The 144,179-nt window shown below is 43.1% G+C and overlaps 3 protein-coding genes and 1 pseudogene across 5 annotated transcripts; 2 read left to right on the forward strand and 2 right to left on the reverse strand.

Moving 5' to 3' along the window:
- Positions 1-47,407: 47,407 nt before the first annotated feature.
- CXCR3 (C-X-C motif chemokine receptor 3) lies at positions 47,408-49,068 on the forward strand. The gene is made up of 2 exons (XM_060086493.1): positions 47,408-47,624; positions 47,927-49,068. Exons 1-2 carry the CDS (start codon positions 47,408-47,410, stop codon positions 49,066-49,068), a joined length of 1,359 nt encoding a protein of 452 aa, XP_059942476.1.
- Positions 49,069-52,403: 3,335 nt separating this feature from the next.
- On the reverse strand, positions 52,404-74,073 carry GCNA (germ cell nuclear acidic peptidase). Its single transcript, XM_060086495.1, has 10 exons — positions 73,866-74,073; positions 72,898-72,952; positions 68,929-68,975; positions 65,062-65,157; positions 61,145-61,513; positions 59,919-59,994; positions 55,549-55,693; positions 54,213-54,351; positions 53,007-53,211; positions 52,404-52,698 (listed from the first exon to the last, which is right to left on the reverse strand). Exons 1-10 carry the CDS (start codon positions 74,071-74,073, stop codon positions 52,449-52,451), a joined length of 1,590 nt encoding a protein of 529 aa, XP_059942478.1. The 3' UTR covers positions 52,404-52,448.
- Positions 74,074-76,791: 2,718 nt separating this feature from the next.
- Positions 76,792-114,045, reverse strand: OGT (O-linked N-acetylglucosamine (GlcNAc) transferase). Of its 3 annotated transcripts, none has more exons than XM_060088025.1 (22): positions 113,800-114,045; positions 110,819-110,969; positions 109,704-109,947; positions 103,606-103,674; positions 100,205-100,321; positions 97,873-97,952; positions 97,123-97,318; positions 96,725-96,865; positions 96,033-96,133; positions 95,718-95,871; positions 95,514-95,615; positions 95,138-95,317; positions 94,310-94,468; positions 94,072-94,161; positions 89,068-89,193; positions 88,480-88,650; positions 88,250-88,366; positions 87,989-88,159; positions 86,195-86,347; positions 84,068-84,320; positions 83,721-83,844; positions 76,792-79,056 (listed from the first exon to the last, which is right to left on the reverse strand). In XM_060088025.1, exons 1-22 carry the CDS (start codon positions 113,834-113,836, stop codon positions 78,882-78,884), a joined length of 3,111 nt encoding a protein of 1,036 aa, XP_059944008.1. In that variant the 5' UTR covers positions 113,837-114,045; the 3' UTR covers positions 76,792-78,881. The 3 variants fall into 3 exon arrangements, with proteins under 3 accessions (XP_059944008.1, XP_059944007.1, XP_059944009.1); XM_060088024.1 differs by having other exon boundaries at positions 76,793-79,056; positions 110,819-110,999; XM_060088026.1 differs by lacking the exons at positions 76,792-79,056; positions 83,721-83,844; positions 84,068-84,320 and adding an exon at positions 84,910-85,015 and having other exon boundaries at positions 110,819-110,999.
- Positions 114,032-118,488, forward strand: LOC132481657 (suppressor of cytokine signaling 6-like; annotated as a pseudogene).
- Positions 118,489-144,179: the final 25,691 nt, after the last annotated feature.

Raw genomic sequence — 144,179 nt, forward strand, 5'->3', positions numbered from 1 at the left:
AAAACTCATGTGGTACATGTATACAATGGAATATTACTCAAGCATAAAAAAGAATGAAATAATGCCATTTGCAGCAACATGGACGGACCTAGAGATTATCATACTAAGTGAAGTAAGTCAGACAGAGAAAGACAAATATCATATGATATCACATGTTTGTGGAATCTAAAAAAATGATACAAATGAACTTATTTACAAAACAGAAACAGACTCACAGACTTCAAAAACCTACTTATGAAAAAAAAAACCTACTTATGATTACCAAATGGAAAGGTTGTGGTGGGGGGGATAAATTAGTAGTTTGAGGTTAACAGATACATGCTACTATATGTAAAATAGATACATATAGTAACAAGGACCTACTGTACAGCAGAGTGAACTCTACTCAGTATTCTGTAATAACCTATATGGAAAAAGAATCTGAAAAAGAATGGATATATGTATATGTATAACTGAACCACTGTCCTGTACACCTGAAACTAACACAACATTGTAAATTAACTATACTCCAATATAAAATAAAAATTAAATTACAAAATAATTTTTTTATTTTTTTAAAACATCTTTATTGGAGTACAATTGTTTTACAGTGGTGTGTTACTTTCTGCTTTATAACAAAGTGAATCAGTTATACATATACATATGTTCCCATATCTCTTCCCTCTTGCATCTCCCTCCCTCCCACCCTCCCTATCCCACCCCTCTAGGTGGTCACAAGGAACCGAGCTGATCTCCCTGTGCTATGCGGCTCCTTCCCACTAGCTATCTATTTTACATCTGGTAGTGTATATATGTCCATGCCACTCTCTCACTTTGTCCCATCTTACCCTTCCCCCTCCCCATATCCTCAAGTCCATTCTCTAGTAGGTCTGTGTCTTTATTCCCGTCTTGCCCCTAGGTTCTTCATGACCAGTTTTTCATTTTGTTTTTTTAGATTCCATATATATGTTAGGATACAGTATTTGTTTTTCTTTCTCACTTACTTCACTCTCTATGACAGACTCTATGTCCATACACCTCACTACAAATAACTCAATTTCGTTTCTTTTTATGGCTGAGTAATATTCCACTGTATATATGTGCCACATCTTCTTTATCCATTCATCTGTTGATGGACACTTAGGTTGCTTCCATGTCCTGGCTATTGTAAATAGAGCTGCAATGAACATTTTGGTACACGACTCTTTTTGAATTATGGTTTTCTCAGGGTATATGCCCAGCAGTGGGATTGCTGGGTCGTATGGTAGTTCTATTTGTAGTTTTTTCAGGAACCTCCATACTGTTCTCCATAGTGGCTGTATCAATTTACATTCCCACCAAGAGTGCAGGAGGGTTCCCTTTTCTCCACATCCTCTCCAGCATTTATTGTTTCTAGATTTTTTTGGTGATGGCCATTCTGACCGGTGTGGGATGATATCTCATTGTAGTTTTGATTTGTATTTCTCTAATGATTAATGATGTTGAGCATTCTTTCATGTGTTTGTTGGCAATCTGTATATCTTCTTCGGAGAAATGTCTATTTAGGTCTTCTGCTCATTTTTGGATTGGGTTGTTTGTTTTTTTGATATTGAGCTGCATGAGCTGCTTGTAAATCTTGCAGATTAATCATTTGTCTGTTGCTTCATTTGCAAATATTTTCGCCCATTCTGAGGTTGTCTTTCCATCTTGTTTATGATTTCCTTTGCTGCGCAAAACCTTTTAAGTTTCATTAGGTCCCATTTGTTTATTTTTGTTTTTATTCCCATTAGTTTATTTTTGTTTTTATTTCCATTTCTCTAGGAGGTGGGTCAAAAAGGATCTTGCTGTGATTTATGTCATAGAGTGTTCTGCCTATCTTTTCATCTAAGAGTTTTATAGTGTCTGTCCTTACATTTAGGTCTTTAATCCATTTTTAGTTTATTTTTGTGTATGGTGTTAGGGAGTGTTCTAATTTCATTCTTTTACACGTAGCTGTACAGTTTTCCTAGCACCACTTATTGAAGAGGCTGTCTTTTCTCCACTGTATATTCTTGCCTCCTTTATCAAAGATAAGGTGACCATATGTGCGTGGGTTTATCTCTGGGCTTTCTATCCTGATCCATTCATCTATATTTCTGTTACTGTGCCAGTACCATACTGTCTTGATTACTGTAGCTTTGTAGTATATTCTGAAGTCGGGGAACCTGATTCCTCCAGGTCCATTTTTCTTTCTCAAGATTGCTTTGACTATTCAGAGTCTTTTGTGTTTCCATACAAATTGTGAATTTTTTTGTTCTAGTTCTGTGAAAAATGCCAGTGGTAGTTTGATAGGGATTGCATTGAATCTGTAGATTGCTTTGGGTAGTAGAGTCATTTTCACAATGTTGATTCTTCCAATCTAAGAACATGGTATATCTCTCCATCTGTTTGTATCATCTTTTATTTCTTTCATCAGTGTCGTAGAGTTTTCTGCATATGGGTCTTTTGTCTCCTTAGGTAGGTTTATTCCTAGATATTTTATTCTTTTTGTTGCAATGGTAAATGGGAGTGTTTTCTTAATTCCACTTTCAGATTTTTCACCATTAGTGTATAGGAATGCAAGAGATTTCTGCACATTAACTTTGTATCCTGCTATTTTACCAAATTCATTGATTAGCTCTAGTAGTTTTCTGGTAGCATCTTTAGGATTCTCTATGTATAGTATTGTGTCATCTGCAAACAGTGACAGCTTTACTTCTTTTCTGATTTCGATTCCTTTTATTTCTTTTTCTTCTCTGATTGCTGTGGCTAAAACTTCCAAAACTATGTTGAATAACAGTGGTAAGAGTGGGCAACCTTGTCTTGTTTCTGATCTTAGTGGAAATGGCCTCAGTTCTTCACCATTGAGGATGATGTTCGCTGTGGGTTTTTCATATATGGCCTTTATTATGATCAGGAAAGTTCCCTCTATGCCTACTTTCTGGAGGGTTTTTTTCATAAATGGGTGTTGAATTTTGTCAAAAGCTTTCTCTACATCTATTGAGATGATCATATGGTTTTTCTCCTTCAATTTGTTAATATGGTGTATCACATTGATTGATTTGCGTATATTGAAGAATCTTTGCATTCCTGGAATAAACCCCACTTGATCATGGTGTTTGATCTTTTTAATGTGCTGTTGGAGTCTGTTTGCTAGTATTTTGTTGAGGATTTTTCATCTATGTTCATCAGTGATATTGGCCTCTAGTTTTCTTTCTTTGTGATATCTTTGTTTGGTTTTGGTATCAGGGTGATGGTGGCCTCGTAGAAGGAGTTTGGGAGTGTTCCTCCCTCTGCTATATTTGGGAAATTTGAGAAGGATAGGTGTTAGCTCTTCTCTTAATGTTTGATAGGATTCGCCTGTGAAGTCATCTGGTCCTGGGTTTTTGTTTGTTGGGAGATTTTTTTTTTTTTTTGCGGTACGCGGGCCTCTCACTGTTGTGGCCTCTCCCGCTGCGGAGAACAGGCTCCGGACGCGCAGGCTCAGCAGCCATGGCTCACCCGCCTAACCGCTCCGCGGCATGTGGGATCCTCCCAGACCGGGGCACGAACCCATGTCCCCTGCATCGGCAGGCGGACTCTCAACCACTGCGCCACCAGGGAAGCCCTGTTGGGAGATTTTTAATCACAGTTTCAATTTCAGTGCTTGTGATTGGTCTGTTCATATTTTCTATTTCTTCCTGGTTCAGTCTCAGAAGGTTGTGAATTTCTAAGAATTTGTCCATTTCTTCCAGGTTGTCCATTTTATTGGCATAGAGTTGCATGTAGTAATCTTTCATGATCCTTTGTATTTCTGCAGTGTCAGTGTTACTTCTCCTTTTTCATTTCTAATTCTATTGATATGAGTCTTATCCCTTTTATTCTTGATGAGTCTGGCTAATGGTTTATTAATTTTGTTTATCTTCTCAAAGTACCAGTTTTTAGTTTTATTGATCTTTGCTATCGTTTCCTTCATTTCTTTGTCATTTATTTCTGATCTGATATTTATGATTTCTTTCCTTCTGCTAACTTTGGGGTATTTTTGTTCTTCTTTCTCTAATTGCTTTAGGTGTAAGTTTAGGTTGTTTACTTGAGATGTTTCTTGTTTCTTAAGGTAGGATTTTATTGCTATAAACTTCCCTCTTAGAACTGCTTTTGCTGCATCCTGTAGGTTTTGGGTTGTCGTGTTTTCATTGTCATTTGTTTCTAAGTATTTTTTGATTCCCTCTTTGATTTCTTCAGTGATCTCTTGGTTATTAAGTAGTGTATTGTTTAGCCTCCATATGTTTGTATATTTTTACAGGTTTTTTCCTGTAATTGATATCTAGTTTCATAGCATTGTGGTTGGAAAAGATACTTTACACAATTTCAATTTTCTTAAATTTACCAATGCTTGATTTGTGACCCAAGATATGATCTATCCTGGAGAATGTTTCATGAGCACTTGAGAAAAATGTGTATTCTGTTGTTTTTGGATGGAATGTCCTATAAATATCAATTAAGTCCATCTTGTTTTATGTATCATTTAAAGCTTGTGTTTCCTTATTTATTTTCATCTTCAGTGATCTGTCCATTGGTGAAAGTGAGGTGTTAAAGTCCCCTACTCTGATTCTGTTACTGTTGATTTCCCCTTTTATGGCTGTTAGTATTTGCCTTATGTATTGAGGTGCTCCTATGTTGGGTGCATAAATATTTACAATTGTTATATTTTCTTCTTGGATCAATCCCTCGATCATTATGTAGGACATTATGTATGTCCTTCTTTGTCTCTTATAATAGTCTTGTTTTAAAGTCTATTTTGTCTGATATGAGAATTGTTACTCCAGCTTTCTTCTGATTTCCATTTGTATGGAATATCCTTTTCCATCCCCTCACTTTCACTCTGTATGTGTCCCTAGGTCTGAGATGTGTCTCTTGTAGACAGCATACATACGGGTCTTGTTTTTGTATCCATTCAGCCAGTCTGTGTCTTTTGGTTGGAGCATTTAATCCATTTACATTTAAGGTAATTATCGATATGTATGTTCCTATTACCATATTCTTAATTGTTTTGGGTTTGTTATTGTAGGTCTTTTCCTTCTCTTGTGTTTCCTGCCTAGAGAAGTTCCTTTAGCATTTGTTGTAGAGCTGCTTTGGTCGTGCTGAATTCTCTTAGCTTTGGCTTGTCTGTAAAGGTTTTAATTTCTCCGTCAAATCTGAATGAGATCCTTGTTGGGTAGAGTAATCTTGGTTGCAGGTTTTTCCCTTTCATCACTTTAAATATGACCTGCCAGTCCCTTCTGAATCCCCTCTCCTCGTGCACCCCGAAACAGTGGTCTCTTGCCTCTTATGCAGTTCCAGACATTTTCCCAGACTCCCTCCCGGCTAGCCGTGGTGCACTAAACCCTTCAGGCTGTGTTCACGCCGCCAACCCAGTCCTCTCCCTGCGATCCGACTGAAGCCCGAGCCTCAGCTCCCAGCCCCGTCCACCCCAGCGGCCGAGCAGACAAGCCTCTCAGGCTGGTGAGTGCTGGTCGGCACCGATCCTCTGTGCGGGAATCTCTCTGCTTTGCCCTCTGCACCCCTGTTGCTGCGCTCTCCTCCATGGTTCCGAAGCTTCCCCTCTCTGACACCCGCAGTCTCCACCCATGAAGGAGCTTCCTAATGTGTGGTAACCTTTCCTCCTTCACGGCTCCCTCCCACTGGTGCAGGTCCCATCCCTATTCTTTTGTCTCTGTTTTTTCTTTTTTTCTTTTGCCCTACCCAGGTACGTGGCGAGTTTCTTGCCTCTTGGGAGGTCTGAGGTCTTCTGCCAGCGTTCTGTAGGTGTTCTGTAGGAGTTGTTCCACATGTAGATGTATTTCTGATGTATTTGTGGGGAGGAAGGTGATCTCTGTGTCTTACTCTTCCGCCATCTTGAAGCTCCACCCCAATAAATTTTTTAGAACTACATTATGAACAGATATTGACATTTAATATTTATTTTTTCTGAACATGGTTTTATCCCGTAATCTGATAACGTGGAAAGTTATACTACCTTCTTTTCTGAAATTAAATCAAGTTTGTATTCCTGGGATGAATCCGGTCATGGCATATTATGTATTTTCCTTTTTTATATCCTGTAGGATTCAGTTTGCTAATATTCTGTTTCTGATTCTTGCTTCTATGCCATGAGTGTGTGATTGACCCATGATTTTCCTTTCTCAAGCTGAATATCAAGGTTATTCCATCCTCAGGAAATGAGTTGGGAAGTATCCCACCTTTTCTATTTTTTCTAAGGTTTTGTGTCAAGTTGAAAATATTTATGCCTAGGATGTTTATCAGAATTCAGTGGGGAAACCTGGAGGGGTTTTTTGTGAAAGGTGTTTTGACTACTGGTATAATTTCTTTATGGTTACCTGGAACAATTCAGGTTGGCTATTCTTTCTTGAGTCAGTTTTGGCAAGTTATTTTTTTCTAAAAAGTGGTCACCTTTTCCTAAGTTTTCAAATTGATTGGAATAAAATGGCCCACAATATCCTCTTTTTCCCGCCAAATTTTATTTTTGAAAATATCTCTCCTACAGATAGTAGTTGCAAGAAAATTGCACAGAACACCCAAACATCCTTCACCTGGACTCACCCGTTATTAATATTTTGTCACATTTGTCATATTCTCTGTTTCTCTCTCTGCCTCTCTGTCTGTCTGTCTCTCTCTCTATGTTTTGTTGAATCATTGGAGTTACTTTAAGATATTGTAGTATATCTTCTCTAAATATTTCAGCATGTATCTCTTAAGAAAAAGATTAGTCTGCTACAAAATCTTAATGAAATTATCATACTCAGAAAATTTAACTTTGAGACAATACAATCACCTACTATATGATCCTCACTCAAAATGTCCGATTGTCCCAATATTGTTTTTGTACCTGATTTCTTAAATAAATCTTGTTTCCAAATAAAGTTCATGCAGTGCATTTTGTTGTCAAGTGTCCGTAGTGTCCTTTAAAGTACAACAATTTCCTAGACTTTTTTTGGTCTTGCATGACATTGACATTTTTAAAGATCCAATCCAGGTGTTTTTCAGAAAGCTTCTCGAGTTGGGTTCGTCTGATTTCTGCTTCCTGATTCCATCAGGTTAAACATTTTGCCAGGAATATTACATAGGTGATGTCTTCTTTTTCTCAGTGTATGGCATCAGGATATTCTTTTTTTTCTTCCAGTTTTATTCAGATATATTTGACATACAGCACTGTATAAGTTTAAGGTGTACAGCATAATGACTTGGGTTACATACATCATGAAATTATTATCACAATAAGTTTAGTGAACATCCATCATCTCATATAGATACAAAATTAAAGAAAAATTTTTTCTATGATGAGAACTCTTAGGATTTACTCTCTTAACCAGTTTCATATATAACATATGGCACTATTAATTATATTTATCATGTTGTCCATTACATTCGTAGTGCTTATTTATCTTATAACTGGAAGTTTGTCCCTTTTGCCCACCTTCATCCAATTCCCCTCTGCCACCTCTAGCCTTTGGGAAGCGCAAATCTGATCTCTTTTACTCCGAGTTTGTTTGTTTGTTTGTTTTTGAAGTATAGTTGACCTACAACACTATGTTAGGTCCTGTTACACAGCATAGTGATTTAGTATTTCTATACATTTCAAAATGGTCAGCATGATAATTGTAGTTACAATAAGTCACCATACAAAGATAGTACATAGTTATTGACTACATTCTCTACACTGTGCATACCTCTTTGTATCTATCTGATTATTTTAAGTTGCTGACCTCTTAAGTTCACATGCATTTTAATGACCCTGCATTTTTACTCCCCTCCTCATGTTTACTGTTTTTGACATCATATTTTCCATCTTTTTGTTCAGTGTATCCCTTAACTACTTATTGCAGATATAGATGATTTTACTACTTTTGTCTTTTAACCTTCTGCTTTGTAAGTGATTAATGTACTACCTTTACTGTATATCTGCCTTTATCAGTGAGATTTTTCCTTTCATCATTTTCATGTTTCTAGTTGTGTCTTTTCTGTTTTGCTTAAAGAAGTCAGATTTGGTGGTAATGAACTCTTTTAGCTTCTGCTTGTCTGTAAAGCTTTTGATCTCTCCTTCAAATCTGAGGGAAAGCCTTGCCAGTAGAGTATTCTTGGTTGCAGGTTTTCCCCTTTCACCACTTTTATTTTTAAGATTTAATTTTTTTAATTTTTGGCCACGTTGGGTCTCGTTGCTGTGCGTGGGCTTTCTCTAGTTGTGGCGAGCAGGGCTACTCTTCATTGCAGTGCATGGGCTTCTCATTGTGGCGGCTTCTCTTGTTGCAGAGCACGGGCTCTAGGGGCATGGGCTTCAGTAGTTGTGGCACATGGGCTTAGTTGCTCTGCAGCATGTGGGATCTTCCCAGACCAGGGCTCGAACCCATGTCCCCTGCATTGGCAGGCGGATTCTTAACCACTGCACCACCAGGGAAGTCCGTCCTTTCAGCACTTTAAATGTATTGTGCCACTCCCTTCGGGCCTGCAGAGTTTCTGTTGAGAAGTCCCTTGTTTGTAACTTGTTGCTTTTCCCTTGCTGCTTTTAGTACTCTCTCTTTTCTTTAATTTTTGCCATTTTATTTACAATGTGTCTTGGTGTGGTCCTCTTTTTGTTTGGGACTCTCTGTGTTCCTGTACCTGGATGTCCATTTCCTTTCCCAGGTTAGGGGAGTGTTCAGCTATTATGTCTTCAAATATGTCTGCCCCTTTCTCTCTTTCTTCTCCTGCTGGGACCCCCTAGAATCCCAATGTTTCTATGCTTGATGTTGTCCCAAAGGTCTCTTAAACTGTCCTCATTTCTTTTTATTCTTTTTTCTTTTTTCTGTTCAGCTTCAGTGATTTCCGCTACTGTCTTCCAGCTTGTTGATCCACTCCTCTGTATCATCCAACCTACCATTGAAGTGTATTTTTCATTTCACTTATTGTACTCTTCATCTCTGTTTGGTTGTTCTTTATATGTTCTACGTTTCTCTTAAAAACTTCTAACATCTCAATTTGTTCACCCAGTCTTCTCCTGAGTTCTTTGATCATCTTTATGATCATTACCTTGAGTTCTCTGTTGGGTAGATTGCCTATCTCCTCTTCACTTAGTTCTTCTGGGGTTTTATCTTGTTCCTTCATTTGGAACATGCTCCTCTGTCACCTCATTCTGACTAATTTGCTTTTTTATTCCTATGCATTTGGTAGGTTGACTATGTTTCCCCACCTTGGAGAAGTGCCTTTTTTGTAGGAGACATCCTATGTGTCTCAGCAGCATGCTACCCTCTGGTCACCAGAGCTATGTGCTTTAGGGGTTCCCCCTATGTGGGACACATGGGTGCTTCTGTTGTGACAGGCTAACTGCCAAAAGTAGTCTGGTAGTGGTGGCTGACCCCCAGTCTCACTGGTTGCCAGGCTCTGCCTTGGGCAGAGGCTGCCACCCACTGGTGGGCAAGGTTGGGTCACATGGGGCTCTGAGGCTATTGCTGGCCCACTGGTGTGTGGAGCCATGTTCTGGAGTGAGTGAGTGCCAGGTCCAGGGTGTCTCAAAGCTGGTGTTTTCCTGCTGGTGAGTGGGGCTGGATCTTGGGACAGCTGGCTGAGGCATCCAAGTTTCTTGGAGCTGGTCTGGGCCTGCTGGTGCACAAACCCTGGTCACAGGGTCTCTGACTGCAGTGCCCTGGTCGTCCCAGGGCTGAAACCAAGCAGGACCCTTTGGAGCTCCTGGGCATGGAAACTTTTCCATGTCTGCCGTTCCTTGTTTGTAGGGAACAGACTCCAGCCTCCATGACCTTCCCTGAGTCCCAAAGGACAGATTCAAACAGTTGCTAATCAGGGAAGGGAGGGGATACAGAGACAAGGGAGGAGCAGCCAAGAGACAATAGTGCAGCCTTGGGGCAGGGTCCTAGCTCTGCCTCAGGGATACACATAATATCTTTTGAGCTCTTTATAGAACTAAAACCCCCAACAAATGGAAGATGTCAGCATTCTTCATACCAGAGAAAACCACCTGAGGCCAGACTAAAGGAACCAGAGAAGCCCATCAAGATATTACCTGAGACCAGATTAAAGGAGTGCAGGCGAGGCACACACCCTAATCTTGTCAGCAACCCCACCCTTGAACTATTACTATAAAACTCCTCACCAAATCCTCCTGGGTTGAGACACACAATTTTGAGAGACATGAGCTCACTGTGTAACCCTTTGCCTGGCAAAGCAATAAAACTATTCTTTTCTACCTCACCCAAAACTCTATCTCTGAGATTTGATTCAGCACTGGTGCACAGAGGCCAAGTTTTCAGCATCAGGGCTAGGGTTGGCACACTGTAATTGGGGGCCAGATCCTGGGCCCTCTACTGGACAGGGCTGAGTCCTGGGGACCTATGGGCTCAGGAAGTCTTTAGTCACCTGGCCTGCTGGTGGATGGAGCTATGTTCCCGCCCAGCTAGCTGCTTGGCCTGAGGCATCCCAGTAGTTGTGCCTAAAGGTTGATGGGCAGGTCTCTGGCACTGGTGCTAATAAACTAGAGGGAGGATTCCAAAGTGGTGCTTGCCAGCACCCAGTGTCCACGTGGCAGAATTAGCTCCCCAAAATGGCTGCCTCCAGTGTCTATGTCCCAGGGTGAGCTACAGTTGTTCCCTGCCTCTCTGGGAGTCTCTCCAAGATCATCAGGTGGGTCTGACCCAGGCTCCTTTCAAATAACTGCTTCAGCCCTGGCTCCTGGAGTGTGTGAGATTTTGTGTGCATCCTTTAAGAGTGGAATCTCTATTTCCCACAGCCCTCTGGCTCTCCCATAAGTAATCCATGCTGGCCTTCAAAGTCAAATGTTCTGGGGGATCATCTTCCCTGTGCAGGACCCCTGGGCTAGGGAGCCTGATGTGGGGCTCAGACCCCTCACTCCTTGGGAAGAACCTCTGCAAGTGTAATTATCCTCCCATTTGTGTGTTGCCTACCTGGGGGGTATGAGTCTTGACTATACTACATCTCTGCTCCTCCTACCCATCTCGTTGTGGTTCCTTCTTTATATTTTGATTGTGTAAGATATTTTCTCCTAGTCTTCCAGTCTTTCTCATCAATAGTTGCTCTGTAAATAGTGTAATTTTCGTGTGCCCATGGGAAGAGGCGAGCTCAGGGTCTTCCTACTCTGCCATCTTGGCCACTCCTCCCTGACATCAGGATATTCTTTTATATATATATATATAATTTTTAAAATTTATTTATTTTTTATTTTTGGCTGCACTGGTCTTTGTTGCTGCGTGTGGGCTTTCTCTAGTTGAGGCAAGCAGGGGCTACTCTTTGTTGCAGTGCGCGGGCTTCTCATTGCCATGGCTTCTCTTGTTGTGGAGCACAGGCTCTAGGGGAGCGGGCTTCAGTAGTTGTGGCAAGTGGGCTCAGTAGTTGTGGCTCGTGGGCTCTAGAGCACAGGCTCAGTAGTTGTGGCTCACGGGCTTAGTTGCTCCACAGCATGTGGGATCTTCCCAGACCAGGGCTCGAACCCATGTCCCCTGCATTGGCAGGCAGATTCTTAACCACTGCACCACCAGGGAAGTCCCCATCAGGATATTCTTGATGTCAGTTTGTCCCACAACTGGTGATGTTCACTTTGACTGTTCAGGGCTCTGCTCCAAATGACTCCATGGTTATATTAACATGTCCCTTTTTTGTAGTAAACAATTTACTTCTGTGTCATTACTTTGATACTATGAATATTCAGTTGCCTCATAATATCCTCTTACTATATTTTAAATTTACTTCAATGCATTTTTTGGATGTACAAAAAAGTGTATATTATATATGCAAGTTGTTGAGTCTTAAGATAAGTATACATCTGTGAAAACATCACCACAGTCTATGCCATTAACCTATACATCACCTCCAAAATTTTCCTCCTTCCATGTTATTACTGCATTTTTTTGTGGTAAGAACCCTTAACCTAAGATCTACCATTTTACCAAATATGGAAACAACACAAATTTCCACTTTCATGCACTGGATCAATAAATTGTGGCATATTCATATGAAGAAATATTATTTTATCAGCAAAAATGTATAAATTTCCACTACACGGAATAGGCATGAATCTTACAAATTTAACACTGAGTCAAAGAAGCAAGAAACAACACAGATATATTTAATACTTCCGTTCATATAACTGTAAATAACTGGCAACACTTACTCATACCATTTAAAGACACATATATAGGATATAAAACCTTGAGGAAAAGGGAAGAAAGGGTGGTCACAAAAGTAGGAGTGTGGATATTTTCTTTGGAGAAGGAATGGGACTAAGATAAGACAGGGAAACTTCAGGAGCCTTGGGGGAAGCTGACAGTATCCTCTTCTGTGACTTGGGGGTGTACACTCAATAACCATTTATTAAACTATACATATATATTATGATCTTTTCTCGATCTATTTTACCTTTCACTACAAATGGAGAAAAAATAATGCTAAGGGAAATAACATCCCAGTATAAGCATATTGTAATTACGTTCTAACCAGAAGTAGAACCAAAATTATTTCCTTTATTTATAACATATCTCATTGAGATTAGTAACCTTATTTCATTTATATTAATAGTCTTATTTTCAAGAACTCACAGATTTTACTAAAAACAATAAGAATGATGCTTACATACTTATAATATCAATCTCAATTTGTGTGTGTGTGTGTGTGGTATGCGGGCCTCTCACTGTTGTGGCCTCTCCTGTTGTGGAGCACGGGCTCCAGACGCGCAGGCTCAGCGGCCATGGCTCACGGGCCCAGCCACTCCGCGGCATGTGGGATCTTCCCGGACTGGGGCATGAACCCGTGTCCTCTGCATTGGCAGGCGGACTCTCAACCACTGCGCCACCAGGGAAGCCCCCAATCTCAATTTTTAATAAATATTCCATATTTGGGTAGTACATTTTCATTCAGAATTTAATTGTGAATTTGTACTGAAACCCACAGAAGTGTTGCACTTTGGTTACAATTTCTCAGAGATTTCTCCCCTCCCCATCCACTTCCTCTCATAGGTGGAGCACTAAGAGCCTGAGAAAAAGAAACGAAGGCAAAAAAACCAGGGCAATGTGTCTGCGTTGTAATACCCCTATTTGACCAGCAGAGGACAGTAGTGTTTAAGGCTGTTTGTAGGGAAGGGCCAGATGCCATGACTTTGGAGTTCTCATGTTCTTCGTGATTAGCCAATTAACCCCTGGGACTGAGGTAGTTATTTGTACCAATAAAGGTGGTGGTAATGGTGGTGGTGGTTTGGATGGGCTGCATCTCCTTTGCCTGTTTGACGCCTCTATCTTAACACCAACTTTCACCCCTGCTCCCCCAGCAGCAACTCTTTTCTTCCTCTTTCTCCTCAGACAAAAAATGAGACCATTGATGTGCTAGACTAGGCGTGCTACACACACACACACACACACACACACACACACACAGAGGCAGAGAAGCAGCAGGCGGTTGTGCGCAGCCCTTCAAGCCCTTCTCCTGTTCTTTGTGGGAAGCAAAGCTAAAAGAATTTTCCTGAAATGTTAGCTTCCACCCCACAGTGAGTGCCCCTGCTTTTGTATCTAGTCTTGTATTCCCCCAAGGGAAGGCTCCACACTGGTTTGTGGTATTGATAGGGTCAATAGGAAGAATGTCATTTTTTTTTAATCTCACTGATTGATGAAATGAAACAAAAATGATTCTCTGGGACCAGCCCTCTGCCTAAAGATAAATAGCATTTCCATTACAAATACTGCCCATCCTCTAACCTCATTGTTTAGAATTCCAGCTATCATAATTCACCTCCCTTACTTAAAGATGGGCCTGCAGCGGAAATTAAGGAAGCATTTATGTTGAAACTTTAAATATTTAAAGGATCTTCTCAGATTTTTTTTTTTTGGCCCGGCCGTGCAGCATGCAGGATCCTAGTTCCCCGACCAGGGTTTGAACCCGCACCCCCTGCAGTGGAAGTGCAGGGTCTTAACCACTAGACCACCAGAGAAGTCCCCTTCTCAGATTCTTGTTGGGGATTTTTCATCTCTTTAAGCTACATTTGCTTTATTGCTAATTCTATTATACCATTAGAAGACATTTTGAAAAAAAAATTATTTTGACCATAATTCTAGAACCCAAATGCCTCAACTGATCTTTCCCCCCATGGTTCCTGCCCCAGAATCATAGAAATACAGAATGGTAGAGTTAGAAGATCTCATGGAGAAATCTAATAGGTCTACTCTTGAGCAGTGTACAAATGAGGAATCTGAGAGTAGAGGGACAATGCCATGTGAAGGCCACCAGACAGTTCAACTGTACCTCTTCAGTCCCCACTTTTTCCTTTATCAGAACAGAAGCACTTCCATCTCCTCACACTCAAACCTCTTGTGGACGTATGTCGAAGTTGGTGCAGTTTCTTCCCAACCTCCCGACTAGTTCGAAGCACTGAAATCTGTCCCATTTGCTGTCAGTTACAGCTAGAGGTTTGTTAACTCACGTGAGCATTCCAGGTGAAGAAGTGACTATCCCCTTCACTGTGTCCACAGGATCTGTGGTGTGCTGGGGTCACCACGGATTGTTGACCTAACAGGCTTAACAGAAGTCAGAGTAATAAGGTAAGGCAAGCACTAGATGAGGAATCAGGAGACCTGGTTCCCTCCTAACCTGCTGAAAAGCACTTCCGCTTTCTGAACCCTGTTCCTCCATCTGTGAAAAGAGGAAGGTGGCCTAGAACAGTGGTTCTCAACCTGGGATCCAAGAACTTCCTGAACTTGTGTACAGAATTATGGGAGACAATGTATACAGTCTTCTTGGGAGGGTGTACAGAGCTTTCATCAGATTCTCAAGTCGTGCTATGGACTGAATTGTGTTGCCCCAAAATTCCTATCTTGAAGCCCTAACCCTCAGTGTGACTGAATTTGGAGATGGAGCCTTGAGGGGGGTAATTAAGGTTAAATGATGTTATAAGATTGGGGCCCTAATCCCACAGGACTGATATCCTTATAAGAGGAAGAGATACCAGAGATCTCTCTCTCTCTTTCTCCCTACACACACAAAGGAAATGTCATGTGAGGAAACAGTGAGAAGGTGGCCACCTGCAATATAAGAAAAGAGCTCTCACCAGGAATTGAATTTGCTGGCACCTTGATCTTGGACTTCTAGTATCCAGAACCATGAGAAACTAAATGTCTGTTGTTTAGGCCACCCAGCCTGTGGTACTTTGATTTGGCGACTCGAACAGACTAACACAGGTCTCATAACCCAAAAAAGATTCAGAGCCACTGGACCCACTGGTCCCCAGAAACCCATCCTGGACATTCATGTTTTAATACAACATGTTTTTAGATATTTTGCAGACTTCTTGAGTTTCTGCTCAGAACTGTGCATCTTTTTTATTGCAACATACTTCATTTTCTAATAGTTGCACAACACAGGTTTAGATCTGTATAAACCCAGAGACCAGAGTTTAAATCCTGATTCCACCACCTACTAGCTGTCTGACCTCAGACAAGTTATCACATGTTTGTGCCTCATATATAAAATAGGGATAAAGTTAGTATCTACCTCACATGGCTGTTGTGAGAATCAAATGAGATAAAGTATATAGAGGGCCTGGCACATAGTAAAGTTTCAACAGATATTAGTACCTCTTGTGGTTGTCATTGTTGAACATTTAAGTTGCTATCGGGGTTTTTTGCCCTTATAAATAGCACTGTTGTGAACAAACTTCCTTATACATAGAGAATTTTTTTCTTTAAATGATTTCCTCAGGCTAAATTCCTGAGAGTGTTGTAACAGGGTCAATAGTTAGGGGTTTTTTTCCTTATCATTTAGATTTTTTTATCTTGTTCTTATTGAAAGATCTCATTTACATTTATTTAGGTGTAAATCTCTTGAAAATACACAGAAAAGCAAAATAAATCAGTTATTTACTTGTAACATTTCTAGAAGTTCTTTATATTTACTATAGAACTTTTATGAGTCCTTTTTCAACTCAGAGTACTCTGTGTTGCTGGTTTTGCACGCCTATGCAATTCTTTGGTGGGACAGCATTTATAAAGAGCTACTGAGATCCCATCTACACCCTTTCAATGGAGACACTTTCCAAGGGGGTTTCATGTAGGTACAAGCAATGACAACTACATCATAAAACTGCCAGATGGCCAAAAGACATCACTATCAAAAGTATGCTTATTTCAGAAACATGAAAATGTAAAAAAAAAAAAATGCTTGTGTTAGAATCAATGAAATATGCTTACTCACCATTACTGTGAATCCCATCTTCTTCAGATAATTTTCTTAAACTACACTTCCCAACATCCCTTGCAAGCCTGTGATCTGGTTCTCACCAATAAGGTACATCCATGCAAGGCTTTGATTTGGAAGTGGCATGAGAAAACAGCTGGGCAGAGGTCATCGGTTTCCCTGGCATGGATGGCAACAGAGGCAGTGTTTCTGAGGTTAATCAGACAAATTAAGCAGCAATGTTTCTGAGAGCTTTGCCTAGAGCTTCTTCTACAGCCATTCTAACAATTCTGCAGGGGATAAATTCCTTTCTGCCCCAACTAGTTAGAGTTGCCCACGAGATCTTCTTTCTTTCCTTCTTCCTCGTTAACAAACCCTGATTTTGTTGGGGGCAGCAGTATGTTCCAGCTAAAAAGCTTCATTTCCCAGGCTTCCTCAAAGAGGGATAAGCACATGACTAAATTCTGGCCAATGAGACATAAGTGGAAGTTGGTACATAGAGGTTTTGGGAAAATTCCTCAGGAAGCAGGGTGATCTCAGTATGTCCCACAAGGTAATGTCCCGCAGGTGAGGTGGTGTGTGTCAACTCCTCAAAACTAGAGGGTTTTCTTTTTTTTTTGGCTGCGTTGGGTCTTCATTGCTGCGTGCGGGCTTTCCCTAGTTGCAGCAAGAGGAGGCTACTCTTCATTGCGGTGGCTTCTCCTGTTGTGGAGCATAGGCTCTAGGTTTGCAGGCTTCAGTAGTTGTGTCACGCGGGCTCAGTACTTGCGGCTCACAGGCTCCAGAGTGCAGGCTCAGTAGTTGTGGCACACGGGCCTAGCTGCTCTGCAGCATGTGGGATCTCCCCGGACCAGGGCTCGAACCCGTGTCCCCTGCATTGTCAGGTGGATTCCCAACCACTGTACCACCAGTAAAGTCCCCAAAGCTAGAGTTTTATTTTATCATTGTTGTTAAGTGTAAGCCTAGGGCACATATTCATTTTGCAAAATAAAAATAACGCCCAGAAATGCATTTGGATTATGATAAAGAAACAAGGATATGAAACCTAGGCCTCCATTGTATACTGATAACACCCACAGGATGGAGAATGCTCTTTCAGCTCTGTACACAGCATGTACATAGGGTCATTTTACCTGAACCCCATTCAACATGCATAAGCAGTCACTAGGTACAAATTGGCCAGATGCTTCTGTAGATAATGTTAGTGCAGGAAATATTTGACAAGCCAGAACCAGAATCTATCACTTTGCCTTCACTTCAGGTAAAATTTTTATTACATGACCAAAGATTTGGATTTTATTTTGTATTTGCAAGGTTTGCCACTGAATAATAATTAATGTCCACCTTATGATAAGCTCATACTTATAACTCAACAGATGTTAATTTTCTTCTTGTTTGCCCTACATTCCTTTTCTTACCCTCAGAAGTTGATTTTGTTTTTCATCATGGTCTCATTTCTTAGTGTTTTAAATTGGAATGGTCTTAGTTCATGAAGCTTTAAATTATTATTATAAATTCCTTTGCAGATTGAGTGCTCTTTGTTTAACATTTGTTTCGATGTACCACTGCCTATTCCACACTGAATATATCATTCTTTGACATTATACTCTGCTGAACCTAGCAGTGAAATCTGAGTATCATCTTTCCTACCTAAAAGTACCTAAAAGATTATACAAATATATTTTATGGCAAAGAAACATGGGTGGGGGAGCTAAATCAATTGACCAATCTCCTTTTGCCCTTACCTTCTCTTCCTCTTCATCTGCCTTGAAGACAGATGTGAAAGCTGAAGCTCAGGCAGCCATCTCGTGAAGGCTAAATGACCATTCTAACTTTGAGCAGAAATACAAAAGGAGTCTGAATTTCTGAAAACATCATGAAGTACCATTTCAGCACTTGATTGCCCATCTTCAGACTTTAGCTTAAATGGAAAAAAAATTTTTTTAACTTAATTTGCTTAAGCCACTGTTTTTGGAGTCCCAGTTACTGGAGCTAAATTCAGATTCTAATTGATTTACAATTTGGTACCTCAAAGTGCAAGCTGCAAGTTACAGAATCTAAAGTTTTAGAATTGGCTGACTAGAAAGGGTTGGGCTTGGAGCCATAATGGTAAAGCTATGGCAGGCTGAAAAGTTGTCACTCTTAGGTATGTGGTGGTGAAACATTTGGTCAAATTATTGTCTATGGTACTTTAGAAAGTGGGTTCTGTGCCAACCAAAACTGTAGGTTAGGGCAGTTAGGTTATTTTTAAACTTGTATGTGCTTTTTAATCTTTCTTCATAGAAAGGTTTATCATCCAAGAGGATACAAGGAAGAGAGGCAGAGACAGAGACAGAGATGAAGGGAAGATACCCTCACCCACACAGCTACCCACTATTGCCCTTGCACAGCCATCTCAGGTACTGGGCCCCACTTCAACAAGACTGGAAGACTTTCCCAGATAAGCAAAAGCTGAGGGAGTTCTTTACTGCTAGACCTGCTCCATGAGATGGGCTAAAGGAAGTCCTTCAAATTGAAACAAAGGGATGGTCAACAGCAATATGAAGCCATGTCAAAATATGATTCTCTGGGGTTTCCCTGGTGGCGCAGTGGTTGAGAGTCTGCCTGCCGATGCAGGGGACACTGGCTCGTGCCCCGGTGTGGGAAGATCCCACATGCCGCGGAGCGGCTGGGCCCGTGAGCCATGGCCACTGAGCCTGTGCATCCGGAGCCTGTGCTCCACAACAGGAGAGGCCACAACAGTGAGAGGCCTGCGTACAGAAAATATATATATATATATTATTCTCTGGTAAAGGCAGATACATGCACCAAACACTATGGTAATTTGGGTGCATAGAATTAAATGACAAAAACATAAAAATAATTATAAACCTATGTTAATGGGTATACAATATATAAAGATGTATGTTATCAATAACATAAAGAGGGGGTGGAGCTGTGAAGGAGTACAGTTTTTGTATATAATTGAAGTTGTTTTTATCCATTTAAAATAGAATGTTATAACTTTAAGATGTTTTATGTAATTGCGATGGTAACCACAAGGAAAATATCTATAGAATATACACACGAGGAAATGAGAAAGGGATTAAAACATATCACTACAAAAAATAAAACCAACAAAACAGGAGGGAAAGCAATAAGAGAGGAAAGGAGAGACAAAAAAAAAAAAAAGCTACAAGACATATGGAAAACAATCGACAAAATGGCAATAGTAAGTCCTTCCTATAAATAATTACTTTAAATGTAAAATTGATTAAACTTCCCAAGATACATAAATTTGCTGAATGGATTAGAAAAAAAACAGGATCCATATACACTGTCTACAAGAAATTCACGTTAGATCTAAGAACACACATAGGCTGAAAATGAAAGAATGGAAACAGATTCTCCATGCAAAAAGAGAACAGGAATGGCTATACTAATATCAGATAAAATGGGCTTGAAATCAAAAACAGTAACGAGAGACCAAGGACATTATATAATGTTAAAAGGGTAAATTCATCAACAAGATCTAACAACTATACAAACTTATGCACCAAACCTTGGAACTCCCAAATATAGGAAGGAAATTTTGACATAACTGAAGGGAGAAATAAATTGCAGCACAATATTAGTAGGAGACTGCAATATCCCACTTTCAGTAATGGATAAAATAACCAGACAGAAGATCAACAAGGAAATAGAGGACCCAACAATGCTATAGACCAGTTGGACTTAACATATGCAGAACACTCCACCCAACAACAGTGGAATATATTCCCATGTGTAAATGGAACATTCTCCAGGATAGACTGCATTTTAACCCACAAAACAAGTCTTAAGAAATCCAAGAAAAGTGAAATCACACAAAGTATCTTTTCTGATCATAGTGGAATGAAACCAGAAAGCAATAGCACAAGGAAGACTGGAAAATCCACAAATATGTGGAAATTTAACAACACACTCTTAAACAACCAATGGGTCAAAAAAGAAGTCACAAGGGAAATTAGAAAATACCCTGAGACAGAAGAAAATGGAAACAAAACATACCAAAAGTTATGGGGTACAATGAAAGCAATGATGGGAGTTATAACTGTAAATGCATACATTAAAAAGGAAGAAAGAAAGATCTTAAATCAACTACATAATTTTACACCTCAAAGAGCTAGAAAAAAGAAGAACAAACTAAACCCAAATCTAGCAGAGGAAGGAAATAATAAAGATTAAAGCAGAGATAAAAGAAATATAGAATAGAAAAGACAACAGAAAAAATCAACAAAACTAAGATTTGTTTTTTTAAAGATCAACAAAACTGACAAATACTTAGCTAGATTAACTAATAAAAAAAGAGAAGAAGACTAAAATAACTAAAATCAGAAATAAAAGAGGGGGTATTACAACCAATGCCACAGAAAACAAACAGGATTTATAAGAGAATATTATGAATAATTGTGTGGCAAGAAATTGGACAACCTAGGAGAAATGAATAAATTCCTAGAAACACACAATCTACCAAACTGAATCAAGAAGAAATAGAAAGCCTGACAGACCAATAAAAAATAATGAGATTGAATCAGTAATCACAGACCTCCCTGCAAAAAGACCAGGAACAGATAGCTTCACTAGAGAATTCTACCAAACATTTAAAGAATTAATACCAATCTTTCTCAAATGCTTCCAAAAAACTGAAGAGGAGGGGGAACACTTCCAAACTCATTTTATGAGGCCAGCATTACCCTGATATCAAAGGCACCAAAAGAAAAGAAAACTACAGACCAGTTTCCCAGATGAATACAGATGCAAAAATCCTCAACAAAATACTAGCAAAATTAATTCAACAGCACATTAAAAGGACTATGTGTCATGGCCAAATGGGATTTATCCCTCGGATGCAAGGAGAGTTTAACATACAAAAGTCAATCAATGTAATAAAACACATTAACAGAATTAAGGATAAAAATCACATGATCATCTCAATAAATGCATAAAAAGCACTTGAAAAATTCAACACTCTTTCATGATAAAAACACTCAACAAACTAGGAGTAGAAGGAAATTACCTCAACATAATAAAGGCCATATATGAAAAGTCCACAGCTAACATCATACTCAATGGTGAAAAACTGAAAGCCCTTCTTCTAAGATAAGGAACAAGGTGAGGATGCCCACTCTCGCCACTTATATTCAACATACTAGAAGTCATAGCCAGAGCAGTTAGGCAAGAAAAAGAAATAAAAGGCATCCAAGTCAGAAAGAAGTAAAATTATCTCTGTTTCCAGATAGCATGATTTTGTACATGGAAAACCCAAAAGATTACACACACACGCACACACACACACACACACACACACACACACAAAACTGTTAGAACTAATAAATTCAACAAAGTTATAGGGCACAAAATCAACAAACAAAAATCAGTTATATTTCTATACACTAACAATGAACAATCTGCAAATGAAATTAAGAAAACAATTCCATTGACAATAGCATCAAAAAGAATAAAATACTGAGTAATAAACTTAAGCAAGGAGTTGAAAGACTTGTACACTGGGACTTCCCTCGTGGTGCAGTGGTTAAGAATCCGCCTGCCAATGCAGGGGACATGGGTTGGAGCTCTGGTCCTGGAAGATCCCGCATGCCACAGAGCAACTAAGCCCGTGCGCCACAACTACTGAGCCTGTGCTCTAGAGCCTGCGAGCCACAGCTACTGAGCCTGCACACCACAACTACTGAAACCCGTCTCCCTAGAGCCCGTGCTCCACAACAAGAGAAGCCACTGCAATGAGAAGCCTGTGCACTACAACAAAGAGTAACCCCCACTTGACGCAACTAGAGAAAGCCCGTGCACAGCAACAAAGACCCAATGCAGCCAAAAATAAATAAATAAATGGATAAAGATGTACACTGAAAACTACAAAACATTGCCAAAAGAAACTAAAGAAGACACAAATAAATGGAAAGGCATCTGTGTACACAGATTGGAAGACTTCATATTGTTGAGAGGTCCATACTACCTGTAATGGTTAATTTTATGTGTCAACTTGACTGGTCCACGGGGTGCCTATATATTTAGTCAAACATTATTCTGGGTGTTTCTGTAGGGTGCTTTTTGATGAGATTAACATTTATTTTTTAAATTTTATTTATTTGTTTATTTTTGGCTGTGTTCGGTCTTCGTTGCTGCACGTGGGCTCTCTCTAGTTGCGGTGAGTGGGGACTACTCTTCATTGAGGTGCATGGGCTTCTCGTGGTGGTGGCTTCTCTTGTTGTGGAGCATGGAGTCTAGGCACACGGGTTACAGTAGTTGTGGCTCACAGGCTCTAGAGCACAGGCTCAGTAGTTGTGACACATGGGCTTAGTTGCTCATGGCATATGGGATCTTCCTGGACCAGGGCTTGAACCTGTGTCCCCTGCATTGGCAGGCAGATTCCTAACCACTGCACCACCAGGGAAGCCCGAGATTAACATTTAAATCAGTCAACTGAGTAAAGCATGTTGCCCTCCCTAATGTGGGTAGGCTTCACCTAGTCAGTTGAAGGCCTGAATAAAACAAAAAGGCTGAACTTTCCTTGTGTAAGAGAGAGTTCCTCCTGTGTGAAAGCCTTTGGACTGGGATATCAGCTTCTTTTCCTGCCTTTGGACTCAAACTGAAACATTGGCTCTCCTGGTTTGGTTTTTAGGCCTTCTCACTTGGGCTAGAACTAAACCACTGGCTCTCCTGGGTCTCCAGCTTGCCAACTCACCCTCCAGATCTTGGGACTTACCAGCCTCCATGACTGCATGAGTCAATTCCTTAACACACACACACACACACACACACACACACACACACACGCATTCCATCGGTTCTGTTCCTCTGATTAACACACTACCCAAAGTGATCTACAGATTTAATGCAATCCCTGTCAAAATTCCAATGGCATTTTTTACAGAAATAGAAAAATTCATACTACAATTCAGATAGAATCCCAAAAGACCCTGAATAGCCAAAACAATTTGGAAAAAGAACATAGTTAGAGGACTCACACTTCCTGATTTCAAAACATATTATGAAGCTGCAGTAATCAAAACTGTGTGGCACTGCCATATTGACCAATAGACCAATAGAATAGAATAGAGAGCTCAGAAATAAACCCTCACCTATCGTCAAATGACCTTTGAAGATTACTCAATGAGGAATGGACAGTATCTTCAGCAAACAATGCTGGGTAAATTGGATATCCACATGCAAAAAATGAAGTTGGACTCTTACCTTATACCATATACAAAAATTAACTAAAAATAAATCAAAGACCTAAATGTAAGACCTAAAAATATAAAACTCCTAGAATAAAACATAGGGGGAAAGCTTCATGACATTGGACTTGGCAACAATTTCTTGGCTATGACACCAAAAGCACAGGCAACAAAACTAAACATAGACAAATGGGAGTACACTCAAGTTAGAGAGCTTTGTGCATCAAAGGATGCAATCAAAAGTGAAAAGGCAGGAATTCCCTGGCAGTCCAGTGGTTAGGACTCAGTGCTCTCACTGCCAGGGCCTTGGGTTCAATCCCTGGTTGAAGAACTAAGATCTCACAAGCTGCGTGGCACAGCGCCAAAAAAAGTGAAAAGTCGACCTCCTGAGTGGGAGAAAATGTTTACAAATCATACATCTGAAAAGTAATAAATATCCAGAATATATTAAAAACTCCTACAATTCAACAACAAAAAAATGAAATAACCCAATTTTTAAATGGGCAAAGAATTTGAATCGATGTTTCTCCAAAGATGATATACAAATGACCATCAAGCATATGAAAAGATGCTCAGTGTCACTAACCATTAGGGAAATGCAAATCAAAACCACAATGAGATATCACCTCATTAGTATGGCTACCATTAAAAAAAAAAGAATATAACAAGTGTTGGAGGATGTGAAGAGATTGGAACCCTTGTGCACTGTTGTCAGGATTGCAAAATGGTGAAACCACTATGAAAAGCAGTATGGGGTTTCCTCAAAAAATTAAAAATAGAACTACCATATGATCCAGCAATCCCACTTCTGGGTATATGTCTAAAAGATTTGAAAGCAGAGTCTCAAAAAGATATTTGCACACCAATGTTCATGGCTGCACTATTCACAATAACCATGAGTTGGAAGCAACCCAAGTGTCCATTGATGAATGAAAGAATTAAAAAACTGTGGTAAATACATACAGTGGAACATTATTCAGCTTTTAAAAAGAAGAAAATCTTGTTATATGCTACAACGTGGATGAACTTTGGGGACATTGTGCTAAGTGAAATAAGCCAGTAACAAAAAGACAAATACTGCATGATTCCACTTATATGAGGTATCTAAAGTAGTCAAATTCATAGAAACAGAAAGTAGAATGGTGGCTACCAGAGGCTGTGGAAAAGGGGGAAAGGGGGGCTTCTGTTTAAAGGGTATAGTGTTTCAGATTTGCAAGGTGAAAATTTCTGGAGATGTTTCACAACACTGTGAATATATTTAATACTACTGAACTGTACACTTAAGAACTGATGGTAAATCTTACATTTTATGTTACGTGGTTTTTTTACCATAATACAAAAATGACCTAAAAAAGAAAATCCCAGACTGCATTATGAAGCCTGGCTTGGATGGACACAGAGACTGGAGACAGGGATTCCAGTGAGGGGGCTGTGACAATTGTCCACAGAAAAGATGTTAAGGGTTTGGACCAGGACAAATGAAATGGAATGGAGAAGAGATGAGGTTTTCAAGAGGTGGTTAGGAAGTAACACTGCCAGTAGTTGAGCAAGGGAGGAAAAAGTCAGAGGTGGCTGAGATTTTGAACTGGGTGACTGAGAGAATCATGACACCATTAACAAAAATAAGGGATTCAGGAAAAAGGAAGTGATTTGAGGGAGATGAATTTTGTTTCGAACACATTGAATTTGAGGTGTGTGTGACATAGCAAAGTATAGGTGTTCGGTAGGCAATTGGAAGCACAGGTCTGGAACTCTGGAGAGTTCCCTCCAGAGAGGTGGGAGCTGGAGGTATTGATTGGAGAGTTTTCTGCTCAGAGATGGTGACTGAAGCCAAGGGTCAGCTATAGCCCACAGACCAAATCAAACCCACAACCTGTTTTTGTACAGCTTGTGAACTAAAAACAATTTTTACATTTTAAATGTTTATGTAAGTACCCACATAATCGCTTTGATTTTTTCCTTTGGCCCACTAAGCTGAAAATATTTACTCTCTGACCTTTAAGAAAAAGTTTGCCAGGTCTTCCCTGGTGGCGCAGTGGTTAAGAATCCACCTGCCAATGCAGGGGACACGGGTTCGAGCCCTGGTCCGGGAAGATCCTACATGCCACGGAGCAACTAAGCCCGTGCGCCACAACTACTGAGCCTGCATGCCACAACTACTGAAGCCCACGTGCCTAGACCCCGTGCTCCGCAACAAGAGAAGCCACCGCAATGGGAAGCCCGCGCACTACAACGAAGAGTAGCCCCCGCTCGCTGCAACTAGAGAGAGCCCGCGCACAGCAACAAAGACTCAACACAGCCAAAAATAAATAAATAAATTTTAAAAAAAGAAAAGAAAAAGTTTGCCAATGGCCAGTTGAAACCATAAGAGTTCAGGTGCTCACCAAACGAGTGGTGTCAAGGGAAGAGCATCATGGGTAAGGAAGAGAATAGGCAGAGGGAAAACCATAATAAAACGGCAATGAAGATCAGTGAAGGGGAGCGCTTCAGAAAAAGACAGCTAGGCCAGAGTGTCAAGTGCCGTACGGAGAGTGACAACTGCCCTCTGAGTTTGGCAGCTAGGAGACTATTAGTGGTCATTAGGTTGGCGACCAAATAGAGCGGTGGAAACAGAAGTCCGATTGTAAGGGGTTAACAAGTGAGTAGGTGATGAGCAGGTAGGGAGCTCGCATAGACTATTCTTTGAAGACGTTTAATGTTGGGAGGGACTGGTGTAGGGTGGTATCTGGCATGGAGGGCGAGAAGATGGTTTTAGAATGGAGGAGATCCAAGTGTATTATATGCTGAAGGGGAGATGTAGACATGCAGAGGTACATGAATGATACAGGGGATCATTATTGGAGCAAGGTCTGGAGAAGACGATATGGGGTAGGAGCCAGGGTACCCGTCAGAGGAGACTGTTGGCAAGGAAGGAGACGATTCTTCCCCAGCCATGGCAAGAGGAGATCAGGGAGAAGCAGACAGACTTTCCGGTGATGAGTCTTCTACTCCCATAGCATAGGCGTAGAAGACTATTTCTCCTGCAAATTTGGACATTTGTAAACGCTACAGCATTAAGCAGACAGTCATCCAGGGCCCGGAAGTCAACCAGAGAAAGGAGTGTGGAAATGCAAGGTGGAGGTGAAAGCATGGTGATATGGCTAGCCATGGGGGTCTGGCTTGGCAGAGAGGTGACTGAGACCGGACCAAGGTGGCCTGGGAGAATTAGGCTGGCTTGAGGGATTAGAAACCAAAATGAAGACAGACTGACTCTGGTACAAGAAAGAGAACTGAAAGAAACAGAGGTTATACTCAGAAAAGTGGATTTTCAAGTTTAAAATCTTGAAAATGAAACTCGGGTAGAAGGCATCCTAGGTGTGATTAAATGTGTGGGAGGCTGAATAAGAGTAGAGATGGAGATTACTGAAAACGAAAGGAACAGTTACATAGTCTTATTTACTCCTCATCACATACTTAGCAAATAGAAGATGAAGAAACTGAGGCACTGAGAGGTTAAGTAGCCAGCCCCCAAGGCATGCAACTAGGAAATGGCAGAGTTGAGATTTGAATCCAGATCTGTGACTCTAATATCCAGTTGACCATGTCATGGGAGAGACATGATGCTTTTCTGTCACTGGGGATAGAGTAAAAAAGATGGCATGGAGAGAGGAGGACAATGCCCTACGGGTGAAGGCAGAATTAAGCACATACTTAGTTTGAACCGTGGAAATGGAATAACGAGGGTTTCATATGTATGAACCAGGTTCCTAAATTAGGGACGTAATTTTTTTATATCTCTTTTTTTCTGTGCCACTTTGAACTAAAGTGGTCCTTTGGAAGTTATTAGCACATGACTTCATCCCTCAGTACCTTCATGACAGTCTCTGAGGGTAGCTATTATTATTATGTCCATTTTACTGAGAAGAAACAGGCTGGAAAGCTACGATTTGCCCACGATCACATAGAAAGTGACAGATACAGGCATGCCGTCCAGATATTGGGTTCTTTTGTTGAGCCATCAAGGTGAAAGTAGGATTTACTGCCCTCCACCATCTCACTGGTATTGAGGAAATCTCTACCTTCAGCACCTCCAGCCTGAGGTGGCCTTGGAGAATGAGGAGCCCCACGTGCCTGAAACCATATCCTCAGAGAGAACTACCAAGAATCTTACTAAATGTCAGAAATATCGAGATAACAGGCATCTGTGGAGGGGAAAGAATTGTTTCTAAAATAACAATCCAATATACTAATTTATGTTCCATCCTGATGCACACTGTACCGTGGGAGCCCAAGGGAGAAGCAACTACTATTGCATAGGGCATTCAAGGCCAGCTTCTGAAAGGAAGAGCTTCCTGATGGGTAAGGAGGCAACTGAGTTAGGGCAGAGCAGATAGGAACAGCATGCACAGAGACACAGAGAAGGGCCCGTTGACCCATTTGGTGAATGAACTTTGCAGCATGCTTGGAAAGTGTGGTCGCTGTTAAGGAGCCAGATCATGGGGCCTTGTGTGGCAAGCTCGGAGCATCGGCCTGTATACAGAGGGCAGTGGAGAAGACCATCGTGCAGTTTTCAACAGAGAAGTAATATGATTAGGTTTGACTTCTGAGCAGTCTTTCCATAGAGAGGCAGGACTGGGCACAGGAAAATCAGATAGGAGGCTGTCACAGTGGGCCAGATGAGAGATGCCAGCTTGAGCCCTGGGAGGAAGGCTAGAGAAGAGGAAACCTATTTGAGAACACCTTCGTGCATAGATTTTTGAGCACTTGTGCTGCTGGGGTTGCTGATTCATAGAAGATGCACCTGTTTTCTGGATACTGCCCAATTGCTCTCCAAAAGGACTAGAAATTTTTATGTAGGCAATGTTCATTAGAGTACCCCAAACATTTTCCATTTTCTCAGTCTTCCTATAATGCTATTTCATATAAAATGCTCCATACAGGAGATTGTATTCTCTGATTGTGGATAAAACGCTCATTTTAAGCAAAACCTTCATTTTAAGCATGTGATTTCCCAAGCAATCGTGTGGCTCCCTTCTGCCTTCACTCCCACCACGCCCAAGCTCCTCGGCAGACTGAAAGCTGTGTTTCTTTCTTGTTATCAGTCCCAAACCATAATTGTAGGTATGCAAGAAATAGTGCCTCTCTTTAGTGTTTTTCTAAATCAACTTAATTTCGATTCTTCACCCCATCTCAGCAGAGGGTTGGGAAATTCTACCTGAGTCATTCTTGCAGTTCCTGCCTCCCTGAGATCAAAACGAGATCTTGGAACTTTCCACAGTGTGAGACGTCTGACAGAGCCCCATCTGGTCATCGATTATCTGTAGTATGTAAGCTGTCAACAAGCCACCCATTGTCCCCTGTCCATTGCTGCTTCTGTAGGAAACTGAGGAAATCTGCCAGACGGCTGGGAGCCCTGGTGTTTCTGGATGAACCAGGATTGGTGGGGGCACTCCACTTAGGGGAATTACCAGCTCCTCAGAGCACTACTAAGAAGCAGGGTCTAGCGACCCACAGTCCTCTCTCTCCTCCCTCTACCAGGCTATTACCTCCCCCGAGACAATAAAGTGAAGAGCTGGCTTCGTCTGGGTCAGATGTGGGGAGAAAGGGGAAAATACAAGAAGGAAAAATACAGCCTTCGGCCTATAGCACCTAAAGGGATGAGCTAATGAGCTGCTGAGTAGGTTTATTAAAACTGATATAATATCAGAGTAAAGCAATCTTAGAGCTTATGGTTAAAAAATAATTTGGAAATGGCAACATCCAATCTAACTTTAAAACACTTAAATGGGGCCACAGCCCTACATCGTGTATTCACGGGGCATCTCCCAGGTGATGTTAACACTTTTGTTCCTAGGATGGAGACTCTTTTCCTCCTAGGCCTGTGTGGTGGGCAGAATGATTCTCCTACCACCAAAGATGTCCACATCCTAATCCCGGAAATTGTGAATATGTTATATTATATGTCAAAGGGTAATTAAGGTTTGCAGATGGAATTACAGTTGCTATTCAGCTGGCTTTGAGATAGGGAGATTCTCTTGGACTACCTGGGTGGGCGAGTATAATCACAAGGGTCTTTGTAAGTGGAAGAGGGAGCCAGAGTGAAAGAACCAGAGAGATGGCAACCTGAGAAGGACTCAGCCTGACATTGCCAGCTTTGAAGATGGAAGAAGGGATCATTAGCCAAGGAACGCAGGCAGTGTCTAGAAGGTGGAAAAGTCAAGGAAACTGATTCTTCCCTAGAGCTTCCAGAAGGAGTGCAATCCTGCCAATACTTTGATTTTATTTATTTTATTTTATTTTATTTTATTTTATTTATTTATTTATTTATTTTTGTGGTATGCGGGCCTCTCACTGTTGTGGCCTCTCCCGTTGCGGAGCACAGGCTCCGGACGCGCAGGCTCAGGGGCCATGGCTCACGGGCCCAGCCGTTCCGCGGCATGTGGGATCTTCCCGGACCGGGGCACGAACCCGTGTCCCCTGCATCGGCAGGTGGACTCTCAACCACTGCACCACCAGGGAAGCCCAATACCTTGATTTTAGTCCAGTGAGACCCATTTCAGACTTCGGACCTCCAGAAATGTAAGTTAAGCCACTAAGTTTGTAATAATTTGTTACAGCAGAAATAGGGAATGAATACAGCCAGACAGAGGAAAACAATGCTTTTTAATGTCCTGACATCGTTTCCAGTGTAACTGTTTCCATCCCAGGGCTCGAAGGTAGCACTGGGTAAGACTGGAATCATATTTGCTCCTATACTTGGATGGTAAGAGGGTGAGTAGAACAGATGACCCACCTCTGGCCCTGGCCATGTGGGTCCTGAGAAATCAATATCTTCCCCTTGCCCTCCAACCCATCTAAAAGCCAAGTCTTGACTAGAGATGAGTGCTGAAAGCTGCTGGGTCTACAAATGGGTCCTCCTTCAGTCACATGGCCAAACTGCACTTCTCATCCCCATTGAAGTTATACGTGGCCATGTGGCTTGCCTTGGTCAGTGAAGCTTTAGGACACAGTGTGCAATTCATCTTGTTCTCATCGCACGGCTGTGGTGACCATGAGAGCGTGTGCTGAGATGGGGCCACCATCAGTCTTGGTCCTCGAGTGACCCATGTTGCATGTCTAACGTGAGTGGGAAATAAAGTTCTGTTTGGTTAACCTTCTGAAGTTTGGACATTTTTGCTGTTACCAACGCATAGCTTAGTCTAGCCTGCTCTGTCAAACCTGGGTCGTGTCCGTAGCTCTCTCTCCTAGTCAATCTCTTACTCAAGTGGCCACAAGAGAGGTGGAGCCTTAGCCTTCTTCACTTCAGGCATGAACTTGTGCAACATGGACTCTGGCCCCAGCCTCATGCCCTTTGTCTCACTTGACACTAACTGACCTCTGCTTTCCCATGGTCTACTCTGGGATACCGCATCACTGAGGAAGCTTTTGGCTGCAAGTAAAACAAGATAGGGATTTTTTTCATCTCACTTCATAAATGCAGAGCGGTCCCGGGGATTATTCAGGAGCACAAAGACTTCATCAAGGACCCCAGACATTTTCTATCCTTCCGGTTTGCTAAGCGTGTTGACATTTGTCCTCAGGTTTGTCACATCATAACTGTAAGGTGGCTGCTTCACACAGCCATGTCCAAAGACAAGAAGCTACAGGAGGAACACTCCTCACCAATTTCTCTTTTTATGACAGGGAACCCTTTCCCTGAAGCCTTCTAGCTGATTTCCCCTTACGTATCATTGTTCAGAACTCAGTCATCATACACGACTACGCCTACTTGTAAGGGAGGCTGAGAAACTGAGTCCCTGGCATTTCCAACCTCTTTTGTGGGAGAAAGGCTCTTCCCGTGGGAAAGAAGGGTAGGGGCATGGCTGTCAGGCAGACAACCAACAGAGTCTGCCAGAACAACTGTCTGCCCAAGCTTCAGCCTGCTTCTCTCCCGCACCAGCTGTGACACTTGGATTCACTGGGTTGTGGGTTTGCCCCTTCCGCTCCTTGCCACACTCCTGGTGAGATGACTGCCTGGGTTATGGCACAGCTGGAACACAAAATGGAGTGTGACTTGTGGCTGAAAGACCACTTGAAGGTTTAATACCCGTCCTTAGGGAATTTTGATTCTTCTAACTTTCGTGCTTATTGGAGGGGCTGGCTTTCCTTAGAAGCAGACAAGAAAGATAGGGTTACCTTCAGGGGTTTTCCCACATGCTTAGATGCAAAGGAGCTTTCAAAAGTGTCATGCAAAGCTTTGATGAGGTATTTGCTTTCTAAATGTCTGATAGCAGCTGGGGGGATGAAAGAAGTGAAGGCCATACAGCTTGTAAGAAACTTGCTTCTCAGACCTAGCCTGGACAGAAAGTTGCAGGCAGGAACTTGCCTGTCTCTTTCTCTCTCCAGCTCCTCCTGGGGGCTTAGTGGTGATGCTTATTCAAGAATAAACGTGCCCTGTTGGAGGCCAGGGTGTCAGGAAGCCCTAGGAGGCAGGACACAGACTAGGAGAGGAGAGAGCCCAACATCTTCCTTTTTGTAAGAAACAGGCACAAATGTCACCCAAGCAGAGGAATCTAGCCATCTGGCCCCTGGGGCTTGTGCAAGGTAAAGAAAGGGCCTTTTCCGTGAGAGTCTTTACTACGGGGGCCCGTTCCAAGCTCCCAGGGAGTGTGAATGGCCAGCACGCAGGGTAGCAAGGGCTCTTGGAAGGGTGGAGAGCAGGGCAACAGTCTCTTTGGAGCCCGCCTAGCCCAGCCAATGAATAGGGTTTGGGCCAAGCCAGCATTTGAATCCTGGCCCTGCCACTTAGTTGCTGAATGATCCTTTCTGAACCTCACTTTCCTCTCCTGCAAAATAATAATCCCTGTTCATAGCGGCATTATTCACAATAGCCAAATGGTGGCAACAACACAAGTATCCACTGATGGATGAATGGATAAATAAAACATGGTATATCTGTGCAACGGAATAGCATTCAGCCTTAAAAAGGAAGGAAGTCCTACCACATTTATAACATGAATGAACCTTGAAGACGTTATGCCAAGTGAAACAAACCAGTCAAGAAAGGACAATACTGTATAACTCCATTTACATGAGGTACCTAGAGTAGTCAAACGCATAGAAACAGAAAGTAGAGTGGTAGTTGCCAGGAGCTAGGGGGAAAGGGAATGGGAGTTAGTGTTTAATGGGTACAGTTTCAGTTGAGAAGGGTGAAAAGAGTTGTAGAGATGGATGGTGGAGATGGTTGCACAAAACTTCAAATATACTTAATGCCACTGAACTGTAGACAAAAATAATGAAGAGGGTAAACCTTAAGTTATGTGTATTTTGCCACAGTTTTTAAAAACTGCATGCCAGCTGCCAAACTAAAAGCACTTATATTAAAATAATGTGTCTAAATTAAATGAGTCAAAACAAAGTGTCTGAGTCCACACTGACATACCATTCTTACTCCATCCCATTACTGTGGGGGGAGAAGGTTGAGAGTCAGACATAAAATGCAGTAAACAGTGTATTCTTCCTGATATTTATAATTATTCAGAATAAATTAGAACTTTTAAGTTTACAAAAGGCAGCTTCAAAGCCACCATCTCATTTTATCCTTTCAGTAGACTGAAACGATTTGGAATTTTTTTTTTTTTTTTTTTGCCGTACGCGGGCCTCTCACTGTTGTGGCCTCTCCCGTTGCAGAGCACGGGCTCCAGACGCGCAGGCTCAGCGGCCATGGCTCACGGGCCCAGCCGCTCCGCGGCATGTGGGATCTTCCCGGACCAGGGCACGAACCCGCGTCCCCTGCATCGGCAGGAGGACTCTCAACCACTGCGCCACCAGGGAAGCCCTCGATTTGGAATTTTGAGGCTAAATATGATATTCTATCTGTGAAGAATCTATCGCCTATCATAAAAATGTATCTGTGGGGCTTCCCTGGTGGCGCAGTGGTTGAGAGTCCGCCTGCCGATGCAGGGGACACGAGTTCGTGCCCCGGTCCGGGAAGATCCCACAGGCCGCAGAGCAGCTGGGCCCATGAGCCATGGCCGCTGAGCCTGCACATCCGGAGCCTGTGATCCGCAACGGGAGAGGCCACAACAGTGAGAGGCCCGCGTACCGCAAAAAAAAAAAAAAAATGTATCTGTGATTCCTTGTCCCCAACAATGGTTAAAATGGTAAGCTTTATGTGATGTATATTTTAGCACAATTTCTAAAATGAGAAAAAATTAACAGTAATGCCTGCCTGGCTCACCTCCCTAGAGAGCTAGCGGGGGTTAAGGAGATAGTGGACAGAAAAGCTCTGGATAAGACCCCATGGAGTGCTAATCAACTATACTCCAATATAAAATTAAAAAAAAAATTTTTAAGAAAAGACCCCATGGAGAAAGGACATATTCCTTTTTGGAAGCCGCAACCTCAGAAAGGTTTAGTCCATCATCGTGAGTCCTCATACCAGGTAGCTTGAACCTCAAGAGCCAGCAGGGCTGCTGAAAGACCGCCCCCCGCCCACCTTGGCCTCCGCAGTCATGGCAAGATTGCCCCCTCCATCTGGGCCAGAAGAGAGTAGAGGCTGGGTCCAGACCAAGGGCTTTCCTTTTTTTTTTTATTAAATAAACACCACCTGGGCTTCCCTGGTGGCGCAGTGGCTGAGAGTCCGCCTGCTGACGCAGGGGACACGGGTTCGTGCCCCGGTCCAGGAAGATCCCACAGGCTGCGGAGCGGCTGGGCCCGTGAGCCATGGCCCCTGAGCCTGCGTGTCCGGAGCCTGTGCTCCGCAACGGGAGAGGTCACAACAGTGAGAGGCCCGCGTATGGCAAAAAAATAAATAAATAAACACCACCTTCTCTTTCTTCCCGGCAACTCTTGGCAGCTCTCTCCTGGGTCCCTATGTCCGGCACTGTAGACTCTGGCTAGGGGCTGAGGCTCTCGAACATCGGTGGCTCCAGCGACGATTTCTGCTTTCTATCTGCACCTCACACTTGCTGAGCATCTCCCCATCCTCCCCGCACAGAGGCAGCCAGTGTTTCCAGCACTTTCACATTCGTTATTATCTCCCTGAAAAGGTCAAGAGGATTAATTATGGATGTAAACATTATGAAGCTTGTAACTACTCTTAAAGATAATGTTCACCAACAGCTGTATTTTGACATTCTCACCGCCTCGACACTATTGTCCAAGTGGTTTTCCACTCTTGCTATGCATTACAGTTACCTGGAGAGCTCTTGAAAACCACCCATATCCAGACACCCTCCCCAGCCTAATTAAATGAGAAGTACAGCGGCGCTCATTACTCTCCATCAGGCATAATTACCTCTCCATGTCTTTGTACGCAGTGGGTCCTAGTCCTTGACACACAAAAAGAATCAGCAGGAGAGCTTGGTCAATATCCAGCCCCATTCCTCCCACCCTGAAGAGGGCCTGACAATTATAGTATCCTTTCACGTTTTCAAGAAGTTGTTTCTTCCTGTACTCTATTCCCATCTCCATCCCCATCCTTCCTAAAAACCCATTTTTCTCAAGTCACCGTTTCTCAAAATAGTAGGGGAGTTGTAGGAAATAGGAGAGATCGTGACTGTGGTTAGCTGATAATGGCCCCCAAAGATCTGTGCAGTCCTAGACCCCAGAACCTGTAAATGTTATCTTGTTTGGAAACAAGTCTTTACATATATAATTAGGTTAAAGATCTTGAGATGAGGAGACAATCCTGGATTATCTGGGTGGACCCTAAATGCCATCGCAATTGCCCTTATAAGAGAGAGATAGAGGTAGATTAGACACACAGAAGAGGGGGAGGCCAACATAAAGACGGAGGCACAGATTGGGCTGATGGTCACAAGCCAAGGCATGCGAGCCAGCAGCAAAACGATGCAAAGAATAAATTCTCCCCTGGAGCCTCTGGAGGGAGTGTGGCCCTGCCAACAGCTTGAGTTTGGACTGCTGGCCTTCAGAACTATGAGAGAATAAATTTCTGGTGTTTTAAGCCACCCAGTTTGTGGTAATTTGTTATGGCAGCCTTAGGAACGGAATATGGTAACCAAATGAGTTTGGCTACTCTTGTCTTTACAGCAGGACTTCCCCAAAGCTTTATGCTAATAGGCATTGTTTCCCAAACACAGGCCCTAGAAAAGTGCTCCCCAGAACACACCTTGTGCTAGGTCACATGCTTGACAGCAGCAATACCCCAAACTTACAGCGTTATAGGTCGTATGCATGAGAGAGAGTTACAGCCATACGTATGTATCCGTTGTGTATCTACCCTTTCAGAACCCGCTAGCCATTCATTTATAACTCAGTAAGTATTTACGAGCACCTACTATGAGTCAGAAACTATTCAAGGCACTCAGGATATAGTAATTCAGAAAAGAAAATTATATCTCTAGTGAAAAGTATATTCTAATGGAGTGATCAGTCAGTAAACAAATAAGCAAGTAAATAGCAGGTGGTGATGAATATAAAATGAGCTAAAGGGATAGAGAGGGATGGGGGGGTGGCTACTTTAGAGTGGGTGTCAAAGAAGGTCAGGTATTTCACCAGGTGATTTTCCTAAATTGGTTTCATGTAATCCTTTCAACAAGCATTTCATCCTTGTCATATGAGGTAGGTATTATCTCCACTTTGCAGATGAGGAAACTAAGGCTCAGGGGAGTGAAGTGATTTGCCCAAATCATACAGCTGTTGAGTGGCCAATACGAGATTGAAACCCAGGCCTGTCGGACACCAAACAAAGCCCATTTACTACCACCATGCTGCACGGTTCCTGTCTTCAGTAGGACTCCCGTTGAGGTCCTCCAGAGCCTGTCTTGGTCTGTCTATACTTGTTCAATGATTCCCAGTGGAGTGAGTGCTTCTAAGGGGAAGAAGGCTGGAGGCGAGAGATCAGATGGCAAAGGATACTTCTAGTCAGAGACTTGCCCCGCAGAATAACTTCAACCCATTTCTATCTTTGGAAGGTAGGCAGAGGGTACTGAAACTTCCTGCTTCCTCCCCTGGGTCTTCTCACCTCTCCTTTCTGTCTGCCTCATTGGCTAGGGCCCTCAGGGCAGAACCATGGGGTCCAGATAAAGGGACTTTGTAATGCCTTCATGGCTCTGAGCTGTACCTCTGAGTCCTAGACGGTGGGCAGGACTCAGGTAGAGACCAGCCAAGCAGTGAAAACTTGGGGTATGCTTGCAACAGTGTGAGGCTCAGTTTGGCTACCATACAGGATGCACAAAGCAGAGAGGAGAATCAGGCTGGGCAGGAGGCTGGGGCCAGATCACGGAAGGCCTTGAAGGCCAGGCCAGGAGAATAGCCTCCATCTCTGGGCTGGTGTTTGCCAAGGTGTGCCCTGCAGACAACTCACGTTTGGGGATAACAATAGTGGGCACAAGAAGGGGTGTTATGTGAGAATGCGAAGTTTCCTTGTCACTAATTTGGAGTTCAGAGGCTAGACAGACCCCTTTTATGCCAAACTTCCCAGACCTGACATGAGGGCAGAGGACAAACTGAGGGCCGCAGTGGATGCCATCCTCATGGCAAAGATGGATGGAAACCCACGAGAGGCAGACTGGGCTGGGGGTGGCCAATCAGTGTTGTGGATTCCAGCTCTGAATCACCTTCTCTCTCCCCTCCCTGCCGCCCCTGCTACCCACACTTCAGTGAACACTCTCCCTCCCTTTTAACTTGTCTCCTTACGCCTATACCTGCCCCAAACTCTCTCCCCCTTCCAACTCTTTCCCCCACCGCACCACCCCCTTCCTCCTCAGCCATCCTATGCCTCTTCACACGCAAGCACTTCTCTAGCTGTACTGTACACTACAGTAATTTATAAATCCTCTGGGTAGTTATGTGAAAGACTGCTACCCACTAGCAAATAGGCTAAAAATTCATCTGAGTTCCACAGAGGGTTTGTCCTAAACGATTCTCGAAAAAATATAGAATTAAAAAAAATATCATTTGCTTTTTTTTTTTTTAAGACCCAGACAGGCTTGGCTTGGAGCTTTACCACACTGTTGGTTCCCATGGTAACCACCGCGCGTTCCTGACTCCCATCCTTCACTTCCGTCCTGACACCACCGGCTGTGAAATATGCCTGAGGAGCACCGTTGCCGCAGGGGCGGCCTTGCTTTGGTTTCCACCGCAGCCCCCGCACTGGCCCAGCCGCTCTGGAATCTCCGTTGGGGTTGGGGATTTGCATAATGAGCAGCGCATCCATCCCCGGCCCAGCGGCGGCTCACCTTCAGGCGCCTCTGCTTCTCTTAAAGTCACATAATGGCCTTTTCAGACTCAAGACAGTAGAGCAGGGTGGTTAAGAGTGTGGATTTCGAAGCCAGACTGCTTGGTTTGAAAGCCAGGCTCCATCACTTATCATCAGCTGTTTCACTGGGCGAGTCACTTGACCTGAGTCTGTTCCCTCATCTTCAAAACAGGAATAAAATTAGAACCTCTCAAAGACTTGTTAGGAGGATATGTGTGTGTAAAAGTGCTTCAAATGGCATGGTAAGTGCTACGTAAGCATTACTGACTAGTGTTATTGTTGTTGTTGTTTTCTGTCAGTCCCATCATCGACAGACATTTTGACTGAGTCAGCAATTAAAGTGGTATTCTGTGAGTGAGGAACTTGTGGATATCACAGGGGAAAGCATGTTTTCAATTTGGTGTGCCCTCAAGCTCCTTTTAAGTCTTGAGCCCCAGAAGCAAGGCTCAGCTTCTAGACCCAGTCCCCTCTGTAGCCGCAGAACAGAGCAGACAGCCCACCCAGCCGGGCTCTGCGTCTGGAAGGGACCTCTCACCCCATCACCCATGAAGACCTGGGCACAGGGATAAAACTGTCGTTCAGGCCCCACAGCCAAAGGCATCAGCGCTTTGACCAATTCGGCAATTCAGGGCCAAGGCTTAGGCTTTCCAGTTTGGGGTGTGCAGTACCTCAATGCAAATGAAGCTGCCCCTGGACAGAGAAAACAAACTTATGGTTACCAAAGGGGAAAATGGGGTGGGGCGGGGTGGAGGGAGTTTGGTGTTAGCAGATACAAACTACTATATATAAAATAAACAACAAGGTCCTACTGTATAGCGCAGGGAAATACATTCAACACCTTGTAATAAACCATAATGGAAAAGAATAAGAATAGATATATATGTATAACTGAATCACATTGCTGTACGCTAGAAACTAACAACACTGTAAATCAACTATACTTTTATTTATTTATAAAAAAGAAAACAAATAAAAACTTTCCAAAATGAAGCTACCCCCGGGGGTGTGCCCAGTCCTGGGAGGATCTCGGCAGCCACAGGGAGGAGGGTAGCTAACGATTCAGATATAGCACTGACCACGTGCCATGCCTTGTCCGGAGCATCTCGACATATACAGCATACTGACTCTGTTCATCCGGAGAGGGAAACCAAAGCACAGAGAGGTGAAGTAACTAGTGCAAGGTCACACAGCTAGTAAATGGCAGAGCCAGGAATCCAGTTCAGACAGCCTGAACAGCAGGCTGCTCCAGAGTCAGCGGGCTGACCTGCTCTGCTGGACTGCCTGGCATGGGGCCAGTTCGGCTCTGGCCAGACGAGCCCCAATGCCTGTGCCCGTGCAGATGACTTAGCGCCCAGTTGGAGAAATATGGGCCCAACAATAATGGAAGGCAAGACCAGGGCTATGGCAGCACAGGACATGTAGACAAAGCCCCCGCAGGCCACCACCATACCCTGCTGGGATTTGGGGAAATTCGTTTAGCTGGCTGAGGAATTTTCCAGAAGGCCAGAGAGTCCAGGCAGGAAGAGTTCAGACCAGAGTCAGACCCATCAGCAAGGGGCCTTGTGCAGGGTCCTGGGAGGCCAGTGTAACGCACAACTGGGTTCCCTTCGAGGTAAGCACACGGGGAGGGACACCATCACTCAGCTGCTCCTGCTCAGTGGAGCACCTTAGCGGCAGGCAACGTGGTTTCCAGCGTGTGCCTTTTCCTCTTCGTGGGAGCCCAGAAGCAGCCAAGAACCCCTGCCCAGACTGCTGGCTCTTAGGGGAGAGCGGCCTCTCAGACGGGGACCTCACCCAACTTGGCAGGTCCACTTCCATTTGGAAACAAGAACTCCAGGCCCTCAGCTGGTGACACCCTCTGAAGGACGCAAGCCCCAATCCCTTCTCTTCAGCCAGTCTGAGGCAAGAATGGGGTCACCCTGAGAGCCTCAGGCACGGCTTGTATTCTTTGAGGGGCCCTGAGGGCTTGGAGAAGGAGTGCTTGGGCTGCCAGTGCCTTCCACCTGGAAAGCAGACAGCGCTTCCCTTCCTGGTTCAAAAGGCAGAAGGGAAAGTTGGGAGGAACTCCAGGCCAAGAGGCTGGAGGTAGCCAGACTGTGGGAAAAGGGAAGAAGCCTGGAGTCCAGAAGTAAAGTGAGGCTGGAGGGGAGAAGGGGAGGGGACTGAGTCATGGGAGGGAGCTTCCTGGGGACGAGGCCAGAGGACACAGCCAGTGAGCATTTGTTTCCAGACCACCTCGGTCCCATCTTCTTCTCACAAGACCTCTAAGCTGGTCCTGGGAATAGCGTCTGACACCAAACCCATCCTGCATGAGAGAGATCCTTTCAGTAACTTTTATTTTGATATAGTTTCAAACTGACAGAAAAGTTGCAAGAATAGTACAAAGACCTCCTTTATACCTTTCCCAGTATCACCAGTTAGCAGCACGCTGCCCCATTGCCTTTATCCTCTGTGCATCCTCTCTCACTCTGCGTATCTCTTTTCCAACTCATATGAAAGAAAGCCACAGATGTGATAGGCTTTTACCCATAAATTCCTCAATCATAATTTCTACAAACAAAGACATTCATTAGAAAAATAGCATGGATATAAGGTTTTTATCTCATCTCCAGGCCATGTTCAAATTTCACCAATTGTCCCGGGTGTTTAGCTTAATTTTATTTTCCTTCTGGATGGTTATTTTTAATCACATAGCTAATACGTGAATCCAATCTCCTTGTAAAACATTACAAAGAAGGCCAAAGCCAGCCCCTTTGAACACCACCCTCCGTCCCAGTCCCTCTCATCTTAAAAGGCATGACAGCATAATAGGTGAGAGCAGGAGGTCTCTGCCACTTGCTGGCTGCGTGGCTTTGAGCAAGTTCCTTAAACTTTCTGTGTTTCTGCCATCTGATAACAGTAACGATGTCATAGTTACTACATAGTTGTGAGTATTAAATGAGTTCATCCCAGCAAAGCTCTTAGAATAGTGCCTGGCGCATAGTTAAGCAATCAATAGATGTCAGCCGTTCTTATTGTCCCATTTGACCTCACTCTGTGGGGATGACCCAAAGAAGTGCAAGAAGCAAATGCTGGGCCTGCCAATGACTTCCACGGGGCAGCCCAGCCGAGCAGTGCAGGGGGACATCCTCCCCCTGTTAACTGAGGGAGTGATGGGGACTCAAGAATCCATCAAGGTTACATGCACCCCAATGTTCATAGCAGCACTGCTTCCAAGAGCCAAGACATGGAAGCAGCCATCAACAGATGAATGCATAAAGAAGATGTGGTGCATTTATACAAGGGAATATTACTCAGCCATAAAAAGGAATGAAATAATGTCATTTGCAGCAACATGGATGGACCTAGAGATGGTCATACTAAGTGAAGTAAGTCAGACAAAGACAAATACCATATAATATCACTTATATATGGAATCTAATATATGATACAAATGAACTTATTTATGAAACAGAAACAGACTCACAGACATAGAAAACAAACTTAGGTTGCCAAAGGGGAAAGGGGTGGGGGAGGGATAAATTTAGGAGTTTGGGATTAGCAGATACACACTGCTATATATAAAATAGATAACAAGGTCCTACTGGTATAGCACAAGGAACTATACTCAATATCTTGTAATAAGCCATAATGGAAAAGAATATTTTAAAAAGAATATATATATATATATATATATATATATATATATATATATATATATATATATATATATATGAATCACTTTGCTGTGCACCAGAAACTAACACAACATTATAAATCAACTATACTTCAATTAAAAAAAAAAAAGAGGGCCTCCCTGGTGGCGCAGTGGTTGAGAGTCCGCCTGCCGATGCAGGGGATATGGGTTCGTGCCGCGGTCCGGGAGGATCCCACATGCCGCGGAGCGGCTGGGCCCGTGAGCCATGGCCGCTGAGCTTGCGCGTCCGGAGCCTGTGCTCCGCCACGGGAGAGGCCACAACAGTGAGAGGCCCGCGTACCGCAAAAAAAATAATAAATTAAAAAATTTTAAAAAAACAATTCATCAAGGTCAGGCGTCCATGATAGAATTTTTGTGCGTTGCCAGTGTTGCTACCTGCACCTCTGGAGAGTCCGGACAGGCCCGAGAGCAGAGGTGGTGTCCCAGGGACCGGGGGGGGGGGGGGGGGGGATGGGAACAGATGCACACCAACCACAGAGGTGGGGAATTTTCCAAGCCAGGTCTTCAGGAGCCTGTGGTGGCCGGGAGACTTCTGGAAGCACCACAGATCCTCCTGGAGGCATCGCAAAAGGGGTCTGGCCCTCGGCGGAATTTTGCTTGGTCCTCCAGGCTCCTTGTCCTGGAGATTCTGACATTTCTTCTCCTAGTAAGTGGGCAGAAGAATGGGGATGTGGTGAGGTCTACCAAAGCTCCCTCTAGGGCACAATCCCCGCCAGGTGAGCAGCTGCCCTCACACAAGATGCCTGCTTGGGGCGGCATGGTGAGTAAGGTGTGGCTCCTGAAAGATCCAGTCCTCGGGCGGCAGCATGATTGTGGGGGTTGGGAGAGCACATTAGAAAGCAGCCCGGGTAGGAATGTTGTCACAGACCCTGCTGGCTGACTAGCCTACGACAGGTCACTTCACCTCTCTGAACCTCCGCTCCATTCTACAAAATGCGTACAGCAACCTCTGGCTCCCCGGGAGGCTTAAAGGTTTAAAGAAGATTGTGTGTACGAAAGCAAGGGCTTGCCAAGTGGAAGCTGTTATTATTTACTGGTTCCCAGGCACTGCTGCGGACAGGATGACAGGAAGGTCATTGTGTTTGGTGGCAGGCCTTGGGTCCTGAACTACTCTCCAGCCCACTCCATCCCCCTGCTTTCATACATACGCTCTTTTCCAACCAGACTGCCTGCTCCTGGGCTGACAAGCTCTTCCTCGCTGCCTGACCTTGGCACCTGCTGGCCCCATGGCCTGACTTGCCTTGTCTCCCTTTGCCACCTGACAGATGGCAGCAACATCCTCCTTCCCTGGTCCCCAAAAGAATGAGCACCCCCATAGCTTGGGGGCTCAGTCCCACGGGCCTGGACTGCTGAGGTCCCAGCCCATGGCCCCAGCACTTGGAAAGGACTTGCCTCGCTGTAGGGCTCAGAGCTGCAGGGAAAAGGACAGAGGAGGGGGCACTTCCCAGTCCCTGGGCATCCCCGTGACTTAAGCTCTCCTTCTCTTGTGAAATCCACAGCCGGCAGAAGGAAGCGCAGAGTCCCAGCAGTGTCTGGGGCAGACGCACACCCCCTTCGTGGGGTTAGGACTCCTCATTTTGTGTAAGAAAGGCTCTGTCCCAGTCTGGGCCACCACCTGAGACCCAAAGAAAGCTTGGGCCTCGCTGAGCCTGCCCCCCTGACAGCTGGGGGCTAGCAGCCCAGTCCAAGGGGCTTTGGGAGCAGGGCTCCCAGAGGCATTCGGAGAAGCTGCGAGAGAGGCTGTGAAACACTGAGAGGATGGAGGAAGAGGAAGTGGCCCCCTTCCCTGACTGGCCTGACAGACACCTGTGGAGGCCCTCCTTCCTGTGAGGGACCGGGCCCAGGGCTCAGACCTTCAAGCCTCCCATCTCCCCAGACCACAGCCCAGAGGTGTGAAAGACAGAAAAAAAAAACAGGGGGAGGGGTGGCAGAGAAGAGACAGGTGCACATTTCACACCTTGACCACAGGTGGGGCTCGGAGCAGCTTCGCTCTGACTAACTTCCTTCTGAAGCTTCCCCACTGGTGTCTCGGGAGGCCAGAAGCAGAAGGGTGCAGCTACCAACACTTAGGGTGCAGGCTCCTGGCTAGGTGGGTCTTCCCCAGGGCTGGGCCTGCTTGGGAGCTGGTCTGGGGACTGCTTGGGATAGGAGAGGGCCGAGTTAGTGGGCCAGACAAGGTTCTTAGCTCGGCACCTTCTGAGGCATGTGAGCTGTGAAAGACAGCAGTGGCCGACTGCAGACCTGACCTTCTGTGGCCTTGGGAGGGGCTGGTCTGGAAAGTTACTAGAAGGGGAGGAAACTGCTGCTCGCTGGGTTCTTTACCCTGTGCCATATGTATTGTTTACAGTTCACAGAGCAGCCCTGACACAGGTGGACTAGCTTTATCCCTACTTTTCAAAGGAGGGAACCAAGGCAGAGAGGTAAAATGATTCACCTAAGGTGACACAGTGGGGGAGCCAGAGGATTCGGCCAGGACTGGCCAAACCCTCCCAGCTAAGGCATGGGGCAGCCTTCCCGAAGGATCCGTCCTCCAGCCACGTCCACAGGGCAGCACACTCTGTCCCAGGGCTCCCCTGACATGGAAGGGCTCCCAGGGACTCTGGGTTTGTGGCCAGTATCCCTCACACTCAGCATTCTCAGATATGCTTCTACTAAGGGCTGAGCCCTTTGTGGAGACCTCACAGCCTTGTTCACCTCAGATGATCTTTTTTTTTTTTTTTTTTACAAATTTATTTATTTTTGGCTGCGTTGGGTCTTTGTTGCTGCACGCGGGCTTCCTCTAGTTGCGGCAAGCGGGGTCTACTTTTCGTTGCGGTGCGCAGGCTTCTCATTGCAGTGGCTTCTCTTGTTGCGAAGCACGGACTCTAGGCGCACGGGCTTCAGTAGTTGCGGTGTGTGGGCTCAGTAGTCGTGGCGCACGGGCTTAGCTGCTCCGCGGCTTGTGGGATCTTCCCGGACCAGGGCTCTAACCACTGGTGGTGCAGTGGTTGAGAATCTGCCTGCCAATGCAGGGGATTCTCAACTACTGTGCCACCAGGGAAGCCCTCAGATCATCTTATAACACTCCTGCTGAGACCAGCTCAAAAACGGTTATGTCATAGGTCCAAGGTCACACACCTCGAACGGGGTGGAGTCAGGGCTGGAGCCAGACAAATTCAGCATTTTTCCCATTCTTCCCACTGCATCATGGCCACACCAGGAGCAGCGGGAACAGTCTGCCCCACAGCCCAGGCTGGCCTCTCAGGATATGGCCCAAATGCAGAAAGGAAAGCTCTCTGCACCTTTCCAACACTCTTAGCTGACCTCCTCTCACTTCTCCTTTCCAGCAACTCAGGAAGGTGGGGATCTTGCTCCCCATGTGACTTGGACACAGGAAGGAGACCGTAGGTCCCTAAACTTAGAAATTTCACATGTATCTGGAGGACCCACACTGGGTTGTCAACTCCTGCTAACACAAGATGCTATTGTCACCAACATTTCATAAACAGAAGATCCTTTTAATACCAAAAAGGGGATGAAGGCCATAACTGCAGAATACAAGAACCTCCTTTAAGTTGAACAAATAGAGCTTTTTGTTTTCTTCCTTTCTCTCACCTGTAGCAGCCCAGTGAATGGAAACTCCTCATGGACCAGCATCGGAAGCTGTGCTCCTGGCTCCCACCTGTCTTCCTCCACCTGCAGGCAAGTCACCTGCCAAGTCCTACCTATCCTAACTGCTGTGGCTTCTGGAATCCTCCCAGGCCCCTCCACTTGTGCTGCTCCTGACCTCCTCCAAGCCCTTAGTTCCCTCTGGCCTGGATTCTGCAGGTGACAATCTGCTTAGAGCAAGGACAGTCACATCTTCTGGCCACAGGAGGCGGGGAAGGACCTCGCTGCCTCACAAGTGTGTGTTTTGTCCATTAAGTTTGAGCTGAATTCCAGACCCAAGCCTGGAGGCTCAGGTGACGCATTCTGGCTGAAAGCTGGACCCCGTTGCCATAGCCTCTGTCTCAGTCTCCCTCTCTCTCTCTCTCTCTCTCTCTCTCTCTCTCTCTGCTTTTCACCTATGAGGAGAGAGGGAAACTGCTTGGGAGAGGCAAGGGGCTGCCTTTTCCCTCTGATAATGAGAGCAGGGCAATAGGGACATCCCCATGTAGTCTTCCCCAACCCTATTCCCCTTCTCCTCACTCCAGAAGCAACTGCTCTCATGGATGTGTGGTGTGTCCAGTCCCTACTTTAAACTTCTAGGACAAATAGCTGTATCCAAAACAACACGGTATTGTTTTGTGTGTGTGGTTTTTCTAATTTACCTAAGTGGTGTCAAACTATACACAGTATTCCCTAACTTGCCTCTTCCACCATTGGTCATTGGTTTTTCTAGATGTGTCCATGTTAAAATATATAGCTTTTAGTTCATTTGTTTTTTTTTTTTTTTTTTTTCTTTTTGCGGTACGCGGGCCTCTCACTGTTGTGGCCTCCCCCGTTGCGGAGCACAGGCTCCGGATGCGCAGGCCCAGCGGCCATGGCTCACGGGCCCAGCCGCTCCGCGGCATGTGGGATCCTCCCAGACCAGGGCACGAACCCGTATCCCCTGCATCGGCAGGCGGACTCTTAACCACTGCGCCACCAGGGAGGCCCAGTTCATTTGTTTTTAACTGTGTGAATATATCATTGTTTATCCATTAGAAAGCAACTGAAGGCAGTGTGAGGAGTGGTAAAAGGAGAGTCAGACAGCTGTGGGTTCAGTCGTATCGTAGTACCTACCCTTGCTTGTTATGTCTGGCGAAGGCCTTTCCCCTTTCTGGATTAGCCATGAGGATGCCGCCCACCCCTCCCCCCCGCCCCTACATTTCCCCCCCCCCCCGCCCCTACAAGGGATTTGTGTGGTTGGAATGAGGCAGTGTCAGAGAAAATGCCTAAAGCAACACCCAGCACACAGCAAGTTCATTACTAGCAGTTCCCTTTCCTTGCCCCTGTTGCTTAGCAGGGAGGGGCAATAGTAAAGGACTAGAATTAGTGTGATGGATTACTTTCAAATATTTTCATTTTTTAAGAAGGTTCATCTCCTTTATAGAATTAACACGTTTAGCTATCCAGTCCACAATCGTGCAAGAGCAGCTCCAGCCCAGGACGGATGAGCAGCAGTTCTTACCCCTGCCCTTGCCAGCTGCGCTGCTTCTCCTTCAGACCTCTCCCCTCAAAAGCACCTGCCCCTGCCGTTCCCTCGGCCCCAGGCTTTCTGGTCCCAGGCTTTCTGGTCCCAGGCTTGTGTTCAACTCCCAGAGCAGCTTCCCCGGGCCAGCGGGACGTTGGGGTAGGAACCCTGTGGGCTTGGCTCTAGGGAGTTCTGGTATAGATAACCCCTTGGAAGAGGCTGCTGCCGAGAACCGCGTGAAACCCTGACTTCCTCTGTGTAGCGCAAGTTCCCGACCACAAGCACCAAAGCAGAGGGGCAGGCAGCACACGGCAAGGCAGCCAGAGTACCAGCCCAGCCATGGTCCCCGAGGTAAGTGCCGCTGTCCAGCCAGGCCAGACCACAGCTCCAAGTGGAGAGCCTAGGACACTAGGGGAACATCAGGGCTGGCCCACAAGCCAGGGCCACCAGAGGGTGGGGTGAATAGGTGGAGAATGCAGGGGTTGTGTAGAAGGAGCACTCTGGACCTGGAATTGGGAAACCACCTTGGCCACTGACTTGCGAATGACCACAGGCGAGACCCCTCCCCTTTCTGGCTTTGGCGCCTCATCTGCGAAACCCATGAGGTTGAGGCTCACCCCTCACGGTCCCCAAGGCTCCCTTCAGCTCTGACTTGGAACTTTGATCTTCCATGCCGGACTGAATTGGCCCCTGGGAGGCCCTCAGCTATGGGGTGGTTTGCAGGGGAAGGGGGTAAGGAATGTTTCTAATAGAGCTTGCTGGGCAAGTCCCCGGCGGGTGGCAGGCCTCAGTGTAGGGGAGGGGAAGGACAGTGGCAGAAAGCCTGTGGGGGGCTGCAGTGATTTGTAGAGGGGCCCCATAGGGTGGGGGGCAGGAAGTTGGAGTCCCCAGACAAGGGCTGAGGAGGGAAGAGGAGGGCCAGTGACTGGGAGAGGGGACTGTGGATAGGCGCCAGGGGACGAAGGTGGTGGAACTAGGCGTGGCCAGGACACTGAGGACCGTAAGCCATGGAGGAAGGGCAAGGAGAGAGGAGAGGGGGCCGGGAGGGCTCTGGGCACAAGATGGAAGCTCTTCCTCCAGTCCACAGTCCCTGGGCCGATGGGATGACCCAGAAGGGAGAGAGAGAAGCAGCCTTCGAGAAGGGAAGTTACCAGCCCAGCACCCAGGCCAGGCACCTGGAGCTCAGAGGGCATGGTTTCAGAAGAAAGGCAGGACAGTTCCAGGGTACAGCCCAGGCCTCCGGGCCTGCCTTACAGAGGAGTGGCTTCGAGAAAGGCTCCTCAGACTGAATCTTGAAGGAGTGATGTTTTTTAATTGAAGTATAGTTGATTTACAATGTTTCAGGTGTACAGCAAAGTGATTCAGTTATGCTGACATATATATCTATTCTTTATCAGATTCTTTTCCATTATAAATAACCTACAAGATATTGAATATAGTTCCCTGTGCCCTACAGTAGGCCCTTGCTGTTTATCTATTTTACATGTCGTAGTGTGTATCTGTTAATCTCAAATTCCTAATCGAAGGAGTGACTTTTAAGGCCTTCACAGGCTCTGTGCCCTCCCTCCCTCCACAGATGAGTGAACGCCAAGAGTTCCAAGCCTCAGAGCTTGCCTTCCTCCTGGAAAACTCCTCCTATGACTACGGAGAAAACGAGAGTGACTCCTCCTGCTGCGCCTCCCCACCCTGCCCGCAGGACTTCAGCCTCAACTTCGACCGGGCCTTCCTGCCTGTCCTCTACAGCCTCCTCTTCATGCTGGGGCTGCTGGGCAATGGCGCTGTGGCGGCCGTGCTGCTGAGCCAGCGGGCGGTCCTGAGCAGCACCGACACCTTCCTGCTGCACTTGGCCATGGCTGACGCACTGCTGGTGCTGACGCTCCCGCTCTGGGCGGTGGACGCGGCCGTCGAGTGGGTCTTCGGCTCCAGCCTCTGCAAAGTGGCAGGTGCCCTCTTCAACATCAACTTCTACGCGGGGGCCCTCCTGCTGGCCTGCATCAGCTTCGATCGGTACCTGAGCATTGTGCACGCCACCCAGCTCTACCGCCGGGGGCCCCCGACCCGCGTGGCCCTCACCTGTGTGGCGGTCTGGGGGCTCTGTCTGCTCTTTGCGCTCCCGGACTTCATCTTTCTGTCCGCCCACCACGACAAGCGCCTCAACGCCACCCACTGCCAGTACAGCTTCCCGCAGGTGGGCCACACAGCCCTGCGCGTCCTGCAGCTGGTCGCCGGTTTCCTGCTGCCTCTGCTGGTCATGGCCTATTGCTACGCCCGCATCCTGGCCGTGCTGCTGGTCTCCAGGGGCCAGCGGCGGCTCAGAGCCATGAGGCTGGTGGTGGTGGTGGTGGTGGCCTTTGCCCTCTGCTGGACCCCCTACCACCTGGTGGTGCTGGTGGACACCCTCATGGACCTGGGGGCCGTGGCCCGCAACTGTGGCCGAGAAGGCAGCGTGGACGTGGCCAAGTCGGTCACGTCAGGCATGGGCTACATGCACTGCTGCCTCAACCCTCTGCTCTATGCCTTTGTGGGTGTCAAGTTCCGAGAGCGGATGTGGATGCTACTCATGCGCCTGGGCTGCCCCGACCAGAGGGGCCACCGGCGGCAGCTTCCGGCTTCCCGCCGGGATTCATCCTGGTCTGAGACCACAGAGGCCTCCTACTCAGGCTTGTGAGGCTTGGGATGGGGGATGCCCCTTTCCCACGCAGCCCGACTCCCCCCCACATTCCAGGCTCCTCCATCACTCGCTCCCCAGACACACACTCCTTGGAGTCCCCGATGGCCCCGGTACTGCCGGGTCTTCCAGGGAGCCTCCCTCCTGGCTCTGGGGGCTGCGCCATCACTGCTCCTTAGCTGCGCAGCCCCCATCCCGCCGCTTCAGAGGCGGCTGCCTTCAGGCCCTTCTTACCTTGGCCGCTGGGAACCCCACCACCCTCCTAATTCAGTAACTAGCCTTCCCCGTATGCAGGGAGCATGAGGCAAACAGCATAATGGCAGCTGCCTTGGCCAGGCCTCCTGTTCCGCAGTGACTATGGCTGTGGTTCCTGAGACCTCTGTGTTTGCTCACTTTGATTTTTATGTCTAACACTCTGCTTCAAACTTTTCAATAAACAAGCTAATCAGGACCAGGGTGTGTTAGTGCATCACTGCAGCCAGCCCTGCCCAGGCTCTGGGGATTCACTTCCTGCTTCTCTCTGTCTGGCCCCGGGTCTGTGCCAAACAATGCTGCCTCTGTCTCTGTCTCCCCTCCTCTCTGCCCTCCTGGGCACACCTGTCACAGGGAAGCACCCAGGGACGTGGGTGCAGGGTAAGCAGTTAGCCAACCTGCTGGCTAGACACTGTCTAGGCATAATTTGGGGAAGGGGCCTTCAGACATAAATAAGACATAGTCCCTGCACTCCAGAAGCTTAGGCCAGCAAGGAAAATGTATAGGTGACAATACCAAGCAGTCTATGCCATGAGGCAAATGTGCAGCACATGTTCAGAGCACTGTGGCTGGAGCCATTTGGGAAGCCTTCCTGAAGACAGAGAAATGAGTAAGAACTTAAGGGGCAAGTAGTATTTCCAAGGGCAAAGAGAAGGAAAGATGGTGTTTCCAGGCAGATAGGAGGGCAGCAGCAAAAGCAGGAAGGCTGGAAACAGCAATGCTTATTGGAGGAATGGTAAGTGGTCCCAACTGGCTAGAATTAAGGGTTCAGGTAGAGAAAGGGTGGAAAAGACTGAAAGTTAGTTTGGGATCAGGTGAGGGTATCACAGGTTACAAGGCTGTAGTGGTTATTCATGTTAGAGGTGACGCAGGCTCTTACTAAGGAGATAGAAGTGGGACTGGAAAAAAAAAGGAGATCGGACGACTTGGCAGTCATTAGCACATAGGCCAGCTGGAGGTATGTGTGGGCTGCAGGGAGCACTTTCCCATGGCTATAGCTTGGGTGGAAGTGAGTGGGGGAAGTGACCAGGGCTACTGAGGTAAGGCAGAGGGCTGGACCCTCCCTTTGCAGGGTCGGAACCACTGTCAGTTCTCCCGAATGAAGTCACCAGTGGGCCATGATCCAGTTGCACAGGCCAGCTGGGCTTTGCTAAGATTGCAGATGTGGCTGGAGGTGGGACTGGAGAAGAGGGACCCAAGGATTTAGCTGGGGGAGCGCATACCACCCTGTACACATACCCGATCCCATCTAGACTTGTGCTTAGGCTTCAGTCTGTGGCCACTGAAAGAACACTCTCAGAATCTGCAAAATGAAGGATGGAAGGCAGATGACAGAATAACACATCCTGCCTATAAAAAGGTATCAGTGGGGCTTCCCTGGTGGCGCAGTGGTTGAGAATCTGCCGGCCAATGCAGGGGACACGGGTTCAAGCCCTGGGCTGGGAAGATCCCACATGCCATGGAGCAACTAAGCCCGTGAGCCACAACTACTGAGCCTGCGCGTCTGGAGCCTGTGCTCCGCAACGAGAGGCCCGCGCACCGCGATGAAGAGTGGCCCCCGCTTGCCACAACTAGAGAAAGCCCTCGCACAGAAACGAAGACCCAACACAGCCAAAAATAAATAAATAAATAAATAAATAAAAATTTAAAAATAAATAAATAAATAAATAAGTATCAGTGATGCTAGACTAGTAAAGATGTTTGTGGCAGGCTGAATAAGTCGCCAAATGTCCACACTCTAATCCCTAGAACTTGTGAATATGTTAATATGTTACCTCACATGGCAAAAGGGAATTGAGGCTGCTAATCAGCTGACTTTAAAATAAGATTTTCCAGGGCTTCCCTGGTGGCGCAGTGGTTGGGAGTCCGCCTGCCGATGCAGGGGACACGGGTTCGTGACCCGGTCTGGGAGGATCCCACATGCCGCAGAGCGGCTGGGCCCGTGAGCCATGGCCGCCGGGCCTGCGCGTCTGGAGCCTGTGCTCCACGACGGGAGGGGCCACGGCGGTGAGAGGCCCGCGTACCGCAAAAAAAATAAATAAATAAAAAAATAAGATTTTCCTGGATTATCTGGGTGAGCCCAGTGTTATCACAAGGGTCCTTAAAAGTGAAAGAGGGAGGCAGAAGGGGACAGAGTCACAGAAAGAGATGTCACTGGCTTTGAAGATGGAGGAAGGAGGCCACAAACCAAGGAATGCAAGCAGCCCCTAGAAGGTGGAAAGAGAAGGAAATTGATTCCCCCGCCCAGGGCCTCCAGAGAGGCATGCAGCCCTGCCCACTCCTTGATTTTAGACTTATGAGGTCTGCGCCAGACTTCTGACCTCCCGAGCTGTAAGATAATACATTTGTGTTGTTTTAAGTCACTAAACTCGTGGTAATCGGCTTTGGCAGACTGTTTTGGCAGAAACAGAAAACAAATACAACGTTGATTCCAGTCTACATCCCAGACAGCTCCCAAAAGCGGGGAGGTTGTTGAAGTGCTTATGAGCAGTCACAAAAATCCAAGAGAAACCCTAAACGGAGGCTGTTCTCTCAGACACATCCTGGAGAGCTTGAGAGGTCTGGGGTCTTAGACAAAGACCCAAGGGTTTGTTCTGCTCTGGACATGGGTTGTCAATGAACAGACTTTGCTAACAAGTGAACTGCAGAAAACATTTGTTTATTTTTATTTTTCATAGTTACATTGTTCAGGTGGCTTCATACAATGTCAAGAGCAACTAACTTCATGAAACATGTCTGTATTTCACTTCCAGGTAGGTGTAACAGGTTACATCTGACAGAAGCTCTGGTTTTGAAGTACTGTCTTTAAAACTTGTTCTCTTCTCAGCATGCCTCTCATTCTCTCAACGTGCCACTCTCCAGAAATCATTTCTCTTTTGCATTTTGTTCTACATGTTAAAACTACAGCATCTAAGTAAGACTCAAGGTAGATCCTAAGTGCTTTTGGGTATCAACACAAAATGATTAGCAACAGAACCCTTAGTGAAGAACAAACATCATTAACAACAGGAAGCTTTTAAAGAAGGATTTAAATTCTAATATGCATAACTTCACAGCATCAAAGATATCTTTCTAAAACTCCTTACCAATAGGTGACTCACCTCACACAAATACATTCTCAGATAACCTCAACGAACCTGGCTTTGTTTTTTGGCATTAAAATCCTTGCTGAGCTTTCTCATCACATCCCCATGACCTATCCCTGCCATCTCCTTCCTGACTATCCTGTAATTCTCCTGCACATACTTGGCAAATGGTCTCACGTGGGGCTTAATGGGGGTTCCATCTTTACGAGTTAATGGCAGAATGACCAGAGAGCCCTTGCACCTAGCACAGATGAAGCGCTTGGTGTCCAATGATTTGGAGTAGCGGCCGACCCTAAGGAGGAAAAGAGACACAACACAGCAAACAAATCAGTCACTGTACCTCCACATCTTCTCGGGGCTGCTGCCCCTGAGCCCACAGCCAGACTTCTTCTGTGGGATCTCAGCAAGTGGGGCACCAGGCACTGGCCGTGGTCAGGCTGGCCCAAAGCAGAAGAGATGGAGAAAGAAGACATGGAAAGGAGTAGAGAAGTTTTACTCCTCAACTCAGATAGCCATGTACTTCCTGATAAAATCACTGAAGACCACGTGGAGGCCACAGTAAAAACGTAATTGGAAAAAGTCCGAGGAGAAGGGTCTTACCTGAATTTGCAATTAGTACACTCATAATAAATCTTGTAGTTAATCTTGTAGTCATGGCAACGGGTGACCTTGGGCAGCTCCGGGTGCACCATATTCAATTTTCGGGCATAATTCTTCCATGTATCACCATGAAAATCACGTTTGCCATCGAGCAGCCAGGAGGCTACGTGGCATATCTCATGGATCAAAGTATCCCGGAGTCGGTCTTAGAAGAGGAATGAAAAGAAATCATGCGGCTTAAACCGATTCCCTTCTGGTCTGTTACCCAACCACCCCTAGACTCTCCACCCCACCAGACACATAAGCATATGTGGGCAGGCAGGAGTGTTATCGCCCCAGGATTCTGAAGGTGAAATTTCTACCAAATTCAACCCGATTTTATTAATGGCAGAGAGCCTCGGCGGGGCAAGTGGTTTTGGAAAAGCTCCAATGTGCTCTTTTTGTGGGACACTGCTAGAAATACATCCAGCCGAGACCTGGTCGCCGCCCTCCAGGAGCAGAAAGCGGGGTTTGGTCAGGAGAAGCTCCGTGGAGAAGCTGGGATCTGAGCTGGGCCCTTAACAATGGACTAGATTGGCAAAATTATCAAGGTCTTTCTAGGTGTGGTAGAGAAGGTGAGCCAAGGTTGGGGTCAGGAAAGCGTGTGGTCCATTTTGAAACACAGCGTGAAGAAAGCCTGGTTGGAGCACAGGTGGAGTAGTGAGAGACAAGACTGGCCACATGGAGGGGGGCAAAGTACAATGGCCTCGAAAGCCACACTCGAGGCATTGGCAAGCCCAAGGTTTCCTAGCAAGAAACTGCATGGAGCAGAGAGAAAAGTGAGGTGATGAGGGTCCATAGCTGGGCAGAGGCAAAGACAGAGAAGGAATGATAATAGGAGAATCATTATGAACATCTGGTGATTGGCTAGATACAGGGGACCTTGAACCTCAGTTACTGGGAGGATGGAGATGCTGCCGCTGGCAGTGGGGAGCTGCAGAGAGAAAGTTAGGCCCGGTAGAAATATGGACGAACTGGATTCTTGGTGGTGGTGAGACATCCAATAATAATGTCCTCTAAGCAACACACAGTAGGCCTGTCCACCCAGAAGTGACAGGGAAAGCTGTGACACAGGCGGCCAGAGAACACCAGCACCCAAGAGTAACCTCCCAGGCGCCGTATCGGATGTTAAGTGCGGCAGGGGAGCTGCCCAGCTCTTGCCATCACCTGCAGAATCACAGACTTTCTGAGAAAGCTGAATCTTAGCAAAACGCTCCCCCTTCAGGTGCTGAATCTCGCCAGCGGCACATAAACCAGCAGTTCTCAGCATCTTTTTATTCCAGGTGATGTCAATTTTCTCTGGCAGCTGAGAACAAAAAGCAAACAAGAGTGAATCAGAAAGTGGTTCTAAGCAGAGCAGAAAATATCAACTCAAGAGTTTTGCAAATCTAACATTCTGGGGAGAATAAAACCTAAGCTGAAGCCCACGTAAAGACGAGACTGTTGCAAGCACGTGAATGCAGGATCTGTGCTCCCCTATATGGAGACAAAAGTCAGGGGCAGCCAAGGAGAGAAGGACACTTCTGCTGGGCTAGGAGATGGAGCCCGTGCATGAGAGCCATGAGGCAAAACTAAACATGCAGCTCAGAATACTTAAGGTTCCACTCATCAGAGACGTCTGATGTAACACCACTGTCATCAGGAAGGGCACCAAAGGCTGGAGAACCTTTAGAAAGATCTAAAAACCTTCCCTGCAGGAAGTTTTGTCACCAGAGACAATAAAGTCTGGAAAACCTCATGACCACAGGTCACTCTGCCTCCAGATTCTCTCCGATCCAGTCCACACCACAGGCTACTGACAGAACCATTTCTTTCAGCAGGCACTCCACATTACATCCCATCCCTGGGCAGTGGTGCCTACTGATTTCAATTTAAGTTCTTCCAACCTGACTCCCAAGGCCCTCCATTAACCAGCCCTACGCTAGTTAACATGTACTGCTCACTATGTCATAGGCCCTGTTCTAGGCACTTCAGGGGCATTCACTTATCCAGGCCTAACGGTAATTCTGTGAAGTAGTAGGTGGTAGGGACTAGGGTAGTAGGACTGCCCCCATTTTACAGATGAGCAAACAGGGGCTCAGTAACTTGCCCAAGGTCCCACAGCTCTTTCCTAGTATCCTTCAACACGAACCCTCTCTTCCAGATAGTCAAGCCTCAATACTTGCCCTCTCCCCCACCACTGTTGTTCTCTCCCCTTACCATCCTTCAAGACCCAAAAGAAGTCTCACTCCCTCCAGGCAATCCTATTTCCCGACCGCTCAGGCTCTCAGTGATTTCTCCCTCTGCTGATCACCTGTGGTAGTAACAGTCTGGATCATATACTATAACCCACAAAACATTCTCCGTGTCTTTCACATATGCATGTCTCAACTCCCCTCCCCATCTAAACTGACACTTCTCAAGGGCAGGAAATATACAGTTAGTACCTCTGCACACCTCCCAGCTCCCAAGACAGCTGGGCATACAGCAGGTGCTCAGTAAGTGCTTATTTCATCAAGTCTACCTTTTTATCAAAGACAGAGCTGTTACACAGATCGTAGATTTTCTGAACCAGTTCATCCTTATTTTGCTTGAAATTCTTTCCAGAATACTGCTTTGAGTTCTCAATGCCACGCAAGAAACATCCAGGTATTTTGCATTCAGAATGCCTGCAAAGGTAAGTTCAACTGAGTTTTGCAGAGGGAAAGAAATCAGTAGAAGAAATGCATACATACAGGTCATGTCAAGAGAGACTTAGAGAAGACTTGCTGGTCCCTCTTCCTTCCAGCTCCTGCTACAAGGGCATCTCCTATAAGGTTCCATTCATAGCCTTTTTCTCGTCACTCCCCGCACATTGTCAGAGATGTGAAGCCCATGGTTCCAACCTCAACAGGGGTGATCTCACATCTGGATCTGCAGTCTCCATCTCTCTCCTAAGATCTGCGTTTACAACTGCCCAGTGCAAATTTCCAACTTACTAACTGGAGTATGTCTCCAGCTAAATGTGTTTAATTGTTCAACTTCTGTTGTAACAGGCTGAAAACCTCAGAGGCTTTAAATTCATTTTTCTCCCTCACCCCATATTCAACTAGGCACAAAGACAGACCACTGTCTCCTTCGCATCATCTCTTCCAGCCAGCCCCTCCTTTCCACCCTGCTGTCACCACTCTAGGTCAAGTTCCTGTCCTCCCCTCTATGCCTTGCTACTACAGCATCCCGCTGTGTTCCTCACCTCCAGGCTCTTTTTCTTCTAATCCACACACACACACACACACACACACACACACACACACACACACCCCTCCAGATTAATTTTCCTAGGCCATGTTCCAATGATCCAAACACACACACACACACACACACACACACACACACACACACACACACACACACACACACCTCCAGATTAATTTTCCTAGGCCATGTTCCAATGATGTCCCTCCCTGGCTTTTCCCTAACATTCAAGGCCCAGGTCAACCTGGTTCCAACCTCTGTTTCCAGCTATCATTTCCACTCTGGCCAAACTGGGCAACTTAAATGTTCCCTGGACATGAACCGATTTGTCCATGGCCTAGAATGGCCACACCTCCACCTCTACTGAGACTCACCCTCTGTGGAGCACTTCATCATTTGCTAAGAACTTCCTTTTGCATCTTCATATTTAATCCTCACGACCACCCTCCAAAGAAGCTACTACTATTCTTACCATCTCCACTTTGCACATGACGAAACTTTAAGTTCAGAGGTTAAATGACTTACCCAAGTTTCACAGACACTGAATCTTTTGACCCAAATCTCTTGGTCTTTCCATCAGACCACTATTGCTGCCCCATCTTTCAAGGCCTAACTCAAATGCACAAAGAATAGTGCTGAGCCCATAAAAAACTCACACGTGTAATATCTACTTATTTAAACTGAAACATTTTTTTAAAAGAAGATGTTGGGGGTAGGAGTTTATTAATTAATTTATTTATTTTTGGCTGTGTTGGGTCTTCGTTTCTGTGCGAGGGCTTTCTCTAGTTGTGGCAAGCGGGGGCCACTCTTCATCGCAGTGTGCGGGCCTCTCACTGTCGCGGCCTCTCTTGTTGTGGAGCACAAGCTCCAGGTGCGCAGGCTCAATAGTTGTGGCTCACGGGCCTAGTTGCTCCGCGGCATGTGGGATCTTCCCAGACCAGGGCTCGAACCCGTGTCCCCTGCATTGGCCGGCAGATTCTCAACCACTGCACCACCAGGGAAGCCCCTAAACTGAAACATTTTTATCTTGGCTGGAACAATCCACGAATCCAAAGAGATGAGCCCACAGAGCTGAAAAAATGATAAACCAGTAGCAAACAGAGGGAAGTGTTTCTGACCTAACAGAACCCCTGAGACCGAGATTTTGCCAAGACACTCATTAACCCTTAAGTCACAAAAGAAAACCCTATGAAAGTTGCCCAGGGTGAGACAGAGGGAAAGTACCAGAGAAGATATAGGCAGCTAAAGTAAGGGACCTTTGCCCCACAGTCTGATATGGGTGACTAATATTTCTGCCTCCAATTATTTAGTCCTGAAAGCAAATTTGCATCAGAAAAGGTGGCAGATAAAAACCTAAACCATCGGCAGACCTCAGCAGAGAGTGTGATCCCTGCGTGTGTCTGTGCTCACATCAAGCAGCTTGTGGCTTAGCAAGCCTTCACTTCAGTGGCAATGCTGCTTTACTGCAGACTGAGTATCTCCACATCAGAGGAACCAACAAGACCCCAGACGCACGCATCAGACACCATGACCAGCAAGCAGCCTGCACAGGAACAATGCTGAGCACAACAGGAAGCCTACAGACTGAAACAGGAAGCAGCAAGGCAACAGAGAAGAGTCCAAACAGGCCAGCCTCCTGATATGAGGCAGAGGACAATGACACAAAGGAGCAGCTTCTTCCTTCATTTGTCACACTGTTTAGCAAAGCAACCTGGGCCTACCCAAGACACATGTCCCTTAGAGGCAAAGCAGCCCAAATATGGATCTAGGAACCCAGAGAACAAGCTTTGCTGCAAGGGGACCCATCTAAGACATCACACGCCGAACCAAAGAGAAATGCAGAAACAGAGAGCCTCTCTGCTCAAGTTCAAGTTTCTCTGTTGCCCCTACGCCTGACACATCATTCTTCTTCTCCCCTTAAGATGCAATTATTGGAGTTCCCTGGTGGCACAGTGGTTAAGAATCCGCCTGCCAATGCAGGGGACACGGGTTCAAGCCCAGGTCCGGGAAGATCCCACAGGCCGCGGAGCAACGAAGCCCGTGTGCCACAACTATTGAGCCTACGCTCTAGAGCCCGCGAGCCACAACTACTGAAGCCCGTGTGCCTAGAGCCCATGCTTCACAGAAAGAGAAGCCACCGCAGTGAGAAGCCCGCGCACCGCAACGAAGAGTAGCCCCCACCCGCAGCAACTAGAGGAAGCCTGTGTGCAGCAACGAAGACCCAACGCAGCCAAAAATAAATAAATGAATAAATTTCTTAAAAGGAAAATACCATATGTTTAAAAAAAAGATGCATTTATTGCCCCAAAATACAGGTAAAAAAAGAAACGTACAGTCCTTCAAATATATCCCTTCTTTTGTAAGATAATTCAGATGTAAGTATAAATTACTCCTGAATGCAAAGAAAAACAAAGAAAAGTATGCTCACTATATCATATTTTTAAGAGAAAAAGTGAGAAGTTCCTGGAACCTAAGTGAGAAAATGCATTTTTTTTTTTTGCTTCCTTTGAGCATTAACATGTCTTTGGTCTAAATGACCTGTTGTTTTCAGTATCAATATAATATCTAACATATAGCTTAATAAAGATAAAGAGACTATTTATTTTACCTTAACGTTTAAGCTTTAAAAATTTGCAAGAATATATACAGATAGTTAAGACTAAGGGTTCATATAAAATAGATAACCAACAAGGACCTACTGTATAGCATAGGAAACTATAATCAATATTATGTAATGACCTATAATGGAAAAGACTCTGAAAAAGAATATCTTTATCTATATCTATATATATACATACTGACTCGCTGTGCTGTAGTCCTGCAACTTACATGATATTGTAAATCAACTATACTTCAATTACAAAAAATTTTTTTTTAAAGAATAAGGGTTAAGGGCTTCCCTGGTGGCGCAGTGGTTGAGAGTCCACCTGCCGATGCAGGGGACACGGGTTCATGCCCCGGTCTGGGATGATCCCACATGCCGTGGAGCGGCTGGGCCCGTGAGCCATGGCCGCTGAGCCTGTGCCTCCAGAGCCTGTGCTCCGCAACGGGAGAGGCCACAACAGTGAGAGGCCCGCGTACCGCAAAAAAAAAAAAAAAAAAAAAAATTAAGGGTTCATCCAGAACACTAGAAACCCCTGGAAGACAATCTTGACTGCCTCCCCCCAATTCCAATGGATGGGAACACATCTGTTCTGCCTTCTCACCATTCCCACTGCCTTTGCTTTTAGTTCAGTGCAAACTGGTGGCCATGAGGCTGTATCTGGCCTGAAAAAAAGGATCTTTAGCTACACATCATTGTTTAATCTGAGTGGAAGGACAAAGGAAACCTCAGAGGCCAGAGTTCCTGTCGGGGGGTGGAGGGCAAAAGGGCTCCCGTCTGCCCGGAATTGCTGAAATCTGTGCAGAGCGCCCACGCCTGGCTCTGTTGGGGGAGGGGGGGGGGGCACCGAGGCTCCCCCCCCCCGCCCCCGCTTCCTCCTCTCCTCCTCCGGCCGCTTCTGCCCTCCCCATTCAGGGAGGTAAAACTTGTGCTGCCCCCCGCCCCAGCAGACTTCTTCATCCCCTTGAAAACCCCCACACGTGCCCAGTGGATGGCTTTGCACGTGACAACTGTGCAGTCAACTCCTGTGCCGTTGACCGTGAGCAATACATACATACCCAGGCTCGCATTTTTCAAATTCTGCTGCTCTGGGTTTCTCCTTTAAAGGCTCATGCTTCTTTGGTCTTTTAACAACTGAAAAGAGAGTAGTTCGTTTGTACCCTGAAAACTGGTACCAACCAGCAACTCGCAGAAAGGTAATCTCAGGAGGAGCCCTCACAGCCAAGCCCAGAGCAGCACCTATACACTCAATGCTTCTCTCGGAAGCGGGCACCCTCCTCCGTTAGTCCGCATGAAAGATTTCACCTACACGAGTAAGCAGAGTAAGCGGGACAGGATTCTGTCCTAGGCGCTGAGGACTATTATGAGGCTACATGAATATGCCTTTGGAGGTTAGACTGTGGGGGCGACTGAGGCACGTGCAGTACCAGGAATGGTGTGGCATAACTCATGCACTCACTCTGAGGAAAATGGCCCCCATCCTAGGTGGCACCTTCATCCAATGTGCAAGCCAAATCTTTCCCCTTTTGTCTAGCACCCATACTGCTGGTTGTTCTAGCCAGAAATTCGCATATCGGGAGTTAGTGCCCTTCATTCATTTATCTAAAAAACTTATTAAATGTCTAGTACGTGCCAAGTACCAGGCCAGACTCCAGGAGGGACTAAAGGATGAGTGAGAGCCCTCTCATCAAGAGGCTCACCATCAGGATTTCCCTGGCAGTCCAGTGGTTAAGACTCTGTGCTTCCACTGCAGGGGGCACAGGTTCAATTCCTGGTCAGGGAACTAAGATCCCACATGCCATGTGATGTGGCCAAGAAAAAAAAGGGCTCACTATCTACTGGGAGGACAGATTCAAAAACATACTTAATACAGTTGTGTAAATGCTTTACTAGTGACAGGGTCTAGGAACTTTGGGAACCTGGGAGGGAGGAGCACCTCGGACTTATGGCTTCCTACGGCAAATGGCAATTGGGCTGGATCCTAAGAAAAATGGGATATCCTCAGGACAAAAAATTGCGGGGAAAAAGCACTGCCAGTGGATGGAACGGCAGATACTAACACACTGGAGCATGAGGACGACACAGGTGTCCCTCACCCTTCCCCAGAAAGAGCCTTCTCACTGGGATGGCTGCCTCCCTCAGCCACTAGGAAGCTGCTGAAACATAGCGGAGGGTTAGTAGACAGGACAAGCAGACTCGACAAGACAGACGTATCCGGGGGAAAGGGCACCCACTTGTGGTGCTAGCCTTAGTGGGACAGGCATACTTGGTTTGATTGGCTTACCAGGTGTCACAGGTATGTTTTTGGTTTTATATTTCCTTTTCCTTGGTTTTGCCACCAAACATACAGGCTCTTCATCACGTGACAACTTTCCAGCTGAAATCTCTAGCTCAGCCTTAGGATCATCACTTGGTGGCTGGCAGACATCCTCCCCAAGATCCTGATTATCAACAACATGAGATGAGTTGTGTCGGTAGACAGCACACTCATTCTTCTTTTTCTCATTTGAGGGAGTTTGGTCCTCATCACACGAATCATCTTCTATTAGCACAGGGCCCTCCAAATCATTATGATCATCTTCATCATCAGTGATAAGTACTGGACACCCCTGGGGTGGCTGCTCATGGGTATCAGACACTTCCAGAATCTCATCTGAAATTCAAGAGACACAATGACGTATAAACATACTCCCTCCAGCCCCCACACCCCCAACTCAAGTTCAGATTATTGAGCACAAATTAAACAAGTCAGGGGCTTCCCTGGTGGTGCAGTGGTTGAGAGTCCGCCTGCCAATGCAGGGGACACAGGTTCGAGCCCTGGCCCGGGAAGATCCCACATGCCAAAGAGCGACTAAGCCCGTGCGCCACAACTACTGAGCCTGCGCTCTAGAGCCCGCAAGCCACAACTACTGAGCCTATGTGCCACAACTACTGAAGCCTGAGCACCTAGAGCCCGTGCTCCACAACAAGAGAAGCCACCACAATGAGAGGCCCACACACCACAACGAAGAGTAGCCCCCACTCGCCGCAACTAGAGAAAGCCCGCGCACAGCAACGAAGACCAAGTGCAGCCAAAAATAAATAAATAAATAAATTTATATTTAAAAAAATTAAACAAGTCAGGAACTGTGATATAATGAATCCTAGGTAAGAATCAGTTATTTAGACGATTTTCCCTCTATTACTTTTTTATTTTACTGAGAACAGTGACAGATAAAATAGCAATCCAAACCCAGAGGCAATTTTCAAATCACATTTCTCTGTAGGTGCTCAGGGGTTCCCACAGGTCCGAAACTTGTATATTTTCACTGGGCCAGAGCAAAATAAGAGAAATTAGAATTATAAAGTGGGTTTGTTTTTCTTTCTCTCCTATCAAGCTAGCTTTCTATAATTTAAAGGAGTGTCCTATATTTTTTATTTTTTATTTTTTTTGCGGTACGCGGGCCTCTCACTGTTGTGGCCTCTCCCGTTGCGGAGCACAGGCTCCAGAGGCGCAGGCTCAGCGGCCATGGCTCACGGGCCCAGCCACTCCACGGCATGTGGGATCTTCCCGGACCGGGGCATGAACCCGTGTCCCCTGCATCAGCAGGCGGAGGAGTGTCCTTTATTTTGAGATTATGTCCTGACTAAACTTTTGGTGCTCTTTACCTTATGAAATTATGGTGATAGATGGTAGTTGGAGTTTATTTCCATCATTAGACAAATTAAAAATTGGCAACTCTATGTTAGTCACTAAAATTTCTTTTTTTAACTAATCCATAAGTCCCAAGCTCTCAAAACCACTGATGTGAGAGTAAGGAGTTAAGTTCTGATGCCAGCACTGAGAGGCCTTGGGAACACTGAGACTGTCCCTGCCCTCACTGAGGATCCATCCCTTCATCTGGATACAAGGGGCAATGTGTCTAAGACTCAAGCTCTCTGCAGTCTGCTCAGAGTTCAACTTCTAGGTTTCTATGATTCTGGATGTAAAAAATATAAACCACAGCATGAGCAAGTTGTGAAAATATCTTTATGGTGCAAAAACTCTGCATCCTAAAATTGCAGATTTGGGATAATATATTTTGAGTCTCATCTATGATTTAAATTAATTATCAAAAAATTTCTGATATGCAATAAGGAAAGAGAAAGCAGTGGGTGTTCCTATGGTAAAAAGTCATCCTTCCTAGAAGAGTTAAAGATTTCCCAACTGCAGCTGGAATTCTAAGCTGTAGGGACAGAAATGAACTCACTTACCATACAGAAACAGACTCACAGACCTGGAAAACAAACTTCTGTTTACCAAAGGGGAAAGGTGTTGGGGGGAGGGATAAATTACCAGTTTGGGATTAACGTATACACACTACTATATATAAAATAGATAAACAACAAGAACCTACTGTATAGCACAGGGAACTATATTCAATGTCTTGTAATAAACTATAATGGAAAAGAATAGAAAAAAGAATATATATATATATATGTGCATGTGTGTATAACTGAATCACTTTGCTGTGAAACTAACACACCTGAAACTAACACAATATGGTAAATCAACTCTACTTCAGTAAAATATAAATAAATAAAAAGTAGGGACACACTGCTTACAATCTGTAAAAAATGACTCTGTACATTGACAAAGGTTACAGGTGAGGTTGGAAGTATGTGTTTAAGCTCCTTGGGCCTTTGTTTTCTGTAAAACTGCCTAAATTCATTACCATAACAAAAGAAATGGCATGTGGAGAACAGTAAAGAAACATAAAAAGACAATCCTGTTGAAGCATTCTTCATCCCACTACCGGGATGGATGCTACCAGTCAGAGCAGCCTTATTTGAAAGTTCATCCTCAAAAGACGATGGATCTTCTGATTCAAGGAGTTAGCAACTGGTGGCCTATGGTGATAAACTGGCCTCTGGCTTTGTCACTCAGGCCCCTACTCTAAAGCTACCTCCCTTGGGGCTCCCTCTGCATTACAGTAGCTTGTCATGTTACACCCCCTACTCTGCACCTGGACCTCTGTCCTGCTCAGGCAATCCACTCAGAGCTAGAGAGGAGGGAAAAAGGAAATGAGAGGGGACAGGTGGTGAAACAGTAGGAAATGCGGGTTCCAAGCCACCTCTCCTTTCCCTTCTCTGATATCAATGGTATATCTGAGGTAGTTAGCAAAGAAGTAACCAGTATTTTTAAGGGTGCCAGTACTTTAAATAGATGCCTGTGTCTCATGCCCTACACCAGGTACTTAGCAAACAGAGCAAACAGAGATCAATAAAATACTATCTCGGGCTTCCCTGGTGGCGCAGTGGTTGAGAGTCCGCCTGCCGATGCAGGGGACACAGGTTTGTGCCCCGGTCTGGGAAGATCCCACATGCCGCGGAGCGGCTGGGCCCGTGAGCCATGGCCGCCGAGCCTGCGCGTCCGGAGCCTGTGCTCCACAACGGGAGAGGCCACGACAGTGAGAGGCCCGCGTACCGCAAAAAAAATAATAATAAATAAATAAATAAATAATAAAAATAAAAAATAAATAAAATACTATCCCAAAGGCTTAAGAAGCTCCTAGTCTTCCTATGTCTCACACCCACTGAGCAGGTTCTGAGCTGCGAGTAAAACTCCGTGCCTCCCGAAAGGTGATGAGGGCCTCTGACTCCAAAGAGGCAAGGACCTGCTATGGGAAACAGGCTCTAAGAAAAACAGGACTCTCTAGAAAATATAAAGGGGGTAGCAAAAGGCAAAGACAAACAGCTAGACAGAGAAAACAAGCATTCCTCTGAGAAGTCACTGCCAGCTGGCCCGTAAGCCTCACACACGAGTCTCCATCAGGCTGGAAAGAATGAGCCCCTGTCTCTTACTCCTCCTTCCTCCTCTCTGTCATCCCCACACACAGAGAAAGAGGAAAAGAGCGGAAGGCGGAGGAGCAGGGCAACCTTCATGCTAATCAGGCTGAGTTCCTGACTTCCCTCTGCTCCCGCGATGTAACGCTGGGTAGCTAAGAACTCTACTGAGGGCGATGCCTGGGGTCTAAGGCAGCAAGAACAGTTGCTGCTATGTTAGGAAATTGACCAGGCAGTGCGGGGAACCCAGCCATATCCACATCCAGCACATAGGAGGAAAAAACAGTGGCACTCACTACGGAATGATTCAGAATAGAACATTTGCTGACTTTCATCCTGAGATGACTGTGCATGGTGAGGCTGCACCTTCTCTAAGTTAGTTAGTAGTATACTTGCCTTTGCTATGTATTTCAGCTATCTTAGCTCTCTTTCGCTCACAGAGGTATTCATTGTCAGAGTCTGAGTCGATCACCGTGTAGCTGAGTGATGAGACTGGGAAAAACAAAAGAGAAGCATGAATACAACATTCTTCTTTTCATGGCATTTTCTACCTTTGCTCCAATGAGCATAATCACTTTGAAATGACTTTTTGGTTTCCCACAGTAACTCTGTTCCCCTTCTCTGGAACTACTCAATTGTTATTCCTGATTTTCCATCTTTCCTATCTTCGTACCAAACCTGTCCATCCGTCTCAATCGTTTCAAAAGGAGGAATGTGTCAAGTACTGAGAGAGTGAAGCGGGCTGTCAGACGGTATGTGTTTAAATAGTTTTGGCACAGGGGGAAATTGATTAAGGAAAGGTCTAGTTAATTGCCATTTCTCTTTATCCACATTGAGATCCCCCTGCCACAGATACAGAGAGGCAGCCTCGGCAGGGAGGTTTCTCCTGGGCGCCACTCTTTGCAGCCAGAAGCCAGCACTGCCCTCTCTAATTGATGGACTGCTCTGGCTGGAGTCCAACTCAGCAGTATCCCTGTGCCACCCAGGATGCCGGTGGTGAGCATGCCCCTGGGACCGTCGTTCTCAGCTGGCCCAGGTATTTGGGTCAGAGGTTCCAGAAGGCTGAAATTCTCCACCTTTTTGTATTTCCCAAACAGTGTACGATAAGCGTGATATACCTTTATGATGAGACAGAAAACTACTTAAAACACTGCTAAAGGACTTGTCTGTAGCCGTTAACAGGCACAAATCCATTCATCCATTTCCACCATATTCACCACTTTGAAGCTGCCAAGTTGATGGGCCTTTGCTCTCCTGTTGACCATTCATTCCATCCTTAAAATTCTCTCTTTTCTTGATTTCTGGGATACTGTTTGGTTTTGGTTCTCTTCTCACCTTTTTTGCCCACTCCTTCTCTCTCAATTCTCTTCCTCACTCGTTCCCAGGCTTTATCCACACCCCTTTCATGCCAATCCAATTAATTCCTAAGGATTGGGTAAACATTATCCATCCACCACCCCAACTTTGCTTCTGACTTCTCACTCCACAGTGCCAGCTTCCTACCTGGATATCCTGTGGGGAGGGCCGATTTTTAGTCAGTCTTCACAGGTACAGCCTCACCAACTGTTTTATTGATGGTGTCTATTCGAACCAGTCAGGCAGCCATCCTGACTAATCCCTGTCTGTATCTATTGGCTGTAAATGTTTTGAATATCAGCCCTGCCTATAGGCCGCTCAATTTCAGCATACCCCAAACTGAACTCATCACCTTCCTCCCCAAGTCCACCCTTCCTTCAAACTCCCATATATAGAAGCCTCCTGGGACTGGACCGAGATCTGTGGGCACTCCTGGCAGACCCACTGAAATTGATTTTCTTTACATATTTGTTCAACATCTACCTAGCGGAGGCAGGAAGAAACCAATTTTTCTACTTAAAATTTGGATACTTTTAAATTTATTATCAAACAAGGGCTCTATAATGTATAATATTGTAAACCAGAATATTTCTGAGGGTCCGTGACATACCATTTAAAATGTAAGGGGCAGTGATGGAACTTCTGCATCTTTGACTGTGGTGATGGCTACACTACCACATACATTTGTCAAAACTCATCAAACTGTATTCCCACAAAGGGTTAATTGTTCTGTATGTTAAGTCATTCCTCAACAAACCTAACTTTAAAAGTATAAATAATAAAACTGATCGTTTCCAATATAGCTTTATACAATGCATTATTCAGTTCTAGAATTTCAGCTGACTGCAACCGCTGACTTTAAATCACTTTCACGCACTGGTGTCAAGCTTGGTGGCTTGCACGTTGCAAAAATAATCAACAGAGGTAAATCAGAACTAGCTAGAAAAACATTTTCCCACTTGACAGCACTATTTCGCCTTGGGTGGGTGGGTGGGGACAGGAATGATCAATTCATATTTCTACAGGAATTCAAGGAGTTGATGTGGAAACCACAGTTATTTCAGTTTTATTCCAGGAATTTTTTTTCTTAGCACTTCCTATAGTTTGGCACCTGGGCAACACCCCTTCAGCTAGCAGAGGGCTCCTAAATAGGAAAAGTAGTAGACAATGCTGACAGTTAGGTTAGAGCCGGATCACAGAGGACTTTAACTACTGGGCTTACCAGTTTGATTTCCCTATGATAAGCAACTTGAATAGAGAATTAATATGATCAAAGCAGTGACTCAGGAGATTAATCTGGAAGTGGGATACAGACTGGATTAGAGGAGGAAGAAATCAGGGTGAGGAGCCCACTTAAAAAGCTCTTGCACGGGGGCTTCCTTGGTGGCGCAGTGGTTAAGAGTCCGCCTGCCAATGCAGGGGACATAGGTTCGAGCCCTGGTCCAGGAAGATCCCACATGCTGCGGAGCAACTAAGCCCATGTGCCACAACTACTGAGCCTGCGCTCTAAAGCCTGTGAGCCACAACTGTTGAAGCCTGTGCACCTAGAGCCCGTGCTCCACAACAAGAGAAGCCACCACCACAAGAAGCTCGCACACTGCAACAAAGCATAGCCCATGCTCACTGCAACTAGAGAAAGCTCGCACACAGCAACGAAGACCCAACGTGGCCAAAAATAAATAAATAAAATAAATTTATTTTTTTAAAAAAGCTCCGCACAGATACAAGAGTAAAAACTGACAAAGGCCTTAGTAGTCGAGACGGAAAGTTAAGGGATGGTTCAGAGAGACTTTTTTTTTTTTTTTTTTTTTTTTTTTTTTTTTTTTTTTGCGGTACGCGGGCCTGTCACTGTTGTGGCCTCTCCCGTTGCGGAGCACAGGCTCCGGACGCGCAGGCTCAGCGGCCGTGGCTCACGGGCCCAGCCGCTCCGCGGCATGTGGGATCTTCCCAGACCGGGGCACGAACCCGTGTCCCCTGCATCGGCAGGCGGACTCTCAACCACTGCGCCACCAGGGAAGCCCCCCAGAGAGACATTTTGAAGAAGAAACTGCCCAATTAAATAATGGGCCAAGGATAAGAAATCTAATATTTTGAACCCAGTTGTGAGACCAAACACCCATTATGACCCTGAACATAGGATTCACAGAGAAAATGTAAGGTTTATTCTTTTTTTTTCGGGTTTTTTTTTGTTTTGTTTTGTTTTGTTTTGTTTTTTGCGTTATGTGGGCCTCTCCCATTGCGGAGCACAGGCTCCAGACGCGCAGGTTCGGCAGCCATGGCTCACGGGCCCAGCCGCTCCGTGGCATGTGGGATCTTCCCAGACCGGGGCACGAACCCGTGTCCCCTACATTGGCAGGCAGACTCTTAACCATTGCGCCACCAGGGAGGCCCCTGTAATGTTTATTCTTAAGTCATCTTACCAGGAACATCGTTCCTTAAAAAAGTCAAATTTCACTAATTCTCCTATTCACCTGATGTTCCTTTTCTGCACGTTCATTCCAGACACAACTGACACAGAGAAAGAAAGAGGGCATCAGAAAGCATCTGAAGCATAATCAAATCTGGTTACCCATGTCTAGCTCACTAAAACCAAAGTCCATAAATTACAGCTGGTCAAAATTTATGGTGGACTCTTACATCTCCCATGCGAGAGAAGAAATAAAAGTAAGGAGACCTTGAATGAGAAAAGTAAAGGAAGCAAATTGGAAAAGAAGCACAAAGAACTTCCTCTGCTCCTCACAGTAGGGAAATAAACTTTGCTTTGCCAATCTAGAACGAGCCCTAGAGGAGACAAACCTAGGACAGCTTACACCAAATGTCCCAAATCACATTTTAGTCATCTCTACGGAGACATGGCTAAATTATGCTTTAAATTGTAAATTACTGCTTTGAGGGGACTCTACTTACCGTAATCCAGTTCTTCATCACTGCTTGAGTCCACAGTAAGAATGTAACTGCAAAATAAAATACATGCTGTTTTAAAGGAAGGCTACTAACATCATAAGCAACCAAATGTCAAAAATCTCAAATGAAAAGAATCATCAATCAGAGTTTCTGAAATGCAAAAAGATTTTAAGGGCTTATGAAATGAAGATCACAATAGGGGAGGAGAAGAAAAATTAGAAGTCACAAGCTGCTCAGTCCGTACTGCACAAAGACCGGACAAGAATGTTAGTTGAGTATCATTAGCTATCAGTGAGAAGACTGTTTTCTGCCAAGTGGTATATTTCTATTTAAAGATATGAAAGTGAATTCTGAGAAAGGGACCACAGGGGAAAGGACTTGAGGATGCAGAGTTTACAGTTAAAAATCAAAAGGGCAAAAGAGCAAGGGGAACACCTTTTGGGGCTTTGCTGCTTGAAGAGGGTCTACTGATCGGGATTGCCACCCGAGTAAATGGACAAATGCTGAAGTCCATTTCTTGGGGAGCAAACAGAGCGTGATTTCAAAGCTGCACCTGCTCCCTGCAGTGAACCTTGATGTTGGGCCGCTTGCTTCTCTGCCTCGCAATTTGCCAGAGGCCCAAGTACTCATCCTACCCCCGCCGGCGGCAGGCTACTTGGCCTGTTGTTGTAGCTTGGCAGTATGGTCGGCCCTCCATATCCATGGGTTCCATATTTGCTGATTCAATCAACGTCCAATGGAAAACATTCAGGAAAACAAACAAAAAAAATCGGCCAGCAAGTTCCAAAAAGCAAAACTTAAATTTGCTGCGCGATGGCAGCTATTTACGGAGCATTTCCATTGTATTAGGTATTATAAGTCATCTAGAGATGACTTAAAGTATACAGGAGGATGTGCATAGGTTATATGCAATTACTACACCATTTTATATAAGAGACTTGAGCATCCAGGATTTTGGTATCCGAGAGGGGTCCTGGAACCAATCTCCCACAGATACTGAGGGAAAACTGTACTATCTGAGGTGACACCAAAACACATTGCAGCTGAGGATCCTTTTTTTTTTTATTTTATTTTTGGCTGCGTTGGGCCTTCGTCGCTGCGTGCGGGCTTCCTCTAGTTACGGCGAGCGGGGGCTACTCTTCGTTGCGGTGTGCGGTCTTCTCATTGCGGTGGCTTTTCTTGTTGAGGAGCATGGGCTCTAGGCACACGGGCTTCAGTAGTTGTGGCACGTGGGCTCAGTAGTTGTGGCTCACGGGCTTAGTTGCTCCGCAGCATGTGGGATCTTCCTGGATCAGGGATCGAACCCGTGTCCCCTGCATTGGCAGGCAGATTCTTAACCACTGCGCCACCAGGGAAGCCCGCAGCTGGGGGTCCTTTAGCTCACCAGGTAGCAGCTGACTGGACATTGTCAGCTATCTTGACTGGACTCAAGATTCAGCTCAGAAAAGTCATACTGTGATAAGCATCACTTCCACGCTGGAACCAGGCTCCAGTTGTAGGACCTACCCATAGGTAATCTTATCATGAATTACTGTGACAATTGAGCTAACAGAGGAAACCAAAGTGCTGAAGAAAGCCTTATAATAGCTATAAGGCTTTACATATATTTATATGGTTTTATACACATAAGGTTTTACATAATATTTATAAGGTTTTACATATAAAAAGTTAGCCTTACCCACTTCTTGTGGACTTTTATTTTGGCCTTGAGGTTGATTACTGGATTGCTTATATACCTTTTATATACATTCTTTCAAGACACATGCTGGCTCACCCCCTTGATTAAGTTTCCTATTCATTTATTGATTGCTGTACACTGGACTTATTCAGTAGTAGGCTTCAAGTCCCTTTTTTTTTAATCAAGAAAGAAAACTCTTGGTTTCCTAGGTATGGGTCAAAACGTGACCTTGGTTATTTGAAACCTATTATCAATATATCACACTATATATAAACTAAAACGTGGTTCATACTTCATTTATCTTTTTACATATTTTTGTGTTACATGCACACACACTTTTTTTTTTAGAGGTCAGGCAAAAGGAATCAGGGATTGGAAACATGACACAAAAAGTTACACAACAGGGCTTCCCTGGTGGCGCAGTGGTTGAGAGTCTGCCTGCCGATGCAGGGGACACGGGTTCGTGCCCCAGTCCGGGAAGATCCCACATGCCGCAGAGCGGCTGGGCCCGTGAGCCATGGCCACTGAGCCTGCGCGTCCGGAGCCTGTGCTCCGCAACGGGACAGGCCACAACAGTGAGAGGCCCGCATACCACAAAGAAAAAAAAAGTTACACAACAGAGAGTCCCACTCTAATCCCGAAAGAGAAAATATCGCATTCCAGGCTGGCTACTAACCAACAGGAAAAGTGAAAAGGTCCGAAGACAGCACTAAGGAAGAAATAGGAGGTCAAAAAGAAGGCAGATTTTAGACACCCTCTCAAGTAAAATTTACGACCAGGAATACAAGTCCCTAGACAGTGTTTCAAGACGGATTTTTTTTTAGTTTTTTTAAAAATAAATTTATTTATTTGTTTTTGGCTGCATTGGGTCTTCGTTGCTTAACCAGCACTCTATCATGAAAGGACTAAGAAGTCATATTAGGGGACTTCCCTGGTGGCAGAGTGGTTAAGAATCCGCCTGCCAATGCAGGGAACACGGGTTCAAGCCCTAGTCTGGGAAGATCCCACATGCCGCAGAGCAACTAAGCCTGTGCACCACAACTACTGAGCCTGCGCTCTAGAGCCCGCGAGCCACAACTACTGAGCCCATGTGCTACAACTACTGAAGCCTGCGCACCTAGAGCCCGTGCTCTGCAACAAGAGAAGCCACCTCAATGAGAAGCCCGCACACCGCACCAAAGAGTAGCCCAGGGAAGCCCAGGAAGATAGCCTTTTATCATAAGTAATAAAAATATTTTTCCAGTTTGTTGTCATTTTTATGCTTTTGTTAGATATCAAATTTAGAAAGACCTTCCCCAATCCAAAATTACTGGAAACAAAATCCAGCTATATTTTCTAGCATTTTTAATGGTTTCATTTTTTTATTTTTAAATATTTTATCCAGGGGCTTCCCTGGTGGCGCAGTGGTTGAGAGTCCGCCTGTCGATGCAGGCGACACGGGTTTGTGCCCCGGTCCGGGAAGATCCCACATGCTGCAGAGCGGCTGGGCCCGTGAGCCATGGCCGCTGAGCCTGAGCATCCGGAGCCTGCAATCCGCAGTGGGAGAGGCCACAACAGTGAGAGGCCCGCGTACCACAAAAAAAAAAAAAATTTTATCCAAGTGTAATTTACTTTGGTATAAGGAGTGATGAGGTAAGAATCCAATTCTTATTGTTTTCCAAATGGTCAACCAATTATCTTCGAATTATTTGTCAATGAGTCCATCTTTTCCCCACTGACTTGAAATGTCATTTTTTTCATCATGAACTAAATTTTCATATGTATTTGGGTCTATTTCCAGACTCTCTATTCTATGGTCTCTACTCCCATACCAGACACTTATCTGTATGTTTATCTTACCTGTGAAGGAGGAAAATAGAGCAGTGTTCTGGGAGAATGAAGACTTAGAGGAGATGAGGCAACTATCCTAAAATACCTATCCCAGAAGTAAAATACTTCACCTGTGTACCTCAAGAAGGCAGCACTGCGAACACTGGCAGTAACAAAAGGACAGATTTGAAATTCACCAGAATGAAGAACTTTCTAGAAATTACACATATTCAACACTGCATTGTGTTGCTTCATGAAGTTGTACACTCCTGGCCACTAAAAGAGCTGTTATACAGAGGATTCATGCATTGGATAGAGCTGGACTCCCATGATTCTAAGCTCTCTTTTCACAATTCTCATTTTATGACTAACCAAATTATACACTCTGTAGACTCTAAGTGACATAAACATATACTTTTTGAGAAAGTCGTTTTGCCAACAGAGTAAGACTAAACTAAGAGAAAAGAGAATTTTTCAAATCTCACCAATAATCATCCTGGATCTTCCAACGCCCATCCTTTCTTTCGGACATGTCCACGTCTGTAGTCAGGACAAGGATATACGTTTGAAAGAAAACCAGAACCAGTTAGATGTTTCTACATTCTGCATTTACCTTTGAGCAGCTTCTTCACCCCAACTTAAAGCCAAAACTTTGCTCTATGAAATGAGAAGTATTTAAATTTGTTTATTGCTGACCTTTCTCCCACCTTGCCCCACCAAGGTTCTTCGTTGATCCATTAGAAAGCCCAAAGCCCACAGCGGCCCCTGATGTTAAGCCACCTCAACCGCCAGCTGTTATAGAGATGTGCGGGGAGGACAATCATTCATTTATCAGCCCCCAGATCAATTTTCTCCCACTGTAAGGCTTTTAGCATGTACTACTCCGTCCCCGGCCCAATGCTCTTCTGACCCCAAATGTATTCCCACCACCCCCTACATCACCACCGGCCCTCCCCTGTCCCCACATCTTCATTCCCCCTACTCCCGCCTCATGCCCCAAGGAAGTCTTCCATCAGGCTTTCACACGCCCCCACCCCCACCCACGCCACCCCCGTACCCTCCACCACCTCCCTACTCCTGCTCATAGCCCGTCTTGCACAGACCAGGCCACACCCCGACACACACCTCAATCCAACTCACACTCTCCCCATCCCCCTACTCACGCAGGGAATCAGGTCACCCTCCCCCAACAACTCCACCTTCCGCCCCAGCTGGGCCCCAAACCCTCCGCTTACCATCACACTCTGCCGCCTCGAAGCTCCACCCTCTCCACCTCCCCTCTAAGGCCCCTCCACCTCTCCACCGCCCCCAACACCGCGCCCCCCCCACCCCACCCCCGCCAGCTTTGCACCAATCAAGCCTAGACTCCTCCTCCATCTCAGCGCCCCCAGCCAGCCTTGCACCAATCAAGTCTCCACTCCTCCCCTCCCCCCACCCCCACCCCCACCCCCACCCCCGCCACTCTCGCCTTCTCTCCCCACGGAAGTCTTATACCAACAGGCCTGGAGCCCTCCCCCTTCCTGGCAGTTTTGCACCATCAGTCCTAGACCCATCCCCCCATCTCGCCTCCCAGCGCCCCCAGCCGGCCTTGCACCAATTGGGCCTTGACTCCTCCGCTCCCCGCTCCCACGCCCGTCTCTCGCCCCTAGCTGATCAGGCATCGACCCCCCCCACGCACACCCCTACCCACCCTCCACCTGCCCCTACTTCCACACGTTACTCCAACCTCTATCAGCCTGCTGGCCTTCCACCACTCAGGCCTAGAGTGCCCCCTACAACTGTACGCCACCTCCCAGGCCTCTACTCCCTAATGCACCAACTGGTATCTCTGCCCCCCATCCCCCATCTTTGCTTTAGCGGAGTTAATATCACTAACACACACAAAAAAACTCCTCCTTCCAAAAGCTTTAAGTGGAAACGGGCAAAATATTTTGCCAAAATCTTAGTCTCAAGGCTCACGGACAGAGTATCCAGGGCTTACGGTGGTCCTGACTTTGTCAGCTCAACTAGGACGAGCGTGAAGATTGTTTCCGCTTCGGTACTCTTCCTTCACCTACCTGCTTCTGAGGCCTCTGGCCCGATCGAATCACCGCCGCTCTCCTATGACCGGGAGTGGAAGGTGTGCAAGGTACCGAGCAACTGTGAAACATGCCATTTTTATAGAGCCCAGGCTCAGTGGAACTGACGTATTCCTGCCTTCTCTGTACCTACCTATCACAGTGCAGTAACTAGGCAATTTCGCAGCTATGAACTCAAACTTGGCACCCAGTTATAGTGCTTCCAGAATCAAGGTTACCACTTCCATGAGGTATCGCTAATTTTACCAGAACGTACCATTTCACACACAGGGTACAAGCCCATTTCTGTAGTTTGGTGATCCCTAAATTAATTTTGGGGGCGACAGGGAAGAACCGAGTCGAATCCTCCCGAACAAAGTTTCATCCTTGTGAGGACTTGGATAAGCGAGCCCCATTCCTTGCTTGATTTGCCCAACTAGTCCGTTAGCCTCGCTCCAAACAAAGCGGAGGTGCGGGAGGGGGGTGGGGGGAGCGGTCAGACCCCTTGATAAGAGTGAGGCAGCAACCCAAAAGTGCCAGGCAACACTGAACTATGATGTTTGCTTCCAGACCCCTCCGAACTCCGGAGATAAAGAGAAATTAGTTACTTGAAGCTTTCTGGCACTCACTCCCGACACACCAAGAATAACAAACGGGGGCAGCAAAGCCTTTCTAGATTGTGCCCGTTTCTCTGGCAAAAACCCATACATCTCATAATTTAAGCATTTGGCCAACAGAATACATATAAAACGTCCCTGCATTTAAAAACATTAATGACATTGACCTTATTTCATGCTAGGCTCTGTTCCAAGTGTTTTTATATGGATTTAATCCTTACGACACTTTTAAAAAGTAGGCAGTGTTAGCAGTCATTTTACAGAGATCACATGGCTAAAAAGTGGCAGGGAGCTAGAATGCAAATTCCAGCAGCACTAGTTAATCTTAAGCACCAAACTGCCTACATATAAAAAGGTACTTTCTGGGGCTTCCCTGTGGCGCAGTGGTTGAGAGTCCACCTGCCGATGCAGGGGACACGGGTTCGTGCCCCGGTCCGGGAGGACCCCACATGCCGCGGAGCGGCTGGGCCCGTGAGCCATGGCCGCTGAGCCTGCGCGTCTGGAGCTTGTGCTCCTCAACAGGAGAGGCCACAGCTATCACTTACAACAAACTTGCAAATTTACCTCTACAAGCCTATTCCATAAAAATGGGGCTTACATAACTGTGTGCCTCAGAGGTTTGGGCAAAGAATCTGAACATTAGCTGTAGTTAATATTAAGAGGCATGTGCATCAAGTAAAGAGTGGGTTTAGGATTGGAATCAAATGGTAAGTTACACAAGTTTATTCAAGGTGCAGAAGCAACTCCTTTAGACTGAAGGCAGGAGGAGCTGAAGTAGACTGGAAATAACTGATGCAGATTCCTAATAGATAGAAGAGGGTGGGGGTAAGAACTTAATTATGGGGACTTCCCTGGTGGTCCAGTGGTTAAGAATCCACCTTCCAGTGCAGAGGACACATGTTCAATCCCTGGTAGGGGAACTAAGATCCCACATGTCGTGGGGCAACTAAACCTGCACGCCGCAACTACTGAGCCCACGCACTCTAGAGCCCGCACGCCACAACTAGAGAAGCCCGTGCGCCACAACGAAAAGACCCTGTGCGCCACAAGGAAAAGACCCCACATGCCACAACTAAGCCCCGATGCAGTCAAATAAACAAACAGATATTAGAAAAAAAAAGAACTTATGACTTATCTACTGGACATCTTTCTTGCCCCATCTTCCAAGAAACAAACACTAACCCACATTAGGGCTTTGAGGGTCTCAATCCACAGAACTTGGGAGGTAAATTACCTAACATTTTATTGAAAAAAAATTGGTTATATCTCTGAGAAAACAGGCAGCTAAACAGCCTGTTCTGGTCCCTGATGCATGGATATCCTCCTCCCTCATACTGGTGGTTGAGTTCAATCACCATGCAGAGTGGGAAGGAATAGTCCACATAAAAGAATGAGACTACAAGGGTAGATGAAGAAGCCAGAATGGTTATAAGCTGAACAGGAACAAACACAAATGCGTGTGCTGGGAGTCTCAGGCTTTGTTAAGTCTTAATGGATCATACACCAACCTGACCCATGCTCCACCACACTTGGCTGAGAAAACAAAATAATTCTTACTATCATAGCTGCACTGTAGGGAAATCTGGTCCTTTTGTTGTTTGGAGCTGTTCAAATATAGATTTCATCACTGGAGGACCCTATTATTCCATCCAATGCTCAATTTAACAGAACACAAAATACATCAGCCATATTAAGGGCAAATCATTCATTTATTGTTTAAAGATTGCAAGACAACATCTGAATTTCTGTAGCACAATTTAAATGTTTTACTTTTTTGATAAAGCAGAGTATAATAGAAAAAACAATTAGTTTCCAGTAATATCTATAACTCTATTCAGAATTAAGTCTTCCACAGACATGTTACCTGGAAACAAAAGCCTGTTACAATAAGCAAAGCTTCAACCAGAGCGGCTACTTTTCGGGCCAGGGAAAGGTTCATCCCTATAGGAGGATGATGTGCTATGTAAAATGGCTGCAAGGTCACAGCCTTGAGGGCGTTGAAAGTCTATTATCCTATTCCACATTAAGTAGTTTGGTGAACTTCAAACGTCAGTTCATCTGCAACCAAGCTGGCAACCTTTAACTGATATTTCAAGCAGGTAAAAAATAAATTAAAAGAAATCCCTACACTGATGTTCCTTGATTTACACTGTTAAATGGTTCATTAACATGTAATTCTGGCTAAGAATTACATTTGAGACTCCTTCCTCAGATTTTGGTTAACAGTACAAATCTTTCAGAAATTCAAGTTCTTATTAATCAATTTGTCAGCTAGGATACATTCAGGCATCAGCTGCAACTACAGAATAGGTGCACTGCCTCAGCGCTTTGGAAAGACATAATCTAGAACACTACTAGCAGACAAAATATCTGTTACTAGACAGCATATGTGCAGTACAGCAAGACAAAAACATATATTCATATGTTGGCTTGTTTAAGCCTCAAGACCTCGATCCTTTGTTGAAATACAATAATTTCATTCCTATGTTTTCAATACCAAAAACTCAACCTCCAGGAGGGCTAAAGTCTAATTTGTACTCCAAACCAAGTAGCAGTGCAGTTCGCTACTACTGAGGCTGAATCCATAAAGACTTCAAGACCACGTCCAGAAGACAAGTTATTATATATAATACCCTAGAAGGTCTGAAACATAATTATCATATACATAGCTGGTCCTTCAGAGCTTTTTACCTATAACATGTTTTTTGATGAAAGTTATTTAATGTACTGGAGATAACTGTGACTTACTGATCAAATATTTGAATACTTATACTTACCTGGGATTTCATTTCTGCTGAAAGAAAAAGGAAGAACAGGACTCACTTAAAAAAAAAGCAAACTTTAGAAATGAAAGTAAAAATCTTATCACACACTATCACTTTTGGAAGCAGCATAGAGGGGCAGTCAACAGTAAAACACTGGTGAAATAGGTCAAAACTCTAGGCCAAAAATCTATTATTATTATCATCAGTGACAGTACCACAACTGTGCCCTTCATAATTAATAATCACTCCTAAGAATCTTCATTTGGCACCAGATGATGTGTTTAAGAGAAACACTCTGGGAGGTTTTGAATCAGACTTGGTTTTTTGTTAGCCAAGTTACAGGAGAATTTCTAAAGTGGGGGGAAGGGAAGAAGGAAACGGACCAGAAAAAGAATTGAAGCCATCATCTACAAACCAACAAAGCACTGAGAGTTCCAAACATTATGCCAGACACTAAAATGACTGATATAGGCTCAAGTGGTTTATAAAACCTATAAAAAGACTACACCAGCAAAGTCCCCATTCATCTGTAGAGTTCAGAAACTAAAACAAGGAATATTTTAGCTTAAAACCTTATCTCAAGAGAATCATATATACTTCACATGAATAAAAATACCTGAAATCAAACATTTTTAGAAGCTCCAATACCCAAAATATAAAGAAAAAAAAATAATTCAGAAGACTCAATCAATCCATGATAATCACAAAACGGCTGGGCAATCTCTATCTCCCTTCCACACTAACCATCCATCCCATGGAAGACCAAGGGAGATCAGACCTTCCAGACTTATGCAACACCCGGCTGCTGCAAAATTCTATGGAGACTCCTTGTGGAACAGCAGTTTCCCATCTCTTGTGTCTCTCCCTATCATGATCATGCAGGAAGCAAGTCTGGCTGTGCTATTTCTTATCATTGTCTGTCACCCATCTGCAACATGATATTGTACAGATAAGTAAAAAGTAGTTCCCTTTCCCCCAGAAGGTTGAGGCTCAGGTACAGGGGTAATTCTCCTGTGCACACAGTCATTATTTAGGCCGACTCAGTGACTTCAACAGGCTTAATCATGTGATCAGGTTTGTTGCCAGCTGCATAATGCTCCCACATCTGTAGATAGAGCCGCTCTAGTTCCATTGTGTATTGTTTGGTGTTGAACAGAGGGCTAGATATTCTCTGCTTCCAGACTTTGCCACGAATTTTCTTCAGGCTGAATAATAAAAAGAGATCCAAGTTTACAAATCAGAGCAGAAACTCAAGAACTAGCCCCCATAAACACCTAGACACCTTTATGGTAAATTATATAACCAAACTTTCTCTTCTGATTGGCCCTCCCTTACCTCAATGCTAAAAAAGTGAAAGGTCACAGCTAACATAATGTTAAACACTTATAATGGAGTTCACCTCCACGTCCCCTGAAAAAACTGTTCTTTCCTAAATAATCATATCCAAGAGACACCATGCTTTCTCCACTTCATCTTATTTCTACCTTTAAAATAAAAATAAGACTTAGCAACGACACGTCTATTCCTACGTACTACTGGTTAGAACATAAACTGTTTACCCTTTTAATATGCAACTTAGCAATGTGTCTATTAGAACCATAAATGTTCATAACCCTATGACCTATCAATAACACTTTTAAATCTATTCAACAGAAATAATCAGAGATGCAGACATACCTGACCATGCAAAGATGTTCACTGAAGCATCATTTACAATAGCTAAGGCACAAACATAAGATGGAAGCATTCGTTTTATGAATGTTTTAATGAAATAGGAAAACACTCAAGGGGAAAAAATGCAGTACGTCTACTGCTTTAATTTTCCCCTTGTACATGAACTGAGTTCTTTATTTAGATATAAAAAAAAGTGTTCCTAATATCACCAAGACTATGGCTCTGTTCAGAAACAGGAAAAAAAAAAGCAATCAATTCTTCTGGGGAAAGAGGATAGAATTCTCTCTCTCCTCCTGTTGTGAATATATCATTTGTCATGAGACCATTCTTATACAGAGAGAGTTATTACTTTAGAACCAGAAGCTGGAATACTCTTGTGCATTTTTAAAAACAATTAATAAAAAGGTTGTTTTAATATTTTTTTGTGCCAGAACTAGTAAAACAGCTATGCATATCTGTTGGCCTCAACCCAACCATGACCATATTAACGTTATCTTCCAAATAAAAATACCTTTGTGTTATTTTTAAAGTTCTCTATGTCGGCTTCCCTGGTGGTGCAGTGGTTAAGAATCCACCTGCCAATGCAGGGGACACAGGTTCGAGCCCTGGTCCAGGAACATCCCACATGCCGTGGAGCAACTAAGCCCATGCGCCACAACTACTGAGCCTGCGCTCAAGAGCCTACAAGCCACAACTACTGAGCCCACGTGCCACAACTACTGAAGCCTGTGCACCTAGAGCCCGTGCTCCACAAGAGAAGCCACCGCAGTGAGGAGCCCGCGCACCACAACGAAGAGCAGCCCCCGCTCGCCGCAACTAGAGAAAGCCCGTGCACAGCAATGAAGACCCAAAGTGGCCAAAAATAAATAAAATAAATTCTAAAATAAATAAATAAAGTTCTGTACGTCAGTAGAATGGTTAAACTGTGGTGCATCCATACACTGAAATACTACTCAGCAATAAAAGGGAATGAACTACTGATACGAGCCAACAACATGGATGAATCTCAAAACATTATCCTGAGTGAAAGAAGCCTTCAGAGTACATGCTGTATGATTCTATTTGTATAAGGTTCTAGAAAGGCAAGACTAAATAAATTATGGTGGAAAAAAAATTCAGAACAGTGGTTGTCTCTGAGGGTTGGTGAGGAGGACCAACTGAGAAGGGGAGTGAAGGAACTTTCTGGAGTGATGGTAATGTTATACATGCTGTTGGAAGCCTGGGTTATAAAGGTATTTCTCAAAACTCACTTAAGATTTGTGTATTCCAATTTGGGACTAGCAGGTACAAACTACTGTAGATAAAGTAAACAACAAGGTCCTACTGTACAGCACAGAGAACTATATTCAATATCCTATAATAAACCATAATGGAATAGAATATGAAAAAGAATATACATGTGTATATAATATATATATATATAACAATCAACTTTGCTGTACACCAGAAGCAACACTGTAAATCAACTATACTTCAACTAAAAAAGTAAAATTAAATTAATTTTAAAAAAGATTTGTGTATACACTGTATATAAATTCTGCCTCAAAAGAAACAAGTATTAAACTCTAGTTAATGATGGCCACTGTGAAGTATTTAGGGAGAAGAATACTGATATCTGCAATTTACTTCAAATAAGATGGATGTCTAAATGGATATAGGAATAAACAGATGGAATAAATGTAATAAAAGTACAGTAAAATTATCAGTGGCAGAAGCTAGGTGGTAGGTATATAAGTGTTTATTATAAAATTGAATTTTCATAATAAAATGTTGGGAAAAAGTATTGTATGAAATCAACTAAGTTCCAAAAAGAAAATACACTAAATTATTTATTGTAGTTATCTCTGGGATGATGGACATGAATCTTAATTTTTTAATGCCTGGGCTCAAAGTTTTCACTAGTTTTCCTTAGCTGTATATGATGTTCAGGGGAGAAAATTTTGAAAATGATAAATAAGTGCTTAACATACATCGGTTGAATGCTTACTATGTACCAAGAACTGTTGTTAAGTGCTTCACGTGGAACACTTCTTTTCTTTTTTTAAACATCTTTATTGGAGTATAATTGCTTTACAATGTTGTGTTAGTTTCTGCTGTATAACAAAGTGAATCAGCTATATGTATACATATATCCCCATATCCCCTCCCTCTTGCGTTTCCCTCCCACCCTCCCTAACCCACCCTTCTAGGTGGTCACAAAGCATCGAGCTGATCTCCCCCTGTGCTATGCGGCTGCTTCCCACTAGCTATCTATCTTACATTTGGTAGTGTATCTATGTCAATGATACTCTCTCACTTCGTCCCAGCTTACCCTTCCTTCCCCCTCCCCACGTCCTCAAGTCCACTCTCTACGTCTGCATCTTTATTCCTGTCCTGTCCGCTAGGTTCTTCAGAACGTTTTTTTTTTTTTTAGATTCCATATGTGTGTTAGCATACGGTATTTGTCTTTCTCTTTCTGACTTCACTCTGTATGACAGTCTCTAGGTCCATCCACCTCACTACAAATAACTCAATTTTGTTTCTTTTTATGGCTGAGTAATATTCCATTGTATATATGTGCCACATTTTCCTTACCCATTCATCTGTCAATGGACACTTAGGTTGCTTCCATGTCCTGGCTATTGTACATAGAGCTGCAGTGAACATTGTGGTACATGTCTCTTTTTGAATTATGGTTTTCTCAGGGTATATGCCCAGGAGTGGGATTGCTGGGTCATATGGTAGTTCTATTTTTAGTTTTTTAAGGAACCACCATACTGTTCTCCATAGTGGCTGTAACAATTTACATTCCCACCAACAGTGCAAGAGGGTTCCCTTTTATCCACACCCTCTCCAGCATTTACTGTTTGTAGATTTTTTGATGATGGCCATTCTGACCGGGAACAGTTTTTTTTAATCCTCACATCTCTGCAAGGTAGGTACTATCATTCATCCCCATTTTGCAGATGGAAAAACCAAGGCACATAGAAACTAACTTGTCCAAAGTCACAAAGCTTGTGAGAGAGCCCGGATTCAAACCCAGGAAGTCTGACTCAAAGAGGGTGCTTCTTTAAACTTCTACATAATATGCTACTTGTCAGAAAACACAAAGAAAAAAATCACACGTAATACCCAAAGAAAAATCTCATTTAAGAGATAAACACTATTTTATTGTATGGATAAAGCATCATTTATCTAAGCATCATCTAATTCCCACCCATTTGGGGGCATTTAAGTCGTGCCCAATTATTATTACAAGGATATTCTTAGGGTCAAAGGTCTAGCTTTTTTTTTTTTTTTTTTTAGGGCTCTGAAAAGACTACCAATTTACTCACCAATGTATGAAAAGGTCAGCACCTCAATGCTCCCTCATCACTGGTATCATATTAAAAATCTTTTATTTTATAGTTAAATAATGGGTATACCTCAATGTTATTTTAATTTATTTCTACTAGGGAATTCCCTGGTGGTCCAGTGGTTAGGACTCCACACTTTCACTGCCGTGGGCATGGGTTCAATCCCTGATCAGGGAACTAAAATCCCACAAGGCAGGTGGCAAGGCCAATAAATTAAAAAATAAATATTTATTTCTACTACAGAGGTTGAAACTTTCTTGTTAACCATTTGTATTTCTACTTTAGTCAGTTGTCATTTCTTTGCTTACTTTCCTATTAAGGGATTTAAAATGTAAATATTCTTCAGTCTTTATATAGCCAGGCTATTAATATTTGACATTAAGGAACAGATTTTTTTCCCTCTTGTTTGCCTTTTAATTTTCTTTTTTTTTATTGAAGTATAGCTAGTTTACATCTTTTAATTCTCTTGACTTACTTTTATTCAGCCATTTACTCTTTACATAGTGAAACCTAATGATCACTTCATTTATGAAAGTTTAAAAAATTCTTCTCAGGACTCCCCTGGCGGTCCAGTGGTTAAGACTCCATGCTTCCACTGCAGGAAGCACAGGTTCGATCCCTGGCTGAGGAAGTAAGATCCCGCATGCCGCGTGGCGCGGCCATAAAAATAAATAACAAGTTAAATTAACTTAAAAAATAAAATAATAAAAAGTCCTTCTCCCATCCAGAGAGCATACAACTAATTCATTTATTTTATATTACCCTTATTTTATGATTTCACTTCATAACACCTATATTCTGTCTAAATTTTTGTTTCCTTCACCTCACCATATAATTTGTTCATGGAAAAGTTTACTTACTATTCTAGATCAGTTCCCAGTTTCACAGCTATGTCTTCATATTCTTGTCTATTTTTAGCAATAAGCTCAAGACAGCCTAAACAAGTGAGCTGGGAAGCTGCAACTCGGGAAGCAAGAGTCTCTCCTGCAATAAGAAAGATAACAACTGCACATCTGAGAATGCAAATAGCACACAGTTATTAATGTTATTTACGTTAAATATCCACACGATGCAGATGAAGAGTGTTCAGACTTGAACAAGTCTCATTTTCTATCATCTTGCCCTAAATGTTGCTTCTAGTACATATGATTTCACCTGGAAGTGTCTCTCCCAAGGAGATTTTAAAAAGAACAAGGAAGCAACTTACCTGGCATAGTCACCATGGGTGTCCCTGCCCAAAGGACATCCATCCCTGTGGTGTGTCCATTACAGAGTGGAGTGTCCAAGCAGACATCAGCCAGCTGGCCTCTCCGAACATGTTCCTCTTTAGGAGCAACAGGTGAAAAAATGATACGGTTCTGGGGAAGGCCCATATTTTGTGCGTACTGTTGAATATTAGGTTCTCCTACTGCTGGAAAACGCAACAGCCACAGTACACTATTGGGAACACGCTTTAGAATCTAAAATAGGGAAAACAAGAGCAAGTATTAATAGCAGCTCTGCCCTTCTCAAGAAAGGTTCCCATAAATTTCTAGTAATTCTACCATACTCTATTCTTTTCACCCAGATAGCAGTCTACCGTGCACTTAAGTCTTTCTTTCACATAGATGAATTAGATCGACTGAATTATAGGTTCCTGTTCTGCTTAGCTGTCCCCAAAGACAGTTCAAAGAAAGAGGAGATTGATGCAAGAAGACACAAAACAAGTTACTAATTGGCAAAATCTGAGGCAGCTATGTCCTGTGGGAATTGATACTAGGAGTGGTTTTTGTCCATGATAGGAATTTTCCATTTCAAATTTTAAATCCCCCACCATGGTACAACAAATAAAGTTAGTTCACACTTGCCAAACTTTATTTGCCTAATCTAGATCAGGGGTCAGCAGGCATTTTCTGTAAAGGACCAGAGAGCAAATACTTTTGCCTTTGATGCCAACATGGACTGTGTCAAAACTATTCAATTCTGCCCTTGTCACTGGAAAGTAGCCATAGACAATATATAAGTAAGTAGGCATGGCTGTGTGTCAGTAAAATTTTATTTACAAAAACAAGCAGCTGGGACTTCCCTGGTTGTCCAGTGGTTAGGACTCCGTGCTTCCACTGCAGGGGGCTCAGGTTCGATCCCTGGTCAGGGAACTAAGATTCCGCATGCCACACTGCCAAAATAAAAAAACAAACAAAAAAAACAAGCAGTGGACTGGGTTTGGCTCATCGGCCATAGTTTGCCAACCCGATTTAGACCTACATCTACTCAATGTATCATACAAGTTCACCATCCCATCTCTGAAAGCCGTGAGAACAGATGGATTTCAGAATTTAGAATATTTCATATTTTTAAAAAGTAGTACAGTATATATAAATTACCTAACACTCTCAGCGGCAACTCCCTGCAAACCAACATATTAGTATCTCTGAATCAAGATGTAGGAATATTCATACTAATGGAATAAATAAAGAACCATAAATAGTCTAACATCAGTTCAGGCAGTGTGGCTGCCAACCAAATAAATTTACCACAAACTTATGAAGATGCTTTTGGTTTTCAGGTTTTTTGAAATGGGGAAGTGAAGATTCAGGGATAGTAAACCTGTACTCATCTGCTTCCTCTTCTCCACCCTCCCTCCTCCTTTAAAAAAAGAAAACAGACCAAAAAACCCAGATATTAATCAGAAAAAAAGTCAACCAAGAATTATCTCCATTTTAGCTCTATGGAAAAAGAGGCAGATATGGATAGCAAAGTTTAGAACCTTCAGAGGTCCTGCTTGTGCAAACTGGTATGATGAAATAACTGAGAAGTAATGCCATAAGTCAATTCCTTCCTGGTTCTAACTCTACAATATTGCAAGAATGATGTAAAATGTGGATGAGTATACGTAACAGCTTTGCTATCAGCTTAGACCATGGGTTGGCAAACTATAGCCTATGAGCCAAATCTGGCATATTGCCTGTTTTTGTAAATAAAAACTTATTGGAACATACCTACACTCATTCATTTATATAATGAGTATGGTGTTTTCTTGCTACAATGGCAGAATTGAGTAGGTGTGACAGAGAGGATGGACTGCAAAACCAAAAATATTTACCACCTGGCCTTTTAAGAAAAAGTTTGCTGATCCCTGCATTTGAACACGTAAATTTTAAAAGTTCATAATATTTAGACACTTGAAGGACAAATCAAAAATTGCTGAAATCTACAGCTCTTTTGAAGATTATCGCAATAATCTAGCACAATAGCTCCTGAATGGGAGGATGGGGGGCAGCCTCAGCAAGACGACCTATATACAGAATCTTTACTAGAATCTCTAGACATTAATAATGAATCTACGCACACTCACATTTGCCCACATCTGCAAAGTAGATGGGTCAATTTTATATAACTGATTAAAGTTACAGTACACAATGGCATCTTCTGGTAACCCGTACTGAGAACGTGTGGTTACAATAATGGTACGGGGAACCTCCTCTCCAGTGGCAGCCTTATTGTTGATCTAGAACAAGAAAAAAATATATGATTATATTTAAAGTAAACATGGTCCGATATTTTTCTTTTCTTTTCAGTATTTGTTTATTTATTTATTTGGCTGCTTCAGGTCTTAGTTGCGGCACGCAGGATCTTCGTTGCACCATTGCAGTATAGAGGGTCTTCAGTTGCGGCATGCGGGATCTAGTTCCCTGACCAGGGATCGAACCCAGGTCCCCTGCATTGGGAGCACGGAGTCTTAACCACTGGACCACTAGGGAAGTCCCCAGTCTGATTATTTTTCAATCAATAAACAATCCTTACGATACAAAGTGGTATAACCATTAAAAGTCATGTCACTGAACTATAATGAGAATATATTAATGACACATTAAGTTAAAGGAAAAAAGTTAGAGCATTATCTTAATTTGGGGGGGGGACTGCACTATGAAACATCTCACTCTAGCCAAAAAGTTCTCTTCAAAACCCTATTAGTCCACCAGCAAGCTTTTGCTTACTCTTTTCTCCATGTACGAAATATCCTTTTCTAAATCACACCCACCTTTCAAGGCTAAACTTAAATTACTGAAAAATCTCTGCTAAGACTGCCTCTCCTCACATTGTTCAGCACTGTTTCTGAGCATCTACATATACAATTACAGTCTTATCTTGCAATTCCCACACATCTGGGTACTCTTACCTTGTTATGTAACTATTCCAGGTGTGATGGACATCTCATACATTATGGGCATTGTGTTGTTCTACACTCAAAATTCTTTGTACCTGTGCACTTCAAGAAGTATATTTTTCCTTAAGTCAAGCATGTCTGCCCTATTGTTTCAAAGGACAGTTCAGGCCCAATACACATTACGGGCGATTAATTCCTTTACCTTAATTCATTTCAAGCATTCTTTGTATCAACTGCTATACCACTAAAACTGTTAACTCCTAAAGAGGTCAGAGATCCTTGCCTTATGATCTCTTGACAGAGCTACATATTCACTTATTCAAGTATGCAATATACAATATTGGGTTGGCCAAAAAGTTCATTCGGATTTTTCATACAAGCTTACAAAAAACCTGAACGAACTTCTTGGCCAACCCAGTATTTACTCAGCACGTACTTCATTATTGTGGCTAAGACACGGACCCTAAAGTAATTCAATTCAGTGGAGAATACATACAAACCCAGGGAATTATAATGTGTTGTGCTGGATGTAAAGATATATCCCAAATACTACAAGAACAGAGAATACAGGTACCAATGGAGCAGGGAAGGAGAGGTCAGGGATATGGACAGAAACAGATTCCTGGCGGAGCTGTCTGAACTGAAAGCCTTAAAGATGAGTATGATTTAACTGGGGAAAGGATGAGTTACAGAAGCAAGACACTGTATGATGCCTACAGACAGTTCACCGTTGATAAGAGTAAAGCCACAGGCAGGGAATAACAAGGTATTAACACAGAAGACTCTCATTAAGTAACCTGCTGGCTGAATCCAAGAGACTTTTAAAACCAAACAAACCTATAGAAGATGCCAGTTTCCACTGAATTCATTTCCTCATCTATAAAACAGAAGTAATGATGCTTATCTCCTAGAGTTATGAGATGTAAAGAAGATAAATGTATACTTGGTGGTAGATAGTATGTTCTATTATTCTCTTCTCACCTGGGTAGTTGCCAGTCCATTACTAATACTGAATCCATTAATTGTTATCTGAATTTGTCCCCTGTTAATCATTTCAATAACTGCTTCTGCAATAGTATTCATAGGAATGACAGGCATATTAAGAGCTGTATTACTGCTGTCTGCGTTGTCTCCTCCATCAGGACATTTCATCTTAAAATAATTACACAAAATACATCATTAGGGAAAAGATCCCAAATGCAGATAACTTAATTTCAATGACAGTATTGACCAGGTTCTGACCTTGACAATTTTCACATCTGGTAGACTATCAAGAAATGCTTTGAGGTCGATGCCATTCAGCACAATCCGATTGTCATAAATGTGCCCATTGGACTTAAAATCGATGACTGCTTTTTTCTAATTGAAAAAAAAGTTTCAGACATATCTTTTAGGATGCACAGGGACAGCAGCAAGGAAATAAATGACTACAGTTCTTTGCAATTCCCCTATAGCACTGTTTTTCTACCTACCTTCAGGTGAGGGAACATATTAGCATGATCACCAATAAAGAAAGTGTGGGGCATATAAGCCAGTTTCTCAGAATACTGCTCAGCAACTTCAGCAGGTGAAGTTTCCTGATCAGTGATGATATAATCCATGAAAAGCGCACCACTAGTCCCAGGGTACCCCAGCCACATTGCCTAAAAGAAAAAAAAAATATCAGACCAAAAACTGACTAAGAACCTTCAGCAAAATGGTTTAAAATTAAATAAGTAAACAACCAACCAAGGAGGGTGGACTTCTTTAGCCAAGAGCAATCAAGTAATATTTCAGACTAACCTTCTTAAGTGCTAAACCGTTTTTCCAATTTACAAGACAGAACAACTGTTTACATCCAACTATGAATTGCACATCTCCATATACATGTTCCTGTGGGCACTGTGTTCTCACTCAAAATTCTTGGTCCCTGTTCATTTTCAACAACTACACTTTTTTTTCCATAAGTCAAGCATGTCTGTCCTATTGTTTCAAAGGACAGTTAACCAAAGAGGGAAAAAACCTATCACTGTCTTCTTAGCCCAATAAACACTGTGAATAATTATCATTATTTCCTTTACCTGAATAGGAGCTGGCCTGAGAGCAAAGAGTTCATTTCGAGCACCCTTGGTATAACCATTCATATTTACAAGGATGTGTATACCATCTTGATGGATGCGATCAGCTGCTTTTCCATTGCATGGAATCTATGGAATAAAAAATTAAGAACTTTTACTATGTATAATCTAAGACTGATTCAATTAGTCTTAATGGCATTGAACAGAATGCAAATTCCCAGATGCAAAAGTGGTAACAACACAGATTACATTAACGTGGGGTAAAAACATGGTTAAGTACCATTAAAATGGGCCCACAGCATTACACAAACAGGATACAGAGGAAGGAGAGTTTACCTCTACATTGAATGTATGAACAACTAGGCTTGGGACTTCCCTGGTGGCTCAGTGGTTAAGAAACCACCTGCCAATGCAGGGGACACGGGTTCGAGCCCTGGTCCAGGAAGATCCCACACACTGCGGGGCAACTAAGCCCATGTGCCACAACTACTGAAGCTCGCGTGCCCAGAGCCCAGGCTCGACAACAAGAGAAGCCACCGCAATGAGAAGCCCATGCACCCCAACTAAGAGTAGCCTCCGCTCGCCACAACTAGAGAAAGCCCACACACAGCAACAAAGACCCAACACAGCCAAAAATAAATAAATAAATAAATAATTTTTTTAAAAAGATGCATAGGAGTTTGAGGGAGCTGGACAGAATACAATCTTGACAGAGAACTGTATGAATAAAGAACCAGAGTAAAGTGCATGGTAGGTTTAAAAAATGGGTAGATCACTTCTACTTGGTATAGGGTATAACTGAGGGCTAATGATGGGTGAAAAGCACTGGCAAACAAGGTTGTTTGTTTAGAAAGGTTGTGAAGGCCACACTGAAGAGCTTAGACTTCATATAGGCACACCAATGTTCACTGCGGCACTATTTACAATTGCCAAGATATGGAAGTAACCTAAGTGTCCATCAATGGATGAATGGATAAAGAAAATGTGGTATATATACACAATGGAATATTCCTCAGCCATTTAAAAGTTGCCAGAGGGAAGGGAGGGAGGAGGGCAAAATAGGTGAACAGGATTAAGTAGTACAAACCTTCAGATATAAAACAAGCAAGCCACAGGGATATAACATACAACATGAGGAATATGGTCAATAATACTGTAATAACTTTGTATGGGGACAGGTGGTTACTAGACTTATCATGGTGATTTCACAATGTATGCAAATGTCAATTAACTATGTCGTACACCTGAAAGTAACATAACATTGTACGTCTACTACGTTTCAATTTATATATATATATATATAAAATTAATAAATAAATACGTGTGTGTGTGTGTGTGTGTGTGTGTGTGTGTGTGTGTGTGTGTGTGTGTGTGTGTGTGTGTGTGTGTGTGTGTGTGTGTGTGTGTGTGTGTGTGTGTGTGTGTGTGTGTGTGTGTTATGCGGGCTTCTCACTGTTGTGGCCTCTCCCATTGCAGAGCACAGGCTCCGGACACGCAGGCTCAGCGGCCATGGCTCACGGGCCCGGCCGCTCCGTGGCATGTAGGATCCTCCCGGACCGGGGCACGAACCCGTGTCCCCTGCATCAGCAGGCAGACTCTCAACCACTGCGCCACCAGGGAAGCCCCATAAATATATATTTTTAAAGAGTTTAGACTTCAGTCAATAAGCAGTGAATCCTAAAAGGTCTCAGAGGTAGAGGACCATATTCTTCTTGGTCACAGAGAGTCCAACCCTACATCAAAAATGGTCAGGTATATTTCCAAAGCAACAGCTATAACGCAAAAGACGTTGGTAGAAATTATTTATGAAATGACAAGAGTCTCACAATCCTTCTGCTAGGACTTCAATGATTCATATATATGAATTACTGGATATACCATACATACCTCTGTTAGTCACCAAAGCGGCCAATAGCGCCTATAAGAAAAAAACTCTAGTCCATACCTTCAGCAAATTCATTCCCTCACAGGTTTCAATCTTAACTTATCATAAAACTTTTGCTCCTAGAGGAAACAGCAATGGAGCAAGTACAGAAATAAAGAAAACCAAAGGCAAAGGCCCTTTAAATGACTTTTTTGTTCTTCTTCCAAGCCACCATTTTGTTCAATTTATTCAGGTAATATTAGGTATCTACTGTCACAAGTGCTAGCTCAATCCCCAGAGAAGTTCTACGTCCACGCACAAGTACACCATGTTTCTATTTCACTTGCAAACTCAGCAAAAATCCATGCTGATTATAAATGCAATGTAATAAATGTAAACAATCAAGGAAATAAGATCAAAGCCATTGCCCACAGGTATGTAGTAGCTGAGGTTAAATATCTGTCATGAAAAATATTGAGGATATGGGCTTCCCTGGTGGCGCAGTGGTTAAGAATCTGCCTGTCAATGCAGGAGACACAGGTTTGAGCCCTGGTCCGGGAAGATCCCACATGCCACAGAGCAACTACGCCCGTGTGCCACAACTACTGAGCCTGCGCTCTAGAGCTCGCGAGCCACAACTACTGAAGCCCACGCGCCTAGAGCCCGTGCTCCACAACAAGAGAAGCCACCGCAATGAGAAGCCCGCACACCGCAATGAAGAGCAGACCCCACGCACAGCAACTAGAGAAAGCCCATGGGCAGCAATGACGACCCAAACCGGCCAAAAAATAAATTAATTAATTAAATATAAAAAAGAAAATTGAGGATACAAGCTACACACCAACAGTTTTATTCACTATTTGCTCAAAATAAAAAGTTGGAAGTACAAGCCTCTTAGATAGCCTCATCCACCAGAGGGCAGACAGCAGAAGCAAGAATCCTGCAGCCTGTGGAACAAAAACCACATTCAGAAAGACAGACAAGATGAAAAGGCAGAGGGCTATGTACCAGATGAAGGAACAAGATAAAACCCCAGAAAAACAACTAAATGAAGTAGAAATAGGCAACCTTCCAGAAAAAGACTTCAGAATAATGATAGTGAAGATGATGCAGGACCTCGGAAAAAGAATGGAGGCAAAGATCGAGAAGATGCAAGAAATGTTTAACAAAGACCTAGAAGAATTAAAGAACAAACAAACAGAGATGAACAATACAATAACTGAAATGAAAACTACACTAGAAGGAATCAACAGCAGAATAACTGAGGCAGAAGAACGGATAAGTGACCTGGAAGACAGAATGGTGGAATTCACTGCTGCAGAACAGAATAAAGAAAAAAGAATGAAAAGAAATGAAGACAGCCTACGAGACCTCTGGGACAACATTAAACACAACAACATTCGCATTATAGGGGTCCCAGAAGGAGAAGAGAGAAAGGACCCAAGAAAATATTTGAAGAGATTACAGTCGAAAACTTCACTAACATGGGAAAGGAAATAACCACCCAAGTCCAGGAAGCACAGAGAGTCGCATACAGGATAAACCCAAGGAGAAACATGCCAAGGCACATAGTAATCAAACTGGCAAAAATTAAAGACAAAGAAAAATTATTGAAAGCAGCAAGGGAAAAACGACAAATAACACACAAGGGAACTCCCATAAGGTTAACAGCTGCTTTCTCAGCAGAAACTCTACAAGCCAGAAGGGAGTGGCATGACATATTTAAAGTGATGAAAGGGAAGAACTGACAACCAAGATTACTCTACCTGGCAAGGATCTCATTCAGATTCGATGGAGAAATCAGAAGCTTTACAGACAAGCAAAAGCTAAGAGAATTCAGCACCACCAAACCAGCTCTACAACAAATGCTAAAGGAACTTCTTTAAGTGGAAACACAAGAGAAGAAAAGGACCTACAAAAACAAACCCAAAATAATTAAGAAGATGGTCACAGGAACATACATATCGATAATTACCTTAAACGTGAATGGATTAAATGCTCCAACCAAAAGAAACAGGCTCGGTGAGTGGATACAAAAACAAGACCCATATATATGCTGTCTAGAAGAGACCCACTTCAGACCTAGGGACACATAGGGACTGCAAGTGAGAGGATAGAAAAAGATATTCCATGCAAATGGAAATCAAAAGAAAGCTGGAGTAGCAATACTCATATCAGATAAAATATACTTTAAAATGAAGAATGTTACAAGAGACAAGGAAGGACACTACATAATGATCAAGGGACCAATCCAAGAAAAAGATATAACAATTATAAGTATATATGCACCCAACATAGGAGCACCTCAATACATAAGGCAACTGCTAACAGCTATAAAAGAGAAAACTGACAGTAACACAATAATAGTGGGGGACTTTTAACACCTCACTTACACCAATGGACAGATCATCCAAACAGAAAATACATAAGGAAACACAAGCTTTAAATGACACAATAGACCAGATAGATTTAATTGATATTTATAGGACATTCCATCCCAAAACAGCAGATTACACTTTCTTCTCAAGTGCGCATGGAACATTCTCCAGGATAGATCACATCTTAGGTCACAAATCAAGCCTCAGTAAATTTAAGAAAATTGAAATCACATCAAGCATCTTTTCTGACCGCAACGGTATGAGATTAGAAATCAATTACAGGGAAAAAAATGTAAAAAACACAAACACATGGAGGCTAAACAATACGTTACTAAATAACCAAGAGATCACTGAAGAAAACAAAGAGGAAATCAAAAAATACCTAGATACAAATGACAGTGAAAACATGACGATCCAAAACCTATGGGATGCAGCAAAAGCAGTTCTAAGAGAGAAGTTTATAGCTACAATCCTACCTCAAGAAACAAGAAAAACCTCAAATAAATAATCTAACATTACACCTAAAGGAACTAGAGAAAGAAGAACAAACAAAACCCGAAGTTAGTAGAAGGAAAGAAATCATAAAGAGCAGAGCAGAAATAAATGAAATAGAAACAAAGAAAACGATAGCAAAGATCAATAAAACTGAAAGCTGGTTCTTGGAGAAGATAAACAAAATTGATATACCATTAGCCAGACTCTTCAAGAAAAAGAGGGAGAGGACTCAAAAAAAAAAAAAGTTGTAAGTATAAGAGTTTCACCTACCTGAGAAAGATCAATGAAATGATTGGCTTCTGCCATCACCTTCACTCGGAAGTTTGTGCCATCATCTGGGCTCAGGGCATAACAGAATACCTGAAAGGCAGCACATAGTATATTTAATAACCTTGTCTCAAATCTTTCTAAAAGACACTGGGCTTAACACCTAAAGGTGACTATAAAGCTACCACTGTAGGTTTGTTTGGTTTTATAAATAGTGACTCTAGAGCAACACTAGTCTTACCTCAAATTTATCAGGATTGTGCATGCCTGGAATAGACTGCATAAGATGAGAAGTAGGATGATTCCCAAAGTCAGAACTCACGTATCCTACACGCAGTCGACCATCACTGAGCTTCAAGTCTTTTGGATGTTCATACGGTGGTTTATGAAGGACATTTATCTACCAATGGAATTCAGTGCTTGTTAGTAAATTTGAGTCTGTATGTAAATTTTCATCTAGGAAAACTGACTAAAAGCATACCTGTTAGGAATGTTATGCCCAGAATACTTCTTTAATTCATATAACCAGTCTAATACAACCTTAGCAATTTGTATAATATGCTTCATACTTTGACCTGTTCCTGAGGTCTATGAAGTAGCCCAAGCAAGTTAAAGTTGTAGGAAGGAAGCAGAGTGGAGAGAGCATGACAAACCCTGCATTTTAGAAAATTCTGTAGGGAAGCATTTTTTAAAAACAGAATTACACCTAGCACTCTGCTCTATTCTGCTGAGAAAATTCCCACCTTTGATCAAGTGCTGCTCTAATTCTCAAAGGTGAGTAGAAAATACCAAACACTTTATTAAAAACTATGGTTTCAAAATTAAAGGAAAACACCATCAGCCTACTGTTAAGTACTTCAGTTAAGGATTCCACCTTATAGAATGGAAGGGGTTATGATCAAGACAGGACACAATGGGAGGGGGGCTTCTGGGCTGGCTCACGAAGCTTCATTTCTCAACTTGGGTGGTAAACACCTTATGATAACTCATTAAGCCATAAATTTGATTCATGTAGTTTTCTGTATCTGTTTTACTTTACAACGAAAAGATTAAAATGAAAGACTCGCACCTTATCCAAGCAGAGGTTCCCATGCCTCTCAGCAATAGCCTTCCTGAAGCCATGAGAAAGAGGATATAGCATACTATGATGAGGATGCACAGAAGGCAACCTATTCTTCTCTAACTGGTCAGCCACAATGCTGACCAACTTCTTCATTCGCTCATCATAGTCTGTCCAATCACAGACAATCTAGAGGAGGCAAAAAGAAGTTATTATCCAGAAAACCTTACTCCAAGACTTAACATCTTATGTGTCTTTGGCCTAAAGTAATGTCAGATAACCCATTAAAAAACACTGTCTCCAGCCAAGTTTGGATTAATATGGCACATACAATTAAAAAGTGATTACAACCCTGAAAGCCAATTACTGGCCTGTTATTCTTTACCTGCAGGCAATGAGCCAAATTACAATAAGCGTCAGGAAAATCAGGTTTAAGCTTCAGAGCAGTGCGATAAGAAGCAATTGCTTCTGGAATATTCCCTGAATCCTGGAAATAAATAAAGTGGAGTGGTTAAATTTTTTCCTAAAATTAAAAACATTAGGTGCTAAGATAGATATATTGTAATAAAAAATATATATATAATAGTACCTTGTGAATGGAAGCCAGATTGCTGTGGGCATCCGCAAATGCAGGGTTAATCTGAATGGCACGAGTATAACACTGCAAGGCTCCCTGAACATCCTGCATCTCCTTTAGAGTGTTTCCCATATTAGAGTAGGCATCAGCAAAGGTAGGACTGATTCTAAAGGAGAGGACAAAGATTTTATTTCTCTAGTACAAAATCCTTTAACCCCCTGTAATGTTAATTTAGTCTGCTATTATTAGAAGCCCCACATACCAAATGTGCCAAAGGCCAAACATTTAAAAACTTAGAAGAAAAAAATAAGGCTGTGTGTCTCTTACCGAATAGCCTCCTTATAATGCATCAGAGCTTCCTGCAGTTTTCCCTGCTGCTGCAATACACTTGCTAAATTTGAATGGGCAGCAGCAAACTCTGGGAAGACCTATAAAGATTCAAGATGATAACTGAGGTTTAAAAAAAAATAACTGCTAAAACAGCAGTAATAACTTACCACAACAAGAACTTCGCTCAAGCACCTTTATATCCCTACACTTCTCTCCACCTTCTCCAAGTCTACTCATTCTTCAAAGCCAAGCAGTTCAAATTCTACCTCTTCCTTTCTTTTATACCTCTCCGTGTTTCAAAACATAATGAGGTAGACCTCTCCTCATCTTAGTTTATGCTGGTAACTCTAGCATCTCTCTCTTCAAAACTCCTACCACACCTACCAACCAACATTACAGCCATCAGGTACTGAAATTATATATTTACTGGTAACTCTTCTTGAACTCTAGCTTACTGTTTAAATTTTTTGTGCCGATCTTATCTACCCATAAAATAACAAACTCAATGTTAAGGATTTTCTTGAATGTCACACAGGACCTCACTCATACCTTAGGTACTCAATTACTGGTTCAATGAATGATTCACCCACTATCTACTTTTACAAAAGAGGTGGATGACATGGCAAACTTAACTGCCTTCCCTCTACTTCACACAGACAAAATACCCAGCCACACCACCCTCAACATACTTCTAACGCTTTACGATACAAGCGAACTGCCTCTTCAATGTTTCCCTGTTCTCGTTTGATATTGGCTAGGTTATTCAGAGAGTCTGCATGGGTGGGACACAGCCGGAGAGCTGTGTTATAACAATCTTCTGCTTCGGCAACCTAAAAAACAAAACAAACTATTCAAAAACCTATACAGAGGAATCACAAAGTCACCACTGATATTATTCTAACAATTGCTTAGTTAAGCCTAATGGCTGGTAATATTCCAGAAAACAGGTGTTTTTGCTATTCTTCCTCGCATCTACAACTCTGAAATTAAACAATTTACCACCTCAATATTTAATGACAATATGTACAAAAACGACTTTTTTTTAATGCCATCAGGTAACAAAGAAAGAGACAATAAAAATCCTTACACTGCCCTTCTCTTTGAGAGCGTTGGCTAGGTTGCAGTAAGCATCAGGGAAATGTGGTTGCAATTCAATAGCTCGCCTGTAGGTGTCTATTGCCAGATCTATCAGGCCTTGCTCATAGTATACACAAGCCAGGTTGCCATGTACCACTGCATGATTTGGACTCAAGCTTAGGGCACGAAGGTAAGCTGCCACAGCTCTATAAACAGAAACACACACACACACAATGCAACTAACTTTTAATGGATGTTTTGTTAAAATTATTTCATTCTATACTATATCAAAGTATATCAATTATAACTAGTTACAATTAATTCATGTCATACTACACTTAACCTCAAAATTCAAAATTGCACCTTTATAAAATGTATTTTTACACTGAAAAATTTTCTATACCCCCATAAGAAACAGACTTTCCTTTGACAACAGCAAAAAAAGTTAAAAGTCAGGATTTACTTAGTTTTCTGAATCAGATAGAAGGAATAATTTAGTCTAAAAGATAACCATTTCAATAGTTTTACAATAAAGGAAATTTCAACTGAACTCCTAGTGAGAAGGATAATGGCTTTGTGAAAAGCCAACAGTGAAGTCAGGCAACAATAAACCTATAATAAAAGGTAATACAGCAGACCTGAGCAGGGGAAAGCAACATAGTAGAAAAGGAAAGTGTATTTCAATGACCCACTGTGATAATTTCAGTCCAAACTCTCAAGTGTTGATACAACAAAAACTCCAAATAGAACATTCCCTCACCTGTCAAAAATCCGTGCCTCTTTCAAGACATTTCCTAAATTGATATAAGCATCCAGAAAATTGGGGTCAAGGGTGACAGCCTAAAAATTGCAAGACAGTTACTTAGAGCAAGTTAGGATTTCAGATTAACTTCCCAATTACAATTTTTTAGCCTGAGATAATTTTAGACCTCCAATTACATTTTCTAGTATAATTAAATCTTATTTCTTTCATTTTTAAAACCCAATTATTTTAGTACCCACTCATTATTCACAAATCTCAATGTTACCAAAATAACTTCCCATGTAATATAAGAGCAAAATGTGTCCTGAAGGGAAAAATTTTAAATTGGGTCTGCTCCACTTTTATTGAGCTGAACACTTCTCATGGTTGGCCCCATTTTATTCTCAATTAATCAGCCTAGCTCTTCTAAAAAATAATGGCAGGAAGAAGCAGCAAGCTCTAACTGAATAAGGAAATACATACCTCAGTAACTACAACTGTATACTCAGACCTTAGTAAGATATGTAATTAGAGCTGTATACTCAGTAAGATACATTACTTCAAGGGGATACTAACCATTAAATGGTTCATTCAAATAGTTCTGAAGCTGTCTTAAAATATGATCAGATATATCTACAGCAGTAATTCTCAACCCTGGCAGTGTAGTAGAATTCACCTCCTAAATGGAGCCTGGGTTCCATCACAGGCCAGTTAAATCAGACCCTCTGAAAACGGGGCCAGGATATCCATATCTTTTACAAGCTCCTCATGTGCAACCAAGGAGAACCACAGAGCAAGAGAGTAGGTACTCCTATAGTGTAATGAATGGAAACCTGAACTGAAATACTGAAAAGTACTAAAAAATCATATTCAATTTTATTTAATCTATATTCCAACCTAACTCGCCCTCTTCCCAGATCATTCTGAAGCTAATCCCAGACATATTAGTTCATTCGAAAATATTTCAAAATATATTTTAGGGACAATACAGGAATACTTTTTCCTCCTAACGTAACCACAATACCAATATCACACCTAAAAAAGTGACAGCAATTCCTTAATATTCATTCAGTGGTCCAACTTCTGATTAACTTTGATTGAGGATCCAAATAAGACCCATACAATTAACATGTCTTTGTGAGTTTATTTAAATCTTTTAAATTAAAAGTTTAATTTAAATCTCCATTTTTATTCCTGTAATTTGTTGAAGAAATCAGATCACTGCCCTATACAGCTTCCCATACTTTGAATTTGCTGACTGCACCCCTACGGTGTCCTTTAACGTGCTTATTATGTTTCCCTGTCCCATGTATTTCCTGTAAATTGGTAGAACTACAAGCGTAATCAGATTTGGGTTCTTTTTTTTTTCCCCCGGTACGCGGGCCTCTCACTGTTGTGGCCTCTCCCGTTGCGGGGCACAGGCTCCGGAGGTGCAGGCTCAGCGGCCATGGCTCACGGGCCCAGCCGCTCCGCGGCATGTGGGATCTTCCCATACCGGGGCACGAACCCGTGTCCCCTGCATCAGCAGGCGGACACTCAACCACTGCGCCACCAGGGAAGCCCAGGGTTCTTTTCTCTTTTTGCAAGGCTACTTCACTGGTGGAAGTATTTACTTCTATCACAAGGTACAAAATGTCTGGTTGTGTCTCTTTTTTTTTGCCACTGATAAATGCCTAAATTTATTATTGGTTATACTCTGATTCTATCATTCCTACTTCATTTATTAGCTGGAACACTTGTATAAAGAGAAACTTCCCCCATCAACTACTGGGTTACCCTGATGTCCAGTTCATACAGGAGAGAGAGGACAATTGTTTAACCAGTTCTCAAAATGAGTTGCTCCTTATCTTCCAAAGATGACCCATGGATTTCTTCTTAGTATAATTATACTCATGAACTTAAATGTATTTGATAAGTTTCAATATATTTCAGTTATTATTCCCATTGATGCTCAACTCCCATCTTTAGCTAGTAGGAGCCTCTTCCAGTTGCCTCCTGAGTCCTTTTGACATAAATGTATCAAAACTTCCTTGCTTTCTGGCACAACAAGGCACTCCAGATTATTTTTGTACATTCCCTGCCCCAGATCTGGAATCAGTCGTTTCACCAAGAAACCCTGCTTCTTTACAGTAAAGCTGCCCGTTTAAAAAAAAGAATTTTTAATTACTAAAGTACATTTTCAATGCTAAACTGGAAACTGCCATATACCATCCAGCAAATGCTGCAATACTGTCAGAGAAACAAAGATATTATGTGACTGATTAAGTAAAGGCCTATTATTTAGTTCTAGTAGAAACACCCTGCATACGTAAGCACTTCAAAAATACCTATTACTAACTTAACGACTAACCTTTTCAAAGTGATGAATTGCAAGCCAAATCTCCCCTTGTGCATTGAAAACACAGCCAAGATTACTCCAAGCTACTGCAAAGTTCGGTTGCGTCTCAATTGCTTTCAAATAACATGCCTTAGGAGGGGTTAATGAAAGAAGAAGATGGGAGGGGAAGGAGGTAAAGGGAAAGGGGAAAATTTATAAAGGGGAAAAAAAAAGATTGGGGGAGGGGGGAAGAAGGTGATATCATTATTCCTTCTCTGACCAGCCAAAAGTGACCCTGCAGCATAGGCTCGCTTGCGCCAAAACTAATGCGCTGCCACAGCTGGCTGCTCCTGCGCCTGCGCCACCAGAACCCAGGTGCAAACCACCATGTTCAGTTCTGCCAACCAATGACCAACCCTTACACTGGGACTTAACCGGGAAGTCGGCTGCCTTAAGACTCTATGCTGGACTTCTCTTACCTGAACACCTAAGGGCTCTTGCTACGTTTTCAAGTGGTATCTGGAAGGCGCCACTTAAGGCTAAGTTCCTCTCCCCTCCCCCACCCAAGTTTCCCAAAGTCTGTTCTACGATGTGTTAATAGTTATCACTGGAAAAAAAAGATTTCAAGATCAAATAAATTAGGAAAACAGAAAACAGGTTTCTTGACTACAGGACTTCCCTAAGCCTTTAATAGTATATACACGGTTCCCTGAACTTAGTTGACCATGGAACTCTTCTTTCATTGGACATTTTATGAGAATACCTATAAAACACATTTTGGGAAATGCTGCTCTAAATAAACAATAATGTTCCTAACATCAAAACTATGCTACTGAGGAGGAAAATGTTTTTCTGACAAGCCAGATATCATAAGGCCAGGCTATAAGTCACATCCTCACAATGCCCGTCCCCCAAGGGGGACTGAAGCTGAAACCTCATATGACAGGACTGCACCTAGGTTGAGGTCCCTGTAATGCGAGCGCAAACATCGCTTGCGCAACCTAACAGCATCGCACTGCGCAATCGCTGCGAACTGCTGCGCTACATAGAACACCCCTAGACGCAGCAAACGGCCAACCAGATCCATTAATCTACTAGACAGGCCCATAGAGAATATTTGTTTAATGAGATTAGTTGGACTCGAGGTATGTTAAAACCCAATTTTATCCAAAAAGGCTACAAAATAGGACTGAGGGAGCCAGTCAATCAGATTACTCATCTAGTCAACCGTTCACAGGGGCTCATTCGCACGCATTGCGCATTAACGCTGCGCAGCCTTTGCGCTACTGCAGGGTCACAGCGCATCATCAGAAGAGCAGAATGCTGCAATCCAAACAAAGAAGAAAAAAGGAAAAAATGAACAACAAGAAGAGTTAGAAGCTTTTACTAGTAAATTATCTCTAATAATTTTTAATATCAATTAACTTTTACTTATCTTTGACAGAATTGTGGCTGTAGTATAAAACATTCTCTTACATAACTTGCTTGTAAATAAAATTATTTTAAGCTGTTTCTGAAGCCACAAGACAGAAGATTCAGGCATGGAGGCAAATTGTTTTGCTGTGGCAGTTACAAACCCGTTACCATATTTCTCATCATGTGACTTTTCGGTGCGTTCCTTGCTGGAAGAGGAGGAGGTGTGTGTCTGCCCTAGATCCAGGCCTCGAGCTCCCTTCAGCGAGGCACCTTACGCATGGAATAGGAGGTTTCACCCACCTGAAACCTTCTAAATACAATATCAATGGTGAAAAACCAAAAACAAGAGAGAAAATAAAAACAAGATCATTAGTAAAAGTTCAACAAAGCAATTGAAATTCTTTGGATGTCTATTACATATGGGAATGAGGACAGTCTCAAGTCTGTAATATGGGAAACATGCAGAAGGGAGAGGGTTAATCAGGGCTATTGCATACAGCAGGGATTTTTGCTGGAAGAAAGGCTCTTCATTTTCTACAAAGACAACTTAATTTTGCTTCCATCTACTAGGAATATGCTGGCTTGAATTTTCAAATGCACTGATTACAAAAGAAATACATTGCATTTCACTCAAGAGTATTTTCTTGTTCACTAAGTTCTCACAAAAACAGAATAACATTTTTCAAACTAGGTGTCTCCAGAGCTCTGAAATAAAGAAGTCAGCAACCTAAGGCAGGCGCAATGTCTCAGCCTAAACCGATGTCTAAAGCTGCAGTGAAGTGCAATTCATGTTAGCTGTCCGCTTGGTGGGGTGACAATTAATAGAAGCTTATCAAATATTTGTTCTATAAATTACCAATTAGATTTATCAGCTAAGATTGAAATCAATTACAATTCATTAGCTGGAAACCTACATAAGGTTAATCCAAAGTGTCAGCAGAATTTATGAGCTTTGCACTTAAAACTAGTGCCTTTTAACATCAGATGGTGCTGAAAAGCCTTCTCCCTCCCTGGATGAAGCAGTCAAACAGACAGCTACGCTGCGCATACACTCCACGTATTAGCATGCGCGTGGGGCTCAGAGCAACAGGTGGGAGTTTCAGAAGCATTCTGGTTTCTCCCCACTCCTCACCCCTGCAGCGCGGTTGCGTAAGGTGGCTTGTAACAAGACAATTTCATTTATAAATTTAATTTAAAATTATACCAAAAGCTTTAATAACCCAACCTGGTGTTCAAATTCATTATTTGGAAACACAGAATGCTAAAAGCCACCTTTCCACTTGGGCAAGTTTTCTTTCGATCAGTCCATTTCCCAAACAAACCAGCTTTGTCCTTCTGACTTTTTTTTTTTTAAGGAGGTGGGATGGGGAGGAATAAAAGAAGGAAGTAAGAAGAAAAGAAGGTAGACAACTAGGATTGGAAAAGAGGAAAAGGAACTTGGGGAAGGGAGTGAGGACAAGAAGGGGCAGGATGTTCCAATTATTAATTTGCAATCATTTAACAGCCTTTCTTCCACTGTAAAAAGGGTGAGGAAGATGAAGGGAGGAAGGTTAAATAAGAATTTTAAATGCCAGTATTACAGGGTAACATTTGGATGAAATTCTTCTCCACTTACAAGCCACAAAGGACTTAGAAGAGCAGCATTTTCAATGGCACCTGCATCATATAGGAGTCTTGAGCCAAATCACAGGCGCTCTGCTTGTCACCAGCAGGCAAGCCTCAGATTTGAAGGAATGTTATTTATTCCCACATAAGATCATGACAGAGCCCGCTGTTATAAAGATGATCTAGCTCAGCAGAAAGGCTCCAAAATGTTCAGGTTCTTGCTTTACCCCCCAGATTTAGAACAGATATGCCAAATCCTGGCCCTGCTCTAGTCTGAGGCGATTCATGCCGTCAGTTTTCCTCAGTTTCATAGGACTGTTTTGTGAAGATAGCTCAATGAAGAGTTGAAGACTTGGCAAAAAGTACAAGTATCCATAACATTGATGCTTAAATGTGTTCTATCAAACACCTACCTTGGCTTCTTCCAAGCGACCCAGGGCTTTGAGCAGGTTCCCCAGGTCACTGCGAACACAGTACAAATCCTAGAAACCCAGAGATACTCTGTCATTAATTATACTCTGCTTTGTCAACCAAAGATATCTTTTTTTTTTTTTTTTTTTTTTTTTTTTTTTGCAGTACGCGGGCCTCTCACTGTTGTGGCCTCTCCCGTTGCGGAGCGCAGGCTCCGGATGCGCAGGCTCAGCGGCCATGGCTCACGGGCCCAGCCGCTCCGCGGCATGTGGGATCTTCCCAGACCGGGGCACGAACCCGTGTCCCCTGCATCGGCAGGCGGACTCTCAACCACTGCGCCACCAGGGAAGCCCAACCAAAGATATCTTGAAATTACTTTTACGTATCTAGCTCCATCATTTTATTGTCAACTAGAGAGACTGCTTGACAAATTTAAGAACAGGAACACAATCCCCTCATCCTCAATTCCAAATTCCAAAAAATTTTAAAAACTCATTTGATGATTAAATCTGACTTGAACTGGCATGAAGTTATTTACAGAATTTATTGATCCCACTTAATGTGAATATGCATACCTTTTGCTGCAGAAATATGTGTTTTACTAGAAGGTGCTGCTCCAGACACACCTGGGAGTCATATATGGTATTATCATCTTTCTAAAATCCTAAAAACTCTGAATTTTAAGATGCATTTGATCCCACCAATTTCAGATAAAAGACTACAGGCCTTGCTATAGCTTCTCCTCTCCCCAAATGTTAGTCACGTTAAAAAAAAAAAAAAAGCATCAAATGTTTATTCAACTATTTTGTTCAAGGTTATGATGAACCACTACTATATCGAGGGTCAAAAATTTTCCATAGTGGAAAAAAGGATTTAGCTGTGATTAGTTATTGGCAAACCTACCCTTAGGCTGTCAGACCTATGTAGAAAACTTGACTTCATTTCACTATTAGACAAAAGGATTACTATCCAACCAAAGCTTTAATCCTGGCACCTGGCACTAGATTACTCATTAGTATTAACTGCCATTAGAATTGAGTGGGCGAATAATGAAAAGCAGTCGACTCGGCTTTTTATTAGCAGCACAATTGTGTTGCTAGTCATCTGACTCACCAGTCCGTTCATCAGTATGAAAGACACATCAGAACAGTGAGCTTAAATTTTTATTTGTCCTTGGTTTGCCTTGTCAGTCAACAAGCAAAGACAATGGCAATAAGGAGTAAGCTTATCATTCCAAACTGTTCCACGTGTGGAAGAGCCTGACACTAAATCCTAGAAAGTGAAATTTTGTCAACTGTGCCAAAGTATCATCATATATACTATTCTATGTGCAACTGTATTATGGTTTCCACAATCAGGTGATTAATTTTACTGATAAACAGCTTTTATGATTGTATATTATCATCCATCAAGTGAACAAAAAGTCAGCCAGCAAAGAATAGGCTGCCACAGAACACCCTTACGGTTGGCCATACTGAGTCAGTTCCATGAGCTACCTGATCTGTCTGTCCATGGAGCAGGCAAGTGTCTTAGTCCATTACATTATAATTTTATTTACAAGCAAAACTAGTGTTTTGGAAGAAAATGGTGGTCTCCCGTGACCTCAAGCACAAAAGGCTAATACTAATCCTCATAGGTATCATTAATCTTATTACAGACTTAGCATCCTCTAATGAGTCTATTTTTCAACCCTATTTATACTCTCAGAAGTAATGAATTCTATAATCTTGCTATCTACTTTGTATGATTTTTTCCCCCTAAACTTTAAGCGCTACCGTTATGTTTTGGCAGACCATGACTGAACAATCCAATCTGTTCAAACAAACTCCTTCTACTATATCTCATTATCGTGGTTATACCTCTTTGGACTTTTACCAATTCCTATGCCTTTTCTGAGCCATAATAATCAGAAGTCTTGCAATAATTCTCCAACAATGACCCTAATGGGCTATACATCTTAGCCAACTGTTGCATAATTTTACCCTCTAGTTTCTATAAACTCTTGGATGCGTGCCATCCAAGTACTGACAGTGTATGTATCTATATTTAGTTATATCATCTAGACCCATTACAGCATACTAAATCAAGTTAACACAATGCCCACAGTTAAAAATAGATTATCTTCAAGATCACTATAAAATAATCAATAAGGCAGTTTTAGAAAAAGGTAAAACATATCATATTAAATATAATAGTGATATCCAATTCTCCCATTGGAAATCCAAACCTTCATGCATGGATAACTAATTTCCAGAAAATTCAAGGATACCACTATTCTCCCCAAAGTTCAAAACCTAAGACATCAGTTCTGCTTCATTAGTCACATCTAAACAATATCTGCTAAGAGAATCACAATTCTCAAATCCGGCCCATTGTATCCATTCCTAGGTTAATATCTTCTATGCAAACCTTTATTCAATTCAACAATATGCCTGGAACTGTAGGGAAATAAATTAATAGAATCCTTATCTTCAAAGGGCTTACAATCTATGTGGAAAGACAAAACACATACATACTAAATAGCCACATAGTGGTAAAGAAATGAACTCAAAGAATACATTTTAAGCTGGGCCTTAAAGGATGAGTACGGGTTTAACACACAAAGGAGGAGGACATTGCAGACAAGGGAAAATAGTATAAATAAAGGTAAGGAGATGGAAATGAGTAAGAATCTGCTGTATAACAACCCTTCCTGAGATAGCATTTATTTCCCGCCTTTCCTCCTAGAGTCCCCACACCCCCACCTACAACATCTATATACACACACGAAATAAAATCAGGTTGATTAAAGCTTACAGTAGTTCTCAATTGCCTCTCAAATTAAATTCAAACTCCTCAGCCTCTATTCTTTCTCAATCTTCCAATTGACTCTCCTCTACTACACTCACTTCTTGTTACTACTTGACTCACCACTTCAGCCAAGGAAGTCTACTTGCTATTTACCTTCCTACAGAATGCTTAGGTTATAAGCATCCACTCGAAAAAATCTTCTGATTAATACTCCCTAAGAATAATTATCTGAGGAGCTTACACCTTTTTTCCTTTATGGGTCAAGTCCTGTCTCATATTATAATCCACAACTCCCCCCACAACACATCTCCCCAATTCCTAACAAAGCACTGTACACACAATAAGCACTCAAGTATTTAAATGTGACATTTGCACAGCAAACTTACAAAAAGCAGAGCAGAGAGGGACAGAAATACAGCTGACCCTCTGCATCTGTAGATGCAGAAACTGTGGACTCTGAGGGCCAACTGTTCTACACCACTGTTTATAAGGGGCTTGAGCACCCACAGATTTTGGTATCCATGGGGGGTCCTAGAACCAATCCCCCACGGATACCTAGGGATGACTGTATACGGTTTTCTACAGTTTAGCTGTATGACTGAGACTCGCAACAGTAACAAATAACATGGCAGTAACACGTGATGGTCAGGATGCCAGTAGCTCTCAGTGCTATGCATCCACAATCAAAACAGAAGCAATGGTTCAAAAACCTATAGACTCAGAAACAGAGTTCCTTAGAGCAACTCAGTATTATAGCCATCTTACAAAGAACATTTTATACATAATTCATAAAAGGGATTGCCAAGCATGGGCAACTCTAGTGAGTTATCATGTGAAAGATTACCAGCTGCAACAGCACCTTCAAATACAATGGACTAATATTTTAGTGAAATTATTAAATCACCCTATATTACAGAAGCCAATTCAGAATGTAAAAATATGAAACAGCTCTACTTCTTAAAAGTAATTTCTACAATCAAGTCACAGAATAAGTTCTAAGCTGACATACCATTAACTTAAAAAGACAAACACTATTGAAAACAGGTTGCCAAGACTACCACCTTAACATTTTACTTTTTCACTACTGCAAAACCAAAATAACCTGAGTTTCTTTAACTATTTTTCATAGAATGCCAACGACATCTGTGATTCAGGCCAGCAATGTACTGCCAACAAGAGCACAATCTAGGAACAGACTCAAGATTCTCTGTCAGTACTGAATTGACACAGGCATTTGAAAGTAAGCTTAAATCTAGTTAAGACTAGATACCCTGAAATGAATTAAAACATGATCACTACGGTATATTTAGGTGAAATCAAGGCAGTAGGCACAGTCCCTTTTTCATTCTTACTGGTAAAGACAGAGAAATAAAGCAGCACCTTCCACTAGAAGAAACAGAACCAGATGGGAATGCACAGCTGTTCAATGCCTTCAAGGGGTAGTCCCATGATTTATTTTAGTATTATCTTACTTCTTTGGTAGGGCACAATGATAAGCTTCCGTTAACAGGTTAGATATTGAAAAGCATGGTTCTGTCTCCCACTTTAGCTTTCCCTTCTCATCATACTCCTACAGTTTGGTATACTGTCAGCAGCAATGACTGCTCTGCACTACATGTAGGCAACTGGAAACCTGAGCAAAGGGGATCAGAGTTCCAAGATGTTTGGGGCCACGGCTGTGTAAGAGGGCACAAGTGAATGTATATGCAATCAACAAGTGAATGATGGAACCAACCTTAATTAATAAAGGGAAAGAATTTACTGTGACAATTAGGTACACAAGTGAGCCCCGAGCCTTGGCAAGAACAAGGTCCAAGCCCCAGTGGCAGCACATACAGGGTTCCCTAAAACTTTCTGTAACTAGCTAGATGGTACTGCAATAAAAATTACAAAAAGTCACTCAAATTTACACATATATGCATTGAGTATCTCCAAAAGGATACATAAGAAATTAGTTTCATCAGCTACCTCCAAGAAGGGTAGCTGGGAGACTTTTCACTGTATCCATACAAAAGGCAATAAATAAAATTTAAAATTTTACAATCAAAATTAACGGAAAAAAACAACTGTTAATAGATATAAAAAGTGATTTCAGATCTTTGCATAAACTACTATATTAAGCTTCAGTTTCCCACTTGTAAAATAAGGATTAAGGGACAGCAGAATGGTTTTCAAACTGTGCTCAAGGGCTGCCTTGAGGGGTGGATGCCCTCTGGGTACCCAGATAAAAAGGGCTTCCTTTATTTCTTCTCTCTACAATGTTTGCTTTCAAGATATTCCGACTCAGGTTTTTAATATCCACTTCACCATTACTAGCTGTTTGATCCCAAGAAAGTTAACATAACCCCTGAGTCTGTTTTTAAGTGGTAAAATTGGAACAGATACCATCTACCTTGAAGGATCATTGTGAGCATTAAGAAAGACCAACGTCTGATTGGCACAATGTCTGAGCACATAGTAGACTTTCAATAAATGGCAGCTATAATAGTTAATTATTAACCACTTCAAGGGTTGGTGCAAAGCTAAATGTTGACAACGTAGCTCAGAAACATATTCTTAAATTTTTTCTGGATTCCTATAATCTCCCTCTTTATCACTTTCCTGTTATGTCTGTCTTATTTCCCTAACTACATCAAAAGTTCTAAGGGCAAGTCTTACTTTTTCTGTGTACCTTTCAGAAACCCTAACACATTGTGAACTTAATGTCTGCCAACTGGGCCTCACTTGTTCCCCGGAAAACATCTGCAATTTAGACAAAAAAATTTTTAGAACTAATCAAAAGTCTGGTGTGCATACTATCACCTCTATTCTACCACTTCTAATTATGTAGAAAGAAAAGAGAATAGGATATTGAGGAAAAAAATTTGCAGCCGAGTTTTCATGTCACGGATCCATATATTGACATCTTAACTATTCTATATTACAGATTAAGGCCCTTCTTCCACTATTCCTTGAAAATCAATTAACCGTTGCAAACATGTTATAGCAGAAGTTATCCAAATTTAATCAAAAGAGCCCAAAGAAACAATGCCATGTGTTCTGTACTTTTACGAGCATTATAAAGATAGATGTAGAGTTTCTTGCAATAAGGATAATTTTTATGCTCTCAAATAACTTGCTAGATAAAATAAATTTTTAAAAACATAACACACACCTGAGTCAAAGCAATTTCACCATTTTAAGTAGACAAAACATTTCCAAACTCTTGACTTTTTTCCATGCAAAAACCTATTTTAGTGTCTAAAGTATCGAACTGTTTCTTCCTAGGCTTTTGTGAAGGGAAAATAATAACCATTAAAATTATACTCACAGGATTGTACTGAAGAGCAGAGACGTAAGCTTGTACTGCCCCTTCCATGTCGCCTGCTGCTACCAAAGCGGCTGCCAGGTTAATATAACCATCGATGAAATCTGGTTTGAGACGCAATGCATGCCGGTAATGCTCAATTGCTTCCTGCAACTGCCCTCTTTCCTTGTACACATTCCCCAAATTCGAATAGGCTTCTGCCAGAAGAGGGTTCTGTTTAATTGCCAGAGTACTAAAGTGGGCAGATCTGGAAAAGGGGAAAAGTATTCACGCATGGGTATGCATGTTACAGAAAGAAGGTATGGCCCATATGCAACTCAAACAGTTTCTGAAGATCCTGTGTATTGCTCATTATATAATAATACATTATCTTTTAACTAGCGCATAGTAGGAAAAGTTTTGGAAATCAAAGTTTTTCAGAAGTGGAGGCATTCCAGATTGCAAATTGGAACACTCTTTTTTCTTATGAGATAAAATTCTTAACTAGAGTCCCATTACCAAACTGCCTCATTGTAAACCATGATCGTTAAGATCAAGAATAAAAATGCTATGTGCATGAGTCTCATTTTCCATTTCTTGAAAAGATTCAATGACACCTTTAAATGTCTAAATAAGCAAAAATGACAATTTATTAAAAGGATAAGAACACAGATTCTTCCCTTTTGATTAATTCAATTGATTAGCTAAAAGTAGCACATCATAATGACTTGATGGCATCTGCAACTTGAACCACATATGCACCTCCAACCACAGCATATACACCATCACCTCTGAGCATTTCTGTCCCTCAAGCTGACACATCTTACAAAGGTGAGAGTGGATGCTCAGATGTATACTAAGAATAATTACCTGAACAGAGTTTTTAAAAAGCAGCAGACGTAGGTGGAAAGAACTAGAAAAGGTCCCTAGTCATACTGATAATATAACCACCACCACAAAAGGAGGGAGGAAAAACTGGCAGCTGGGCATGTCACAAGTGGGCAAGAGAGCAGATGTGCGTTGGTGGCTCCAGGTGAAACCCAGTACTGGAAAAATTTCAAGTTCAAATATTTAAGTATCATTTTTCAAGCTTAGCACCCAGAGGCAGCAATCACCAGCATCACCCCCACATCTCCTACCTGTCCAGCCTTCGACACTGGAAGTGTATAGATGAAAGTAATAAAAGTACACCAGTATTGTCTGGCTCTTGTCTCCAGAGCTGCATGCAGTGTCTCTCAGCTGCCTCAAAATCTCCTGCCTGATATTCTCGATGTGCCAACTCAGCTAACCCTTGGAAGGAAAGCATACGTTTCGTTGGTTCTGGAGAATCATCAAAACATTTGAGGGAAGGGGGGGGGGGAAACAAAAAGTTAGAAATGCAAACAAAAAAATGTAAAAATATGGTATATTAAACTTAAAGATGAAAATGCTTGAAACTATGTAAAGCACTAGAGTGTTCCGCACCTTACTGATACCCCCAAGTTAATATCAAGTGCAGAATTGGCATTTTTAGAATTCGCCCATTAACTTCTTTCCCAGACCAGACAGAAATATTTACGTCCAAAGGAGATTACATAATGACACAAAATACATCGTATTTTTAAATTACAAATCAGAAGTAGCATCTAAAGATTTACAAAACATTATTCCTCATACCTTAGTTAACACAGACAAACAAAATATAAAACATGTGATTTGCAAGGTCACATAGATTTAATAATGTCAGAATAACCTACTGGGAAACTTAATACTTTGTCCCGTGTTCTAGGTTGGATCTGTGGGGGGTGGGGTACTGGTAACTATCTCTTAACCTGGGGTGGGGGCACCAGATGCGCAGTGACTTTTTTTTTTTAAATTACTTTAAGCGCAACACTAGAAACAAGCATACCGGAAACAAAACTAAAGGACAAGGTGCTATTTTTAAAACAGCTGGTAAACAAGATGAATTCATCTGTCAAGAGCCAAAATATTTAAAGGGATCATCAAACATTTTAAATAAAGATCCAAGATTACATTGCTCCTCTACCATCCCAAACTCACACTGAGACCAAATTAGCTAAATCCCACCCACGCTGGTTTAACACTAGCATTTTCCAAAGACCTCGGATACTGACTAAAGGATTAAGACATTGCAAACAACCCTGTGTAAACCAAGCAGTTACCTACAACTTGCAATGATTTTTTAAAATGGGAAAACACTAAAATATAAAACCATTCGATAAAGCGCAACAGAATAACAAATGAAAGCACTTTGCTGTGTGTAAGTGACTTCGTTCAGATACATAAAGATAAAAGGTATACATCTAAAGCCCAGAGAGGGAAAGCAACAAGAAGCTACCTAAGTATCAATTGTAAATACTTACTTAATAATACATTACTGGGAATTTGACCACACCGCTTTAATTAGATAGGTGGGAAACCTTGTACAAATTACTTAAATTCTACCAAGGTCAGAGTGACAAGCTCAAATTTAAGCCTAGACCCCCAATCATTAGAGCTGGCGAGTGGACTGTATTCACAGGAACGCAAAGTAAATTTCCTAACAGAATGCACAGCTAGCTGACCACTAACGTAAGAGCAGAGAGACCTGCATCCAACTCTGGGGGCGGTTATATCTCTGAGAGAAACTAGAAAATCACATTTTAGACAAGCCTCTAGAACTTCCTAACTCCTTATCTCAAGACATTATTAACTTTTCAAGACCGCCTGCTATTTTAACGCTCGAAATGACAACTTCCTCAAATAAAATTAACACGTAGAAAAGGGCAAACTAGTACAGGAGAATCTAGGACAGAATCTTAAATCTTTAAAAATCCCTGAGAGGGAGGGGAACACTGACTAATAACTAATCCCACTACCTACAATCATGGATAAGACAATTGAAGATTCACTTCTTAGTGCGCAATGTTCAAAAACAATAAAACCCTTGACACATCTCAACTGAGAAATCAACAAAAAAATAACCTCGTGGGAAACCTTAGAACCGCAGCCCATTCCCCCCTCCCTCCCGCCCCAAATAGCCTCAATATGGAAAGGCAGCTGAAGGACACTCCTATAATTTGGTTGTTTCCTTATTTTTAGTACCAAATACTCTCGACTAATTGTCTAAAAGGGCAACCGCCTTGCACTTGTGCAGCTACACTCCAGTTGCTTTACAAACTCTTCAAGCAGGGATGAAAACTTAAAAAAAAAATACACCCCCTATGAATAAAGAGATACCGGGCTAAAGAATGGGGATGGAAAACCCAGAGGCGGCGGCGGAGGAATACAGGGAGAAAGTAACACAAAGCGAGAAACTGGCGGGCAGGATGGTCAACGCCAAAGCCCCAGCACCAGGGTGGTTTCTCCCCAAGGGTAGGAAGTGGACCGCAGGGCTGGCAACCTCGCGAAGGAAAGGGTGTGGCTCCCTGCGGGAGGGGAGGGGGGAGGACAGGGTGGGAAATCCAGGCTGGGGCAGCGGGTGGAATTGAGCGATGGCAAAAGGAACCCCTGGAAATTTCCAATTCGAAACCAGGGCCACTCAACCGAAGATACAGCAGAAAGGCGCTGCCCGGCGGGGTGCTGCTTCAAAATCCTCTCGTCGAGGTTACTCGAAGCACACCCAGGAGCTTGCGATCGTCCTTGGGGTGATACAAAGTGAGGATACGATTACCTCGGAACGGCACCCCCGCCCTCGATTGACAGAGGACCACCAAATCGGGCTACGGGGAGCAGGGTGGAGGGGGACGTGGAGGGGGAAGAGGAGGGGGCGGTGAGCTGAATTAGGAGAGAATACGGCGGCGAAGGCAAGTGAAAGGCAGCGAGAAGGGCAGGGATTCCAATGCAGTCCATTCCGAGACATCTTAAGCGCGCACGTGTGGAAGAAGCGTCCCGAGAGAGTAGAAGGCTAGAAAATGCATAGGATTACAAAGCAAGAAAGAAAGCAAAAAACAAGCAAGCGAGAGGAAATGTTTAAGGAACGGACGACAGCAGAAACCCAGATCGGATGCCGGTAGACGACGAAAAGCTCGGCGATGCCACTGATGTAATGGGGATGGCTAGAGGGAAGGGAGTGATGAGAGGCAGAGGACGGCGCGAGACCCCAAGGGGACGTCTGCCAAGGTAGAACAGACACCGGTACCTGTGCTGTCGGCCACGTTGCCCACGGAAGACGCCATCTGGAGCTTCTGGAGGGAGTGCAAAAAGGGGGTAATCGAGTCCCGCTGCCGCCACTACTGGCAAGAATGTTTCTAGAGGTAGCAAATACGAGGGCAGCAGCCGTACCACTGCTCTGGCAGGCTTAAGCGGCGGCAACAGTACAGGAACCGAACCTTAGGAACTCTGGTTGGCCATCTACCTCTCACGGTCTTGAAATGGCGGCGACGGCTCCTCGGCCGAGACAACACGGACCGGAACTACTTTCTGTTACAATCAAGTACCAGCGCGGAAGTAGCACGGTAACCACTTATGAGATCAAAATGACTATAATCAAAGTCACTCTTTCCTATGTAGCCTTCCGCACAGGGCCCATTGCGACAAACACGATTTGTGTCGAGAGCGCATGCGAGCAACCCTGTCAACCGGACTCGCGGCTAGGGCACTGTCTGGGGCAGGACCGTCCAAGTTTTCTACTAGCGAAGCGGAAGGTGAAAAAGAAACACACATGATGGCTACATTTTTGGCAGAGTGGTAAAGTATAGTCCACTACCTAGCCAAGAACGTAGATTTTAATAGAAATGCCAAAGGCATCTACAAAAGTTTCATCAACTTTATTCGTACAAAAAGGGATAGTTACAAGGTTGATGAATCAATTCTGAGCAAGTAAATTTAAATGGTTATATTTCAAAGGCTGGGATTCAAAACGATGGCGGAGAGGGTTCCAATTAGAACACGTCTTAATTCTGATTCCAGCCATTGATTTAAGCACTTTGATGAAAAAGATTGAGAGTTTCACAGGGCCAAGTGAACCCAAGCATCTCAGATTTGAGCCATATAGCCCGAAATTTCCAAATCCTTTTGGTGTTCAGGATAGTTTTGCCCACAGTATTATGGCAAATGCTTCATAACTCGGGGACATGCTGAGAGTTTGCACTCCAAAGGCAGCAGCCATAAAAATGTTAAAGACGATTCATATTCGTCAAAATCCATGACTCTTCTGAGTTGTGACTTCATTTCCACCACGTAGCTCTGCAGAACGTTACAATCGGTGATATTTAACTCAAGGCAGCTCAACAATGATAAATGGATTCATCTGCCATCTACCTAAACCACACGTCGAGACTGAAACTAAATTGCCTCCACTTATTGAACAAATCAGTTCTTTATGATCTCCTGCAGTTTCAAGTCCACTGTTCAGACATTTTGTCACATTGGTATTAATTTATACCTCATCTCTTGTTCCAGGAAGGATTTAAGGTAGCTTGCCACATCAGCAAGAAATTATAAACCAATGGAGGCAACAAGTTGTGTCTCTCGGAGCCTTCTTTTTTCCAAAAAAAAAAAAAAAAGTCCTTTATCTAAGAAAACAAGTCGGTGAATTTCTTCAAAAGGTTTCTACTACCTAGCCAACTGACTACACACAAACACACCCTTAATTCCTCAAATTTTGCTTCAATTTCTTTGAGACAGTTCACATACTGTTAATTATGGATATGGGCACAGGAAATTTGTAATATTGATCATTTCTTCTATCACATCCATAATTGCGAGTCAGATGCAGTGAAAAAGACAAAGTTCACTACACAAACTCTCCTGGAAATTGGGCACCAACCTCTTCTCTTAATTTGATTTAACTGGTAAAACCTTTTTCTCCCCCCTCCCCCGGCAGAAGTGCTCCATCTGTGGTGAATAAAATCAGCTTTTCAACTTTTAGAATGGACTTCTCAGATTCCACTGGCAGATGTTTAGGCCTTACTGATTAGTGGGTGCTAGCTAATTAAGTAAAACTCTTCTTGTTAAATGCCAGATTATGTTCCCAGCCAGGCAGGCTATTTGGCCCATCCATACTTGTGATCTAAGTTTCCTTATCCTGAGAGGAGTCAAAGGACGCTGCTGTGGAAAGCTGGGTGGTGGGGCTCACAGTGATTCAATAAGGAAAAACTCCTGTTGTAGTCTCAAGAACCCCCTCCAGGTACCTTCCAGCAGTAGCACCTGGAGGGTTTAGTTGGAAGGACTTATCAGATAAACGCATCTTCTTTGGCCAATCAAGTAACATTTACTAGAGTGCAAGGCACTGTGGGAGACACAAAAATCAGCAAGACAAGACCTTTGCCCTCAAGGAAATTGAAGCCCAGTTAGGTAGACACAAAAAGCCACTAGAGCATGAAACAGAAGAGTATTATTAAGGTGATAAAATACATCACTGTCTATAAATATCTGAGGAGGGAACAGTCACTTCAGGCTGGAGGAGGGTAACCAAGGAGGCCTGACCTGGGCATTGATGGGGGTGCTTTTGTGTATTCTCTTTCACACTGATTTCTGTTTGTTTGTTTTTCTCCCTTTTATGGGCAATTGTAAATTCAGAATCACCTAAAATAAACCAGCCGCTTCTTCCACCGCAATCCCAAACTTTGCCACCATAATAATACCGCTAATGGTGTATTCGTTTTCTGTTACTGTCTCGCAAATTGCCCACCAATTTAGCGGCTTGAAACAACGCACACTTCAGAGCAGTCGCGCCAGCGCTCGGCGAGGGAGCCGGAGACACGCTCTGGCCGCCGCCGCCGCCGCCGCCGCCGCGCAGTTGCCGCTGGAAAATGGCTCCAAAGGTTCAGTGAAGCTGGAAAAATACATAGATGTAGCGCCGCAGACTCTCCAGATGTTTGGGGATATTCCAGAGAGAGATCGACCCCCACCACCCGGAGTAGCTAACCACTCATAACGAAGAAAATTCGTTGTAAAACCTTCCAGAAATCTTTGAGCTCGAATAAAAGTAAAGAAACTGATTTCATGGTAGCACAGCAACCATCACTAGCCAGTGAGTTTGGAAAAAATGATTCCTTATTTGGTAGCTGCTATGGTAAAGACATGGCCAGCTGTGATATCAACAGGGAAGATGAAAAAGGTAGAACAAAATAGATCAAAGACTGAAAGTCTAATGGGTACGTTAAAAAGGCGGCTTTCTGCAGAACAAAAGCAGAAAAGCAAGGGGAGCACACCCTCTGGGAGCTCTGCCAGATGAGGATACGTTTTCCTCTCCTCAGCACCAATAGTCTTTAAAGATACGAGAGCTCAAAAGACCAATAAGGTCCACTTTCCTCGTCAATCATCACTATAGTCCTACCCCTTAGTCTCTTGACCTACAAACTCTGAGGAGCGGTGTATCAAAATGGAGGAAGTGAGATTCAAAGCCCTGGTTCATTCTTCCAATCCAAATCCAACACGGAAGGATGTCTGAAAAGATTTTCACAGTCTTCAGCCTGAAACTGTGTGCCGAGAACAAAATAATTCATTAAAGAGTTCAGAATCTCAGAATGGAGATTTGCATCTTCACCACAATGAACACGTGCCTGTAGTTATTGGACTTACCCGTCAAGACTGCGTTTGGTATTCTGTGCCTAGAAATGAGGGGGATGTATGCTTTGGAAGCATCGCCTATTGTCTGGACAGCTTTCCCATGGAAGTTTCTGCAGTTCCTTCTCAAGCGGGAGAGAACTCTTTCTCCAAAAATGAAAACCAGGACCTAGTCGTTGCCCCAGAGATCTTTGTGGACAAGTCTGTGTATGGCTTGTTCATTGGCACCTCAGGTGTCACATTGCAAAGCTCAAGAGTGAGTCATGATGATGTCCCTCCACACTCACCATTGCCACCTCCAATGCAGAAAAATCAAATCCAAAGGAAAGTCGGTGGACTTACCAGCACAGATGTCCATGTGTCTGAAAGTATACGTGCTATCATTTGAATTTTGATCCTGACTATGCTCCTGTGGTTGCAAGAGTTTCTTTCTTTTTTTTATTAATTTATTCATTTTTAAAATTTATTTATTTTTGGCTGCATTGGGTCTTCGTTGCTGCGTGCAGGCTTTCTCTAGTTGCAGGGAGCAGGAGCTACTCTTTGTTGTGGTGCACGGGCTTCTCATTGCAGTGGCTTCTCTTGCTGTGGAGCACCAGCTCTAAGCACACAGGCCTCAGCAGTTGTGGCTCACGGGTCAGTAGTTGTGGCTGGCGGGCTCTAGCTCTAGAGTGCAGGCTCAGTAGTTGTGGCACACAGGCCTAGTTGCTCCGTGGCATGTGGGATCTTCCTGGACCAGGGCTCAAACCCATGTCCCCTGCATTGGCAGGCAGATTCTCAGCCACTGCGCCACCAGGGAAGCCCAAGAGTTTGTGACTCAGTGGAAAGTAGTGGTCTTATGGCTGTGATAAGCTTTGCAGAGAAGCTGAGAAAACTTGTGAAATAAGGATAGTGCTGGGGACAAATCACATGCTGGGAGACAGAAGGAAATTTAGCAAATGTGCCAGATGGTTCTTTTCTTGCTCTGGCTAGTTCTGATGACTGTTATCTTTTAAGCTCCAGCTTTCACTTCCATGGTAAACACTTCACACTAGAATTGAGCGCTCAAATGTTAGGTTTTGCTTTTATGAACAACCAGATGTGGATGGACAATTTGCTGATCTAATTAAACATTCAACCAGGGACTCTGAAAATGGAGCTTTTTGTTATTCAAGGTCTCGGTTGCCTGGATATGCAATTTACCCTGTCAGACTGACCAACCAAGTATCACGATTCCTGCAGGTGCTATTTTGTTATATGTCAGTATATCAGAATAGACGTATTTCAAAAACTGCCTTTGCCAAACAAAATGAAGAATTATTGACAGGAGAAGCATTACTGAAAGATTAGGAGAACCCTGCGTCATGCACTTTGGGTTCCAGAAAAAGAGACTGAAATATAATTTACAAACTTTCATTACTATCAAAATATTTGGCTGCCATAACTGTTAAAGATTTAGGTGAAAAGAGTAATCAGTTTGTTTAGGGGTGGGGCAGTATTGCCAACATGTCTTGAGTTTATTTTTGGTTCTTTAAAAAGGAAGGTCTTGGGCTTCCCTGGTGGCGCAGTGGTTGAGAGTCCGCCTGCCGATGCAGGGGACACAGGTTCGTGCCCCGGTCCGGGAAGATCCCACATGCCTCGGAGCGGCTAGGCCCATGAGCCATGGCCGCTGACCCTGCGCGTCAGGAGTCTGTGCTCCGCAACGGGAGAGGACACAACAGTGAGAGGCCCGCGAACCGCAAAAAAAAAAAAAAAAAAAAAGAAGAAAGTCTTGAGGTTTGAGAAGTGTGAATTTTCTTCCATTGTATGCAAAATAATCACAATGTAAATTATCAAATTCTCCTTAATCTGTGCCTCCCCCCAAATCCTTTGCTGCTATCCATTGTGATTTTTAGACATAAAGAACACATTTCACATGTATGCAACCCGAAATAAAGTTGAATGAAACTTTTAGAATAAAAATGGTGGTCTCTTTAAATGGCCTATTTTCAAAAGATAGTGTTGAAGAAACATACCCATGTGATAAAATGCAGAATTTATATATACACTAAAAATGATTTTTAATCTCATACTTTAAAAAGATTTAGAATTATGAATCGACATAGCTTGGGTAATAGAATACAGATCTGCAGTATATCTTTTATTTTTGTTATTTCAAGAGAGTGATATTTTAATTATCAAATAGTACATACAAAGAAGTTAAGATTTGTGATATCACACAAATTAGATTTTTTTTTAATTTATTCATTTATTTTATTATTTATTTTTGGCTGCATTGGGTCTTTGTTGCTGCGTGTGGCTCTCTCGTTGCAGCGAGCGGGGGGCCACTCCTCGTTACCATGTATGGGCCTCTCATTGTGGCTTCTCTGGTTGCGGAGCTCAGGCTCTAGGCGTGTGGGCTTCAGTAGTTGTGGCTCACGGGCTCCAGAGCACAGGCCCAGCAGCTATGGCGCACGGGCTTAGTTGCTCCGCGGCATGTGGGATCCTCCCGGACCAGGGCTCGAACTCGTGTCCCCTGCATCAGCAGGTGGACTCCTAACCACTGCGCCACCAGGGGAGCCCTAGATATTATTATTAAAAATTTATATCATGGGCTTCCCTGGTGGCACAGTGGTTGAGAGTCCACCTCCTGATGCAGGGGACACGGGTTCATGCCCTGGTCCGGGAAGATCCCACATGCCGCGGAGTGGCTGGGCCCATGAGCCATGGCCGCTGAGCCTACACGTCCGGAGCCTGTGCTCCGCAACGGGAGGGGCCACAACAGTGAGAGGCCCGCGTACCGCAAAAAAAATAAATACATAAAAATTTTTAAAAATTATATCATATGTAAAGCATTCTTAAAATAGCTAAGTTGACTTTTGCTATGATATTAGAAATGGAAATATATATAAATAAAACATGTATATGTAAAACATATTAGGAATTCTGTGAAATTAGTACCTGGTGGTATATAATAGGGCATCATGGAATGAGAAGAAAACAATTAAACTTTTTTTTATTTTGGAAGATTAAAGTGGAAATGTAACTGAAGTATACAAGCTCATTGAGCTATTTTAAGAGTAATTTTATTTCTTGGGCTTTTTTTTTTTTGTATTCGCCTCAGTTATTTGGAGACATAGAGGTAAGCCAAATCAGTATCTGGGTATATACCTAGACCCAGGTGAGTATAGGGGTGAAATAATGGTGTGAATTGTGTCACATTTCTATTGTAATTATGTATGCCTAAAAAAAGATGGGGAATTTTATTCGAATTTTTTTATCTCCTAACAAGAAAAGTGTAATTTAAAAAATTTTAATACAAATGTATTTGCATTCGTTTCTGAAAGTAAAAGAAGGGTATACAAAGACAAACCACATGCATACAAACATTTTTTTTTGATGGTAATTAAGTTAAGAAACACAATAAGAAAAAAACACACACACACACAATAAGGGTTTCCCTGGTGGCGCAGTGGTTGAGAGTCCGCCTGCCGATGCAGGGGACACGGGTTCATGCCCCTGTCCGGGAAGATCCCACATGCCGCTCGGCTGGGCCCGTAAGCCATGGCCGCTGAGCCTGTGCGTCCAGAGCCCGTGCTCAGCAACGGGAGAGGCCACAACAGTGAGAGGCCCGCGTACCGCAACAAACAAACAAACACAATAAAATAGCACAAAATGAACTGAGCTCCTATATATTTTTAAGAGGCATGTAAATCACACAGGATCATGTGGTGGTTATCAATAAGCTACACTCTATGAAATATTTGTCCTATATTACCACATACACTCCATTTTACCCTGCATCCTAATGCTGCTAAAATATAGTAGAAAGCAGCAGCATAGCACAGGGAGATCAGCTCGGTGCTCTGCGACGACCTACAGGGGTATATCTTTTACAACATTCTTTTCTAAATTATTTTTAAGGTTGTGCTAATTTTTTGGTTATGAAAAGTTGAATTTTTCTGTTGCCTTCATTTTCATCTAGTGGTTTGTATATTTTGTAAAAATGGCCTTAGAGGCCAGACATCGGAATGGGAGATAATATTTGCAAATGAAGCAACCGACAAAGGATTAATCTCCAAAATTTACAAGCAGCTCATGCAGCTCAATATCAAAAAAACTAACACCCCAATCCAAAAATGGGCAGAAGACCTAAACAGACATTTCTCCAAAGAAGATATACAGATTGCCAACAAACACATGAAAGAATGCTCAACATCACTAACCATTAGAGAAATGCAAATCAAAACTACAGTGCGGTATCACCTCACACCAGTCAGAATGGCCATCATCAAAAAATCTACAAACAATAAATGCTGGAGAGGGTGTGCAGGAAAGGGAACCCTCTTGCACTGTTGGTGGGAATGTAAATTGATACAGCCACTATGGAGAACAGTATGGAGGTTCCTTAAAAAACTAAAAATAGAACTACCATATGACCCAGCAATCCCACTCCTGGGCATATACCCTGAGAAAACCATAATTCAAAAAGAGACATGTACCACAATGTTCACTGCAGCTCTATGTACAATAGCCAGGACATGGAAGCAACCTAAGTGTCCATCAACAGATGAATGGATAAAGAAGATGTGGCACATATATACAACGGAATATTACCCAGCCATGAAAAGAAACAAAATTGAGTTATTTGTAGTGAGGTGGATGGACCTACAGTCTGTCATACAGAGTGAAGTAAGTCAGAAAGGGAAAAACAAATACCGTATGTTAACACATATATATGGGATCTAAAAATAAAAAAAATGGTTCTGAAGAACCTAGGGGCAGGACAGGAATGAAGACGCAGACATAGAGAATGGACTTGAGGACACAGAGAGGGGGAAGGGTAAGCTGGGACGAAGTGAGAGAGTGGCATGGACATATATACACTACCAAATGTAAAACAGATAGCTAGTGGGAAGCAGCCCCATAGCACAGGGGGAGATCAGCTCGGTGCTTCGTGACCACCTAGAAGGGTGGGATAGGGAGGGTGGGAGAGAGATGCAAGTGGGAGGGAATATGGGGATATATGTATACGTATAGCTGATTCACTTTGTTATACAGCAGAAACTAAAACACCATTGTAAAGCAATTATACTCCAATAAAGATGTTACAAAAAATGGCCTTACATTAAAAATCTTGAAGAAATGTAGCCCACCAATTTAGAAATTGTTGCCTTTTCTGCCTTTAAACTCTGACACAAATTGGCATAATATATAAAGACCTATGGAACTAGAACTATTATTAAAGAAATATTACATGGACTTAGATTCCTATGATAGCAATTTGCTGCATCTATACTTTCCTCTGGCAAACGCTTTACCTCAGTTTCTTCAGTTTAGTCACAATTTCTTGGGTAGAACTTGACTGTACCCCTAATTTGCATAAGTGGATTGGCAGATTCTCTTGCAACATTCAAATTTACATTAGGTTTTGAGTTGACTTAGATAAAAGGAAAACATTGTTTTGCAGTTGGATTTATATTTTTCTTTAATGTAGTCACTAGTAAAATGTGCTAGATTTGACCCCTGCCCCCACCAAAGACTCTAGCTGGAAAAAAATGTGGAAATTGTGAAGCATTATGTGAGGAAAATATTAAACCATATCAGATATATGCAAGTCTTATTGCCTACCATATGTACTGCCATTTTAAAAAGTTTTTTATTTGTTTATTTTAAATTTAGCTAAGTCTTGAGTAATTTGGAATCATTAGTTAAGCATTTTATGTCTGATTCAGTAGTCAGGGGGGTGGTTATCCCTAATATTTTTTAGTTATTTTGAAATGCAGAGTGTTTATTCATTGCACAATGCTGTAATGTAGTGTTTCGAGATTGCCCTGACCAGAAGGTGTTTCCAGTTACACAAGAAAACTCTTTCTATCTAAGATGAAACCTGTAATTCGAGATGTTTCTTCCTTTGTCACTTAGTTTTCCCTACCCTCATTTAAACACAAGGGTAAAAGTCCTAAGTAAGTCAAACTTAATGGTTTTGTCATTCAAATGTAACTGTATCCCCACTTTTTTCTCTATTTGTTTTTTAGGGTCAGAATTGAGATATTACCAAGAAAAGGCACAAAGCCATAATATCATGGCACTATTTCTTTTGACTTAAAGGGGGAAAAGTACTGAATTCTGGCCGATGTTGATCGTACCTGTGGAGACTCCTCTCATTTTCTGATATGTTTTCACCTAATAAGAAGATGGAGAATATGGAGAATATTGTAATAATATCATTTGTGTTCACTATAAGCTATTTGGATTTAGAATTATTACAGAGTTGTAAGCTTGTTATCAAATTAATGTAATACGTTTAAACTACTCTTTTGCAAAGTTATTTATTTTTAAACAATTTAAAATATATCTAGGGTGAGTTAAAAGTCGTGTGCATCTGTATTACATGGCAGGTATTGTCAGAGAGCCAATGTATATTAATAATAACTGTTGAAATGACTTTTTCATGTTTCTAGAAGCATTTACAAGTGCTTTGTGTGAAACCATGGTGCACAGAGGTCTTTGGACTGCCCTGAAACCCATTGTATCACGTGTGCGTAGCTTGTTCCCCACGTTTTCCTCATGTGATACTATGTGTATAAGATCTAACTATTCAGTGTCAAGTTCAGATTATTCTGATTTTCATCTAAATGTTTTAAAACTTTAAAAAATTTTCACCCAATGAGCTTTTATTTTTATTTTACTATTTTTTATTGAGGTATAGCTGATGTACAATATTATATAGGGTTTCAGGTGTATAATACAGTGATTCACAATTTTTAAAAGTTACATTCCATTTATAGTTATTATAAAATATTGGCTATATTCTCTTGCTGTACGATATATCCTTGTAGCTTATTTATTTTATACATAGTACTTTGTACCTCTTAATCCCCTACCTGTATCTTGCCTCTCCCCCGTCCCTCTCCCCAGTAGTAACCACTAGTTTGTTCTCTATATCTGTGAGTCTGTTTCTGTTTTGTTATGTTCATTTATTTGATTTATTTTTAAGATCCCACATATAAATGATAACATGCAGTATTTGTCTTTCTATCTTTGACTTATTTCACTAAGCATAATAGCCTCCAGGTCCATCCATGTTGTCGCAAACGGCAAAATTTCATTCTTTTTTACGGCTGAGTAGTATTCCATTGTATATCTATATACCACATCTTCTTTATCCATTCCTCTGTAGATGGACACTTAGGTTGCTTCCATATCTTGGCAATTGTAAATAGTGCTGCTATGAACATTGGGTGCATGTATCTTTTTGAATTAGTGTTTTCATTGTCCTCGGATATCTACCCAGGATTGGAATTGCTGGATCATATAGTAGTTCTACTTTTAGTTTTTTGAGAAACCTCCATACTATTTTCCACAGTGGCTTCACCAATTTACATTCCCACCAACAGTGTAACATTCCCTTTTCTCCACATCCTTGCCAACATTTATTTGTGTTCCTTTTGATGCCAGCCATCCTGACAGGTGTGAGGTGATATCTCATTATGGTTTTAATTTGCATTTCCCTGATGATTAACAAGGTTGAGCGTCTTTTCATGTGCCTGTTAGCCATCCATTTGTCTTCTTTGGAAAAATGTCTATTCAGGTCTTCTGCCCATTTTTTAAATGGTTTGTTTGTTTAAATGTTTAAAAATTTTATTTTGTGTCATTTTAGAGGGCAAATGTTAATGCTGTTCTATTCAGAAAGACAATTTTAATGTGCCTTTGTGTAGCCATATTATAAAATACCTTAAAGAAATATGCCCTGTTATAATGCAGTCTGAAATTACGTTCTGATTGTATATCAATAAAAATAAAAGTATTTGCCAAAAAATTAATTAAATGTATAAACAGAAAGAACGAGGTATTGCAATATTTTCTACTTTTGTATATAAAGAGAGCCATTAGACATAGGTAGCACAACCTAATGTGAAAGGTTAATTTTATATGATACTCAAAGAGTCTAGTTAAAAATGGAAGGTAGGGAATTCCCTGGAGGTCCAGTGGTTGGGACACTGCACTCTCACTGCCAAGGGCCCAGATTCAATCCCTGGTTGGGGAACTAAGATCCCACAAGCTGTGCAGGGTGCAGCCAAGAAAAAAAAAATGGAAGGGAAAAAAGAGAGATAAAACTTTAACCCCTAGTTTGGCCTAAATAATTTTGATCATACTTTTGGATTCTATTAAATGGTAACTTAAATGACTTTTGGAAAAACCTGTACTTGATTTTTAAAATATGTGCTTCTAAAAATCTGAGCTCAAGGCAAAAAAAGGAAAACAGGAAAGCTGTGTCCTTTTGCCATACTAAATGGATCAAAGTGGCTTTTGTCAAATGTTTCATCACAAAATGTGATGAAGGCCAGAGCTATTGTCAGGCTTATTAGGACTCTAGTATGAATTTTTACAAATAATAAGAAAGCTATAGAAGAAATTTGGAAATTTTCTGTGTGTCCCTGATTCTGTCTCTCAATCTGTCTAAGAAAAACTGTTCTCTTTCTACTTGGAGCCATAATCTGAAAATGCAGAAGGTCAAAATATCTATTGCAGGAAATGATCATAGAACTAAAAAATAGGTTTTAAGGGAACCAGCTACACAGGGCAACCATCTTGCTCTTAAAGAAAGTCATGTGCCAAAAGCTGCGCGGCCAAACAAATAAAAAAACAGTATACATTATAATTTGAGCCAGCATTCAAAACTGGATAAAAAGATTAAAGTTACTAAAATCTTAAATAGGTTATGTGCAATGTCTCTGCTAAAGCTGTAAGTCTAAACATTTTGTTTAAAATGCCTTCAGAAATTGCAATTTTAATTATTATACATTTCACATTAGAGATATTGCTTTATGAATGATTCAAAATACCTATTATATATATTTAAACCATAATGGCTTTTCATCAAATGTGAATTTTTTTTTCTTTATTGGCCTCACCAGGCGGCTTGCGGGATCTCAGTTTCCCGACCAGGGATTGAACCCAGGCCCTCGTCAGTGAAAGCCCAGAATCCTAACCACTAGGCAACCAGGGGACTCCCTGAATTCTTTTTTTTTTTTTAATTGAAGTATAGTTGATTTACAATGTTGTGTTAGTTTCAGCTGTACAGCAAAGTGATTCAGTTATACATATATATACATATATATATTCTTTTTCAGATTCTTTCCCATTATAGGTTATTACAAGATATTGAATATAGTTCCCTGTGCTGTACAGTAGGTCCTTGTTTTTCAAATGTGAATTCTTAATTTGACAATGAAATCATACTATCAGCAATAGACAGTTTTGTTGAATAGTCTAATAAGGAACAATTGCCAGTTCCATAAATAACTTTATATTTCTAAAATAAAGTGTTGGTGCACTAGTAATCACAAATTTAGTTTCTTTTAATACTTTTTTAATCCCATAAAGTATTTTTATAATCATCCTTTTTATTAATCAATCATGACATGGCAGAATGTTTCGTTGCTGTTTCTGGAAAGTGTTACAAACTCTACATCTAGAGATGATGAAAAATTCTTATAGAATTTGTGATAAGTATATATGTTGGGTTAGACATTTTATAGTCGTGTTGGAGTGTCATGAGATTAATACTGCAATCCAGACTGCTGTAGTTTATACTTTTTCTGTATGTTTCAATCAGGTATGTAAAACCATTTGTACTTAGAAGTTCACTTGAATCATCCCAAGTCCACTGATTGTAATATGTGGTTTGGTTTGTAAACAAATTATAGCAATGTCTTGCATATTTCTGAAAATAAATTGTACAAGAATTTATGTATCTACTTCTATATACAGTGTATAAATAAAATTTTCATTTAAAAACACATACCAAACACACACACACACACACACACACACACACACACTCACACACGTTTATTTTCTCACCGTTTCTATGGACCAGAAATCCAGGCACAGGTTACCTGGTCCTCTGCTCAGGGGTCTCACCAGCTCAAATGAAGGTGTCAGGCTGCAGACTCACCTGAGGCTTAGGATACTCTTCCAAAGTCATGTGGTTGTGGCAGAATTTAGTTCCTCATGGTCATAGGACCGAGGTTCCCACATCTTTGATGTCAGTCAGCTGGAGGCCACTCTCAGCTCGTAGAGGCAACCCACATTACTTGCCACACGGCCGGCCCCCTCCATCTACAAAGTCAGCGACGGAGAATCTTCCTCGTGTCAAATTCCTCTCACACTTTGAATCTCACCAGAAAGAGCCCAGTCCCTCCTATTTTTTTTTTCTTTTTTTTTGCGGTACGCGGGCCTCTCACTGCTGTGGCCTCTCCCGCTGCGGAGCACAGGCTCCGGACGCACAGGCCCAGCGGCCATGGCTCACGGGCCCAGCCGCTCCGTGGCATGTGGGATCCTCCCAGACCGGGGCACGAACCCGCGTCCCCTGCATCGGCAGGTGGACTCTCAACCACTGCGCCACCAGGGAAGCCCCCCTCCTACTTTTTAAAAATTGTGATAAAAAGTAACATAAAATGTACCATCTTAACCATTTTAAGTGTACAATTTGGTACTGTTAAGTATATTCACACTGTTGTGCAACAGATCTCCAGAACTTTTTCATCTTGCAAAACTGAAACTCTAGGGACTTCCCTGGTGGCGCAGTGGTTAAGAATCCGCCTGGCAATGCAGGGGACACGGGTTTGAACCCTGGTCTGGGAAGATCCCACATGCCGCGGAGCAACTAAGCCCCTTCGCCACAACTACTGAGCCTGTGTCCTAGAGCCTGTGAGCCACAACAGCTGAGCCCACATGCCACAACTACTGAAGCCCACGTGCCTAGAGCCCGTGCTCTGCAATAAGAGAAGCCACCGCAATGCACCGCAACAAAGAGGAGCCCCACTCGCCGCAACTAGAGAAAGCCCGTGCGCAGCAACGAAGACCCAACACAGCCAAAATTATTAATTAATTAATTAATGTTAAAAAAACATTGAAACTCTAGATTCATTAAACAACTCCCCATTTCCCCCTCCCACAGCCCCTGGTAACCGCCATTTTACTTTCTGTCTCTATGAATTTGACTACTTTATTTTTTTAAATAAATGTATTTATTTATTTATTTATTTATTTTTGACTGCATCGTGTCTTCGTTGCTGCGTGCGGGCTTTCTCTAGTTGTGGTGAGCAAGGGCTACCTTCGTTGCGGTGCGTGGGCTTCTCATTGTGGTGGCTTCTCCTGTTGCGGAGCATGGGCTCTAGGCACATGGGCTTCAGTAGTTGTGGCTCGTGGGCTCCAGGGCACAGGCTCAGTAGTTACAGTGCACACTGTAACTTTACCTTCTCAATTACCTTCTCCATTCCGTTTCAGCCACCTGCACTCAAAGCACCACATCTTGAACTTTACTGAGGCCCAGAATTGCTTACCTCTAACATTGAACCCTTCGGTATTCCATTTTGAGACAAGCTCCTCTCCTACCTGCTTCCTCAGGAGTAAGGGCCTCACAGGACACTGGTTCTTTTACCTCATATGGACCCCTTCAGTCCTTTGAGCCCTCCATTTTCTCCCAGTCTCCCAGACCCTCATGGCCTCTTTTCCTTCCTTTCCCAACCTTTCTTAATGCCATGCTTGATCACCAGAACTACTCTCTCACCAGCAGCCTCAATTCCCTTTGTGTTCCTGTCTGCCAAACCAGCCCCACAAACCTCTCACCCTGTGTTAGTACTACCAACCACCCTTCTCCCCTCCTTCACCTGGTTGTTTCCACCAGGTGACTAATCTCTTCCACAAACAAAGCTACATTCACACTCATCCTTGTCTCCATTCCATCTCCCTGTTCAAGATCCACCCATCCACTTGGACCCTATGTGCCATCTTTTTCAATCATCTCCTTTAGAAACTGGCTCCATCAATTAACCCTTCTCTCTTTGATTTCAATCTGTGGTGCCTCTTCTCCTTAAACATGCTTAGGTCTCTCCTGTTTAAAAAAACAGAAAACAAAAAAAACCCTCTCTCCTGACCCTGAATCTTCATCAGGTGCCAGTTTCTCTCCTTACTTTCTCAGCTTAAGCTTCTCCAAATAGTAGTAGTCTATGTTTGCTGCCTCTACTTCCTCAAATCCATTCATGCCTCCAACTACTGAAAAATATTTCCATTGAAATTTCTTTCGGCAAAAGTCACCAGTGACTTCCAAACTGCCAAAGCTTTTCGGTCTTGATGTTATTGGACTTCCCTATGCATTTTTAAAAATACTTACTTGTTTATTTGGTTACACCGGGTCTTAGTTGCGGCAGGGGGGCTCCTTAAGTTGCAGCACGTGGGCTCCTTAGTTTGGCATGCAAACTCTTAGTTGCAGCATGCCTGTGGGACCTAGTTCCCTGACCAGGGATTGAACCCGGGCCCCCTGAATTGGGAGTGCGGAGTCTTATCCACTGCACCACCAGGGAACTCCTGGACTTCCCTCTGCATTTGACACTGCAAATAATTGCCACCCCCTTGAAACGTTCCTGTTCCTAGGTTTCCATCACATTGAATTCATTCAATTTCCTGGTTATTCTGTACTTCTTTGAGCATTCCTTTTTTTTTTTCTTTTTTTTTAAATCAGTTTACTGTTTTTAATTTATTTACTTTTATTTATTTATTTATTTATTTATTGGCTGTGTTGGGTCTTTGTTGCTGCATGAGCGCTTTCTCTAGTTGTGGCGAGCAGGGGGCTACTCTTCATTGCAGTGCCCGGGCTTCTCATTGCGGTGGCTTCTCTTGTTTGGAGCATGGGCTTCTAGGCATGTGGGCTTCAGTAGTTGTGGCACGCGGGCTTCAGTAGTTGTGGCGCATGGGCTCTAGAGCACAGGCTCAGTAGTTGTGGCACACAGGCTTAGTTGCTCCACAGCTTGTGGGATCTTCCGGGACCAGGGCTCGAACCCGTGTCCCCTGCATTGGCAGGTGGATTCTTAACCACTGCGCCACCAAGGAAGTCCCTCTGTGAGCATTCCTGTTTGTTCTTTTTATTTTATATTTTTGTAGGCAACTTTATTTGTTCTCTTTCTTTGGTTAAATTTTAAATTTATTTTTACTTTTAAATGTTAGTTGATTTACAAATATCATATTAGTTTCAAGCATACAGCACAGTGATTCAGTTATAAATATAAATATATGTATATATATTCCTTTTCAGATTCTTTTCCCTTATAGGCTAGTAAAAAATATTGAGTATAGTTCCCTGTGCTATATAATTGGTCCTTGTTGTTTTTGTAGGTAATTTTCATTCTATTTTCATGCATTTTCTTTTATTTACAATTTTTTTGAAGTATAGTTGAGTTACAATCTTGTGATAGTTTCAGGTGTAGAGCAAAGTGATTCAGTTATACATACATACATATATATATATATATATATATATGTTCTTTTTTAGATTCTTTTCCATTACAGATTATTACAAGATATTGAATATATTGCAGTGTGCTATACAGTAGGTCCTCATTGTTTATTTTATATATAGTAGTGTGTATCTGTTAATCTCAAACTCCTTATTCCCCCCTCCTTTCCCTTTTGGTGACCATAAATTTGTTTTCTACGTCTGTGAGTCTATTTCTGTTTTGTAAATAAGTTGTTCATTTGTATCTTTTTTTTTTTTTTTTTTTTTTTTGCGGTACGCGGGCCTCTCACTGTTGTGGCCTCTCCCGTTGCGGAGCACAGGCTCCGGACGCGCAGGCTCAGCGGCCATGGCTCACGGGCCCAGCTGCTCCGCGGCATGTGGGATCTTCCCGGACCGGGGAATGAACCCGTGTCCCCTGCATCGGCAGGCGGACTCTCAACCACTGCGCCACCAGGGAAGCCCCATTTGTATCATTTTTAAAGGTTCTACCTATAAGTGATATCATATGATATTTGTCTTTCTCTAACTTCACTTAGTATAATCATCTCTAGGTCCATCCATGTTTCTGCAAATGGCATTTCATTTGTTCTTTTTAATTTTTTTAAATTTTTGGCCGCACTGCGTGGCATGCAGGATCTTAGTTCCCCAACCAGGGATCAAACCCGTGCCCCCTGCAGTGGAAGCGTGGAGTCTGAACCACTGGAATGCCAGGGAAGTCCCCTGTTCTCTCTTTTTAAAATCTCTTCCTCCTTCCACCATTTAAATGTTCATGTTTCCCAATGTTTTGTCAAGAGCTGAAAGGGGTCTGAGATGTTACCCCACTTGCACAGTTATGTACATTATATGTATGGATACTAAAGAAACACGAGACACCTGGCTCAGGGAAAAGAGGGATTTTTTTTTTTATTAATACTCACAACCAGATCAACAGCCAGAGTAATATTGCCATGTTGGTCCCCCACACCCAGACCCACAGGTGACAGGGTGAGAACTGATGGAAACTTTCTATGTGAGTGGCGGGTTTCACCCCAAAGATGAGAGATAGAGAACAGTGGATTTTCTCCATTTATATCTGGGAGACAGCCATCCTGCTCCCCTCCGAAAGGAGAGAGAAAAAGCTTTGCTCCTCGGAGAGGGGCTGGAAAGGATCCCGGTTCTTACACCAACCTTTTGTAATGTTAACATGCCCTTCCAAGAGCCAGATAAATCCTGTGTCTCCAGCTTTTACAGCCTAGAGATGTCTCCAAAGTCTGGGCTTTATCCCATTTGAAGTGTTAATACTTGGGGAAATAGTGCTCAGTCTTCCTGGAATCTTGGGCGCTTCACCTGGGGACCTGGTCTCAGCTGTAACCATTTGGAGCTCTTGGAAAGATGAGAAAAGTTTTATTATCCCTTTGGATCAGAGCAGTGAGCTAGACAAATGACTGGAGATATCCTCATGGTATGTGAAAAGTGAAATGCAGGGGAAGTGAAAGCAAACATTCTCCATCTTTATATTGTGTACATCCCCGTGTCTCAGGTGGCTGGGTCTTTTTACAGGAGCACTAAGAAATTCAGGGAAGTTTGATTTTCCACACCAGGATTCTACCTTCTGTCTTCTTCTGATCTCACTCTACATGCTCTCCCTGGACCATCCCACCTCCTCTTGTTGTTTTAACTGCTACCTCTATGCTAGGACCTTCAAATATCCCACCACCTTCCAGACATCTATATGGGAGTGTTCTAACCCCACATGTATGAAATGGAACTCATCACCCTGCCCCCAGACTCTTGTATCCTCTACGTCAGTTGGCAGCAGCACCATCTGTGTCATACTTGCGGCTGCCCTCATTATTGGAATAACCTTTCTATACACGGAAGATTTTCCACGTTATGAGCTCCGCCCCCCTCGTGTAAGAGTCAGAACTATCTGCCGGCCTCCCTCGTAGCTAGAACACGGTCCCAGGACTTAGGCTCCTCCACTCAGACACACCTGCATGAGACTGATTCGGAACTGAGCACCATGAGGAAACCAGCTCTTCTACACAGAGCTTCCATTTTTTGCTATCAGGGAATTCCCAGTGTTTTCAAGGTTGACTTCTTGCAGCAGCAGCGGTAGCAGTCTCCTCTTGGGCTCTGGCTGGGGGCACCTGTAGCATCCGGCCGCTTCTGCAATGGTTTGGGCATTGTTCCCGGAAACTTAGCTTTCAAGGTCTTCCTCCAGCCTTCCCAACAATTGTGGCAGCTCCTCAATACCCTTTTCTTCTTTTTATGTAAATTTATTTATTTTATTTTTGGCTGCATTGGGTCTTTGTTGCTGTGTGCCGGCTTTCTCCAGTTGCGACGAGCGGGGGCCACTCTTTGCCGTGGTGTGCGGGCTTCTCATTGCAGTGGTCTCTCCTGTTGTGTAGCACGGGCTCCAGGCACGCGGGCTTCAACTACACAGGCTCAGTAGTTGTGGCACACGGGCGCTAGAGCGCAGGCTCAGTAGTGGTGGTGCACAAGCTCAGCTACTCTGCAGCACATGGGATCTTCCCGGACTAGGGCTCGAACCCGTGTCCCCTGCATTTGCAGGCGGATTCCTAACCACTGCACCACCAGGGAAGTCCCTCAAAACCCTTTTTTAAAAAATGACTTTTCTGTTTAGTCAACTGGAGTCAGCCTCTATTGCTATCAACTGATATCTCTGACAAATACACACCCCATCACACAAAACAGAAGCCTGGAGCCTTCTTGACTCTCCCTCACCACCAACATCCACTCAATCCTCGAGTCTTGTTAATTTTATCTACTAAGCATTTCTTGATTCTGACCCTTCCTCTTTATCCCAGTTACCTCTTCTCTGGCTCAAGCCCTGGTAATTTTTCATCCAGACTGTGGCAACAGCCTCCTACTAGTCTGCCTGCCTCCAGTCTCGTCCCCTTCCAATCCCAGCCTCCACACTGTAAATAGAGTGAAGGCTGGGATCTAAAACATAAGCCTGGCTGTCATTCTCTTGCTTTAAATTTCATTACCTGCCACTTCCTATTTTGAAAAATGTTGCTATTACAACACGGAACCACTTGTAATTACTCCCCAGGCATGCACGTGCATACACACACACACACACACACACACACACACACACACCTTCTATCTCTTGGTTCCATGCCTTTGCTTGTGCTGTTCTCTCTAAAATGACTTTCCTTCCCCCTCTTCACTTGGCCACTACCTGCCTATCCTTTCAAATACACCAAGGGTGTGATAGGTGGTCTCTTCCTTGTTTCCATAATACCTTGTGCACACATCTATCTCTGCACTTATGACAAGCCACTGTAATTGATATACACACACACACACACATACACACACACACGTCCTCAGTGCCTACCTTAGTGCTTGGCATTTGCATGCACACAAATGTTTGATAGCTGATTCATAAATTGATTGACTTAATTCAATTCAAACAACACTTCTTTGAAAATTGCTTTAAACCTTCCCATCTCCCTTCAGACCTCTCCTAAAGCAGTTAGTGGTTCCTTTCTCTGTGCACTTTGTACATTCCTCATTTTTTAAATCTAGGTAAAATTCACATAACACAAAATTAACCACTTTAAAGTGTACAATTCAGTGGCATATAGTATATTCAAAATGTTGTGTAACCATCACCTCTATCTAGTTCCAAAACATTTTCATCATCCCAGTGGGAAACCCCACACCCATTAAGCCGTCACTTCCCAGTCCTCCCGCCCGCCCCCTACCCCCCAGCCTCTGGCAACCACTAATCTTCTTTCCATCTCTATGGATTTATCTATTCTGGATATTTAATAAAAATGAAATCATACAATATATGACCTTTTATGCCTGTCTTTTTTCACATAGCATAATGTTTTCAAGCTTCATCCATGTACCATGCATCAGTACTTAATTTCTTTTTATGATTAAGTAAAATTTAATTGTATGGCTATATCACATTTTATTTATCCATTCATCCACTGATGGACAGTTCAGTTGTTTCTACTTTTTGGCTACTGTGAATAGTGCTGCTCTGAACAATTGTGTACAAGTTTTGGTTTAAATAACCGTTTTCGATTATTTTGAGTATATACCTAGGAGTGGAATTGCGGATCATACAGTAATTCTATTTTTAAAAAAGCTTTCTGAGGAACTGTCAAACTGTCTTCCATAGTGGCTGCACCATTTTACATTTCCACCAGCAATGTATGAGGGTTCCAATTTTCCCACATTCTTACCAGCACTTGTTATTTTCCTTTAAAAAAAGTATAGCCATCCTAGTGGGTGTAAAGTTGTATCTCATTGTGGGTTTGAGCTGCATTTCCCTAGTGACCAGTGATGTTGAACATCTTTTAATGTGTTTTTTGGCCACTTGTGTATCTTCTTTGGAGGAATGTCTAGTCAAGTCCTTTCTTCATTTATTTTAGTAGACAGTTTTTTTTAGTACAGTTTCAGGTTTACAGATTAGGCAGATATTACATAGAGTTCCATATACCCACCCCGCCCTCCTCTCCACCCCCATCCATTCCTACTCCTGCATGCAGTTTTCCCAATTATGAACATCCTGCAATAGTGTGATACATTTGTTACAATTAATGAACCAATATTGATACATTGTTATAAGATCTAATAGTTTATAGTTTACAGTAGGGTTCACTCGTTGTGTTGCATGTTCTATGGGCTTTGACAAATGTATGTGACACATCCACCATTACAGTATCATACAGTATTGTTTCACTGCCCTAAACCCCCCTGTGCTCCACCTATTCAACCCTCTCTCCCTTCTTCTCCAGAACCTCTGGCGACCACTGATATTTGTATTGTCTCCAGAGATACACTTTATTTTTTAGAGCAGTTTTACATTTGTAGAAAAACTAAGATGATAGTACAGAGAGTTCTCATATACCCACATCCATCCCTATTATTAACATCCTACATTAGTGTGATACATTTGTTACAATTAATGGACCAATATTGATATGTCATCATTAACCAAAGTCCACACTTTATTCAGACTTCCTTAGGTTTTTATTGGTTTATTTATTTATTTATTTATTTTTGGCTGCGTTGGGTCTTCATTGCTGCGCGCGGGCTTTCTCTAGTTGCGGCGGTGAGCGGGGGCTACTCTTCGTTGCGGCAGGTGGGCTTTTCATTGTGGTGGCTTCTCTTGCTGCGGAGCATGGGCTCTAGGCGCGCGGGCTTCAGTAGTTGTGGCACGTGGGCTCAGTAGTTGTGGCTCGCGGGCTCTAGAGCGTAGGCTCAGTAGTTGTGGCGCACAGGCTTAGGTGCTCTGCGGCATGTGGGATCTTCCCAGACCAGGGCTCAAACCTGTGTCCCCTGCATTGGCAGGTGGATTCATAGCCACTGTGCCACCAGGGAAGTCCCCAGACTTCCTTAGTTTTTACCTAATGTCCTTTTTCTGTTCCTGAATCCCATCCAGGATGCCACATCACATTTAGTCATCATGTCTTATCTTAGGCTCTTCTTGGTCGTGATAGTTTCTCAGACTTTTCTTGTTTTTTTTTTTTTTTTTTTTTTTTGCGGTATGCGGGCCTCTCACTGTTGTGGCCTCCCCCGTCGCGGAGCACAGGCTCCGGACGCGCAGGCTCCGGACGCGCAGGCTCAGCGGCCATGGCTCACGGGCCCAGCCGCTCCGCGGCATATGGGATCCTCCCAGACCGGGGCACGAACCCGTATCCCCTGCATCGGCAGGCGGACTCTCAACCACTTGCGCCACCAGGGAGGCCCACTTTTCTTGTTTTTGATGACCTTGATGGTTCTGAGAAGTGCTGGTCAACTATTTTGCAGAATGTCCCTCAATTGGTATTTTTCTGATGTTTTTCTCGTGGTTAGACTAGGATTATAGGTTTGGGGGAGAAGACTACAGAGGTAAAGTGCCATTTTCATTGCATCATAGCTGTGATACAGAATATCAACACGATTTTCACTGTTGATGTTGAACTTGATCACCTGACTGAGGTAGCATTTGTCAGATTTCTCCACTATAAAGTTACTCCTTTCCCCCCTTTGCACACTGTACTCTTTGAAAGGAAGTCACTATGCATACCCAATCTTAAGAAATAGAGAGTAATGCTCCACCTCCTTGAGGGCAGAGTACCTACATAAATTATTTGAAATTCTTCTGCATGGGAGATTTGCCTCTTCTCTTCCACTTATTTATCTATTTATTCAGTCAATCGCTTATTTATGTCAGTATGGACATATATTTATTTATACTCTGCCCACTCTCACTTTTATGTTCAATCATTTTTACTTTCTTTTTATGCAATTAACAGCAGTCTGGCATCAACCAACCAACCAACCAATAATAGTTCACTTGACAACGCTAGCACACTGTTCCTGACATTGGGAACCTTTCCTGGGACCTGAAGAATGGTTTCCTTCCAATCAGAGGCAATGATGGCCCTCTGTAAGTATGTACTGAAGTCGATCTTCCCCCTTGAGGAGCAGATAAACGAGTTTGGGGAGTGCCTCCGTACACTTGTCAATGAAATGAGGACTTCCCAGACTGGATGGAGAAAATACTTTGAAGGATGTATCAGTCAGAGTTCAACCAGAGAGCCAGTAGAAGATATATATTAAGAGATTTATTGCAAGAAATAGGCTTACACAGTTGTGGGAGCTGGTTAGGCAAGTCCAAAACCTGTAGGGCAGTCCATCAAGAAGGGCAGGCCAGAACTCCTGAACAGGCTGGAGCTGCTGTTCACAGGAGGAATTTCTTCTTCATCAGGGAAGCCTCAGCTTAAGGCCTTTGAACTGACTGAATCAGGCCCACCCAGATTATCCAGGATAATCTCCCTTACTTAAAGCTAACTGCTTATGGACTTCAATCACATCTACAAAATACTTTCACAGCGATACCAAGATTAGTTTGATTCAGTAACTGGGGACTGCAGCCTAGCCAACTTGACACATCAAAAACCATCACAAAGGAGAAAGAGGAAGAGGTGAGAAGTGGAAGAGAAAAAGAAGAAGGGAAAGGAGAACAAGGAGGAGGGAGAGAAAGGGGGAGGGGAGAAAGAGGTGTAGGAAAAAGAGGAAAAGGAGAAGGAACATGCCAGGAGGTCAGCAGAGGGTTTCCATAACCAAGGTTATGATGGTAAGTAGAAAAATGTGAAAAGAAAAACAAGTTGAACCAGCCACATTACGCCACTGATATGAAGCATTCTCCATGAAGGCTTTGCACAGACCCACTAGACAAGATGTTTTATCACATACTCCACAGAAGAAGAGGGAGGATTCTGTAAGTGGAAACAAAAGGAAGTGGAAACAGTTGCCCTTGGCAGCAGCAGCAGAGACTGTGGAAGCGGACGGCTTGCTGCCACAGTGTTCAAGAGATCACTGGAAAAAGCCTCCTCACGGCCAATCAAAAGTGATAGTGCCATAGTCTGATCTAGAAATTCCACTTCAAGAGATGCATTCTATATCTACTTATTCTATATATGGTCTATATATTTATTCTACATATATTCTATAAATATATGTTTGAAATGACACATGTAGAAAAATATTCACTGAAACATTGTTTGCAACAGCAAAAAGTTGGAAGTAGCTGAAAAGTCTGCCAGTGGGAAACTGGTTAAATAAACTATGGTGTAGCTAGCAGTGTAATACTACACATTTGCAAAAACAATGAGCAGCTCTTTATGGACTGACTTAGAAAGATCTTCAGGATATAGCATGAAGTGAAAAAGGCAAGGTGCAAAACTGTGGGCATATTATGCCACAATTTGTGGTTTTTGAAAAGGAATATATGGATATAAGTGGATAAATGTATAGAATCTTTCTGGAAGAATATACAAGAAACTGATAACTGTAGTTGTCTCTAGGGAGAGCAAGTGAATTGGGGATAGAGGAAGAAGGGAAACTTACTCTTTATCACGTACATTTTGGGAGATTTTAATTCTTGTACTATACATTATATATACAAAAATTCAATATTGTATGCCAAGTAATGCTGAAAGGGGATGAGGTGCTGTCTTCCCACTGTGGATCTGGAGTATGTCATAGAATCTATCAAACTTTCTGACCTCTATCTGCTCAGAGGAGGCAAGTCACTTGCAAAGCAATTCTCTGCAGTGATGCTTGGGCAAAAGCTGAAGACCTTGGGAGCAAAAGGGGGCATTTCCATTTCTTCATCCAACTGAAAGAAGGGCTCTGGGAAGAGTGGGGAGGAGTTGACAGTGTTAGAGAAAGCAATTTGGGCTTTTGGACCAAGCCTTAAGATATTAGGAAAACACGGTGTTCGCTACAGAGAGAGCACATTTCATGAGGGTTCGAGAGAGTATTTCCTTGGAGACATGCCAATCTGATCACATGAATTTTAAACAGAAAGCAAAGTAAGCGTTAGAAATATGTTCAAGTGAAATTAAAATCGGTTGTAATGGGGCACATTAAGAATGGTATTAAAAGAGAATGACAGGACTTCTCTGGTGGCGCAGTGGTTAAGAATCTGCCTGCCAGTGCAGGGGACAGGGGTTTGAACCCTGGTCCAGGAAGATCCCACATGCCGCGGAGCAACTAAGCCTGTGCGCCACAACTACTGAGCCTGCGCTCTAGAGCCCATCCTCCGCAGCAAGAGAAGCCACCGCAACGAAGAGCAGCCCCCGCTCGCCCCAACTAGAGGAAGCCCACGCGGAGCAATGAAGACCCAATGCAGCCAAAGCAAAACAAACAAAAGAATGACAGCAGAGGAGGTGTCACCACCTTTCTAAGACTGGAAAAGAGGTGAAAACTGATATTAGAGCCCCAGATGCTCTGTTTCCTCCACATACACCTGCAACCTGTTTTTGCCACCACTTGCTTTTCTCAGAGCCCTTTGCACTGTGCCTTCTGGAGCTCTTGCTCCAGGAGAAAGTAACCGCCCTACACACTGGCTTTCTTTGCTGAGCTCTTCCTTCCAGCCCTTGTCTTAACTGATCGTGGCTTTCTCCTGAGGCTCCTGCTTTTCCTCTCCTCTCCAGAAGGAGACTGCCTCTTCTCTCACACTCTGACCACAACAAAGGTGAGGAGGAGTGGGGGGAATGAGGGAAGCTTTCTCCTTGCTCCCTGTTGCCAAGTCCACCACTCGTGGGTAAACCATTTCTGTTCCTTTGAGACTCGTGGCATCTGGATTTGTAACTGTCTACACAACCTTAAAACTATGATCCCAGCCTCCTTTATTCAGTAAGAAAGTTTGAATCTAGCTATCAGTTTTCTTTCCTACCCCATGTCATCAGCTAGACGACTCCAGAATTAATCTGGATGACCATCTGACTCCCTAGCTTCCCAATTTCTTGACTTTCTCAATTGCCTTCAAGAAAATACCCAAATTCCTTAGTATGGGGACTTCCCTGATGCTCCAGTGGTCAAGACTCCATGCTCCCAGTGCAGGGGGCCTAGATTCGATCCCTTGTTGGGGAACTAAGATCCCACATACCGCAGCTACTGAGCCTGTGAGTTCTAGTGCCGCAACTAGAGAAGCCCACATACTGCAACGAAGAGCCTGTGTGCTGCAACGAAGACCCAGAACAGCCAAAAAAAAAATTCCTCAGTATGACAGACAGCATCCTTCAAATATAGTCACTGGTCTACTTTATTTCCTGGCATGGCTTCTTAGGTACTTTATATTACAGCTAGAAGAAATATTTTACGGTTCTCCAAAACCACTGTTAATTTATTCCTTCAGGCCCTTTGCCATCCTCCTCCTTCTTTCTGTAACGCCAGTTCCACCCCCACCTAGTTTGCCAGTTGAGCATCCATATGAATGACTCATTTAACAATCCAGCCTTCCAGTTCCTATTCTGCCTTTACTCCAGGAACTTTGATATCCATCCCATTTCAGCCTCCACTCACAGAGCCACATCCTGGGCTTCTTCATGGCCCAGAAAAATAGGACTTCTGAAATCTCACACCCCAGTCTCACAAAAAGCCAGAGGGGACTTCCACTTGTGGCCAAGATGGAATAATTTACCCTCCTGGCCCAAAGAACAACAACAAATGGACAGACTCTATTAAACAATAGTTTTCAGACACTGGACATCAGGTAGCACATGATAATGATCACAGAAAGCGGAGAAACAAACAAGCTGAGTGCCCTAGCATACTGTCAGAAGAGAGTTTCTAGGCCACAGTGCAGAGGGGTGGAATCCAAGCAGAGCCTAGCAGCCTTTGTGAGCTGAGAAGACAGAGTTGGGAGTCCAGGAAGGCCAAGGTAGCTAAAACTCACAGGACAGAATACTAGAGAGAAGAGGGCTACACAGAGAGAAAGCTCTGGAGATATGCAGAGGATTCGCCTTGAGTCTTCCATCTGAGTACTGGTTAGTGAATACATGTAAAGAAACTACCTAAAGCTGGAGAAAGAACCACCTGAAAGGACTGGAGGGGAAAAATATTCAAAGCTTGGGATTTCCCTGGTGGTCCAGTGGGTAGGACTCCATGCTCCCAATGCTAGGGGGCCCAGGTTCAATCCCTGGTCGGGGAACTAAATCCCGTGTGCGTGCTACAACTAAGAGTCCACATGCCGCAACAGAGTAGTCCACATGCTGCAACTAAGAAGTACGCATGCCACAACTAGGAGCCCACATGCTGCAACTAAGACCCGGCACAGCCTAAATAAATAAATAAATAAATATTTTAAAAAATATATTAAAAAAAAAGATTCAAAGCTCACACAGGGACCAGATAGTTTGCGTTCCCACAGCCTGAGTGAGAAAACTTCATAATTCACAAGACAGTGGGTAAAATACTGAGGAGGGTTTTGCCTCAGTAGTAGAGTGAAATTAGCCTGAGACTAAAAGGCTGCTTTGATTCTGGCTTTAGAAAAAAAAGCTGAAAAGCTAGTCTCAAAAAGATCAAACTGTTTCCAAGTAACAACTTCCCAGAAAAAAGCTTTAAGTGCATCTATAGTAGTACAAAAATATCCAGCACCCAATAAGGTAAAATTCACAATGTCTGGCATCCAATATTGTTAAGATGACAATACTACCCAAGGCAATCTACAGATCAATTTAATCTGTATATTTTGCAGAAATAGAAAAACCCATCTTAAAATTCATGTGGAATCTCAAGGGGCCCCCAAAGAGCCAAAACAATCTTGAAAAAGAAGAACAAAGCTGGAGGTCTCACACTTCCTGGTTTCAAAATTTACTACAAAGCTACAGCAATCAAAACAGTGCAGTACTGGTATAAGGACAGACATGGACCAATGGAACAGAATAGAGAGCCCCAAAATAAACCCTCATATATATGGTCAGTTGATTTTTGACAAGGATGCCAAGACCATTCATTGGGAAAGGACAATCTCATTAATAAATGGTGTTGGTTCCCTCCCAGAGCTGGCTCTTCCCTGAGAGGGTGACTTCAGGGCTGGCCACACCCCTCCCCCCCATTCCCCATCCTCAGCTGAAGTTTGATGAATTGAAATTGGGCCTCTATGCTAACTGGTTTCCTTTATTCTCAATAAATGTTGGGCTTGGTTTTAAAAAAAATGGGGCTGGGACAACTGGACATCCACATGCAAAAGAATGAAGTTATACCATTACCTTACACCATATACAAAAATTAACTCAACGTGCATCAAAGACCTAAACTCTAAAACCATTAGAAGACAACAACAACAAATTCAAAAATGGGTAAAGGGGGCTTCCCTGGTGGCGCAGTGGTTGAGAGTCCGCCTGCCGATGCAGGGTACACGGGTTCATGCCCCGGTCCGGGAAGATCCCACATGCCACGGAGCGGCTGGGCCCGTGAGCCATGGCCGCTGAGCCTGCGCGTCCGGAGCCTGTGCTCCGCAATGGGAGAGGCCACAGCAGTGAGAGGCCCACGTACCGCACAAAAAAAAAAAAAAATGGGTAAAGGACTTGAATAGGCGTTTCCCCAAAGAAGATATATAAATGGCCAACAAGCACATGAGATGATACTCAATAGCACTACCCATGAGAGAAATGCAAATCTAAATGACAATGAGATACCACTTCACATCCATTAGGAAGGCTATTATCAAAAAAAAAAAGGAAACTAACAAGTGTGGTCAAGAATGTGGAGAAATTAGAACCCTCGTGCATTACTGATGGGAATGCAAAATTGTGCAACTGCTGTGGAAAACAGTTTGGCAGTTCCTCAAAAAGTTAAACATAGAATTACCATATAATCCAGCAATTCCACACCTAAGTACACACCCAAATGAATTGAAAACAGAGACTCAAATAGATACTTGTACACAAAATCATATCAGCATTATTCACGATAGCTAAAAGGTGGAAACAAATCAAGCGTCCATCAACAGATGAATGGGTAAATAATATGTGATATATACATGCAATGGAATACTTTTCAGCCATAAAAAAGAATGAAAGGCTTCCCTGGTGGCGCAGTGGTTAAGAACCTGCCTGCCAACGCAGGGGACAAGGGTTCGAGCCCTGGTCCGGGAAGATACCACATGCCGCGGAGCAACTAAGCCTGTGCACCACAACTACTGAGCCTGCACTCTAGAGCCCACGAGCCACAACTACTGAAGCCCGCATGCCACAACTGCTGAAGCCCGCACGCCTAGAGCCCGTGCTCTGCAACAAGAGAAGCCACCGCAATGAGAAGCCCGCGCACTGCAACCAAGAGGCGTCCCCACTCGCCGCAACTAGAGAAAGCCTGCGCACAGCAACGAAGACCCAATGCAGCCAAAAATATAAATAAATAAAATAAATAAATTTATATTAAAAAAAGAATGAAGTTCTCATACATGATACAACATGGATAAACCTTGAAGACATTATGCCAAGTGAAAGAAGCCAATCACAGATGGACAAATACTGTATGATTCCAGTCATATGAGATACTCAGAGTAGTCAAATTCATAGAGACAGAAAGTAGAATAGAGGTTACCAGGCAAGGGGGAAGGAGGGAATAGGGGGTTATTGCTGAATGGGTACAAAGTTTCTGTTCGGGGTGATAAAGGGTACTGGAAATAGTGGTGGTGGATGCACAACATTGTGAATGTAGTTAATGCCAGTAAATTGTACACGTAAAAATGGTTAAAACGGCAAATTTTATGTATGCATGTTAACCACAATTAAAAAAACACATGCCATAGCACATCATAATCACATTGTTTACAACTGGTGATGAAGAGAAAAATCTTAAAAGCAGCCAGAGAAAAAAGATATATGTTATGTATAGAGGAATAAAGATAAAAATGACAACAGGTTTCTCATGAGAAACGATGTAAACCAGAAGTCAGCTGAGCAACAAGTACTTAAAGAAAAAAAAACCTGCTAACCTAAAATTCTATGCTCAGGGGCTATAAAAGGGTAGCATGAGCCATCCTGAGATGGAACTGCTCTGTGTTTTGACAGTGGTGGTGGTTGCACAAATCTACACATGTGATGAAACTGCACAGAACTAAAGACACACATACAAACACACAGGTTAGCATATGGAAAGCTGGTGCTATGATAAGGTCTATGAATTGTATCCATGTCAGTTTCCTGGTTGTGCAGTGCACTATAGTTATGCAAGATGTTTCCACTGGGAGAAACTGGGTGAAGGGTGTTGGGATCTCTGCATTACATTTTTTTAACAACTGTCTGTGAAACTACAGTTAACTCAAATTAAGAAGTTAAAACAAAACCATACGTTTATTAAAAAATAAAACAAAGAAAGGAAAAAAATTTAGAAAAGAAAAAAACCCAAACCATACATTTATCATCTCACTGTCTCCTATGGGTCAGGAAACTTGGCACTGCTTACCTAAGTTCTACAGGTCAGGGTCTCTCAAAGGGCTT

Source organism: Mesoplodon densirostris, chromosome X (genome assembly GCF_025265405.1).
Source record: "Mesoplodon densirostris isolate mMesDen1 chromosome X, mMesDen1 primary haplotype, whole genome shotgun sequence".
Classification (NCBI taxonomy): Eukaryota; Metazoa; Chordata; class Mammalia; order Artiodactyla; family Ziphiidae; genus Mesoplodon; species Mesoplodon densirostris.

What these genes read in the sequence shown, in the direction of transcription:
- CXCR3 (XM_060086493.1), top strand. Translation starts at nt 47,408, where the DNA reads ATGGAGGAAGGGCAAGGAGAGAGGAGAGGGGGCCGGGAGGGCTCTGGG. An exon ending in AAAGGCAGGACAGTTCCAGG is followed by an intron (nt 47,625 to 47,926) that starts GTACAGCCCAGG and finishes TCCTAATCGAAG; the next exon opens with GAGTGACTTTTAAGGCCTTC.
- GCNA (XM_060086495.1), bottom strand. Translation starts at nt 74,073, where the DNA reads ATGCCTGATCAGCTAGGGGCGAGAGACGGGCGTGGGAGCGGGGAGCGG. An exon ending in TTTGAAAAATGCGAGCCTGG is followed by an intron (nt 55,694 to 59,918) that starts GTATGTATGTAT and finishes TTACCTTTGCAG; the next exon opens with GCATTCTGAATGCAAAATAC. An exon ending in TGTACTAATTGCAAATTCAG is followed by an intron (nt 52,699 to 53,006) that starts GTAAGACCCTTC and finishes TTTCCTCCTTAG; the next exon opens with GGTCGGCCGCTACTCCAAAT.
- OGT (XM_060088024.1), bottom strand. Translation starts at nt 113,836, where the DNA reads ATGGCGTCTTCCGTGGGCAACGTGGCCGACAGCACAG. An exon ending in CTGCTCTTCAGTACAATCCT is followed by an intron (nt 103,675 to 109,703) that starts GTGAGTATAATT and finishes CTGGGTTTCTAG; the next exon opens with GATTTGTACTGTGTTCGCAG. An exon ending in ACCCATGGTGACTATGCCAG is followed by an intron (nt 83,845 to 84,067) that starts GTAAGTTGCTTC and finishes TTCTTATTGCAG; the next exon opens with GAGAGACTCTTGCTTCCCGA.